Source organism: Myodes glareolus, chromosome 4, assembly GCF_982192425.1.
Source record: "Myodes glareolus chromosome 4, mMyoGla1.1, whole genome shotgun sequence".
Classification (NCBI taxonomy): Eukaryota; Metazoa; Chordata; class Mammalia; order Rodentia; family Cricetidae; genus Myodes; species Myodes glareolus.
In genome coordinates, this window is record NC_142029.1 from 110,690,854 (window position 1) to 110,834,138 (window position 143,285).

General features: G+C 47.7%; 2 protein-coding genes and 1 long non-coding RNA gene across 3 annotated transcripts; 2 read left to right on the forward strand and 1 right to left on the reverse strand.

Annotated features, from left to right (window-relative positions):
* The first annotated feature begins 9,456 nt into the window (after positions 1 to 9,456).
* On the forward strand, positions 9,457 to 67,138 carry Hephl1 (hephaestin like 1). Its single transcript, XM_048433787.3, has 20 exons — positions 9,457 to 9,659; positions 22,030 to 22,274; positions 27,780 to 27,992; positions 28,556 to 28,735; positions 30,833 to 31,087; positions 33,799 to 33,967; positions 35,597 to 35,736; positions 35,852 to 35,983; positions 37,122 to 37,333; positions 39,383 to 39,533; positions 42,558 to 42,770; positions 44,627 to 44,840; positions 49,551 to 49,690; positions 53,088 to 53,228; positions 56,375 to 56,481; positions 57,571 to 57,793; positions 59,021 to 59,160; positions 64,374 to 64,536; positions 65,019 to 65,090; positions 65,185 to 67,138. Exons 1-20 carry the CDS (start codon positions 9,493 to 9,495, stop codon positions 65,385 to 65,387), a joined length of 3,480 nt encoding a protein of 1,159 aa, XP_048289744.3. The 5' UTR covers positions 9,457 to 9,492; the 3' UTR covers positions 65,388 to 67,138.
* LOC125400086 (uncharacterized) lies at positions 52,644 to 55,365 on the reverse strand. The gene is made up of 3 exons (XR_007231875.3): positions 55,219 to 55,365; positions 53,655 to 53,819; positions 52,644 to 53,555 (listed from the first exon to the last, which is right to left on the reverse strand). It is a non-coding gene; the product is annotated as an uncharacterized LOC125400086 (long non-coding RNA).
* Positions 67,139 to 73,635: 6,497 nt separating the features above from the next.
* Positions 73,636 to 118,437, forward strand: Panx1 (pannexin 1). The gene is given in 6 exon segments (XM_048433772.3): positions 73,636 to 74,258; positions 97,243 to 97,382; positions 110,164 to 110,384; positions 111,963 to 112,621; positions 113,763 to 113,822; positions 113,825 to 118,437. Coding segments are annotated over 6 exon segments (1,344 nt in total). The 5' UTR covers positions 73,636 to 74,077; the 3' UTR covers positions 113,908 to 118,437.
* Positions 118,438 to 143,285: the final 24,848 nt, after the last annotated feature.

The window sequence follows — 143,285 nt, forward strand, 5'->3', positions numbered from 1 at the left end:
ATTCAAACTACCAAAAGAAAAACAAAACCAAATAAACAATGACAGAAACAACAAAAACAAACAAACAAACAAACAAAAACAAAACGTTGTCTGGAGTGGCCTGCGGGTTCCCAGGGAAGCCTGCTGGTGTTTGAGGCTGGGATAAAGTGATGAATGGGTGGGGTGAGTTTGGAGGGGAACATCTGTGTGACCCACTGCAGGAGGGAAGGTGGCAGGGGGTGATCTACTGCAAAGTGTGATGAGACTAAGGTTTGGATTTGGGGGAGAGAAGAAAAAAGGTGAAATCTGCAATTAGCCCAACTGCTTCTCTGGCCGAGTGTCCGTAGGCAATTCTTGATGAATGTATGAATGAATGAAGGGGTAAGAGAAGGATTCACGGTGTTGAAACAATTTTTCCTTGAGTAGAGAACTTATTAGAATTCAGACTCACAAAAATACATACCTGCAGGTCAGGCATCCTGCACTGGTGACGCAGACAAATACAAGACAGGCATTGTGAGGTCTGTTAGGAGCTAGGAGAAGCATGCCTTTGATGAAGTCAAGTTCATGTTCTTTACTGGCCACTGTTCTGGACCAGCTGAATGCGGTGGAGTCAGCCTGTGAGCTGACGGTTGATCTTCTGAACTCAACGTTGTTGTGGGTCCCCTCTGATTTGACACCGCCTTATGGGTGCCTCTACCAGTTCCTCCTCTCCATCGTTAGACTAGGGTTACCTAGTCCTGGGAAAAGACCTAATAAATCCATCCATTCACTGCAGACACACCACTGAGATCAATACCATGAGATACTTAAACCTTTTACAGGGTTCTTCCTATTGCGAAGAAAGAGTGTTCTGATGGTGGGATTCAAGCCTCAGCGACAAGGCCAGGCAGAGGCTTGGCTGTGTTCCAGGATCCACGCTGCATGTATCTACCTGCCCACACTTGGGAGCTGAGAGACAAAGCTATACAATAAAGCCTTTCTCCCCCAACGGCTGGTGCTTTGATGGTCAGGAGTAGCTCTCCTGGGAATCCGTGTCCCTGGGATATCTCAGCTCAGACAGCTTCCATTTGCTGCTAGAGCCCTCACTATTAAATAATGACATATGTGTGTTCATTTGTATGTGCATATGTGAGTGTAGGCACGTAGGTCAGAGTCTGAACTGTACCCAAGGCTCATAAATTTGGCTAAATTGGCTGGCTGTCAAACTCCAGGGATCCTCCCTTCTCGGCTTCTCTCTCTTCAATAAGAAAACCTAAACCCTAGGCTCAGGAGGGGAGTTGGAAGCCTGAGTCCAGCAGCATCCTTAGACCCAGACAATGAGGGTGTGTGCTAAGCTGAAGTCTGGGAGTCCCTTGTAGTTCCTCTGAGTACTTCCTCTAAGATGGCGCACCTCTACTTTCTGGACCTGGCTGTACCATCTGAGCAAGCCGCTCTAAGTCCAAGTAGGATGAACTGTAAGTCCCAAGTCCGGGTCTCGGGCCTCCATCTTTGGAGGCCCGTCCCTGTGCCCGCTAAGCCTTGACCCCTCCCCAGAGGAGAGTCAAGACAGTCCGCCAAAATCTTGACCCCCCTCCCCCAGTCTATTTAAACTACTTCTCCAGAAAGTTCCCTTGTGGTCCCCATCCCCACCCACCCCCGTGGTGGTCGCGTTTGTGGCTTCCCGGTTTCCCGAGAGTGAAGGCATCCCATTAAACCCAGATATTTTTTAATTTGGCTTGTTGTGATTTGGCTTGATTGGGATTTTTGCGTCGGCAGGGAGCTCGTGTTAGGACAATACCTAACAAGTACATGGCCTTGGGCTCTGTAGAGTCTCCCCTCTCATTTCCTCTCTTGGGTGCTTGTATCACAGGGTTGGCAGATTGGCCAGGCACTCAGGGACCAAAGTTACAGGCTTGTTCCAGAGCCTTCCAGCTAACTCCAGCTCCAGCAGGTGTTCTCGAGGACCCCCTGTCCCTTCTGATGGGGGATGCTTCTTTTGTGGGACGGTGAGCTTGGTTTACTGGGTCAGGCACCCCAAGTGGTGCTGATACGCCACGGTTTATGTAAGGTTGCTCGGACCCATGCACCTGAGGGTTTCTCTGCCGAATTCCTCAAGACCAAGTGTCACAGAGCTCTAGTACCTTGGGCGTTCGTTCCCCAGTTGGCAATGTCTCCTGTGAAGAGGAGACCACAATCTGGTTGAAGATGAGGTCCCCTTAGATCCTTCCCCAGCATGAGAAACAGAGATCCCCACTTCACAATAAAAGCACTGGTGACTCTATATATCGATGTTGGAACACCTGATTTTGCAAAGTCACAAAATCAAGTGTCAGTCCAGAAGGTGAGCTCCACAGTAGAGCACAGAGAACAATTGTGTGTTTGACGATTTGTTTATTGTATTTTATGTATCTGTGTTCCCGCTTGATTGTTTGTGTGCTACATGACTGGCGCTGCTCCAGGAGCCGGAAAAAGGTGTGAGCAGCCCGATGTGGGTACTGGGAACCAAATCCAGGTCGACCGCTAGAGCAGCAAGTGCTGGTGGTTGGTGAGCCACGTCGCTAGCTCTGGACACAACTTTTTAACCACGAACAGCAGGGCCCCTCCTCTCTCCTCAAGGGCGCAATCTCACACACCGTGCATCCTCCTCTTTTTATTCTACGTTTGTGTGCTGTTTATTTATCTACTATGTTTTATTTGTTTGTTGAGACAGAATATTTATACGTAGCCCTGGCTGTCCTGGGACTTAACTACTCTGGGCTGGCCTCAGCTCAGAGAAAGCCACCATCTTCTTAGCTCAGAGAAAGTCACTATCTTAGCCTTCCAAGTGCTGGGATTAAAGGCATGGATTTTTTTTAAAAATGGTGTTAATAGGTTGCGGTTTCCAGGAGAGAGAAATGTTTTATTTCACCCTATAAAATGTTAGGTGTGCTACAGAGCGAGCAGCTGGGCCACCTCCCCAAGCTGAGGCTCTCTCCAGGCACAGCCCAAAGTTCTCCTTGTGTGCGCACACCTTGGGATCACCTCGAACTTCACTTAATTCTTCGCTGTTTGTAGTCTCTGCGGACAGGGACTGTGTGGGCCTCATCCTCGCTGGAGAGAAGAGTGGCCCAGTGGGTGCTGAATGAATTGTTACAGGACTCCACGTGGTGAGCAGTTGGTCCATGCGGTTTGCAGTTTTGTTTCTTTAAATTTCAAAGTTCTTGCTTACACCGGAGAGAAGGCTCATACAATGTTGTTGTTTCCTTCCAGGAGAGGCCAGCCTGGCCCTGGCTTTCAGTATCACCCAGAACTGCTCTGTAAGAAGCCATGATCTGGGATGTGGGCTCCGGATTTGAATCCTGACTTAGCTTCCCCTCGTTGGGGTTTGATGTGTAGTATCTCTCTCGCAGGCTGTTACATTTTCAGAGGCTAAGAGATGAGGCCTGAGAAAGTTGACAGCCTGCCTCACTCCTTAAAAGCACCACTCTGCCAATAATGCTATTTCCCTGGGGTTAGCTGCACACCTGGCTCTGTTCAGAGATAGCTGCTTGTGCTCCTCATCCTGGGGACACAGCACCAGCAGTTCTGGGTGTGACGACGAGGCAAAACTGCCTCTCCATCCTCAGCCTGGGAGAAAGGCAGCATCACGCGGTCAGGGTGGGGAAGTCAGCTCCTCACCCTATCACTGGGGTGTGGGGAAAGCCTAGGGAAGTGAGATTCTAGTTAAGAACAAGAGTCCAGCCACTGGGACCAGGGGCTGGCAGGCAGAGCTGGGTGGCCCTGAGACCTCCTATGGAGGAGGGCAGTGCCAGAAGATGCCGTTTCCAAGGAGATGCCAGGGTGTCAAGGAGAATGATGCTTAAGCCATCAAGAGGACAGACAGGGTGAGCAGGCCAGCCCGCCACTGCACGGGAAGTCTGAGGAAGGAGTGATTAAAGCTGGGGGCGGCGGCTGGGGTGCTGGGTGTGGCAGGAAGTTGAAGCACCTAGGAGGATTGGAGAGGATGGGAAGGAATTTCCTGGGGGTGGAGGGTGGGGTGGGTGGAGGACTGGGAGGAAAATTGAGGAATGGAACAGAATGGTGTGGTTGAGAGTTTGTGGGTTTCTGTGACCCTTAGGGTTTTATCTGGACTGTCAGGAGTAGATGGGCTGTTCTTAAGAGGCAGTTTTGGGGTCCTTTCTTCTGCAGCACATAAAGTGTGAGTAGCCTGGGCCCTGTTTTCTTTATAGAGAGTGGATTTCCATCAGTGGTCTGAGACAGGCACTGGAGATATCAGCACCCCATTCTTCTCTTTGTTTTGTGGGAAGGCTGACTTTGGAGATTAAAGGAAGTGAGAAAATCACCTGACCGTTCCAAGTCTCAGCACCCCCAGTTGTCAGACAAGGACCAAAATGGTTTGCATTCAGAGGGTGGGATAAGAGTAACGAGAAAACATGTATGAGCATTGCCAGACTCAAAATGGAGTTACTCACATCACTCTAGAGAAACAGATAAAGGCTGCAGATTATGAAGTGAGGTTCTTGAATATTTGCCTGAAAACAAGAACCATAACCCAGCTTGAGGAGGACTCTGTTGGGACATCAGCCCAGCAAGGGCCTAGTCTCATCTGAGCTGTGCTTTCTGTAGGATGCTGTTTCCTGCCAGGGAAGAAAGGAGACGGATAGCTCCATCCGACTTGCCTTCTCCCTTTTATCCTGTCTATGGTGGCTTGAATGAGAAGCTCCCCATAGGTTCATATATTTGAATATTTGATTTCTGATAGGTGGAACTGTGTGGCCTTCTTAGAGGAGAGATGTCATAGGAGCGTGGGCTTTGAGGTTTTAAAGTCCACAGCATTCCCAGTTAGTTAGTGCTCTCTCTCTCTCTCTCTCTCTCTCTCTCTCTCTCTCTCTCTCGATCAGATGTAAGTTCCCAGTCACTGCCTGCTGCCATGCTCCCCACTCAGATGGTCATGGTCTCTAATCTTCTGGAACCGTGAGCCCCCAGATTAAATGTGTTCTTTTACAAGTTGGCTTTGTCACGGTGTACTATCATGGCAATAGAAAAATAAGTCAGATACTGTGAAAAGTTAATGCCCTGTGAGGGAGATACTGCACACTAAATCTGTGGAAAGTAAGTAACTGCTTAAGGTCACAAATGCAGAAAAGTGCTGAGTCAGGATTCAAACATGAGTCCCTACCCCAGACGGCCACATGCAGCACACAGCAGAGGAACCGGGCTGAGCAGAAGGCCAAGGTCAGACCACCCTGTCAAGGTCAGGCCACCCTGTCAAGGTCAGGCCACCCTGTCAAGGTCAGGCCACCCTGTCAAGGTCAGGCCACCCTGTCTCGGGAAGAAACGGTAACATCACACCAGAGGTGGTGGCAGCCTGAGGGAGAGGAGCCCACTGCCAGGCAGGTGTCTCCGCAGAAGTGCTCTTCCTGCTAGGCTGCAGGCCTGGCAGTCCCCTGCCTTCTGATCTTGTTAGCAGGCTGACTGCATGTGGCTGTCCCTGCAGCCCACAGACTGAGTTTTCCTAGGGCTGATAGAGGTAACTCCATTTCGCACATCTTGGGACTCCTCAGCTTTATTATTTAAAGGGATCAATCCCCTTAGATACCTAGAAAGCACATGCTCAGTCTGTGTAAGGTTCCATCCCCAGCACTACCAGGCATAAACAGAAAGGGCGGAAAGAGGAGGGGGAGGAGGGAGGGACAGGTGAGTATCCCTTATTCTACTGCAACCTCAGCCTCATGCAGGAGCTGCTGTGGCCTGTCACGACATCCCCAGGCCCATGAATGGTCCCTGTTAAATCCACTTCGAGTATGCACTTTGAGTGTTCCTGTTTGTTATTTGTTTTCCAGGCTGACTAATAGAAAAGGCGTAGCACAGAGACTGCTATATAACATGCGGTTGCATTTCCGTAAGTACCCAATGTTCGTCCATTCACACATGCTGACTTTTACCATGTTTTCCCATGTTACCCGTGTCTACAGGGGCAGGTACCAGAGACACAGGGATGATCAAGGCCCCATCTCTGTTCATATGAAGTCAGCGCTAGTGCGTGGGAAAGCAGATGGGTAAGTATAAGTGATTTCTGCACCCTGGAATAAATTTGTCCCCACAGGCTCTACTCTGATCGGAGCACAGCGAAGGGCACCGTGGTTGCCTTTGCAGTAGCATAAGAGTGAAAAGAAATCCCTGTCCCTGGGAACCACGTCAGGATCAGCTGCAGCCTGAAGTCAGGGCCTGTCGCCTTTGTCTGAAGGCTGCAAAGGGCCACTGAAAGCCCTCAGGGAGTGGAGACACCAGGCTGTGTCCACATTGGGAAGCTGACTCTGGCACCAATGAAAGAAGGTGGGAAGTGGGGGCTCCACCTGAGCGATAAAGAGGCTTAGGGTCCTGATGAGGCTGGATAGCTATGGTCTACCAAAGCACTTCAGTGGGAGGGCTAGGCTGATGGAAGATCGTGGCTGGAATTCGGGATGGTAGGAATTTCTGAAGAAGAAAGGATCTATTTCTTAAAAAGTTGCAGCTAGTCTCAAGTCAGGCTGTTCTAATTATTATTTTAAAATGATCCATCACACTGGGCATGTGGGAGGCAAAACAGGTGGATCTCTACAAGTTAGAAATCAGTCTGATGTACTTAGCAAGTTCCAGGCCACCCAAGACTACATTAAGAGAAAGGACACCTTGGCCGAGGCTACCTAGAGCACACACACTGGTTTGATTTGGTTTCTCTTGAGTCAAATGTGTTATTTAAACACCCAGAGCTTTGGGATTGTACCTGTCAGTCAACTGTCAGTCATGGAGGGGGGAAGGGGAGGCTCCACCCCTTCTTGAGTAACCACTGCCAGTTAATGGCTCCTGGGAGGGGAAGTCATTTTCTTCAATAGTATAGCCACTGGTTAATTGCCCATGCTCCAGGAAATGACCTACTATCCATGCGCATGGAAGCAACCCTAATTAAATCCTGGGCTCCCACTGAGGAGTTAGACTCAGAAGGAGAGGAGGACATGTCGGGAAGAAGTCAGGGTTCAGTGGGACTGGAGGCAATAGGAGGGCAATGTGGGTGAACAAGATCAAAACCCATTCTATCCCTGTGTAAAATGTTAATAAATTGATAAAATACCTGTGCTGTATTTTGAAGAGAGGTATGGTATCATATCACTGTAGCTCCACCCCAGAGAGTGTCCGGAGGAGAGTAATGGGGTTGCTCCATCCATTCAAGGACAGACGGCAAGGTTCCTGCTTCGCTTGTGCCAATTTGTGCCCGACAGAACTGAAAGTGAACGTTACTTGCAGTCTTGCTAGTTGGACTTTTGACATCCACTGTAACTACATCTTGTCTTGCCTTGTCAATCACATTGCGTGTTTTCTTCTGTGCTGTGGTAGCAGGGACTCCTCTGAGGCCAGTGTCTTTTCTTTGGGGCATTCAGATGCCGTTTGAACAGAACATTTACTGCCTGTGGTAGAGAAGTGTTTTTTAGGCATTTTGTTACTCATAACACATTCTTTTCCTACCGTTCACCCTTCAGTAACTAAGTTTTGTTCTACAGAGGGTCTTGGTATGTCAACTGTATTTGGCATGGCAATTCTAATCTGTCTTCATAGAGCCTATTTATTTATTTATTCATTCCATGTAACCAGGTTGGCCTCAGATTATCTGTGTAGCCAAAGCTGGCCTTACACTCTGGATCCTTCTGCCTCTTGGATGCTGGAATTGCAGGCATGCCCCACCTCCCTTCTACAGACCCGGCTTTGAATCAGAGACAGCATCCCAGCAAGTCATGGCGAGCAGAACGCTGAGTCAGAGGGTAGCTCTTCTCTTTTTGATATGTATCATTCGTGTTTCTTGTTTCTGTTGTTTGGAAGAATTTATTGCAATGGGATTTGTCTGGAGAAGGTTTTTGGTAGGCTCAGAGCAGCCTGATTTCCTGGATTGTAAAGAAGAATTTGTTTGGCTGGGACGTTTCCATGTTCCAAGGCCTTCCAACTCTTGTCGGAGGTGACATTCATGGGCTATCCTGTGGGTTCTCAAGAGTGGCTGGATCTGCCCCAACCCCACGGAAGGTTCAGAAGTAGATCTGCGTGAAAGGAAAATGTGCCGGGGAGGGGGGAGTGGAGGGGCGGGGGTCGGGGGGGGGAGTGGAGAGGGGGAGAGTGGAGGGGCGGGGGTCGGGGGGGAGTGGAGAGGGGGAGAGTGGAGGGGCGGGGGTCGGGGGGGGCGGTGGCCATCAGTACTTTCAAGCTGGGAAGTTTCTTGCTGTGAACAGGATAAGCAGTGCGCATTTTACCAGGAGAGGTAATATGTTTATATACGAAACCTCTGCCGCGACATCTCTGTGCTGCACGCTCCACTTACAGAAGGCATGGTAACTAGGGCTCCCTGGGAAGAAAAGGCGGCCCAGTCTCTCGGTGCTCTGAGGGCGAGGACTTCGCGAGCTGTGCCAGTGAGCTAGTGGCTGCGGAGCTGGGGACGGAGCCAGGCACCTTTCAGTGTCCTCTTAAATCTGCCGGAAAGCCCCTCAGTCTTATTTCACAGACAGAGTCTTGGAACAATCAAATGATTCCTCAGTGCTATGAAGTGGGCAAGGAGTGTGGCTTGGGTTCAAACTGAAGTCTGTCCAGCTTCAGAGCCCTGGAGGCTGTTCGCTTCACACCGAGGCAGCTGGCTCAGGAACATCTCTGTGTGACGCTCAGACTGGCTCTCCTCCAAGGTTGGACAAGGTCTCTTTCAACACTGAGATTCTAGGTCACAGCTCAAAGCATATGGGGAAGCATTCTGGTCATCTTTTTATTCAAAGATCTGCTTCTGAAGTTTATCTCCGTGGTCTGGAGGGGACCTCCTCCCCTGACACGGTCATTCATCTTGAGGAAAGATGATTGATTTAGGGGCGGCAAGGTCTAAACTCTGGGTTGACCAGGGTAGCCAAGTCCCTCAGCTTTGCTGGTGAGGTCTGAAAGTATTTGGGGGAGAGGAGTGAGCTGATAGGAGGTGATGGGTCAGTGGTGGGTTTTATGGTGCTGTTGGGAGCTTTATGCTTTGACCTGAGTGTTTCCTGTAGCCTCATAAAACAAACTAGAAGGCATTACATCATCCCCTACGCCGTCCCAACAGAGACTAAACCTTTTCCATGCTTGGAATATTTCCTGCTGGTCCACCATGGCCAGCCCACTTTTCCAGTTCACAAAGCTCTGTAATACGTGTGGAGAAAAGGCGAAGTAGGGAGAATCCATCAGCTCGGGTTGTTTCCCTGCTGTTTCCGGGAAAGACATGACTCCTATTAGAGCAGAGTACCCAAACCTCTCAGAAACAGGCCCGTTTAGCTTGGGCAGTAAATGAATAAGCCAGTTATGCATCTTTTGGGTGGCTGGCAAGTTTGTTGTCATGGCAACTCTCCCACTGAGGGAGGTCTGCTTGCACAAGTTGTCAGCCTCTGTCCCAACCCCAAGCTACCTGAGGAGGAGGAGCCAGTGCAATCCATTCCTTATTTATAACTCGCACTGAGTGAGGGGGAGGGATCACAGGTTGACTCCCTAGCAGGCTGCCTGCCGGAGTCACATCCACAAATGTCTCAGCCGCAGCCGGCTGGCTGCATCCTTCTCACGTTCCTGGGTCTACTTGGGCTGGTTGGTGCCGTCACCAGGACATACTACATTGGGGTTGTGGAAGAATACTGGAACTATGTGCCTCAGGGGAAGGATGTCATTACTGGGAAGAGCTTTTCAGAAGACAAGTGAGTGAAAGTGGGGTCCCTCACAGACTCTCGGTTTGACCTATTTTCAGCTCTGTGCCAGGGAGGTTGTGATTGTTAGGTGACTATGTTGGAGGTGGACTGACTGAGGTGGAAAGGCAGGTTTTGTTTCTGCCCAAGAATCCCTAACCAAGGTGGATCTGTAACTTGTGAGAGAAATCCTCCTCTGTATGTACCACTGTGCCATCTGCTACCCTTGACTGTGAGGAGACATCCACAACCAGGTGTTTTGAATAGTAGGTTTTCATTGGCAATTTCTAGACTCTAGAAGATCCTTGGACTTTGTTAAAAAGGAAAACAAAGGCAAACTTGTGAAAAATTGAAAACTTCCAAGGATGAAATGTCAAAGCCGTTTTCTTAGTTCTGTTTGCGGAATGTGGTATGTTGGCCATGCTGGACGTGGTCTTGCTTTCCTTTCGTGGTGTAAGATGTGAAGTGGGGGTGGTTGTAATAGAACTAGTTGTATTTGAAGAGTTTCCTTGAGTCTACTTAGAAATGGGTCTTTCTCTGCTGAGGAGCTTGTTCAGCCTTGACCCCTTCATCCCACGGGGCTGTAGCTCACAACACAGTTGGGGACGATGGTGCTGGAACATCTCTGGCTTTTGATTTGAGCAGAGAGTACCCTCCACTCCAGGGCCCAACATCTCAGATGTCTTTCTTGTTCCATGGTCTGCCTCTGAAGACACCACTGGTTCAGGAAGCTGTAATAGTGTGTTTTCAACTTCATGGTTCTCAGAGCATTTTGGATCCGGCAATTGTTAGGTGCCTGAATTCATATTCTTTTCTTGATCGATAGAGTCCCCTGTATTCAACACCCACATCATTCCATTTCTCAAACATGAGTTTATTTGCTCAAATTTAGAAATGGTGTGGGGTCTGCCAGCAAATCTTCTAGAGCCAGCTCTATACCTAGAGGAAAGACCTAAGATCCAGTTTGCTTTGATATTCAACTTCTTGCCTTTATAACAACACAATCATGACAGTCATGTCCTGTTATCTAAAAAAAAAAAAATGAGAATCCTGCCAACTTGGTGACCAAAGATTGTTCATTGAGCTGTGTATTGAATAGTTTTTTTTAAATGGGGTTATTTCCAAAGAAAGGACTCGATACATTCCAGTCCTCCAACTTCACCCATCACGGAGGCAGTCTTTAACACACGAACAAGGCATTAAAAGTACCCGAACTGCCAGAGTTTTCACTGAAATCACAGCTTTCCTGCCAAAGAAAAGGATCACTGGAAAATGGCCAGTGTGGATAGGACATTAGAATGTTCAGTCCATGTGAACAGCTCTAGGACATTAGAATGTTCAGAATATGTACATGGAATGGTACATGGCCAACAGAGATGTGATAATGATGATAATGATTATTTTTATTATTATTATTATTATTTACTCAAGACTTGTATTATGGACTCTTAATCTGCTTGTGCCTACAGATATTATTATTCCCATTTTTCCAACCAGGATGGAGGCTCTGAGGCTGAATACTTGTAGTTTACCAGGCAAAAGGCCTCATGAAACACATGGCTTGGGTCCCAGGGCCCTTGTGTCCTCTTTCTGTGTAACCCACTTCTTGGAAAAGTTGACCATTTCCTGCTGAGCTGAATCCAGCCTTAAAGAAGGAAGTGATCTCAGAGTGTGAACTTTCTAGGAGAAGTCTTAATTCTTACCAAGGGCGCATTTAATCTCACCTCCTTTCTTTGCAGAGAAAAGTTAAAACTGGTCCTGAAGGGTCAGCGGCCACACTGACTTTTGAATTTGTTTAAAAACCTCCAAATAACTTAAATACTCGAGACTCAAATGCTATTTAGACAAAGCCAAGAACGTGAAGGAAAGGGGGTCTTTCTCTGGATCCCCTCAACTAGAAGAAGGGGCTTTGAATGAAGGGCAGTGCCATGGATGAGAATTCTGAGGTGAAGGAGAAACTAGACTTGTCGAAGCCATTTCTGTGGACCGGGTCTGAGTGAGGCACCCTTACACTAGTTTTGTCTCCTTGTAACTGGCGTTGGAAGTCACTGGCACAGGATGATGTTACATTGATGATAGCTGGATTACAAGCACCTCCTTTTGCAGGGGACCTTTTTGTCTATCTGTGGCTATCTTTTGAAAGAGAGAAGGCAGAGTAGTCCAGGTGCTTACTGGACAGTTGTAGGCTGTGGCAGGAGACTCGGGGCAAGCCCCTCCGGAGGTATCTTTGCAGTTGACAGCTTTGATTGTAGTCTCCAGTACACACCCAACTGCATGTGAAGAGGCCATGATGGAGGGACATAGGTGAGCCCACCATGTACACTCTGGAATCACTCAAGCACCACGAACAGAGGAGAAGGTCCCGATACACTGAATAACCTTTTTTCCAAAGAACCTTGTCAGTACCAATATCCCATGGGAGACAGAGCAAAAAGTCAGTCATCTGAATCTTTAAAGCAAAAGTAAGTCACATTTTTGGGATGGACAGACTCCATCCTAGTAGGACATTGTTTGGGTACTCAGACAAATGTTCAGTATTCAGAAGACCCAGGGATTCAAGTGCCAATGTTTCACCAGAATGGAGCAATCTTGAATAACAATCTAGATAGACTTCTAGTTTTTGCTGTGTGGTGCCACACACCACGTGCCACACCATCTATTGCATTTCTAAATGTGGACAAGGGCGAGTTTAAATCATCCCTAATGTCACTTGAGCATCGGATTTTATTTTTGACACTAAGTGAAAAAAAAAATCCTTCCTGGTTTTCTAGTTTTAGAGAGATTAATGAAACAGAGGAGTGGTTTTCAAATGTCTGCTCTTGAAATCCAAGTCCCAGAAGACCTAGGAATGAAAGTGTGCTTGTGTGGTTATTTTTAGGAGTGTTCTGTATTTTATTTTATCAAGTCCCCCAGTATTAAAAAATAAATGAAAACCAATGTGTGCCTGTGGTGGGTGTGTGCACGTAAGGTCCCCTCAGAGGCCAGAGGCCTTGTGTTCCCTGGAACTGGAGTTTCAGGCAGACGTGAGCTGCCCATATGGGTGCTGGGAACCGAACCCAGGTCCTCTGTGAGAGCAGTGTACATTCTTAGCTGCTGAGACATTTCTCAGCCCCCCTCCACCCTTTGAGACTGTCAGCTCCTCAGTCCATGCTAATGAAGTTCTCTCCCACAACTCCAGGTGGATCTAGCTCTTTCCCCCCTAGCCTGACTGGGGTCCTCATACACACAGATGGGCTGTTTTTCTTCCCTCTGTGTTATTCTGTGCTTGTAAGCCCGCACTTACCTCTGAAGCCAGAGTCAGAGCTCCAGGAAGACAGAGGGAAAAGGCCCCATGTGTTAACCTCCTTCCACTACACAGAGCCTCGTCAGAGGTCATATTACATGTGGAGCAAACCGGAAAGCCTGTGCTCTGAGTCTCTGAAGCCAAAACGCTATGAGCTGTTCTGGTTGCTTTCACTCCGGATAAGAGAAATGGAAAAGGAAAAGATAATAGGAGAAAGGAGTGGATATGAAAGTTTCAGCAATGCCAAGACTTTCGGAACCCAAAACTCAACAGGATGGAGATGCTTGAGGTCCTGCAGAAGAGAAGGGAAATAAGTGGAAATTCTTATGCTGAGATTCTAAGAACTGGACAGTGCAATTAAACTTGCCAGTGTGTGATGCCTTTGCTTGGCCATAGTGTCCAAAAATGTATCTGGGAGCGTCAAGCAATAATGTTTCCTAGAAAGTGTAGGATTTCAGAAGTGTGTTCTATTTAGAAACACATTCTCCGTGTGCTCCTCTCCCGCTTCACTGGGTGGAATGGGGACACCAGGCTCCTTTGATTTGCCTGGGATTTGTGTCAGCATTTTCATCCCTTCATGCAGGGCTGCTGGGGCTCATAAAAAACTTAATTAAGGTGTGACTGTGCTTCGGTGGTAAACCCTGCTCTTTAATGGAGCTGAGTGGGTCATCTTTGTTAAAGTCATAGGTTTTTTTTTTTTTAAAAAAAAAAATCGCAGGCCTTATTAGGTAAGCACTGTGCATATAGCTTCTTCCCAGTGGAATACAAGGCTGCCTATGGATGTGAGATGCCCTTGATCAGGACTCTGGCTGGTTTCTGTCAAAGCTCCCGCATTGGAGGGGCTCCTAGAGAAAGGTGCCCTGACCATCACTGCAGCAGCCCATCGGTAGGACAGAGTCTGAGTCACCTCTTGAAGGAGGGTCTACGATGGGGATGAGAGAGAGACTTCTTCATCTACCTGAAAGAACGCGGATAGAGGGAACAGGATGGAGGCAGAGAGGATCTAAGATCTAGCACGAAGCCAAGGCTTTCATCTTGTCAGTGTTTGGTCTTAGATGGACAGCAATTTCAAGGCGTAGTTTTTTAAATTGATTTTATTGAGCTCTACATTTTTCTCTGTTCCCATCCCTTCCTCTCTTTCCCCCTTCTTCCCTCTCCCATGGTCCCGATACTCCCCATGCTCCCAACTTACTCAGAAGATCTTGTCTTTTTCTACTTTCCATGTAGATTAGATCCATGTATGTCTCTCTTAGGGTCCTCATTGTTGTCTAGGTTCTCTGGGATTGTGATTTGTAGGCTGGTCATCTTTGCTTTATGTTTAAAAGCCACTTATGAATGAGTGCATATGATATTTGTCTTTCTGGGTCTGGGTTACCTCACTCAATATGATGTTTTCTAGATCCATCCATTTGCCTGCAAATTTCAAGCTGTCGTTATTTTTTCCTGCTGTATAGTACTCCATTGTGTAAATGTACCACATTTTCCTTATCCATTCTTCAGTCGAGGGGCATTTACGTTGTTTCCAGGTTCTGGCTATGACAAATAATGCTGCTATGAACATAGCTGAGCACATGTCCTTGTGGTACGATTGACCATCCTTTGGATATATACCCAAAAGTGGTATTGCTGGGTCTTGAGAAAGGTTGTTTCCTAATTTTCTGAGAAATTTCCATCTGATATCCGAAGGGGCTGTACCAGCTTGCACTCCCACCAGCAATGCAGGAGTGTTCCCTTTACCCCACATCCTCCCCAGCATAAGTTGTCATCAGTGGTTTTTTTTTTAAAACATTTATTTATTTATTTATTTATTTGGTATACAATATATTCTGTCTGTGTGTATGCTTACAGGCCTCATAACAGATGGTTGTGAGCCACCATGTGGTTGCTGGGAATTGAACTCAGGACCTCTGGAAGAGCAGGCAATGAACCATCTCTCCAGCCCCTGCCATCAGTGTTTTTGATCTTGGCCATTCTTACAGGTGTAAGATGGACTCTCAGAGTTGTTTTGATTTGCGTTTCTCTGATGACTGAGGATGTTGAGCATTTCCTTGAGTGTCTTCCAGCCAAGGCTTTCCTGTTATCACTGCTTGGTCTTAGAGGGGCTGCAGCTTTCAAGTTTTCAGTCTTTTCCAGTCGGCATCGTTTGTAAACTTGGGCTGGAGAAACGGTTCTGTGGGTGCAGCAGTTGATGTGTAAGCAAGAAGACTTGAACCCACAGAAAGCCAGATGTATTATGACAGTGTGCACCCCACATCTCAGCACTCCTGCTGTGAGATGGGAAGCGGAGACAAAAAAGTGCTTGGAAGCACGTATGCGTGGCAAACAGGAAGGTCTTACCTCAGATGAGATGGAAGCTGATGATGGTGTCTTACATATACACATTGTGGCATCCTTCCCACACACACATACACACACACACACACACACACACACACAGAGAGAGAGAGAGAGAGAGAGAGAGAGACGCACACACACCCCACAAGATTCCTAAAAACCATGAATATCTTGGTGCAGCTATATCTTATATAGATTAAGTGCTTGGCTACAGATCCCAGAAAAGAGCACACTGAACAAATTAAGATTTTATGTTTGCTAAAACACAGTCCAGACGTGAGCAGCCGAAAGTTGCTGGAGAGCGTGCACGATGGAGATTTAGGGCCTATCTGTATTTTTGGGTCAATCATCCTTAGCATGAAGCTTCCTTCTTCAGGGATATTCATGCTGCAGCAGTCTTTAGAGGATTGCCATGGACACCTCACCCAGTCATGTGGGAGTGGAGCTCAATGTTAGGGCGCTTATCAAGTATACGTGAGACCCCAAGTTCAATCCCCAGTACAAAGAAAAGAAGCAGAAACCCCAACCAGCTACACCACACTGGATGCTCACAGGAGACTGGAAAATAAGGTCAATTATTATGCGATTTCCTTCTTTCCTTCCTTCCTTTCCTTCCCTCCCTCCCTCCCTCCCTCCCTCCCTCCCTCCCTCCCTCCTTCCTTCCTTCCTTCCTTCCTTCCTTCCTTCCTTTCCTCCTCCTCCCCCTCCTTCTCCTCCTTCTTTTTCTTTAAGAAAAAAAAAAACACAAGTTCTGTGTATTCTGAGGGGCTTCTACGAAAATCAAGTGAGCCAAAGCAGGACCCATGCTTTAGGTGGCACTGCAGGAACCATAATAAAAGAATTATATGGGAGTACATAACCCAGATAGCTTTTAAAAGTCACCCATCTAATTAGGGAAGGTGTGGCTTCTCAGTTCTCATGTGGAATCTGCCTCCACCCTTCGTGCCCAGTGTTGGTTGTCCTGATATGGTCCTGTTTTCGTTTGTGAGTAGTGTCCTTTCCAGGCGTAGATGACGCTGAGTCCTATGTGCCTCTAAGAGCCCCACATCTGCTCTGGTCGCCTGTACCACTGACATGAGTTTCTGACTCACCTTCACCATACCCACATACCTCTGATAACACAGCTTTGTGCAGCAGACCTGGCATCGAGAGAGACGACACTGTGTTACCATTTACCATGGTGTAGGTTACATTTGGTGTACCTAACCAAATGTAACTCTTCTGAGTAGAGGGAATGACTGAGGGTGATAGTCACGGCCTCTACTTACAGTTCCAAACCTCAGCTGCTTTGTGATGAGGGATGGGAAAATGAACCCAAATGAAGCAGGGGATGGGTTTTTGGTGAGGTGCACCTACCTTGTGAGCCATGAACCCCCAGACTCTAGCCTGGGCACCCACCACAGCCCCGAAAGATGCTCTCCAGCTACCACCAACTTTACTGTCTTTTGGAGGGCATCTCCATCACAGTGTATGCCCCGTGTCACTTGAAATCCCCACCCTGCCTGTCAGACAGTTACTAGTGGGGAACTTCTGAGCCACAGTGTACCCCTCAGAGGGGAACAGATAGCACTCTGGAGTCACAGCTTCCTTCTCTACTTGGCTCCCCAGGGAGCTTCTGTTCTTTCCTTCTGAGGAGGAAGAATCGCCTTCTAGAACCCACAAGAGGGGGCTTCTGCCCTATGACTTCAAACAGGCACCACGTACACAGATGTGTGCTGTGTATTCACCTGCACACCCACCGTGTACACATCTGTTTGCTGTGTATTCACACACACCATGTGTGTACAGCTGTCTGCTATGACTTCACACATATACCATGTGCACAACTGTCTGCTATGTATTCACGCACACACTGTGTGCACAGCTGTCTGCTGTGACTTCACACACACACACTGTGTGAACAGCTGTCTGCTGTGATGTCACACATACACCACGTGCACAGCTGTCTGCTGTGTATTCACACATACACACACACTGTGTGCACAGCTGTCTGCTGTGATGTCATACATACACCATGTGCACAGCTGTCTGCTGTGTATTCACACACACATTGTGGCTCCAGGGAAATATACTTTTCTCTGGGCAGGCTCTGCTTTCTCCAGGGAGGTCCTGAATCCATTGCTTCTGCCTTCCTCATTGAGGTTCTCCTGACTGGCTTAGCTTCAAGGGCAGACAGGTTTGGCATATTCTAGTGTCCTGGGAAGAACAGTGAGGCAGTGCCGGGGCAGGCAGGTGGTTTGGGGCTCAGTTGAGTGACATCTGAAAGGGTGTGTGTTCTGCTTCACGTCAAGGAGAGACTGATCACTGAGGAGAGAAGGTCAGAGGGCAACTTGTGGGAGTCAGGTCTCCACTTCCACCACGTGGGTGGGTTCAGGGGTCAAGCCCCAGTCTTCAGGTTTGCTAGCACCTTTTCTTGCTAATCCTCTTACTGGCCCCATTGATTTAACTTACCCTGACAGTCTTGTTATACTCTGTTTTAAAGATTTTCTTTTTAATTTTGCTCTTTTTTATAGCTATAGAAAGGCAAGGTGACTGTAAGAGGCCAGCAGGCTTTGACAGGCAGACCCAGCAAGCTATAGTCAATGACAGCGTGCTGGATTTCTGAGATATGATAGCCACAAACTGTGTCCTGAAGTCAGGCATCCTGGAATAAGGTCTGTATCATCTGATTAGCAGGGGCATTTAGTGAATGAGCATGGAAGGGGTCTTCCCTAGACATACCATTCCAGGAAAATGGCTGAAGTGTGTGCCAGGCATGATGACATCTGCGTGCAGACAGGTCACACTCAGGCATGATGTCAACCGTGTGCAGACAGGTCACACTCAGGCACGATGTCATCCGTGTGCAGACAGGTCACACTCAGGCATGATGTCATCCGTGTGCAGACAGGTCACACTCAAAGATCCTGAAGTGTCATGTTGTCTCCTGTCTGGCCGGAGCACAGGCAAAGCACAACTCCACAGGAGACGCCTTCGTGACTCTCTAATTTTCCCACACGATGCACCTTGGCCCCGCTCCTTTTCTAAGCACTCACTACCATCTGCTCAGGTGTGAAGCAGAAGACAAAGCTATGCTTGCCACTCTCAAATGTCTGGAGGATATGTAAGCTCAAGCGTGTCCACCCGACCTCTTCTGCAAACGCAGCTGGCAGCACTCTCCCGCCTCTGACTTGTCAATCCGTGACAAATTCATGGAGGTTTTGTTGGCTACTTTGTTTGTCTTAGGTCCCAAAGCAAGCAGCGACTCTTTCAGGGCATTCGTGGTAGAAAATTGGGCATTAGGAAATCAGTGCAAGTTTGGGATAGAAAAGCTGTCTGCCTTTGATTAGATCACCAGCCAAGGACAGACAGCACGTTTTAGAAAATGCCATTACTGGTCTAGTGTTCTGAACAGAGCACTGAATATAAAGAGAAATGAGAAAAGGAAGAATTTGGGGCTGGAGCAATGGCTCCAGAGGATCTGGGTTGGATTCCCAGCACCCATATGGTGGTTTAAACCATCCATAGCTCCAGTTCTGGGTATCTGACACCATCTTCTGACCTCTATAGGGACCAAATATGTACTTGATCTACATATACACATGCAGGGAAAACACTCTCACATAAAATAAAACACATAAACCTAATTTTTTAGAAAGGAAGAATTTGAACTGATCTTGAAAGATGCTTGAAATATTAGTTAGATATATCAAACGTCTGTGTAAGAACCTTAGTGACACATATTCACAGATGGTGTGCCTGCTTGCTTTCTCTCTGCACCCATGTCTTCCCTCAGCTGCCCTCCTACCAAGCTTCCTGGTCATAAAAATCTGGTTTTGCTTCCCTAAACTGAAGCCTGACTTCGACACCTGGCTTAAACTACCTCTTCCACTTGGCATGCCCATGAGGACCTCCTGTTTGCCTTGTCTTTATACAAACATTAGAGCTCCTGAGCCTTCCTTGTGTCCGTCAGTGTCCTCCTCCAGGGACCGCGCTCATTTCAGTATCCTAAGCATCAGGCATCAGCCAGCACACTTTGTATGTGCTATGTCCTCAGTCTGTTCTTGGAAGCCAACAGAGCTTCAAGATCACCCAGGACTAACATGCAGACCCACATGGGGCATGCTGGGAGGTTCTTGAAACAACATGCATGCTGATGTGGGACAAGGCAGAGGCTTCCACTGGTCCTCATACAAAGTGATCTTGTCTCTTTGGGGGCTTGCCTGACTATGTGGACACAATTATATATGGCTGTGGGCGCCATCTTGTCTAAAGGAATCTGCCTCGATCTCAGGAGCAGCATGGGCCTTGGCTCTGTTGTTGAGCAGAAGAGGAACGTGGGGAAGTCTAGCTAAGGGGCACATAGATTTTACAGCAAAAGTTAAGCGACTAGAGAGAGACCAGAGAACATTCAGGTGGACTCTTCTGGAGTCAATTATCCGGTACCAAGAACTCCACCAAGTGTGTCCAGCCTGCGGCCAGTACAGCTATAAACGTGACCTAACACAAAAGCATAAGCTCACTTAGAACATTTTCAAAATTTTGCTAACTTGGCCGCACTGTTCTCAAGGGTGACCTTTGTAGGTGACAAGGCCATAGTCATCAAGGATGTCCTTCACAGATCCCCAGGATCTCTCAGACTAAACCACCGGCCACTCTGTCTCTGGACTCTGTGGTCAGGGTGGTCCAGGTTCTAGGCCACGGGTCCCATCTGATGTGATATACAGGGGAGTGTGATGTGCTCACAGGGGAAGCTCTGTCACCTGCTCTGTCACTGACACCCCATTCAAAACACCCAGGGTGAGCACAGGGAGGGTGTGTTCTCAGACCAGAGAATGGCGAGTGGGGCTCTGTGGGCAGAACTGCCGACCTCCAGACCAGCCCTTCTCCTCCTTGGTTTCTGTGATTCCTCTTTCCTTAAAACTTCCTAGGGAGCTCAGTGGGAGCTTCCTGTAGGCAGCGCTTTGTGCAGAAAGCCTCTCCTGGCCTCTCCCACTCAGTACATAATCTTCATTCTCACAAATCTCCCTCCCAAATTGGAGCTCCTTCAAGGCAGGGGCTGTGTAACCTCTGAATCCTGAGTGCTGAGTCCAAGGCTTGCAAGGGGTACAGGCGTATGACGCAAGCGTCTACGCAGGAATTCACAGCAGCTGTGGCTGCCCGCAGAAGACTCGCACAAGATCAAGCCAGTTAACACTCTGGCACGGAGCAGGAAAGGCTCATGAGCCCTCAGGTGCAACAGAGGCACTAGTGGGTTAATGGGAGGGAAGGAGGGAGGAGGAACAGCTTTTCTTTAAGGGTTGTGGCCTGGGGTAGTCAACCAAGCTCAGTGGTTGGTCCCACACCCAGGAGATACAGGAAACACAAAATGCCTTTGATAAGTTATAACATTTTTTTTTTTTTAAGAGGACATGAATTTAGGAAGTGGAATGGGGAGTAGGGCTGGATCCGGAAGGACGCAGTAAGATTCGGGGGTGACTGTGATAAGATACATTGAATGCACACAGGAAATTTGCAGGGAATTTGTGAAAGAATTTTATTTTTAAAAAAGAAACACTGTGCCTGTGTTTGTTTATCAGCCACTCGGTTACCACGGGCCTCGCGCTGCATTGTTGCACTGCTTCATTTCCGCTCTGTTACCACGGGCCTCCCGCTGCATTCTACGGGGTCTCCTGCTGTATTGTGCGCTGCTTCATTTCCCCCCCTTTACCATGGCCTCCCACTGCATTCTACGGGGTCTCCCGCTGCATTGTGCGCTGCTTCACTTTCCCTCCGTTACCATGGCCTCCTGCTGCATTGTGCGCTGCTTTATTTCCCCTCCTTTACCATGGCCTCCCACTGCATTCTACGGGGTCTCCCGCTGCATTGTGCGCTGCTTCACTTTCCCTCCTTTACCATGGCCTCCCACTGCATTCTACGGGGTCTCCCGCTGCATTGTGCGCTGCTTCACTTTCCCTCCTTTACCATGGCCTCCCACTGCATTCTACGGGGTCTCCCGCTGCATTGTGCGCTGCTTCACTTTCCCTCCGTTACCATGGCCTCCTGCTGCATTGTGCGCTGCTTCATTTCCCCTCCTTTACCATGGCCTCCCACTGCATTCTACGGGGCCTCCCACTGCATTGTGCGCTTCTTCATTTCCCTCCATTAGAGTCCCTTTCACCTACAAAGCACTGGGCGTACATGCAGGGCACAGGAAGTGTGAGCTGAATGAACACCGGAGGGGCGAGGCTGGGGTAATGGCCCAGTCAGGAGGTTCTTACCACACTGGTGGGCTGTGCTTGGGAGGTAGGGATTGGCAGATCCCCGGGGTTCACGGCCAGCCAGCCTATTTGAATCACAAAGTTTTAGGTAAAAGCAAGAGGCCCTGTCTCAAAAAACAAAGTAGGCAGTGACTGAGGAAGATACCTGAGGCTTGACTCCAGCCTCGTACAAATGTGCACATATGTATACATGGACCAGCACACACATATACCTGAGCACACTATAGGCGCACATACAATGAACAAGCAAATAAGTAAAAAGTGGGGGACCCTGTGGCCTGGAAGGGGCAAGTGAAGAGTGTGACTTCAGAACACTTGGCTTTTTCCAGTTTGGCCGTGGCACTGTTTATGTCTTTTGGTTTGACAGTTAGCCAGCCATACCTAGTTTCCACACTGGCAAGGTAAAAGTAATCTTGGGGAGTCTACAGAGGTAACTGATACATAATGTGGCCTCTGACGACCCTTTAAGGACAAATTGCAGGTTCTCCTTGATCTGCAAGTGAAATATTTGCCTTCTCGCTTCCAGACTTGCAACCTTGTTTCTCGAACGAGGGCCCAACAGAATAGGCGGCATCTACAAGAAGGCGGTTTATAGACACTACACAGATGGGAGCTACTCCACGGAGATCCCCAAGCCCCCCTGGCTGGGCTTCCTCGGTCCCATCCTGAGGGCAGAAGTGGGTGATGTGATCGTTATCCACCTGAAGAACTTCGCTTCCAGACCTTACTCTTTGCATCCGCACGGTGTTTTCTACAACAAGGATTCGGAAGGTGATTTTCCTTTCACTGTTGCTGGGGCCTTGTTTCTGTTTCACTCATCAGGTAACTGATAGACGCACGGTTGCAAAGAGCACCCGGATCCTGATGCTCACTGTCTCCCTCTGTTCTCTCCGCCCTCTCGCGTTTCCTTTCTACTTCTCTCCGTATTCCCTCTTTCTTAGCTCTTTCCTACCCCCCTTTCTGAGGCAGGGTCTCACATAGCTGAGGCTGGCTGTGGACTTCTGGTCCTGCTGCCTCTACTCCCAAGCGCTGGAGATACAAGCATGCAACAGCACATCTGGTTTATGTGGTGCTGAAGACTGAATGCCAGGCTTCATACACACCAACAAACTGAGCTACTTCCCCAGCCCCCTCTCTCTGTCTCTCTCTGTCTTTCTCTGTCTCTCTGTCTCTCTGTCTCTCTCTCTGTCTCTCTCTGTGTGTCTCTCTGTCTCTCTTTCTCTGTCTCTCTCTGTCTCCGTCTCTCTCTCTGTCTCTCTGTCTCTCTCTCTGTCTCTGTCTCTCTCTCTCTGTCTCTCTCTCTGTCTCTCTCTCTCTCTCTCTCTCTCTCTCTCTCTCTCTCTCTATATATATATATATATATATATATATATATATATATTCTGAACAGGGTTCTGAGCACACCCCTAAAGCTGACCAGTTTCCCTCCATGCCCGTCAGTAGTGTCTGGGAAACACTGGCTGAAGACAGCCTCTCCTGTGTGGAGTCCCAGTGGTGACTGTGGGGTGACTGTCTCAGAGCCACTGCCTCTGGGATTCCCCTGTGCAGCACCCCTGTTCTCCTTGGCTCTCAGGTTTCCTGATTCCTCGGTAATCTAAAAACCGAAGCCCTGTTGGGCTGGACTTCTGAGATACGAAGACTTTCCATCTGTCAGAAGTACATCTATTTGTAACTGTGTTAGGTTTTCATGACTGTAGCAAATACCTTAGACAACCAACTCCTAAAGAGAAAGATTTAGTCTCACAGTCGGGGAGGTTCAATCATGATCTACTGGTCCCAGCTGTTGGGCGCATTGAGGGAGGCTGCACATCCCTGTAGGGAGCATGTGGCCTGCTAAAACCATTTCCTCATGGGCGAGACCAGGAAAGACAGGAGGAAAGAATCGAGTTCACTGTCCCCTCCGGTGACCTGTGACTGTACCCTCACAATCCACTGTGACCTCAAGACCTCCCACTAGGCTCTGCTCAGCTCCACCAAAGGATCACCACCTTCCCTCAGGAGAACAAGTCTTCGACATTAGGGACATTCCAGGTCCACCATGCAATGGTGCCACCCACTTTTAGATATCTCAGTTTACCCAGTTAAGATAACTTCTCACAGGCATGTCCACAGGTGTGTCTCCCGAAATTCTGTCAAGTTGATAATGATCATGGGCCATAGCATATACAATACCACATGATCAGGTATGTAGCTCAGCTGACTAGAGACGCACTCTCTTGTCTCTAGTACCTCAAAAAGGTGGTGTACATGTGAGACCCTCACCCCTTATTCTCAAAGGGGCAAGAAGAAATTTCCTAGCAGAATGTTTTCCCAGGAAGATAGTGGATTTCCCCTCTCCCACCCAGGATATTCTGAGCACAAGGTCACTTAGCTCAGCCCAGTCAGCCACCTGGTACAGGCTGATAAAGATGGCCTAACTCAAGAACAGTGGCCTTGCTCTAAAAACAAGGAAAAGCTGACTTAACAGAATGTGAGGGAGCAAAAGTCCTTGTATCCGTGCCGAAGCATCTTCAAAGATTCTCTTTGTAGTTATGCCTTTAAAAGCTTACCCCACAGAGGAGATACAACTCCTCTCTACCTTGTTGTAACGGGGATGGAGATGAGTTCCAAACATGTTTGTATTATGCTGATTAAACCTTGCTTATTACTGTCTGGGCCTCTCTGGTGTTCTCTCTCTGGGGGTCATGATCTGGGCACAACAGTACACACCTCATAAAGGTGGTGTACCTGTGTAATGCTTCACCTTGGAGGTAGAGGTAGGAGGACCAGGAGTTCAAGGCTAGCTTAGACAAATGGTGAATTTGAGGTTAGCCTGGGCTACATGTGCAATGTGTGTATGTGTGCATGTGCAGTAAAAATATATTTTTGTTTATATCACAAACCTTCAGAGCATCTCTGAAGGTCATGAGCTCCTGACTCAGATTGGTTTGAACTCAGGTCAAGGTATTGCTAGAACCACTGAAATCCTCCATAGGTCCCTTCTTCAGGAAGCCTTCTCCGGGGAATCAAGATCCATGAGAAATGTGTGGAGATGGCATCCGTCGAGTTGTGCTTGATGGAGGCCGCCTGTGCCCCCACCCCCATCACTGTGCACTAGTCTCTTGCCTTGCCCTTCCTGTACACCAGTGTAACAAGTCAGCCCCAAACCTGCCAGGGCTCTGTTAAAACTCAGTGCAATAGCCGGGCCCTCTCTCCATGTGATTATGGGCCCTTGATTGACTCTCTCTCTCTCTTTTAAATTGTGCTGTTTGGTAGTCCAGGCCAGTCTGAACTGGCAGGGATCCTCCTGCCTCAGCATCACGAGTGTAGGGATTATAGGCATGCACAGTCCTACGACCAGGCTCAGTTCAGTTTTGCTCACAACAGTACATAGCTTATTACAGATGTCTGATCAAGTCCCCAGTAGGACCAAGAGATGAGTGTGTCACAGACTGTTTTCAAACATCAGTGAGCTTAAGAGAAAGGGGTTCAATTGGGGGGTCTCAATATGCTCTATTGATCTATATTTATCTTTGCACCAATACTGTCCTCCCTCCCTCCCTCCCTCCCTCCCTCCCTCCCTCCCTCCCTCCCTCCCTCCCTTCTTTCTTTTTTTGTTGGTTTTTTGAGTCAGGGTTTCTCTGTGTAGTCCTGACTGTCCTGTAACTAGCTCTGTAGACCAGGCTGGCCTCCAACTCAGAGATTTGTCTGCTTCTACCTCCCAAGTTCTGGGACTGAAGGTGTGTTCCTCCACCACCCAGGTATACTTTCTTGCTTATTGAGTATTTACAGTAAAATTTAAAAATGAATACTATTATGACTCCTTCAGCTTTATTCTTTTTTAAAAAAGAGATTTTGGTTATTGTATATACTTTTCATTTAAACAAGGCAGCTAGGGTAATTTTTTTATGGAGATTACATAAACTTATTGATCAATGAAGAAGAAATCACCGCCTTTCCTTTAAAAAGAATTACACAAAATTTAAGACCCAAAAAACAGCTTAGATACTCCCCAACAGGTGAATAGATAAGGAAAATGCTAAATTAAATAATTGGATCTGATTCGGTAAGTAAAAATGAAATTATACTATTTGCAGGAAAACAGATGCAACTGGACATCACCATGTTAAGTAAAACAAGCCAGATTCTGAAAGACAAATTCTTCATGTTTTCCCTCACATGTGGATCCTAGGCTGATCCAGCAATATTTAAAATATTGAACATTCTATGGCCAACTGAGATTTATTCCATGTGTGTATGTACCTGTGTGTGCAGGGGGTGTGGACTGTAAACCTGGGGAGGGGAGCATAAGAGGGAAGAAGAGACCTTAGCAGATCTAGAGAAAAAAGAGGATGATGGAATCCTGGTGACAGGAAGGCAGAGGGGAGCACTCTGGAGGAGGATGAGGACAATAGGGGCAGGTGTGTGTATGTGAATGTCACAACTGAAAGTTTTATTTAATTTTAATTTAATTTAAAAATAAATTTATTTAAAACAATTTAAACTTATTTTTTAATAATTTAAAATAATTTTTTCTAAAAAAATAACTTAATTTAAAATTAAATAAGTACATAAATTAAAAGGCCCATATAAAATGGGAAATAGTGACTTGATGTCTTGATGGTAGACAGAAATGAGCAGGAGTCGGGAGCTTCAATGACTCCCAGCAGGGTCTTCAGTTCTGCGTCCACACTGAGAGGGCCTCTTGCTAAGCGTCCTATTTGACGTGTCTTTTCTTTTCTTTCTTTCCTTTCCTTTTCTTTTTTTCTTTCCTTCCTTCCTTCCTTCTTTCATTCTCTTTCTTTCTTTTGTTCTTTCTCTTTCTTTTTTCTTTCTTCTCTTTTGGATGGTTTCTTGGTCATGTCTAGAAACAGAGTTGATGTTGTGTGTTGAGCGTGGGTCTTTCTTCTCTGGTTTAACTGTTCCCTGTAACTTGAAAATGCAGCATCATCATAAATAAAGACAATTTAACCCTGTTCTTGACAACCTATATGGATTTAATTTTCCTTTCCTTATTATACTAACAAAGCTTGGGGATAATATTTAATGATAGTAGTGTCAAGAGTGGCCATTCTCATCTTGTTCTCAGTTTTTGAAAGAAAGCCATTGCTTTTCCTTAAGCTTGATGCCGGCTGTGAAGTTTTCTTAGTTGCCTTTATTGAGTTGAGGAAGAAGTCTTCTACTCCCAGGTGGCTGAGAGTTTTTGAAGAGTCCTGGATGCCATTGGATTCATTTCTGTTTCTTTTGAGGCGACTATGATATTTGCCCTTGAATCCATCTATATGTTCCATTAATTGATTTGCAACTTTGATATCATGTCAAGGAGTAAGTCACAAAACAATCCCACACCAGTTTGGAATTATGATTAATAAAAAGGCTATTTATTTAAAGGGAAAAACTTACAGATCACCGTCCCAGACAACAGCCTCCTGCACAACCAGGAAAAGCATCTGGTAGCCAGAAGCAGAGTCCGAAGCAAGAGAGAGAGTGGAGGGCTGCCACAGCTTTCTTAAAGTCAAAGATATCAAGCCCCAGTGGGCTGGTATCTCAAAGGCTATTGGCTGAAGGAGCAGAAGGAGCTCCCGCAGCATCATGAGGATAAATCTTATTTGTCCATGAAATAGTAAATGTCTTAAATGTCTAAATATTGGTCTGCTGATGCTTTGCTAACAATTTTTATGTTTACATGTGTATAGAATGTTTTGTTTTCTTGAACTTTGATATATTCAGCTTCAAAGACACAGCCTTCAAAATCATCCAAAATTACATTCTTCGCAGTACTTTGCTTTATTCTCCAGCTGAGCACGTGTTCATAACACAAACTCCACTCTGTCCCACAAGATGGTAATATCTTTGGAAGCCAGGAGAACCCTAACCCCCCTTTGTCATCTCTTGTGCCACCCACACGGGGGGCGGATCTGTAATAAGTCCCCAAGCAGTGCTCACTGTTTCCTTCGCTGCTTGCCTGTCTCGTCTCACGACAATGGCGAGTAAGGAGACCTGAACCGCTTCAGATGGGTGCAGCAGGATCCACAGCATCTTTATTCAGAAGTCTGTGTTTCTGGGAGAAGCGATCTGTCCGCGATTCCTTGCTGAGCTCTCCTGTCTTTGTGGGTGTAAGACCTCAGCATTCTTGCTTGGCTGGCGGGACCCAGGCACTAAGAACGCAGCAGGCTTCCTCAAGTTCCCCAGCAAATGCACCGAAACTCACTTATATTCGACTTGAAAGTTCTGCCCTCTCTGCTGTAGCGTCAACTCTTTGGGTTTTAATAGCGTCTTTTCTTTTTTGGTTGAAAGGAGCCTTATACCCAGATGGGACATCTGGAAAGAACAAGGATGATGACATGGTCCCCCCTGGCCAGAACTACACCTATGTCTGGCCGGTGAGAGAAGAGTACGCACCCGCCCCAGCAGATGCCAACTGCCTGACCTGGGTGTACCACTCGCACATCGATGCCCCTAAGGACATTTGCTCTGGGCTAATTGGACCCTTGCTGGTGTGTAAGGAAGGTAGGCAGTCCCCCCACCCCCGAAAGCTTCTTCCCTGGAAATGGGAGGGGGATGTTGAAACTGTGCATTAGATTCAGGTCTTGCTTCGCTACCTTTCTTCCTTCAAATAGGATGTGTGTCTTCCACTATTCTCTCTTTAGGGCATGTGGAAGGTCATGCTGACCCTATCGCAGAGCAGACAGTTCAGACACTTGTTGCCAATCACGGCAGAGTTCTGTTTAATAAACATAAAATTCCATCAGCTACAGGTCGGAGAGCGAACAATGTAGTCAATGACCAGCGCTACCTTCCGTTTGCTCTTGTTGATTCCACGAGGGTCTGTGCTGCCTACAGTTGTTCCTCAGGGGGCAGCCAGGCCTCCAAGTCCACATTGCTCAAGCCTTGGGACTCTTCTACAGTCCTGTCATTTGCTAGAGCTGGCTTCTGCGTGCATGTTGTAGGATGTGGGTTATTCAGATTTACCCCTATCAAGCTTACTGGACACTGTTGGCAGGAGGGACGCCTCACTTGGGTTTAGTTGATGTCTAATTGCTTTTCCTTCACTCTTCCGGTGTTCCTGGAAGGTGTACTGAACAGGTACTCAGGGATGAGGACCGATGTGGACCGAGAGTTTGTCATCATGTTCACTCTTGTGGATGAGAACCAGAGCTGGTACCTGGACGAAAACATCAGGCATTTCTGCACTGAGCCGAATTCCGTTGATAAGACTGACGCTGTTTTCCAGAGGAGCAATAAGATGCATGGTGAGTGTTTGCCGTGAGCTCAGATGCACAGCGGGGCTTCTGCATGGTGAGGGACTTGAGGGAAGCAAGACAGATGGGAACCTGGACCTCATTCTGCGAGGTGGTGTAGACTGGGAAGACAGTGGTTTGAAAGTGACGTAAGATACAGCACACCTTGAATCCCAATGATCTGAGGCAGGACAAGGCCAGGTACACCAGCTACACTAAGTAGACAAGTGCTACATTGTACTGACAAGACAGTACAGAAAACAGAAGGGAACCTTATAATCAGGAAGGGCCTAAGCACCGAGGTAAGCCCCGAGGATGGGTGTGTTGAGGCTGTCAGAGGGAGAATAAAATCTCACCACATAACAACTCTCTGCTTATCCAACAACTATCTTCCAAGCCGTTGTGAAATTGTCAGAACTATGCTGTGCATGGAGTTTCAATGCATACTTGTGAATTTGTTGTTTCCTGGGCATTCTTTAAATCATCAAGATTTAGTAAGCACTCGCTGTACACCAGACCTGTGTACACTCAGTTGTAAAAGAAAGAAGCTGCAGTATGTAATGGGGTCAGAGTCTGAGTCAAGACCATCAGTGGCGGACTGAGGCCAGGGCAGAGATCTGCCCAGGAGAGCCCAGACAAGAAGGTCCACAGTCGATGCATTTCCGTTTGACTGCCTCTGCTTCTAACACACAGTCAGGCAGGACCACATCAGTACACATGTTCCCTCTTGTATAACTCGCCATCCATCTTCTCTGTGGTGACTTCATCAATCTTGTATGCAGTGGTGCTTGGCAAATGTTTTAGGAGGGAAGGAAAGGAAGGAGAAGAAAAGAACAGGAAGCCACGAAAACAGGACTTGAGTGGAAAGCATTACCAGTTTTAGCTCCGTTCTTCAGAACTTGGGGATGAGACCCCAAACACTGTAGAAAATCAAAAAGTTCGACTCAGCTACCTGTGCAGCCCCTCCCCCACCATTCAGGACTTATTCTTCTGTAGTGAAATCCGCCCCACAAAGAAATGAATTGTGTAAGCAAAACTAACTTACTTTTAGAATAAAGAGCAGCCTGTGTGAAGAAGTGGTGTCTGCAAACAGTTAATCCTAGCAAGGAGACACGCCAAGTATAGAAGAAATAACTGGAGGAGAAACTGATCTATAAAAGGTGTTAAATCAGTACAAGGTTCATCGATCAATTAATTTAAATTCACTAAAATGACTTAGAATAAATGATGTTGTCTGAGTCATTACCGTGTTAGAAACTATAGTTTTTGTTTTTGTTTTTTAAATGTGTATGTATTTTGCCTGCATGCATGTCTGTGCTTGGTGCCCGAGGAGGCCAGAAGTGCTCTTAAATGCTGAACCATTTCTCTAGCCCCCAAAATAATACTTTAGTCTATTCTTTCAAATTTTCATACATGTATACAATGTATCTTGATTGTATCTCCCCTACTTACTGCTCCATAGGCCTCTGTCACATCTCTGTCCTGGCCTCATAACTTCATTTTAAATCTTGTTGTTTTTTTTTTTTTTAATTTTTAACCTACTGAGTCCAACTGATACTGTCCATATGTGCCTGAGCATGCCATGGCCACCCAGTGGGCCATGGCCACCCTATCAATGACTATTCTTCCAAAGAAAAGTGACTTCCTGTCTCTCAGCACCTACCAGATGCCAGTTATACCTCAGACACTCCTGAGTCCCTCCCTTCTCTATGCTGGGATTTTTAACTGGCTTCATCTTGTCCAGGTAACCACAGATGCCGTAAGGTCGTGAGGGCAGCAGGCATACCACATGAAGAAGCCAGCACTCCACAGCAGCCTTCCCTATCCCCCCACTCTTAAGTTCTTCCCAACCCCTTCCTTCGTCACAATGTTTCCTGAGACTTTTCAGGGCAGGGTTGATGCAGATGCCCCATTTAGGGCTGAGCGCTCACTCACTGGTTCTCACACCATGAGTAGTGAGACTCTTCCAGGTTGGAGATTGCTGCAGGAAAACATTATAGCAATGACCCACGCTGACTGTCCAGCCTTGCTGGTGAGTATCCTGCCAAGGCTTCGGTCCTGATCACGTCTGCAGGGGAGTGTCTTCCACTGGTGTGTTTGTGTTTGCAGCCCTCAATGGATTCCTTTTTGGAAACTTCCCCGAGCCTGAGATGTGTGTTGGTGAATCTGTGTCCTGGCACCTGTTTGGGATGGGGAATGAGATAGACATCCATTCCATCTATTTTTATGGTAACACCTTCATCACCAGAGGGCACCGGGCAGATGTTGTCAACCTGTTTCCAGCCACCTTCCTCACCACGGAGATGATAGTGGAGAATCCAGGGAAATGGATGATAACCTGCCAAGTCAGTGACCATCTACAAGGTAAAAAATGGATGGAGACTGTGTGGAGAGGCTTGGCATGGGCAGGTCACCTCGTCACTGTGCGCTTGAGTAGATTCCCACATTAATTGCACCTACTTGACTATTTAGTATCTTCAAAAACACAGTGTGCATTTGTTTAGCACCCCCTACAGGTGTTTATTAATAATGTCCGTAAGAATAATCTGGAACTTTACAGGATACTTACAGATACTTACAGAGTGCACAGTGTGGACAACGTGAACTCCCAGTGGGTGCGCTGCTCGCTCCTGTAGAGCAGTCTGCGGGGCTTCTGGGGAGTGAACTCCTAAGCTGAGCCTAGATGTGTGGGGAGGGAGTGAGTGGATGGAGGGAGAGTCCGTGTGTGCTCAGGCTTCATCCCCACCCAGTTCTTGAGTTTCCTCCGGAACATCGTAAGTGCTGTGTCAGCTCAGCTCAGCTCTGCACGGCTCTGGTGGAACATTCTTTATACTGAGACAAAATTCCACTGGCAGATACCGTTCTGTGCTCAGCGCAGGCAGATTCTAAAAAGAAAAAAAATGTTGACTTATGTGCTTGCTGGATGTCCTGGTCTCGGTTCCTGGAGACAACCCACAGTGTGTCTCACTTCCTGTGAGGTTTGCGACAAAGGACCATAAGAGAGACTAGGAAGGCAGATGACCCTGCAGGAAGGGACTTAAATGGCCAGGCTGAGAGGCTGACAGGTGTCTACACCAGGTGTGACATCCACACCCCCAGGCACTCTGGGGCTTTGCTGTGGTCAGTACAGTGGCTTGGGACGATCACCGTACACACGCAGAATGTACCCCAGCGGGAAACTCTGGCCCCTGCACCAGCCAGGGACCAGTAGCAGAGTTATACTACACAAAAGGCCTGATCTTAGATGGTGAAAACAGGAAGAAAAACAGATGCTAGTGACATAGACCCAGATTGCTGAAGGAGCGGAAGGAGCTCCCGCAACATGGTGTGGTATTGCTTTGTGACTTACGCCTTCACCGGATGAATAAAGTCTGGTTCAATGTGGATGCTACTACCACACGCAGATGCTAATAGCGAGCGTCCTGACATTTGGGTGATACTGATAACACTTTCTTGTTCCCGTTACCCTTCCGCAGCGGGTCCTGGGGTCAGTCATCTGGGTTTTTCCAGCTACACCCAGCCCAGTGAATAAGTTCTGCACAACAGTATGGAAAGACCAGATGGACAAGACAGGCTCCTAGTCTTCTTTTAAAAAATAGTTTGAGGCTGATTTTATTTTATTTTTATGTATATGAGAGTTTGCTTGCATGCATGTCTATCTACCATGTGTGTATCTGGTGCCAACAGAGGTCAGAAGGGGTGGTCATATCCTCTGGAATGAGAGTTAAAGATGGCTGTGAGCCACCACGTTGGTGCTGGGAATTGAACCTGGGTCCTCTGCAAGAGCAGTTAGTACACTTAACTGCTGAGCCATATCTCCAGTCCCCAGGTTGCTAATAATGTTGCACATGCTCCTAAATTTGGGAAGAAACTTTCTCGTGTATGAATTCCAAATTTAGATCTAAAACAAGACAACAATCGCCATGTGAAACTAATATGGCAGCTTGGTCTAGCTGGCAGTTGTAGCCATAAATGGGTATTGATATAGTGACCAATATAAAATATTTACTGAATTGCCCATTCCCTCAGAAAATATTATCATGAAGCATAAATTTATGTGATTATCTTTTAAAAAGATTATTTCTTTTTTATGTGTATGAGTTTTGCTTGCATGTATGCATGTGAACCATGTGCACAGAATGCTCACGGAGACCAGAGAAAGGAGTTGGACCCCTTGCAACTGGGGTTATCGGCAGATGTGTGCCACAGATGGGTGCTGGGAGCCAGACCTGGGTCCTCTGCAAGAGCAGCAAGTGCTCTCAACCACCGAGCCCTCTCTCCAGCTCCTGTAATTTGAGTTTTCTAACCAACGGCCCCATCTAGAGATAGCTCTATACTTGGTGAGATAAAGCTGCTCTGTTTCCACTTTCCTGCAGCTGCTTTCCTCCTCATCAGCCTTTTGTGGCCGTGCTTCCCTGTGAGTGAGCAGGGTGACGTCATCAGTGTTGATGCCTCCAGCATCACAAGTCCGCTGCTGGCCTCACCGCTGCTCTGACACTCAGCATTTCTGCTTTCTCTCCTTTTTGCTGTAAGGAGTTACAGATTTGTTTTCTTATCCTGGATTTGGAATTCTTGGGTCAGAATTGGATTTTTTTTTTATTTTAAAGCTTCAGACACACTGCTTAATTCCCTGTCAGACACTGTTACTCACCCACCCACAGCATGAGAGCACGTCCGCCATCCACCCGTCTGACAACCCTGGGAATTACAAGTCTTAGATGCTATCAATCCTATCCACGAACAATGGTGCCGCATAAGTACAGTTAAGACAGAAACTTTTCCATTTGTTTACTGACGGCTGTTACTTCTTTCCTGAAGAACCCAGTTCTGTACCCTGCCAATTGTCTACTGGGGATTTACTTTTTTCTTTATGTTTAGAATAATTAACTTTAATTTGTTAATATTCATTTCATTTAAATGCATTAAAAACTCCCCCACACCATTTATCCTGTCTTGCTAATGTTGTCTGTCATCCAGTTTTCTGTATAAAAGTTTCAAATGCTGACGAAGTCAACTCTGTGAGTTTCTCCTGAGCATCTTAACCACGCCTAGGCCTGTGTTTCTTCCACCCGCAGCTGGTATGCTGGGCCAGTACGACGTGGGTAACTGCAGAAGTAATGTCCCTCACCTGAAGATGCAGGGTCAGCAGAGACACTACTTCATAGCAGCAGAAAAGGTCCTTTGGGATTATGCTCCCCAAGGCTATGATAAGTTCACCGGGTTTCCTCTGAATGCATCTGGCAGGTGAGAACTCTGCTGGTGTTTCCAGTTCCTCTCCAGAGAGGTGTGCAATAGACTTGTCCCTGTGGTCTAACTCACTATGTTTCCGATGGCAGACATTATGATGTCATAGCTTGTAGAATCCTCATTTTTTAAATTAATTTATTTAATTAAATTTATTTTGTTAATTAAAAAATAAATGAATCACCTACGCTTCCCCCCACCCACTCCTGCTCTGCTTCTGTTCAGAAGGCGCAGGCTGCAGAGAAATGGGAAAGCAGTGATCCGCGATTGCTGGTTAAATCAAAACTCTAGAAACACCCATCCGCTCCCTTGTTCAAGATTCAGTGATTCACTGATTCATGTATCCGAAGTGATATTCACTTATCACTCATTCATTCACTCACAATTCATTCACTTTTCCATTCATTGTCTGCTCGTTCATTAACACGCTCACTCGTTAACTCACTCGTTCATTAACACACTCACTTCTTCACTCTCATTCATTAACACGCTCACTTATTTACTCACTCGTTCATTAACATGCTCACTCGTTCACTCACTCATTCATTAACATGCTCACTTATTCACTAACTCACTCATTTGCTCACTCATTCAATTATTCATTCACTCACTCACAGATTAATTCATTTATCCAAAGTGCTATTCACTTATCACTCCTTCACTCTCTCATTCATTAATATGTTCACTCATTCACTCATTCATTCACTCATTCACTGTCATTCACTCACTCATTCATTAACACACTTGCTCATTCACTCTCTCATTCATAACACACTCGCTCATTCACTCACTCATTAACACACTCGCTCATTCACTCACTCGTTCACTTTCTCATTCACTCACTCATTAACAAACTCGCTCATTCACTCATTAACACACTCACTCACTCATTCATTCACTAACACGCTTGCTCATTCATAACACACTTGCTCATTCACTCTCTCATTCATTAACAGCTCACTCATTCACTCACTCATTAACACGCTCACTCACTCACTCTCTCATTCATTAACAAGCTTGCTCACTCACTCGCTCACTCACTCACTCATTAATACACTCACTCACTCTCTCATTTATTAACACGCTCGCTCATTCACTCTCTCATTAACACGCTCACTCACTCACTCGCTCACTTGTGTACCAGGCATTTCTTGAGAATGTCTTAAGTGCAAACAATGGTGGTCAGGGCCATCTGAGAAACTACACCACAGAATGGACGGCCGTTGCCCCTGTGGAGCAGAATCAGGGGAAAAGGCGACTCTGTACAAAGAGAAGCCGTAGATGTCTAATGGGATGCTTGTGTAAGCTGCACAGCCTCTCTGTCCTTTTCCTCCCTGTCCACTTTTCCTTCGAAACCCAAGTCTAGTGTCGCCTCTTAAGTGAAACCTTCCCCTCCCTAGTTTTCAGTCTCGGGGCACAGTATTTTTCAAGTTGATAAACAAATAATTGTGTCTTATGTGTATAGGTATTTTGCCTATACGCATGTTTCTGCACCATGTGCAAGCCTGGTGCCTGTGGAGGCCAGAAGAGGGTGTCCAGTCCCCTGGAACAGATGCAAATGGGGTTCCGTGATGAGTGCATCTGGGAGATGAATCCGGATAGATTCTTAGACTCCCCCGTCTTTTCCAGTGACTCTGCAGCGTACTTCACACAAGCTGAAAACAGAATAGGAGGACAGTACTGGAAGGCTCGCTACACGGAATATGTTGATGCCTCCTTCAGTAGAAGAAAGATGCCTTCTGAGACCCAGGACCATCTTGGAATCCTTGGTACAGGATATGCATTCTGATGTTGAGGGGTATATTCACCTGGGAGTAGGCATCACTTCAGAATACCTTGATTTGTTTCTCCTGTCTCTTCTCATCCTCTTGTTTGGCTTCCCAGGTCCAGTTATCAAGGCAGAGGTGGGCGACACCCTGCTAGTGACCTTTGCCAACAAAGCTGACAAGGTCTACAGCATTTTACCCCATGGTGTGTTCTATGACAAGGCATCAGACGCAGCTCCCAATGTAGATGGTAAGTCTCCACCCAGCTTTCCCAGGACACAGGATGAGTGAGGGAAGGGTTGGGAAGGAGACAGAGGTTCTGGAGGTGACTCAGCACGTAGATTGCTTTCCATGCAAGCATGAAGGTCTGAGTTTGGATCCCGAGCACCCATGTAAAAGCTGGGAGCAGTATGGAGCATTCTGTAATCCCAGCATTGGTGAGTGTTTGTGTGTGTGTGTGTATGTGTGTGTGTGTATGTGTGTGAAAATCTCCCTGAAGCTTGTGGATGACCAGTGTAGAAGTCAGTGAGCTATGTGTTCAGTGAGAGACCCTATCTCAAAGAGTAAGGTAGAGAGTGATTGAGGAAGGTGTGCAAAGTTGACCTCTGACCTCCCAATGAATGCACCCACATTACATCCCCCCACATGAACGAGTATGCCCATCATCTACACAAAGAAGGAAACAGGTTTGGTTCACATTCCTAGTCCCTTCTTTTCCCAGTTCCAAGAGTGAATGTTGTTCCTCTTGCTGATCAATTGCACATCCTAACATCAACCTCACAGGGCTTTGAGAGCATTCGGGGCTCAGTTCAGCCCAGTCATCTCCTAGAAAATGTTCATTTCTTCCCTTTCCCTCAGTGACAGAGACTGATCCACAGTCTCCTCCAGTTCCCCACATGGAGAGTGCATCTACTACACGTTGCAGGAAATTCTGCTGTGAGAGCTGAGAGAAAAATCTGGCCTCACCGTTTTGTTGACCATTCCACACATGGTCTCTGTCGAATCCACAAGCAGATATTTATAAGAAATCAGTATTGTGAAAAAAAAAATCAGTATTGTGAACCAACATCTACAGCTTCCGTCCCTCAAAGAGCAGGAGCACAGGCTCTCTGCACATAAGAGAGGCAGTGGGAACTATTCTTGCGTTGCTGATACGCCAGGATTTTTTTTTTTTTTTTTTACATTTTCCACTTTGATTTCAGTTTTTATCTCATAAAATAGCATCTGAGGTCTAGGGGTTCTCAGGGTAGAATTTGTAAGGAAATTCCTTACAAAAAATAACCTTCCTTTTGTAAAATATGTCATCAGAGAGAGTCACGCAGGACTGAGACCCAGCCTGGCAAGTTTAATGTTCTTGGCTTGTCAAACTGTTTCATTTGTGTCCTCAGGATTTCTGAAACCAGGAGCTCATGTCAAGCCAGGCGAAACCTTCACCTACAAATGGACAGTGCCGGAGAGCGTCAGTCCGACAGATGAGGATCCCCCCTGCCTGACCTATCTTTACTTCTCAGCAGTCCAGCCAATCAAGGACACCAGTGCTGGGCTCGTGGGACCTTTGCTGGTCTGTAAAAAGGGTGCCCTCAATGCTGATGGGACACAGGTAGGCCACCAGTGTCACCACACTCTTCCCATGCCGGTAGACAGGAAGGACTGGCAGTGTAGCTGGAGACTGAGCAGCAATGGCCGGTAACAAAGCATTGCCTTCTGAAACTGACTTCTGTGCTTTTGAGGGTTTGTTTAATTAGCATTTCTGTTTGTGGTGTGGTTGATATTTGGCTGGCATTCTGAGCTGTCTGTTGCCTTAATTCTTGACTCTTCAAGAACTCTATAAGGGTCTGTGATTGGGATCCTTCTTGCTGTGTGAGGTCTCTGACTTGGCCACATCCGTGAGCATTTCCGGCTTCCTTTATCCAACCATTCCACACCAATCAGAATCCAATCAGAATCTCCAGGTGATTCTAGACTGTGTCAAAGCTGAGGGTTGCTGTAAGTCACTGGAAATCAATCATGGCGGCTGAAAGGAAGAGAAGGCACATAGACAGCTTCTTGTATGACCCTGCTCCAGGGTTTGGGTGGATGTATGGATGGACAGGGCCAAACTTAGGGTTTCAAGTTGCAGTTACACAATTTAAACTCACTTATGAAACGTGGAAACTCTGCTCACTCAACCACTCCTTTCACCAATCACCTCCCAATCAGAAGCAGCAGGCTAATTCACTTAAGTGCTGGATCTTACAGTACCTGGCATTGTATAGGCCTCCTACAGGGGCTCAATGACTGTATATCTGGGCTGTTTATCTAGGACAGAAAGCTCTTGGTCTGTCTTGGATTGCCAGTTACCTCTATGATGAAGCAGCTGTAGGAAGCTGTTCTGTGAAACCCAGTGAGTGTGTGCCCTGTGCCTCAACAGCAAGAGAAGACAGTGCCCTGTGGTGGTTTGCATTTCAAAGGTGAAGAAACAGAGGCCCAAAGAGCTAGTAAATCTGAAGGTCATTAGAATTGGGGACTTGGAAGCATCTAACCGTTCCTATCCCAAGTACACTAACCTGCTTATCACTGTTGGGCAAGTCTTGAGTCAAAGAGACAGAAACTACTTGTAAAGTAGTTCTGATTTTCTTTCTTTCTTTTTCTTTCTGTTGCATCTACTCAAGGAAAACTTTGACAATTCCTCATAGTCTTCAAAGAATGTTGCTAAGTCAAATATTATTCATAGTAAGACTACTTACTCAAGATTGATTAAAAACAAACAACAAGAAAAAAAACAGTAAAATACCCGATGTTTACTTAATAAATAAAACCACTTGTCTCAAGATAAAATCATTTGTAACACTGAGTAGTGGTGGCACATGCCTTTAATCCCAGCATTCGGGAGGCAGAGGCAAGTGAATCTCTGTGAGTTCAAGGCCAGCCTGGTCCATAGAGCTAGTTCTAGGACAGTCAGGGCTTTTACACAAAGAAACGCTGTTTCAAAAGGCAAACGAACAAGCGAAGTCATTTATAGTGTAAAAGGTACCTTAGAAAATATGCCAGTCTCTCTGTAGACTAAAACCTGGTCACAATTCTTCTAGGCAGGCAGAGAGAGGGAGGGGCTTAGAGAGGAGGATTTCCTTCCAGTCAGTTGTCAGTCACTAATTCTTGCAGAGCTGAAGGTGGGTCACAGACTATGGTCAGGTGACATAAGGTTGATTCAGACCATCATTGCCCTCCACACAGTCAGTCAATTAAACTCCCAATTCCACCTTCTGTCCGTTCCTTCCTCCCCACCTCCTTTCCTATTTCCCTCCCCAACTTCTTCCCTCTCACTCTTCCTCCCCCTCACAGGCTCTCTCTCCTCAGCACACAATGAGAGAAATGTGTAGACTACAGGAAGAGCAGGCGGGTGGGAAGGGGGGCATTGAGCTAACATAGCGTCATGGAGAGAGAGGCAACCGGATACCATTGCTAAGGATTGCTGTGAGGCAAGCAACAGGATAGAGAATGGTTTGACAGCACACGTTAGACATGAGGACAGCAACAGACAGACCTCACTCAGAGTCCTGACTTAGGAAATGACGGGCGGGTCTGTGGCTAATGTGGATACCCACTTTGTGTGAATTTTAGGACTCTTCAAGCTGTGCATTGTATGTCTTGGTTTCTTCATTTTCTCTAGAAAGGAATAGACAAGGAATTTTACCTGCTGTTCACAGTCTTTGATGAGAATCTCAGCGGGTATCTCGATGAAAACATCCAGAAGTTTACTTGGCGCCCCTTCAGTGTCAACAAGGAAGACAAGGAGTTTGTGAAGTCCAACAGGATGCACGGTACGGAAGGCTGAGGCATGCTGGGAAGTATGCTGAGTCCGCCCAACTTCCTACCTTTGGTGTCTTTGGTATTGCTCGTGGTCAGGAGGTAAATCATTTCACGCCTTCAGCTTCATGAGCTCCCAGAGATGCTGTGAGTCTGACACTTCTAAAGCTTCGTGCTGCCTTTAACAGGAGATCAGGAGAATGAGCGCACTGAGTGTTTGTCGTCAGTTACGATGAGCGACTGCTGCGGGATTAAATTCCTCAAACACCTCATCTTAATTCAGGAGAAATGACTTAATTCTTTTTATGTCACAATGGCAAGCCTCCAGTGATTGTGACTAATAGAGGATTTTATCGGCCTCAGCCAGACACCAGAACCTAAGAGCAAGCAGCTCACTAGCACACTAACATTTCAGTGTGTGCGGCTGTGAGGTCTCCCATAGCAGCTCCAAGCATAACATTTTTATTACCTTTTAGAACAATAGAGAAGAATGCATGGATAGACTCTCAGATCCCTCCATGGCTCAGGAAGTTCCCAAAGCCCAAGGTTACAATAACCCACAGCAATCAGGTCTCAGGGTCCCATAGTGCCCGGTGCTCAGGTCCAACAGAAACACACACCTCTTAGACCTGTGGAATTCAGGGAGCAATGACCTTCAGCATCAGCTTCCAAAATAGTTTTTCTATAACTGGACATGGAATTTGTTTCTGATGTTTGTTTGTTTGCTGGTTTGTGAGTCAGGGACTCTTGTATCCCAGCCTGGCCTCAAACATTGAACACCTGATCCCTCTGCCTCCATCTCCTAAGTGCTGGGATTACAGGCATGCATCATTATATTTTTTCAGTTGATAATAAAAGGGAGAGACTAAGCTATGATAAGGACCTGGTCATGCTGCCGAGGAAAAAACTTTAAAAGAAAGGTATCCTCAGAGATGCTCGGCATATAACACAGCTAATGGGCCACATCAAATCCAGCCCCAGTGTAGTTTGACCATGTGACACCATGTTCACACGTCATCAAAGAGCACACTTCAGAGGAAGTAAGGTTTCTAGGCTCAAATTCCGTGTCAGCTATATGCTGGGTTCTAGCTCCAATCGTGTTTGCATGGCAGGGAAATGAACCCTCCCCTCCAAAAAATAAGGATTAAGGGCTTCTTATGGTGCCCTGCCATGAGATGTGTGTGTTTTATAAACTGTATAAAATACCATTTGAAAAATGGTATTTGATGAATGAATGAAAGGTCTAGAAACAGAAGCATTAAATCCATGTCTAGAGTCAGAAAAGATTCTCTTCCAGCTCATTCAAGAGCTAGATTGCTTGGTACCCAACTTCATGATAACACTCTTTCAAATTTTGTAGACAAGGTTTAGATAGTTTACTGGTGAAAGTATTATGAATGTCTCTTTAAAAATATGTTCCTTTTAGTCGCCCTGGGGGCTTCTTTTACTGGTAATTCTATATTTAAGTGCACCTGGTAAACTTTGCTGGTTCAAACGACAGACACATTTTGTACACAAGATTATATGAGAAGACCATCGCTGTTAGACCTCTCACTTTCTCTGCAGGGTAGACAAGTGACCCTTAGACACAAGCTTCCTTAGTCAAGTTCTAACCTTCCAGAAACACAACTCTTCCTAACACCCCCAATCTGTCTACTGATCATATCTGCAAATGCAATGTCAGTTTACTGAAATGCTTCCGGATTTCTCAGGATCTAGGAACTCTGTAAATGAACATCTGATGACTTATTCTAGAAGCAAATGCAAAGTCATTGACACATGAGACTCTGTCTCAATTACATTAATTGAATTCAATACGTCAATAATGGAAGAAGTCACTTGGCAAAGACAACAGGATAAGAACCTCAAAGAAAATAATTTTTTTATCAAGATTTTTTCTAGAGGAATATGAGAAGATGGGGAAGTCAACTGATATTTTTTGAAAATTATTTTATTATGCAAATGGATGTTTTGCCTTCATGTTTGCTTATGCACCATGTGGTCTATGGAAGGCAGAAGAGGGAGTCAAATTCCCTGGAACTAGACTTACAGATGTTTGTATCACCCTGTGGGTGCTGAGAATTGAACCTGGGTCCTCTGGGGGAGCAACTGGTGCTCTTAACCACCGAGCCATCTCTCCAGTCCCCTCAAATGACATTCTTATAGGGATGATGCTCTTCCAACATACACAAATAGAATGTTAACTGAAAGGCTTTCCAATATCCTATCAGGCAGTTTTGTCATAAGAACAAACAGACCTGATTACTGTCTTAGAATATGTATTGCTAAATTTTATAAATTTAGTATATTTTCAGATTTATTGTTAATTCTACACACCATGTGGGTTTTTTTCTAGTAACATTCATCCTCTAGTAACAAGGATCTTATATACTGTTCATATGCTTGTAATTCTCCCTCAAACCCACTGATAATTGCTTTGGGAGACAGTGTTTTCAATATGGCTACAAAATTACAATGGGCCCTCGTAGTTGGTTTTACTCTTTGGGGGCCTGACACCCAGCTCCCAGATAAATACATGGAGACTTATTCTTACTTATGAATGCCTGACCTTAGCTTGGCTTGTTTCTAGCTAGCTTTTCTAGTTTAAATTATCCATTTTCTCTTTAACTACATTTTTCCTCCAGGATTTTTACTTTTCTTTATTCTATATACCTTTGTTCCCTTCTTACTCTGTGGCTGAGTGGCTGTGTGGCCCCTGGCATCCTCCCCTCCTTCTCCTTTTCTTGTTCCTTTCTCTTCTCCTTCAAGTCTAGATTTCTCCTCCTATTTATTCTCTCTGCCGGGCAGCCACACCTATCCCTCTCCTACCTAGCTATTGACCATTCAGCTCTCTATTAGAGCAATCGGGTGTTTAGGCAGGCAAAGGAACACAGTTTTATAGAGTTAAACAAAAGCAACATAAAAGAATGCAACACACCTTTGCATCATTAAACAATATTCCACAGCACAAATGAATGTAACACACATTAACCTACTATTCCACAATAGGCGCTCACTGTCTTCTTCCTTCCATGTAGCTATCAACGGCTACATGTATGGCAGCCAGCCAGGACTGAGCATGTGCAAGAAGGACAGAGTCTCTTGGCACTTGATTGGGATGGGCACCGACACAGACATGCACGGAGTTTATTTTCAAGGCAACACCATCCATCTACGAGGGACACATCGTGACTCCCTGGCTCTGTTTCCCCACATGGCCACCACGGCATTCATGCAGCCGGACCATGCAGGTAAACCGTATGTGCCGACACACGCTTGTCATTCTATTGCTTCAGCAGTGGGAACAGGGACATTCCTGAGGCTTGCTGGTTGGCCAGCCTTGCCTAATGGTTGCGTCTCAGCCAATGAAAGACGTTGTTTCAAAACTGAGGTAGATGGCTCTCAAGGAAAGACAGTCCAGGTGGTCCTTTGGCCTCTGTCTTAGTTAGGGTTCCTATTGCTATGAAGAGACACCAGGACCGAGGCAACTTTTTATAAAGGAAATACCTAGTTGGGGTGGCTTACAGTTTCAGAGGCTTATCCATTATCATCTTGGCAGGAAACATGGTGGACATAAGGCAGAGAGGGAGCTGGTAGTTCTACATCTTGATCTGTAGACAGCAGAAGAAACTGTGTGCTACACTGAGTGTAGCTTGAGCGGAAAAAGACCTCAAAGCCCATCCCCACAGTGACACACTTCCTCCAACAAGGCCACACCTCCTAATAGTGCCATTCCCTATGGGGCCATTTTCTTTCAAACTACCGCATCCTGCACATGCACTCTTACACATGCACACACACACACACACACACACACACACGCGCGCGCGCGCGCGCACACACACCCACTCAGAGAGAGAGAGAGAGAGAGAGGCATGGGTAGAGCAGACAGTAGATAGCTACTCACACTGTTTTCCTTCGCTCCTGGAGAATTTAATGGCTCCATTGTTGAGAAGTCACAATGAACTCTTGATTGTGTTCTGTTGGGATAAAAGTCTTTATAGAAAGAAGTCTTTCCCGGGTGTCCTCTCTATGGTGTAGAGAGAGGTCTTTCCCGGGTGTCCTCTCTATGGTGTAGAGAGAGGTCTTTCCCGGGTGTCCTCTCTATGGTTTTAAAAAGATGTTACTAGTGTCTATAATACTAATAATACCTTTTGTATTTACTATGCTTTATTGGGATTCTGTTCAAAGTGGGTGAAACGGACCCACTGAACTAACCAAGTCTGCTCCCCCAGAAATGACAGTCATTATTTAGACACCAGCTACCTATGGAGCAAGAGCGAGCTCTCTCTGTATGCTATAGGTAGTTATAGACACTAGTCAGTTGCCTCTAAGAACAGTCTGTTAGAGAATGGGAAGATTGAGCCAACAATTTTATTGATAGTTAAGATCATCCATGATTTCATTTCACATAATTGTATGGTGAGTTTAATTTGAATATGTGTATATTCTAAATACACACATACACACACACATCTCAGATGCCAACATGTCTAGAAATCCAGTTTTTAAATTACATAAATCTCAGCCAGACATCATGGTTGGTACTCTATAGAGAACTACAGCTGATCATGTCCTTTCCTCCTCCTACTCCACCCATCATGATATACACGAGCCCTCCCTGGCTCCAGGCTGTAGTGGAGTAATCCATTTGACTTTCATGCTTACTTGCTTTATAATTCACGAAATCCTTCAGGGCAGAATCTTAACCATGGCCTAATTTGAACGTTGTCTAGGTCTTTCATCTCATAGGTAATGAGTTCTCTATAAACTGGGCTGGGCTGAGAGTCGTAAGGATCAGTAGTTTTCCAGAAGCGACTGTAAGCAGGTGTGTACAACAGGAATGGTGCAGAGAAGCCCTTTCTCGGCAACAATATTCTGATTTTCCTTACTACAAATAAATTTTAAGTAATATTTCCCTCAAAAATATTATAGTAAAAGTAATTTATTCCTCATGAGGTATGCCGTAAAAGATACCGTGAGGTTGGTATTCTAAACGTCTGCATTCCTGGTTTTTGATGTTGGGATAAGATGCATAAATTTGGTAGAATCCCCACCACCGGAAATACCAAGTCGTGGGCACCACGCCACGTCTTTTCTCCTGCAGGTATTTTCAAGGTGTTCTGTTCCACCTTGCACCATTTCGTGAGAGGCATGGGTCAGATCTATGAGGTCAGCAGCTGTGGCAACAGGGACCCTTCTGAGCCACCCTACGGGATGCTAAGAACCTTTTTCATCGCCGCTGAAGAGGTAGAATGGGATTATGCCCCTAACAAAAACTGGGAGTTCGAAAAGCAGCACTTGGACGCTGGAGGGGAAAGGTACCATGGGCAAAGCCACGGCTCTTCGGTGGGAATGCGCATGCTCTGTGGGCCTTAGCACCTATGGAAACCAAGCGGCCGGGCTTTCTGGGCACAGTTCTGCAGGCAGAGACTATTCCTTATGAGTGCAGAAAATTAGCGACACTTCTGTCTCCTCACCTGAACGTAGTTCAGAGGTCACCCTGAGGGCACCATAGTGGGTTCCTGTGCCTCGCCTAGTCCCCTAGATTGGTCTGCTTCATGACTGAGGAGGATGGACCAACGGTTGGATGGATAGAGTTTTGAATGAGAATGCAGATGGGCGTGCTCAGAGAAAAAGTGGGACCCGCAGCAATAGTGGGACAGGGAAGAAAAATTAACCAGATGAGGGAGAGATGGTGTGTGGAATCCAGGAGAGAAGAAAGGCCTCTGTAGACCCAGTAGTACAGGGGAGGGGAGCAGCAGAAATGCTTCTGGCAAACATGGATCCCGATGGGGACATCCAAGGATGATCTAAGGCTATTGCCTTGAGAGAGATTCCTGAGCCAGGGCGGGAAGAGCAGATTTCCAAGCTACCTAGAAAATCGGAAAGACTGGCCCTTTGTTGGAGTGGTAACAGCCAGGATCACACTAAGGTCTTGGTTCTCCACTGTGCTTACTCTGGAGCTCGGGACCAAGTTCCTCGGGGCACACTGGGGTCTCTGGGCACCAGGAAGGCATCCAGCACAGAGTGCCGACTTTCCCCAACCTTACCACGTCTGCTCTACCACTTCCTACTGCCCTGGCACAGAGATGAGGGAGCCTCGCTGGGAAGAGCGGAGCATCCAGGTAACCTTTGGCAGATCAGGAGCTGAATGCAGATGTACCAGGGAAAATTGCTTCTCTTCGACATAACACACGGCCTCTCCTGCTCTTAGCATCCATCCCAGGCTCTCATTACCTCCCACTGCCTTCACGCCACAAACCCTTCACGCCTGCAGTACACTAACACCTCTAGCACTGCTTTCTCGAAGCTCAACACTTCAGTTTCTTTTGTTTCTTGTCAGCCATTGTTTTGGGTAAGAGCAGCTGTAATGGAAAAAAAAAATCAAAGTGACTTTGGAGATGGTTTGCCCTGAGGGCAGGAGCGTTTGAAATCTACTCAATTATTCACAAATAATTTGCTAATCTAGACATGTTTCTTTGGGACAACTTGTGTTGCCAGTACAAGTTAAACACTGGTGTCCTTTCTGTGGAAAATGAAAACTAACTTGGCCGTTTCTAAAGCAGTTATTTCACTAAGAGGCTGCTGTTAGTCACCGCAGTCTTCACAAACTTATTTTTGAAGCGCCAGTCGATCTAAAGGAGCAGGGAAGTCTAGCTTCCGGGCTCTGGGGCTCTGGGACTCTGGGCTGAAGGCATAGAGAAACAAGAGACTGCTGGTGGGAAAGATGGGTAGAATGAATTAATTTCCCTCTGCTCTGGTTATTGACCATAAGCCAATGAAAGTAAGTGAGGGTACGGACACCGCCACACATTCAAAGTGTACCAAATTCTGTAGTTCTATCAGTTTATACGAAGCCCAGGGACAGCAAAATGGCTCAGTAGGCAAGGAGCTTGCTGCCCAAGCCTGATGACCTGTGTTCAGTCTCCACATCCCACAGTGGAGGGAGACAACCAGCTCCCCAAAGTCGTCCTCCTCTGACCCCACACATGCTGGCCTGTGCGCACCCTTGAGGTGGACATCCACAGTGTCTCCAATGATAGGAGCCGGGAGACCAGGTTCTCTCCACCCCAGCTTTGGTGCCTATGGTTGTTTTAGTACTGGGGATCAAACTGAGGCTCCTGCGTGCTACATAAGCACTCTGCCGCTGAGGTCAGCAGCTGCTTGTTAGAGACCAGAGCTCACTGAGTTACTTGGGTCGGAATTCAATTTCTGACCCCCTGCCTCGGCCTCTGGAGAAGCTCGCACGTGTATCTGGGCACACTTCTGACTTACACATCTGATTTTGCCCCAAGGCTGTTATTTTTTACCCTGTTCCTGGCACAAATCATCTCAGAGACATTTATTGCTGCTGTCCTGATCAGCACAGACCCTCTCAGTACCTGAATTTTTTCATTAGGGTTTTTTTTCTTTTCTTTTCTTTTCTTTCTTTTTTTTTTGAGTTAGACATTTTTCTCTGCTCCCCCCCCCCTTTCCTCCCCTCCTTCCCCTCCCCTTCTACCCTCTCCCATGACCCATTAGGGGTTTCTTTAGAGTGTGTGGGGAAGGTATCAAAATTCCAGAAAGGTAATACATGGACCCATCAGCACAACTCTACATCAGATTTGTGCAAAAAGAGGAAATCTGAAAAAAAAGTAGATTAAATTGTTAAAGAAAATGAAGTTATGGTGCTAGCACCCTTGGGCTTGAAGACCAGTGTGTGTATAATTTAGCAATCCCAGGAGTCACCATAATGAACATCTACTGAACAATAATTATACACCAGGTATCTGCTAAAACTTTTATAGGCAATTCGTCATGATGGCCTCACAGCACACTTGACTCATTCGGGCAGCACCTTCCCAGCATCAGCTTTGACAGAGTTCTCACACAGCAATTTCTGCTGCCTTTTGCAGCAGAGGAGAGCTGGGGAATAGCAAGCGGAGTCTGTGCAGGTCACAAGCTCAGCTAAGACCCGCTGACTGTAAAAGTAGGCTCTCTCCTCTTGCAATAAGTGTAGTCAGGGCAGAGGTGCTATTGTATGTATCTATTGAATACCCTCTGTGCTAAATGCTGGTGAAACCATGTGGAGCAAAGACTGGGGCTTTCCCACACTGAATATGTGGTCCCCAAGGATAAGGCTGGAACAAGCAGGGAGGAACATAATCTCTAACCGAGGGGAGCTTTAGTGAGAACTCACAGTGGAACACAGTCCCATCTGGAGGGGGGTGAGATGGGGGAGGCTCTCAGAGGAAGTGGTCTTTGAAATGAGATGTGGAATAAGGCACTGCAAGCAGAGGGGACTAGTTCTCGACAGAGCAGGATGAGTGGAGGGCTCACCATGGTCAAGAGAGCCAATGTTTAGGATGACAGAGTGTCTGGTGGTGGGAAGGAACAGCCAGTCAGGTTCAGAACGAAGGGAAAACAGATAGTATAGGGCATGAGCCAAGCTGAGAAGGTTTGCAGAGAGGGTCACTGAGAGGTTTCCATGAGGAAGAGCGGGTCAGCCTTAGAGCTGGGGAGCACTCTGTGTGCAGAGAGAAGAGTAGAATGGAGGCTGTGTAGGTGGAGGGAGAGCCATGCGGTGCTGTTTTTGCATTAGAACACAGGTGACTGATTTGGGAGACGTGGAAGGACATTACACTCACCCTGTCTGGAAGTGAAAGTGATTTTTGTTTTCTTGGGGACAATATCTTACTGTGTAGCCCAGTCTGGTCTTAAACTAGCCATCCTTCTGCCTCAGCCCCGCTCCCAAGTGGATGGGATTATAGTCGTGCCATGACCCCCAGCTGTGTCTGAGTTTTCTTCTCCATCCTTTGCGATTTACCTCGGTGACAGACACATAGAGCTTGTCCTTAATATTGTGCCTACTTGTTACAGTCTGTTTGGCGGGCCCCACTCCCAGAGTGGTGTAAAAGGCCGCTTCTCCAGGACGGTCCAGGGGACACGTTGGAAGGGAGCGCGACCCCAGAGTATTCTCAAATCACTCAGAAACCCTTGAGGTTCCCGTGAAAATGTGAAGATATCTGAAGAGCTGTGAAAGCATTAGAGGCTCAGCGCACACTGTGGAGTCAGTAGCTCCTGAAGCAGATCTGAGTCCTGTCTCAGCCCTGCCACTGTGCGCAAGTGCTCTTGGCCCATTTCGTTGCACTGTGTGCGCATTTGTGTGCCTTATGGGGTTCACTGTTGGGAAGAGCAGGGTATGGAAGCCCTGTCTCGGGTCCCCAAGCACAACAGGGCTGGGATATGTTTATGGAGAGGATAAAAGAACCAGAGCAGCTTCCTTCAGGCTGAGTACAGCGCTGTGAGCTGAGGTCGGTGTTAGCACACCATGACATCTGCTAAATGTGTCCCGAACAGCTGCACACAAAACCCACTGTTTGATGGGTGACTAGAACACGAAAATAACAAGAGCTATGCACTTGTATGTTTACAGTACCCACTCTTCAGGCTTGCAGGGTTCAGAGTGGAAGAATGGCAGTCATGGAACATGGAGGGTTTTAGATTTGAGGCAGGCACATGCGTGTACACGTGTCTGTGTGTATGTGCAAGTGTGTTTTCTGTGAGGAGGGTGCATGTGTGAGTGTGTTTTCTGTGAAGAGGGTGTGTGTGTATTTATTGTGTGAGTGTGTTTTCTGTGAAGAGGGTGTGTGTGTGAGTGTTTGTTGTGTATGTTTTCTGTGAGGAGGGTATTGTGTGAGTGTGTTTTCTGTGAGGAGGGTGTGTGTGTGTGTGTTTGTGTGTGTGCTCACCTAGTACCAGCCAGAGAAGCACAGCCTCTGTTGTGCATTAGGATTCTCTAAGGTTAGCCTAGTGGAGAGCCATGCTGCGGGTGACAATGATGGTTTCCAAGGGTGGCCATGGGTCCATGCTAGGTTGAGGACATGAGGAGCTCTGAGGTGCCATTGCTAGCCCTGATCTCAGAGGGGTTGCAAAGGCCAGCTCCCCGGGGAGACCAGTTGGGTTTGGGGAGCACCACCCCAGAGCCCTGCAGATAGCAGAGGCACTCTTGGTCTTCCGGCCTTCTGACGATCTTGATTTCTTTGCAGACATGGGGACATATTTATGAACCACACTGAAAACTGGATCGGCTCTCAGTACAAGAAGGTGGTTTACAGGGAATACACAAATGGAGAATTTGTGGAGATTAAAGCCAGGCCACCGAGAGAGGACCACCTACAACTCCTGGGTAAGGCAATTTCAGCCAGGCGCTATCAGCTCCGAGGGTGGGCATGTCTCTCCACCCCCAACCCCACCTTTCACACACACACACACACACACACACACCTTGGGATCCCTGTCGTCAGGTGTCTCATGCTCTTGAGCCCCTTTCCCACCTCTCCGCGGAGGTGAGAAATTTTCATAAATAGTTTGATGACTTAGGACTTTGGGCAGAGTGTCTACAAGACTTCCTCAAGGTCCTGGCTCAGTGTGCACAGTGACACAGAACACACTCTAAAACCGAACATAAGCCTAGAAGAGAAAGTGGGAAGTACATTTGTATATATTGGCACAGGAGACCACTTCCGAAATATAACCCCAGCAGCACAGACACTGAGAGAAACAATTAATAAATGGGACTTCCTGAAACTGAGAAGCTTCTGTAAAACAAAGGACGTGGTCAACAAGACAAAACAGAAGCCTACAGAATGGGAAAAGATCTTCACTAACCCCACATCAGACAGAGGTCTGATCTCCAAAATATACAAAGAACTCAAGAAATTGGTCATCAAAAGAACAAATAATCCAATAAAGAAAGTGGAGTACAGACCTAAACAGAGAACTCTCAAGAGAGGAATCTAAAATGGCTGAAAGGCACATAAGGAAATGGTTAACATCCTTAGTCATCGGAGAAATGCAAATCAAAACAACTCTGAGATTCCATCTTACACCTGTAGGAATGGCCAAGATCAAAAACACTGATGACAACTTATGCTGGGGAGGATGTGGGGTAAAGGGAACACTCCTGCATTGCTGGTGGGACTGCAAGCTGGTACAGCCCCTTTGGATCAGTGTGGTGATATCTCAGAAAATTAGGAAACAACCTTCCTCAAGACCCAGCAATATCACTTTTAGGTATATACCCAAAGAGTGCTCAATCATACCACAAGGACATATGCCCAACTATGTTCATAGCAGCGTTGTTTGTCATAGCCAGAACCTGGAAACAACCTAAATGCCCCTTGACCAAAGAATGGATAAGGAAAATGTGGTACATTTACACAATGGAGTACTACACAGCAGAAAAAAATATTAAAATTTGCAGGCAAATAGATGGATCTAGAAAACATCATATTGAGTGAGATAACCCAGACCCAGAAAGACAATTATCACATGTACTCACTTATAAATGGCTTTTAGACATAAATCAAAGAAAAAGCAGCTTACAATTCACAACCCCAGAGAACCTAGACAACAAAGTGGACTAGGGTAGAGAGACATACATGGATCTAATCTACATGGGAAGTAGAAAAAGACAAGATCTCCTGAGTAAACTGGGAGCATGGGATCATGGAAGTGGGTAGAAGGGGAGGGGAGAGGAAGGTAGGGGAGCAGAGAAAAATGTATAACTCAATAAAGACAATAAGAAAAAAGCTGAGCATGAGCCAAAAGGAGCCCCCTTGTGTGTTGGGTGCCAGGAGTGACAGGTCTCAACCTGACCTATGGACTGCAGAACCGACCATGTGTAAGCACAAACTCTGGGCTGGCCGATGCCCCAGCTGTGTGACTGGCCATCAACAATGCCCTTCCAGCTTCCTTCCCTGTTTCCCCGCACCTGGAAGACATTAGACCCACCCCATCTGAAAAGAATATTTTTAAGGCAGAAGACTAAATTAGAGGACTTGGGAAATACTTCTCTGCTTTTTACACCACAGGTAACTTTGCGAGTGTGGGTTACACAGTGTTTCCAATATCACAATGATGGCTGTTATCCAGCCTAGCCTTGATGACGTGCTCCCCTCCCCCACACCTCCGTGTTCGGCTGTCTCACCAGCTTGTTTGCCATTTCCACATGAGTAATCCATGAGTCACTCATTGGAGCTGCGCGTGTTCTCAGAGCTCCAAAGAAAAGGGTTGGGCTAGCAGGGGGGCTGGGCGTGCTCCTCAAGAGCCTGGCTTGGTTGGTATGGGGGAAATGAGGGACATACATTAGGGGCAAGTTCGCAGCCATCGTCCAGTGGAGAGCGAGGCTCCTTTGCTGTTTGCAGCTTAGAGTGGCCTGGACTCCCAGTAACTCAGCGGGGCCGTGGCAGGTCCGCCTCTGTCCACCATGCTCTGTGTCCCCTCACATTGCACTGCCAGCCAGAAGACACTTTTTTAGCCACGAAGGCTTGTGCACAGGCTTGTGCAGTGGACTGGTAAACAGCAGTGAGTGATAACTTTATTGTGTGCAAACTGCCTGAGCCATATCCATGCTTACTGTTTAAACACATAGCAGTTCCTTTTTGCTTCTGGAGAGAACTATAGTTCAACAGACTTTAGATGTATTAATGACCTTATCCGTGTTCCTCAGGATCAAAGACATAGCTTGCTTCAGTGACAAATGAATGGGTGTTGTCACACCATTAACCCTCCAAGGGCATATCTCTGGATGAATGTAGAATACAAAGGCCCAAGCGGTAACCTTAGGGCTCAGGTGGGAGACACTTCTGCAATGGGAGTCTGAAGATGACTGTGATGACTGTGAGCGCCTCACTGCATCTTGTTGGGGTGTTTCCCTAGCACTGCAAAGCAAAAGGCACTTGACATGAGGAAGATACCACTGGTCAGGCGATCTTACATATTGAGAGACTGCACCAGACGGGCATCAATGACATGATATCCATGTGTCAAGAGTTAGCACCAGACATGCAACATGGCTTTGTTACCCTAAGTCCCTTTATTACCTATCGTTTCATGGGAGCTCATTATTAATATCAACCCCATTTACTAAACCATAAGCGATTTTGATCCCTTAAGGTTTCACACTGCATTAGCATTCATCAGTCTTCTGTTCCTTCTGAAACATCATGATCAAGACAACCTGTGCTTCTGCTTCCGGAGGGCTAGGGGCCTGGCACGGCAGGGAGGCAAGACAGTAGGATGGCAGCAAGAAGAGGAAGCTGAGAGCTCGCATCTTTCAGAGCAGGCACAAGGCAAACTTTTAGAGCTAGCAAACTGGAAATATGTAGATTTTAATCTCAAAGTCTATCCCTACTGATATACTCTAGCAAGTTTAAACCAACTAAACCTCCCAAATAGTGTCACCAACTGGAGACCAAGACTACGGGGGACACTTCTCATCCAAAGGATCACAGCTTACAACGAAACACTGGTGCTCCAGAGCAGTGGGAAGCTAAGAATTTCCTGAATACTTGGCTTTGTTGAGAGAAATAAACTCTACAATACCTATGCAATGCCATTTAATAGTCCTGTGGGAGCAGTCCTAGTGAACCCATTCTGCGGATGAGAAAAATTGAGATTCTGATTACACAATTCACCCAAGGCCTTTTGTTAAGGAAAAGAGGAAGAATTTGGACTCAGGTTGGCCCCACTGCTAAGCATGACATAATATTTGTAATGTCCTGGCTGTGTTTTGCCTTTAGGCCCAATGATCCATGCCGAGGTGGGGGACTCCATCCTCATCATCTTTAAGAACAAAGCCAGTCGGCCTTACTCCATCACAGCCCAGGGTGTGGAGGACTCGGACAGTGGGAAGCGTCTCGAAGTGCCTGTTACACAGCCAGGTAAGTCACACGCAAGCTCTGCTCCATCCTGATGAGGTAGGTCACCGAGATCTCCTCTTCTGGTCTCCGAGGGTCTTGAATGACGTCTTAGGTGTGTCTCAGTCACAGCCTAGATCCTAGGGTATGGGCTCTTCATATATCCAGTGGGAACATCCATGGCGAACCCACTGAGCGATATCTTGGGTCAGAGATCATTTTCAACATTTGAAACAGAAAAGAAACAACAAAATACCCAGAATCCATCCTAACAGAAATCCCACAATGCAGACACCATTTCGTCAGTTCAGAAGTCATTAATCATAGAGTCCATTGTTGTCTTATCTGTTACTAAAACAAGGAAAGAAAATGCACTTTCAATTAAACTATAACATGTTCCAAATTTGAAGATGCATCCTATCCGAATCTGTTAAAATGGGAGTGTTTTACCTTTACAGCTCATGAAATATGCATGGCTATGTCCATTCAACCAACGATGAAGGCACAGAATAGCAAATAAACAGACCAGGCCTTGGGTGAATGACCATGGTAACTCTGTTTGACTCCAGGACCTGATCCCTTCATCACACATTTCTCTGAAGTGACCAAGATGAGCTGAGGGGAGAGAAAGAAGATACAATGAACCATTTCAGTAGGAACATAGATTATAAAAAGGTCTAAATGGTGGAGAATTTTTTGAAATATTCACATGAAGTTTACAAATGGTCATAAATATTCAACTTTTTTGAATACATGCTAAGGAGTACATCCACTGGGTTGTGTGGTGAGAACATGGTAGTTTTAAAGAAATTGTCAAAATGTCTTCAGAAGTGGCTGTACACTGTTCCCACCTTGAATGAGAGGGCCTTCTTGACCCATATCCTTACCAGAATTTTCTGTCTTAACCTTTGGTCATTCCAACTGGTACATGGTGATATTGACTCACTGCTTTAACTGGCAGTGCCCCGATGGCATATAATTTTCATTATCTTTTCATTACATGCTTGCCCTTGGTGAGGTGTCTGTTGAGTCTGACCTGAGCTTAGTCCCTGGAACTCATGTGAAAAGTTAGATGCGGTGGTTTGCGTCTGTTACCCCCGCACTCCGTGTGCATCTGTTAGCCCCGCACTCAGTGTATATTATCCCTGCACTCCTACAGCAAGAGAAACAGTGAGAAGCTGTAGGCCAGGCAGCCTCAAGCGTGTCCCACAGCAGAGCCATCAAGAGCCCCAGCTTCAATAAAGGGGAAGGCAAGAGCTGAGTCCTGAAAGTTGTTTTTCCTGAAATTGCGTGCCGTGACACACACCACCTGTACTCTCACACACATCATCACGTACATACACACACACGTACATACACATCACATACATACATACAGCAATAACAAATACATTTTTAAAACTGAAAAGTAAGCAGCCCCGCTCAATTTTGGTCTTTTGAAATCGAGCCATTGTGTTTGTTACTGTTTGATGCCGCGATTTAGCACTAGAAAAGAGAAAGCTTATTTGGGCTCGCAGTTCCAGAGGGAAAAGCTCCGTAATGTTGGAGGAGGCTTCAGGCATCTGGAATGGGAAGTTGAGAATTCACACTTCAGACACAGGTGACAGAGCTGAAAGTGGAGCGAGACTATGAACTCTCAAAGCCCACTCCCAGAGATGTGCTTCTCAGCAAGACCCACCTCCTGAAGGGCCCATAACTCCCCAGACAGTCTCACCAATTGGAACAAGGTTAGACATTTCTCATTCAGACTACCACAGCCATTCGCGCATCAAATATTTACCGAAACGCTTTCCCTTGCCACTGGGCAAACAACAGATTATTCCAAGTTAAAGAGCACCTGCAGCCACGTGCCTTTCTGATGGTAAATCCAGCTGTTTGTCTAGTCCCTCACAAGGCAAAGAGGCTTCAAAGAGACCGTAGAAATCACCTCTGACGCTGTATCCCTGCCCACTGTTACAGCAGAAGAAAAGGGAGTTCCATGAACACATCACTTCTGTTTGCTTTGTATACATACACTAAGGCAACGGTTCGTCGTTCTGATCAGATGGGAACGGGGTGTAGAGAGTCCAAGGAGCTTCCCGGTGAATCTTCTGCAGTGTGGCTACCATGCTAGTTAATATGAAGATATTGACTCAGGGCAAGACCCTGGGTCAGCCCCAGTGATGTATAGATATGGTGCCTACTCATAGTGGGTGTGTATACTTGTTTTTAGAGCATAAAGAAGTCAGCTGGGTGTGGTGGTGTGTGCCTATGAATACTCAGGAGGGTCAGGTGAGAGTCCTCAAGGCTGAGGCTAGTTTAGTCTGTCAGCAACAGTGGGAGATGAAGCCTGTTCACCTCTTACCCCTGACGAGACACTGTTGCCTACGCAGTTCAAGGAGGAGTCCTTTCCAGAAGCCTCCATGTGGGTGTAGCAGGCATTAGCACGAAGCAAAATTAGAGTTATTAAGAAGAGGACCGCACACACCCAAGGGGTTGGGGTGGGCTTCTCAGGAGGTAGGATCGCACTGAAGTATCTTAGCCCTTGCTATGCACATGGTTTTGTAGCCTCTGACATCACATTGTTCAAACGTTGTAATTTACAACCAGGTTCAAAGATTAAGCAAAGTTTAAAGATTCAATTTACAATGCTCCTGCTTACTCAGTTCTCTCACTGTAGAGAACTTCCTCTCAGTTTGGAGATGAAACCGAAAGGTGGTGTGCGGTTTTATGAGGGGTATTGATAAGGATATTCAAAGGTCATGGAGTTTAAGACATCCCTAAGCCTGGCTCTTTAGCTGGTAACTCTGTTGTTTGAGCTGTCACTCAGAAGACGGAGTGTGGACCCCGCTAAGCCGGCCTGCACCGTGGGTTTTGTTCTACCTGGAACCGCGGGACTGAGGGCTTTGTCCCCTTCTCTGTCCCCTGTGTCCTGCTGCTCTGTCTTTACTCGGTGCTACACAGGGAGACTTGGTTTCAGAAAACAAAAACGCAATTAAAAAAAATTAACATTTAACCACCCGGAGTATGAAACACTGCCTCCATGTATTTAGTTACATTATTTCAATTAATCCTTAAAAAAAAAAAACTCAAAATATGGAGACTAACCTAGTATACTGATAAGATAAAGATCTGCCTGTAGTTCTTCAGGTAAATCTAATAACCAATTTCAATTTTCTCTTTAATGTCAGGAGAAATAAAAACTTACAGGTGGAATGTCCCCAAGAGATCAGGTCCTGGACCCTCTGATCCTAATTGTATCCCGTGGGTATACTATTCAACAGCAAACTTTGTGAAGGTAAGGTGGAGAGAGGAACTGGGCTGGTTGCAAGGTTAAGGCCACTCCCATTCTGTGGGCACATGACATAGAACAGGCTCTCAAACAATAGTCCACTGGCCAAATCCAGCCGAATCTACCCACCAGTACCACCCATGGGTGCAACAGAGGCAGTAGAACCCACAAAGCAAAAAAATACTTAGTATAAAATGCTTTATAACTAATTTAAGTTTTCTAACTGCTGGTATAGGAATATACAAATGAAATATTACTTAGTTTCCAAGTATAGAACCTCCAAGAATATTTGAGTCACGTGAGAATATGCTAGTTTGGAAGGAAACAAGTGTCCCACAATAGATTTTGTTTTTGATTTTGGGAGGTGTGAAATCTTTTCCTTTTAATTACATTTATGCATGTGTGCATAAACACATGTGCATGCCACAGCACATACATAAAGGTCAGAGCACAACAAAGAAGTAGGCTCTCTATTTCTACTTTGTGGGTCCCAGGGATAAAGCTTGGGTCATTAGGCTTGGTGGCAGGTCGTTCCTGGCTGAGCCATCTCTCAGGCTGCTCGTTAGAAGAATGGTTGAGGTTCAGGGACAGAAGCACACCCCAAGATTAACTAAAACTGCAGAATCTTTGGATCATAAATAGTCTGAGAATTAAAAAGCAAAGATACAATGACGACTTTGAGTTATGAACCTGTTGTATGTAAAACAGCAGTAGCATTTAACCAAATGACATAAACCAAAGCCCAAACCAGAGTCATATCCTATGCAAAATGTAATCGTTGTTAAAGTTGGGCGTTCTCTTCACTGTCTGCTCTCTCAGCAGCACCTTAGATATTAGGAATTAATGTCTTGGGGTTCAGGAGATCAGCACACAGGTCATTTGGAAATGTGTATTTGTACATAAGCAGCATGGGAAACTTATTTGATGATTCAATTATGCATCTCAAATATATGGAGTACTTGTGTTATGCAAATTCCAGCTGGCGGTGGACTGAGCCAGGGTGAGAGAGCAGGTGGTGTTCTTGCTGCAAGGGTGGCAGGTGGCAAGGATGTCACATTTAATCTCTCATCTACGTTGGTCATTTTATCCTTCCAGGATACATACAGTGGCTTGATGGGGCCTCTCATCACATGCCGAGAAGGGGTGTTGAATGAAAAGGGAAGGAGAAGTGACGTGGATTACGAGTTTGCTCTGCTATTCCTGGTGTTTGATGAGAATGAATCATGGTATCTGGATGACAATATTAAGAAGTATCTCAACAAAGATCCACGAGATTTCAGGCGCACCGATGATTTTGAAGAAAGCAACAAGATGCACGGTATGCGAGCATTTAAAGAGAGACTGCTGCTGAGACAGGCCACTGTTGAGACCCAGGCCCCTCCCCCAGGGACACCTGCAGAAAGCCCTCTGAAGCACTTTCAGGAGTGAGCCAGCCTCACCGCTGAGGCGCTGTGCTTTTTGTTCAGTCTTAACTGCCTCTGAGACTGGCAGCTGTGAAGAAGTCACTTTTTTAAAGATCAAATTGTCACTTATTGATGTTTAAATGTGAATCCATCACAGCTTCTGTGTCGTCAAAATTAAGGATTTGGATTAATTCTCTGGTACATGAAATGTCACTCACAAATTTTATTTCATGTGAGTGTGTTACTGAATTGGATACCACTTAAAGAAGCTTGCTTTTTGATAGTTTGGGCAGGAGTGACGTGTGTGCAAGGACACACTCACGCTCTCTCACCAAGATCTACATTCAAAGATGGACCTTGCTCCAGGTTTCTGCGGAGTAGAACTCCGTGGCAGGGTCCCCCATCCACACTCTCTTCCTCACCCATCTCTGCTGTCCCTCAGCGTGTTCTCGGCTTGCAGCAAATAGAGCTCCCTGGCTGTGTCATGGTGCACGGACTAAAAGGCTGGTAGGAGGCAGAGGGCAGAAGCAGCACTGCAAGCTCAGTCTGCTTTGCCCACAGCGAGGCCTGTGCAGCCTGCCTGCTGCTCTTTTTACAGACTCGGTTGGGCTTACTCTAGTTATCAGAAAGTGAAGCATTAAGAGCACAGTAGACATAGATTCAAATGGATTCGGCATGTGCATGCGCGTGTATGTGCGTGTACGTGTGTGTGTGTATGTGTGTGCGTGTGTGTGTATGTGTGATTTATCCATTCCATACCCATATGTTTTGCACACACATGTATGTGCTACTTTCTTTGTGTATAGCATGAGAGAAATCTAAATGTGGTTTCTCACTAACACCCTTGCAGTTGGCTTCCCGAAGAGGCCTGTGGAGTAAATGCTAAGCACCATGTTACTTGCGATGCAATTCTGAAAGAAAAACTGAGATGTTTCTTTCCCATATCCCTACATGCAAAGATTTCGTGGTTATCTGAGTTCTGGATCTAGAACAGCAGGGTCATTGACAAGTGAGGGAGGCCGGTTCTTGTCTGTCTGGCAGATAAAAATACGAATAGCCTAGACCTTGAACCATTTCTACCATCGGGGTAAAGGGTACCTGTCCTCCACTGACCTGAGGCTATTTTATTTTCATCTTCTTAGCCATTAATGGCAAGATATTTGGAAACCTTCCTGGTCTCATAATGACAGAAGACACAATGACTAACTGGTATTTGCTGGGAATAGGAAGCGAGGTGGACATACACACCATCCATTACCACGCAGAGAGCTTTCTGTTCAAGGTAAGTGTCGGGGAAGTGTTCGGGGGAGACAGTTAGGGCATTTCTGAGAGGAAGCAGATTAGTTGTCGATAAGGCCAAGAGGGACTCATTAAAGAATAGAACAGAGTGGCTATACTCTTCTCCTGGTGCGTTTCATAATGTTTGTGTTCGTATGGTTTCTCGTAAACCACCAACCTCTCTGAGTTTCAGATGAGAGTTCAGCCATCAGTAGTCTGGCCATAATTGTGAGCAATGTGGAGTGTGCTGTTAACACTGTCTATGAACTCCCATGTGTTTGGGGCTTTCCCTGGTCCTTCTCTCCCTTCCCTTCCCTCCCCTCCCCTCCCCTCCCCTCCCCTCCCCTTCCCTTCCCTTCTTTTCCCTCCCCTCCTCTCCCATCTCTTCTCCTCCTCTCCTCTCCCCCACCCCTCCCCTCCTTATTTCTTTCCCTTCCCTGCCATCTCTACTTCTTGTTCTCCTTGACCAGTTAATAAAACAGCCCTGTCTAGTAAAGGAGCTCTTTTGAGCTCCAGCTTGGGCAGCTTCATCTTGACTTTTGTCCGAGAGCTGGGATTCACCATCTGTGACCTTCTGCCATGTGGGCAATGCTGGCTGCCCGGTAGAATCACCTTTGGAGCTGTTTAAAGAACACGCCTCACCCCAGACCTGATGAATCAATGTTTAGGGATAAAGTCTAAATATCTCGGGTTCTGGTGTTTCCTACAAGAGGCGATATAGCCAAATCTGATACACGAGGCAGCAGAACCAGCCCAATGTCTGTGTTTCAAAGCAGTCAGGTGTTGTCAACCATGATTAGAGTGTCACAGATTGAAGAATTTTCAGAAAATTTATTTTTCAATACACATTTTAAATGTTAAGTAAAAAAATCATAACATTATAAAAAGCTCATCTATATATTATGTATGTTTAAAACGAAGATTTAATTCACATTGCATAAAATTCCACTTATTGTAAGGTTCTTGTTTTGGTTTTTTTTTTTTTTGTTAGCACAGTGGTCTAGCCAGCAGTTAAAGCAGAGAATCCCCATCACCCCCACCCCTCCCCACCCCACTACCCCTGTAGGTCGCTTCAGCACCCAGGCTGAACATTTGGCTAACACCATTCTATTTCTGTCTCTGCTATGATCTGAATGTGCTTCCCCCAAATCACATGTTGGAGACTTGATCCCAAGTCCCATCTGTGTGGGCAGGTGGGGCCTGATGGCCAGCGATCAGTTTCAGGCTGGAATTCTCATGCATAGAGAGATGCCGTCATGTTGCCGAGGCTGCAGACTTGAGCTGCTGCTCTCCGCATGGTGTCCTTGTGCCTTTAGCCACGGGACAGTGCAGCAAGGAACACCTACCAGGTCAGACCTCTTCATCCTGGGTTCCCAGCCTCCCAAACTGCAACAAAAGATCCCTCTTCCTGGGCCTTCCAGATGGCTCATCGGGCAAAGGTGCTTGTCCTGCTAGGCTGATGACCTGAGTTTCACCCTCAGGATCACAGTGTGAGGAGAGAACCGAGCCCCTAGAGCAGTCTTCTGATCTCCACACATGCACTATGACATTCTTATGAACACACACACACACACACACACACACACACACACACACACAGAGAGAGAGAGAGAGAGAGAGAGAGAGAGAGAGAGAGAGAGAGAGAAAGAGAGAGAGAGATGTTAAAATCTAAAATAAAATTAAAATAAATTTCACAGACTATATCTGTAGTAATAGCCACAGTAGTTTGCCATAGAAACTGGGCATTACTGGTGCAGGCCTTTAATCCCAGCCCTAAGAGGAATATAAAATGGGAGCAGATAGCTCTCAGACATAGTCTCATTCTGAGATTCCTGGAGACAGGATCACCGTTTCATATTGAGGTTGAGGTAAGAGCCAGAGGCTGGCTGTTTTGTTTTTCTGACCTTCAGATTGAACCCCAATATGTGTCTCTGGGTTTCTATTAATCATGCAACACATATTTCTAGACTTTCAGTATTCTTGTGTAGAAGCCAAGCAACTTGCAGTATCTTACTCACATCAGCCTGCTTTGTTAGCACAGGTGCTGGGTCTCATGCATCTCGTACATGTGACAACTTTGTTTCACAGAGTTGCAGTCCATCATGTGGACACAGTGCCATGTATTAATTTTCCCAATGAGAACTGTGAGAAGGTTCCCAAGGAGGGTCAAATTCACTGTAAATAGATGCACACATTTATGCATGAATCCAAGCCTTTATTTCCTAGAAAAAAATGTGCTGAGTTGCTAAACCATGTGGTAAATGTGGAGTTGGAATTTTCTTTGGGTCACCAACCAGCTCCCAAATAAAGACATGGAGACTTACTGATTATGAATGCTCAGCCTAGCTTAGGTTTGTCCCATGTTTAACTTAACATGCTTCTCTTCACCTACGTTCTGCCTCAGGGCTTTTGACTTTTGTTTCATTCTGTAAGTCCTGCTTCATTGATTTCTCCATGTCTGGCTGGGCCCTGGTATCTCCTTTTCTTTCTTCCTGTAGCCTAAATTCCTCCTCCTACTTAATCTCCCTGCCCAGAAGTTCCGCATATACCTCCTCCCCCACCATTGGCCATCAGCTTTTTATTAGACCAATCAGGTGTGTAACATGAGGGCCTGCTGGTTGGGGTTTTTTGTCCTACCCAGTTCCCACAACCAGCAAGTCCCAAAGAAAATCACACAGAGAGTCTGCATTACTTATAAACTGATTGGCCCATTAGCTCAGACTTCTTATTAGCTCTTATAGCTCATATTAGCCCATTGTTCTTATATATGTTAGCCACATGGCTCAGTACCTTTCTCAGCGGGGCAGCTCACATCCTGTTTCTTCGGTAATCTGGGTTGAAATGGGGGGAATAGGCTTCCTTCTTCCCAGAATACTGCTATTATCCTTGCCCCACCTCTACTTACTGTCTGGTTGACATGCCTATACTTCCTGCCTGGCCAATCAGTGTTTATTTAAAATATGATTGACAGAATACAGACAATTCTCTCACACCACTTTCCCTCTTTTTTTTTTTAAACAAAGGAAAATATCCATAGTCCATTTGTTGGGAATGTGGGCATAGTATTCCAGTATTCCAGGCTACTTCTGGCTGGTTGGGGGCACTGATAATCTTATGGGGACCTAAAGAAAATTTAGAATTATCATCAAGTCCTGACTGGAGTATCCTGTGAGTCTTGATCATCTCAGGCAGCAGTCTTGAATCTGTTCTGGATGTAGAACTTAGATATCCAGGCCATCTGTTCCTACCGGAGATTTTTCAGGTGATCTTCCTTGATCAAACCTGATTTTTCTTAGCTCAGAATGAATCCACAGCCTCTCATTTCCTGTGGAAATAAAAGCAAATCCTCTCTTCTCCAAAGTAACATACTTTTGACTTCAAATTTGAAGCCAAGGTATTTTCAAAATACCTATCTTGGATTAATTCAGCAGCATTTATAAGCAAATATCTTCTAGCAGCTGTTGCTCCTTCCTCAGCATTCAAACAATTCAAAGAGAGCATAATAACATACAGTATCAAGATTCTTTGTGTATTTTCCATCTTTATGTAGTTTTACTTTAACCTATATTTCTTTTATTTTTACTTTTATGTTTTGGGTTTTTGAGACAGGTTCTGTGTATCTTTGTCCTGGAACTCCCTCTGTAGACCAGGCTATCCTTGAACTAACAGAGATCCACCTGTCTCTGCCTCCCCAGTGCTGGGATTAAAGGTGTCTGCCACCACACCTTGAATTTACAGAGGTCTGTCTGCCTCTGTCTCCCAAGCTTTGTGATTAAAGGCCTGTGCTACCACACCTTGACTCACAGAGGTCTGTCTGCCTCTGCCTCCCAGACATTGGGGTTAAAGGTGTGGACCACCACACCCAACTATTTTCTTTCTTTCTTTCTTTCTTTCTTTCTTTCTTTCTTTCTTCCTTCCTTCCTTCCTTCCTTCCTTCCTTCCTTCCTTCCTTCCTTTTTTCCTTCCTTTCTTTCATTTTTTTAAGGACTTTAACCTTTAGCCTGCATATATTTTTAACACATAGTAAACCATTTAGAGGTTTTCTTTGTCTTTGAATCTATCTTTACTGTATATCTCTCTCTTTTTCTGACACATGAACCTTTAATTTACTAAGCAGTATAGAGAGGATTAAAGCCGCGGCTTTGATGGCTAGATCCAGCCCATTCCTTAGCTTTCTGTGATTCCAGCCTCATGGCAGAAGTACCAGCTCTGTACCACGTTTATGGCCACAACTCTATGGTCCCTGCCAGCAAGCAAGCTGCAGCATTCTGCTCACAGACCACACTCAGTCAGACCACCTGCCTGAAAGAGTCAGAGTTTGCCCTGGCAGGATGACCCAGAAAGCTGGCATTTTACAATGGCACAGCTTTTTCCTGCTACGGCTGAAAACCAAAAAACATGCTTTTTATCAACACAATTTAAGTGTTTCGTGGCAGGACCTCTTAAAAGAGCTGCAGGGTTTTGCAGCTAAAGCTGAGTCAGGAAGCCTCTCTTAGATGAGAACGCTTGCTTGCCTCTAGCAAGCAGAGCAGACCTGAGAAATTGCTGCTACCAAGAAACCATGCACATGGGTTTGGTTTAACTGGGAGCCTTGTTTAATTGGGAACTGCTCCGGGCAGTTGGTACTCACACTGTGGCACGTGTTTTACTCAGCTTGCTGTTTCTACTTAGTGTCCTGGCTGCTCGAGTGCTCTGCAGCACAGCAACGCCTCTTAAAGCAGCCGTATCTGTTTTTTTGTTTTGTTTTGTTTTTATTTGTTCAGTTTTCTCAGGCCCTATGTGAAATTTGGGCCCCACGTTGGGCACAATAAGTGTGTGTTTAATTTTATAAGAATCCGTTCAACTGTTCTAGATGAGGTGGTATAGTTTTTCCTCCCCCAGGGAAACACACTAGAGTGCTCATGCCCCTGGTCACACCTGTGCTTTCAAGGTTGTTCCTGTGTCATTCTTTTCTGAGTCAGTTTGCTCTGCACTAGCCTTGCTTTACATGGGTGTTAGGGCATTGTGGATGGTCATCACTGCAAGTTTATCACATTGATCTGTTAAGAAAAAAAAAACAGTTTTACCTTTCTTCATCCCTATTGTGCTCTGATCCTGCTTTTCTTGACTTTTGTCACTTTTTATTCCTTCCTTCTACTTACTGTACTTCTTCTCTTCTTTTTCTTCTTACCATGCTGAACAAAAAAAGCCACAGGCCATGTCTTTTGATGTTTGCAGATAGACAATTTCTACCGAGAAGATGTGTATGATCTCTTTCCTGGGACATTTCAAACCATTGAGCTGTTTGCTGATCACCCAGGGACATGGCTGCTGCATTGTCATGTATCTGACCACATTCATGCCGGCATGGAGACCACCTACACTGTCCTCAGGAACATAGGTACTGTCTGTCAGTGATGCCAGTCCATGGCACCAATCCTCCCATAGACCTGGAAACAGGAGGCATGAGGAAAAACACAGGTACAGACCCCAAGGGGCTCAGAGTGGAGTAAGAGAGACAAATAAGTGAATGTGTAACCACATGGAGAAAGATATGCAGAAACAGAGTGCAGAGGGCAGGGATCAGAGGCAGCAGGAGGAGGCAGAGGAGGAGGGCATGTTTGATAGTCTGGGACAGGAGCCAAGGCATAAGATGCTATAATCTAAAGAGGGATCTCAGTGGATGAGCAGACACTCAGAAAGTGGAGAGGGTGGTACTTGATACTGGCGTTAAACAGAAAGACGACAGAAATGGGATGGGAGTAAAGTTCTTACTGGTCAAAAGACATGACTTTCATGTACCATGAAAAGGATCTCTATTTATAAACATTTATGCACACATATATGTATGTATGTATGTATGCATGTATGTATTTTGTCCAGACAACAGGACTCCATATTCTACCAAGTCCCCTTCTGGAGCAGGATCTCATGTAGTCACTGTGCCCTCCAAAGGTAAGGACACCTTCTCCAAACCCTATACGAGTATCCCAGTGTTTGACTCCTTGGGGGAGGCCAGTACCTGATGCCTCACTTGCTTCTCTCACAGAACAACCCGGCAAGGAAGACCTCTATTTCTTTGGCAAGAATCTGCGCCCTAGAGGAGCCAAGGCAGCCCTGGTCATCCTCTTCATCCTGGGGCTCCTGCTTCTGGTCGCCACTGTGATTCTCTCCCTCAGACTTCGCTCTGCACAAAGGCAGACAGCTTACAGGGAAGTCCAGTCCTGTGCACTCCCCACAGATGCTCTGTGAATGCTCCGGCCTTCTCGGCAGAGAGCGGTCAGGCTCTGTGACTGGCCGCAGAGTGGCCAACAGGGACACTGGACCAATGCATTGTTCACCAAGGAACTTCGACCCTGTATCCTAGATCAGGCCTCTGAGCCTCTGGAATGCCATCTAAAGCAATGTGCTTTTATTTATTTATTTATTTTAACGGCTGTGAATGATTCTCAGGTAGAAAATACACAAAAAAGGAGAACGCACTGGCTTGAGAAGGGCCAGCCACCAGTCTGTTTTGTGCACAACTCACTCGGGGGGGGGGGGGTGCGCCCTCTGAGAGATACTTTCATGGCTTTAAATTGAATGGTGCTTCCTCAGCTAGTCACCAAGGTTTCTAGATGGGAAGTTCTTAGGGGGTATGAGAGAGCTTCAGACATCTGTCTGTCTAGAATCACACTAACGTGCGAAATCATCCCCTCAGCCATTCCAGGGCGAACAACTTTCTGAGGAGTTGGTGGGAATGTCCAAGTCAGTATGAGCTGATGGGAATGGACCACATGAGTCTCTCTGAGGCTTCCAGTAGCTCTCCAGGCCTTTCCCCCTCTGATGCAGAGAGCCTGTGCATTGTCTGTGATACAAGCCAAAGTTATATGGTTATTTATTTCATTGCTGCTGTTTTTAATCCAACCTGTAGGAATACTTGAACGTTTACAATTCACTTCATGCTACATTTTTATCACGTGTCTCCGTGGCTTCGTCTATTTTCAAAACTCAACTAATGGGTTCTTATTTCAGGATGAGGGAGGGCTAGAACCAGTGAAGGAGCAGGCGTGGCTTCTTCAGTGTAAGCCAGAGACTCCCTGTCAGGGCTTGAACCCTCAGTCTGACTTTTCATTCATTTGGGGGGCATTTTTCCACATCTCCATCTTCTGTGAAAGTTACAGTTTCATCATGTGAGGGACGGCAGGAGGCATACATCAATCAATGCGACTGACTGGCTGGAAAAATCTCTTAAAATCCTGTATTCCATGCTTGTTAAAGACATAGCCTTGAGAGGATGGAGGCAGCTAGAAAAGGTAGTCCCGGTGGCTACTAAACCATTAGATCCGTTTTTGAAATAAGTATTATAGCTGCCAAGACTCACGCAATCAGGAAACAATGAACAAAGCTAAGGAGGAAAGGACAGGGTGCATCCTCTCCTAGGGACCCTAGAGGTTCGATGTAAGATTGGTGAAAGCAACATTGTTTATTACTAGGCTGGGAATCTACCTTGGCTCAGGACAAGCTGCCCTGGGATGCTGTGGCCAGACACATGATGTGAGACCTGCCTTAGCAGTGGGTCACTTGAGTGTCCAGGTGAACGAGTAGGATCTAATAAATACTCTGGTGAAGGGATCTCTCGTGCTTTATTTTAATCTTCTTGGTGAGGGGAAACTGACAGAAACCGCAGTCTTACATAAGCCGGATGCTACTGCTAATTCTGTTTGTAGTCTGCCTGAACACCTTGTCAAACAGGGCATCCATGCGACTTTGAATTCTGACCCGCTAACCACTGACAGTGTGATTTTGTGGCTTCTTGGAGTTCATGATTGGTAGGCTGAATGATTACATGAGAAGTATGGTGAGCACCTACGGCTTTCCTTTAGTAAGTCAAAAACTTGTTTAGTTGTGAAAATCCTTTTTTCCTTTTTCACTTATTTTTTTTAAATGAAAACAAACCACAAAGTAGTTTTGTTGCACTATTTCTCTTTTTAATAAAGTTTCATATATTCTAAAATGGCAAATTTGCATTGGTTTTTTTTCTACTCAGAATTAGCTGTCACTTAAAAGGTGGTTAGAACAGAAAGAATTATAGGAGCTGGAGAGGCGGCTCAGCAGTTAAGAACATGGGCGGTTCTTCCAGAGGAAGAGCCCAACACCCACCTCGCAACTGTCTGTAACTCCGAGATCTGACGCGCTCGCACAGACATACATGCAGGCAAAACACCAATGCACATAAAATAAAAAATAAATTAGAAAAGAAGAACAGAACTATATTACATATTTATTCTCTATAACTATGTCAGTTGTACCTATTAAAGTGAACAAAATCATATATTACCCAATATGACTCCTCCCATGTGGTCATTTCTGACTCTCAAACTCGCTCTCCTGAGATAATCATCATTTCTCTCACCATGGAGGAGGTGTCCTTGCTCCTGGCAGAGCCAGGGCCTCTCCACTCAGTCTTGACTTCCCCTCCTTTTGCTTTCTCGAAGGCTTTTATTCCCCTATTATCAGTTTTTTTCTATCTACATCCTGCTATGAGCTAAGTTGCCAGCCATGTCCACCATTAAAAATGGAGATTAAGGTGCAATCTTCCTTAACACATCAGTCAGTGTCTCTCTTTAGCGCCGAGGGTAGAGAACTGCCCACATCTGCCTCCTGTACTGTGACCCCACGTACTCTTCAGGCCACATCAAGGGCTTGAAATCACCCAGCCGATAGGAAGGCCGACCCTGCACCCCAACCAGGTGGCGTTAAGAGGACATCTGCAAGACCCTTTTTCAGAGGTGTCTCCACTTTTATCTCACTCCAGCCACGAAGGACAGTTCCTGCCTTCCGGACAACCTTCTAGTCTTGTAGCTCTGCATGCGACTCCCCAGGCTCCCTTCGTCTGCCGTTTCTCTTTCTTCTCACTCTTTGGCTAGCTCCTCTCCTGACCTCTAAATGTTGGCATCCCCTGGAACTGGACACTGGGCCCATTGTGTTCCTTTGTCTGCTAATTAAATGACAACATTACTGTCCTCATTAGTGTGTGTGTGATGGCGTAGGACGGATGTGCCATGACATGCATGCGGCGGTCAGAGGATTGCAGGTCCACAGGTCATTGCAACAGCTCCCTACACAATGCTATTCTCATGTCTTCCGCGCGCTGTCGTCCCCAGAGCTGTCTGTTGCTATGCTATTCCAAATCAAATCAGGTCACTCCCTGGTGAGTGTGCCAACATCGTCCCATTACACTTTTAATTGCTCCAGACTCTTTACCCAGGTCTGTGAGACCCAGCAAACCCATGCCCATCTTTCCAGCTTCCTGTGTTCTCTTCTGCTCAGCTTCTTATCAGTGTTTGCACAGGATTTCTTGCCTTGGGGCCTTTGCGCAAGCTTCTCTCCAAGACTTTTATTCTCTTTGCTTCCTCTAGGATCCTTTTTTTTTTTTTTTTTTTTTAACTTTAGACACGAGCTCCCCAGACTGCCTTCCCCAGTGTGGTCCCAACTTCTGCTGTGTTCCATCTCCGATGTTCTGCTTTATAGCATTAATCATAGGACATAATTATTTGGTCTGTTAGTGTCAGTTTGGCAGCTGTGCAAGCTCCCTGGATGTAAGAACTGGTGATCTGTTCTGCTTGTTGCTGCCTCTGCAGCGCAGGCAGCCACGCAGTCCACAGCAGTTGCCGCCTCTGCAGCGCAGGCAGCCACGCAGTCCACAGCAGTTGCCGCCTCTGCAGAGCAGGCAGCCACGCAGTCCACAGCAGTTGCCGTCTCTGCAGCGCAGGCAGCCACGCAGTCCGCAGCAGTTGCTCAGCAAGTGTTTCTCCAAGGAGTACGTGAATATGCGCACAGCTCAGACAGCCTGGGGAGCTTGACTATTTTGACTTGAACTGTTTTCATTGCTAAAGATCTTGTAATCAGATGCCAAGGATGTCAAGCAAGCAAACCAGAATTTTGGGAGGCTGGCTGTAAGATCACACCCCACCTTGGGTCACTCTGCTTCCAGGGAGGGATGGGGCAGGGCAGACTTGATGTCATTTATTCCCCAAGTGCCTCTTATAGTTATCAGAAGGTAACATCATCACAAAGCAAAGGACATGAGAAGTTCTCTTTCTCTCTCTCTCCAACACACACACACACACACACACACACACACACACACACACACACACACACAACCTTTCTATGGTGATTCATTATTGGAGCCAACACCCAATTCTATTGCATGCTGACAACACCGGAGAATCTGGGTACAGGAGGCGGGTATATAAGAACTCCCAATCTTTTTACCACTCCTTTGAAAATCTGAAAATGAACTAAAACCAAACTGAAATCTGGGGTTGGGAAGATGGCTCAACTGGCAAAGTGATTGCCCCACTAATATGAGGACCCGTGCTTATATCCCCAACAGCAATGAGAGGAGCCAGGCATGGTGGCACATGCCTGTAACGGCCGTGCTGGGGAGGCAGACAGGAGAACCCTGGCACTCCGTGGTCAGCTAGTCCTGCTGACCTGATGAGCTCCAGCCTCAGTGAGAGAACATGTCTTAAAAACATAGGACGTGGAATGAGAGAACATCTCTGACTAGACTCTGCTCTCCACACACAGACACAATTTAAATGAAAATCTTAAGTCTATTTTGAAAGAAAAAAAAAAAGAACCCAATGCTGCCTATGCTTCCACTTGACTTGTAAAAGCCCGGAGGTTGCTATGCTAAGGGTGTGCAATTGAGGAGAGGCACCCCTCACTCGGATGGGCTCATGAAGTCCAGGCTGCCTAGAATTTACTGTGTGGACACGGGTAACCTTGAACTCTGGTCCTCCTACCCCTCAAGTGTCAGGACTGCAGGTTTGTGTCACCACGCTCCTCTGGTTTCCCACTTGATTCTAAGACAATCTCTGAGGGGACCTGGAGGACCGTCCTTATTTGGGTGACAAGTTGAGGATCTCTGGTGAAACATCCCTGGCCACACAGCAAGTAAGAGACAAGCCAAGCACTAGACTCATTGCTTTTCCTTCTGGTTTCCGCCCAAGAATGTTGGCCTAGCCAGATATTTTTTCATCTGACTTTCTGGAGTAAGAAAAACGACTCCTTCAACTATCGTGCCCTTGTGCGGCGCTTGTTCTTACCTTCGGCCGGAGGCTTTCTTTACTTCTCGTGGACACATTGAAAGCTTCTTCCCTGCAGCCCCCATTCCAACAGGTCAGAAGGGTGAGAGTTTTGGTTTTTTTTTAATTGATTTTATTGAGCTCTATGTTTTTCTTTGTTCCCCTCCCTTCCTCTCCCCTCCCCTTCTACCCTCTCCCAATGTCCCCATGCTCCAAATTTACTCAGGAGATCTTATCTTTCTCTACTTCCCATGTACATTAGATCCATGCATGTCTCTCATAGGGTTCTCTTTGTTGTCTAGGTCCTCTGGGATTGTGAATCATCGGTTGGTTTTTCTTTGCTTTATGTCTAAAAGCCACTTATGAGTGAGTACATTTGATATTTGTCTTTCTGGGTCTGGGATATCTCACTCAATATGATGTTTTCTAGATCCATCCATTTGCCTGCAAATTTCAAGATGTCATTATTTTTTTCTGCTGTCTAGTACTCCATTGTGTAAAAGTACCATATTTTTCTTATCCATTCTTTGGTCAAGGGGCATTTAGGTTGTTTCTAGGTTCTGGATATGACAAACAATGCTGCTATGAACATAGTTGAGCATATATCCTTGTGGTACTATTGAGCATCCTTTAGATATATACCCAAAAGTGAAATTACTGGGTCCTGAGGAAGGTTATTTCCTAATTTTCTGAGAAATTGCCACACTGTATGAGCTTGCGCTCCCACCAGCAATGCAGAAGTGTTCCCTTTACACCACAACCTCTCCAGCATAAGTTGTCATCAGTGTTTTTGATCTTGGCCATTCTGACAGGTGTAAGATGGAATCTCAGAGTTGTTTTGATTTGCATTTCTCTGATGGCTAAGGATGTTGAACTTTTCCTTTAGTGTCTTTCAGCCATTTTTGATTCCTCTGTTGAGAATTCTCTGTTTAGGTCTATACTTCATTTTTTAATTGGATTATTTGTTCGATGACCAATTTCTTGAGTTCTTTGTATATTTTGGAGATCAGACCTCTGTCTGATGTGGGGTTAGTGAAGATCTTTTCCCATTCTGTAGGCTGCTGCTTTGTCTTGTTGACCATGTCCTTTGTTTTATAGAAGCTTCTCAGTTTCAGAAAGTCCCATTTATTAATTGTTTCTCTCAGTGTCTGTGCTACTGGGGTTATATTTAGGAAGTGGTCTCCTGTGACAATGTGTTCAAGTGTACTTCCCACTTTCTCTTCTATGAGGTTCAGTGTGGCTGGCTTTATGTTGAGGGCTTTGGGCCATTTGAACTTGAGTTTTGTGTGTGGTGATAGATATGGTCTATTTTCATTCTTTTATATGTTGACATCCAGTTATGCCAGTACCATTTGTTAAATATGCTTTCTTTTTTTCATTTTATTTGCTTCTTTGTCAAAAACTGTGGTGTGTGGATTAATATCCGGGTCTTCAATTTGGTTCCATTGGTCCTCTTGTCTGTTTTTATTCCAATACCAGGCTCTTTTCAGTACTGTAGCTCTGTAGTAGAGTTTGAAGTCAGAGATTGTGATGCCTCTAGAAGTTCCTTTATTGTACAGGATTGTTTTGGCTATCCTGAGGTTTTTGCTTTTCCATATGAAGTTGAGTACTGTTCTTTTGAAGTCTGTGAAGAGTTTTGCTGGGATTGCTGGGAGTGTTTAATGTGGAACTGTCTATTTACTTCCCTGTTTAAGGTGGAACTGTCTATTTACTCCCCTCTAAACACTACCTACTGCCTACTGAAATAAATTCAGACTATGTGCTCGTCTTTTCACCTTTGACCCCATACCAGTGTCACATTCTCTTCTTCCCAGTTCCCAGCAGCTTCTCTTATCTCTGTTTTAAGTTCATCAGTCTTTGATTGATGTCCTAACAAATGCACAAAATTTGTCAGCAAGGAAGGCCATTTATAAAATTACCAAAACTCAACCTAGAAACTCCGAAGTTCATGTGTGATTACAGAGCAGATATCCAAGCACCACTATCACCTGCCTAGGGTGAACTGGGTGTCAGAGAGTTGGGAAGGAAGCGCCAAGAGTATTTCCAACTAGGGGACAGGCCATGAGATGGTCCTCAAAGGGGCCATTTCCCCTCTTGGATGAGTTGACCCTGACAAGGAGAAGGACATTTATAATTTATTGGTTCCTTGAAAACACTCATTCCCGCTCTGCCTGCCCCAGACTCAACCTCCCACGCCCCACTAGCCTAGCCCATCACTGTCCCATACCACACACCTTAAGAGGTATGGACAAAGGAGTGGGAACTGGGCCACTTAACAACATTCTAGGCAACAGTCATTCGTTTTTTTTTTGACAGTTTGAATGAAATTAATTAAAGCATGAGCATGTCACTTTTATTTCCCCACACTTGACAACCATTTGGAGATTGGCTCGGAGGGCATCTTACTGTAAGCAGTTAGATGGTGGGGGTAAATTGGGGGCACTGTTGTTGGCTGTACAGATGGGGAGCTGTCAGATCTGCCAAAGCAAAGCACAAAAGTTCAGACTTAGTTGGGGCAGTTGTCAAGAGAGATGGGAAAGCTAAAATTGGAGCCCCAGGTTTCTATCTTGGGGCGAGCATCAACAGCAATGGTCTGGGAAATGTGGAAGTCAGCAGCAGCTGAGGTCGAGGTAAAGAGTGAAGTCTCTGAAGGCTTTAGGACTAATCTGGTGGAGAGGTGCGTGTGGGCCTTGGATTTACCCCTGAGATTCTGCTGATGTACACACCCAGAGAAGCTGTCCAGGCCTGGCCCGTCACCTTTCAATGCAGCGAATGGTTGGAGCATTTCCTGACTGTCTCATCTCCTTCCAGAAGGAGTTCTCTGTAGCTACTCACCACCGTATGGACCTTGGCCACTGCTTTGAACCAGAAGGTAGAGGAGTGAGCAGAGAGGGCTGGGCCTGAGACCAGTCACACGCTGCGGGGTCCCTTTCACTATCTCTCTCTTTTACAGAACTCTGGAAAGCTCCAGGACCCTCTCTGAAACATACTTTCGCTCAACATCACCTGATTATTAAAGGCTGTTCCTTGAAGCTCTTACAGAAGCCGGATTGCACCTTGGAGTGTGGTGCTATGGTAGAATGCTGGTCTGGGCAGTGCGCTAGGCTTGGGTTAATCTTCAGCATCACACGCGCACACAGTGGTGGGCTAGGCGTAGAACGGGGCTAGCTCGTACTCGGGGAAAGGGGCTGCCAACAGAAGGGACTGAAGAAAAGATAGAAAAAAAAACACATTAAAAAATTTTTATGTGTTAAAGAGTTGGGAGTACAGGGATGGGAGGGGAGTATCTGTCCTGAGGGCAACAGGGTGGGGCGATCCTCCGCCAGTCCGAACTCCAGGGTCGCGGTGCGGCCGCGCCCACCCCGCCCGCGTAAGCGCGTTTCCGGAAACTGCTCGCCTGGGAACCCGGTTTCCCCGCGCAGGTTCCGGAAGAGCTCGGCTCCCCGAGCCGGGCGTGCATTACAGCCGCGGGCTGCCGTGGCCGCTGGGGCCAAGTGCTTTGTTCCTGGCTCCTTGTTGCCCCTGCGCGCGCAGAGAGGCCGAAGTCCTGGTGTTGCGCGCGCCGGGTGCCGCGAGGGCTGAGCACCCGGTGCGATCGCTGCAGCCTCAGCTCGGGAGCTCGTGCGCCCTGCGCAGCTTGGGGCGGTCCCACACAGCGGCGGCTCCCGTGCGGTCCCTACGAGGTGGTCGCCCCGAGACTGCCTAGGCGGTGCGATGTTGGGCCCGCCCGGGAGCCCGGGAAGGGAAAGCGAAAGCCGCGAGCCAGGCCGGTGACCGCGAGGACTCGGCGCCTCTCCACGGCTGCCCGCAGCACCCGCGCCTGCCCTCGGCTGTCAGTCCCGCGGCATCTAGCTCGCCGAAACCATGGCCATCGCTCACCTGGCCACCGAGTACGTGTTCTCGGACTTCTTGCTGAAGGAGCCCACCGAGCCCAAATTCAAGGGCCTGCGGCTGGAGCTAGCGGTGGATAAGATGGTCACATGCATCGCCGTGGGTCTGCCTCTGCTGCTCATCTCGCTGGCTTTCGCTCAGGAGATCTCCATCGGTGAGGCCGGGGGCGCGGGGGCAGCCTGGGCTAGGCTGGCATTGTCTGGGGTTGGTAGGGCCCGCTAAGGGAAAATCTCATTGCACACAGCCGGCATTTCCGCACGCCCCTCACACCCTACTGTAGCCACCCTGCTCATACCGGGTTTGAGACTGAAGGCTTATTTTGCCTATGTGCAATCTGGGTACCTCTGTTGACCCTGCTAGCATCCTCCCTGCAGTTCCTTTGTCTCCCGCCCCATGGTTGTGGCTTGGAGTTCACATCCAGCCTGTTGCCACTAGACGTGCCAAGAGTGTCTTTTTCCTACTCCTCTCCCCAGAAATTGGGCAGTCACCTAAAATTTCACACCAAAGAAGTTCCCGAGTGGCTCCAGGAAGGATGTAAAGACAAGCGGTCCGTGTACAGTGTTTCACTGTGCTTTTCAGTGATCCTTGGGTCTTAGGGTGGTGTGTGATGGGGAGTAATGCCGTTGGAGGTGGAAGAGGTCCTTCACCTAGGCCTTGTTGTGAATGAAAGATGAAGAAATGACTTAATCTTCTTCATATAAACCATCATTTCATCCTAATAGTTATGCAAAATCCAAAGTCTAGTGTTTTGGGCGGGATCCTTAGTCAGAGTGAGTGGTCTTACTTACCAGTTACCCTGACATTCAGTGTGTGAATTGCAGGTAAGTCGTGTGTGTGTGTGTGTGTGTGTGTGTGTGTGTGTGTGTGTGTGTGCAGGGGGTGGGGTGGGGGAGGGCACTTGCAGGTGGGGCAGGACGTTGTAGAGTGTCTGTGCCAGGGTGGGTGGAGTGTGGAGTGACCGAAATGAGATGCTTGTCAGGGGGCTGTGCCAGCCAAGAGCTTGGGGGGGGGGCTCGTTGTGGGAGGGGAGACTCTAGAAGCCTAGATGTGGTAATTACAGCCAGGTAATGTGGACCTGGGTCAGGTTACTACAGAGAGGCACCTGCTGACTCACCTGGGATTGGGAGGCTATTGATTGACAGACCGGTCGACAACAGCACTCAGTAACTGATAGTGAGAATACATTGGTTCTGGATGTAGGAAGGGAGTGTGGATCTAGACATGTGACTGTGCTGAGCTATGGCATCAGCTGAGGTCTTGTGCATGGATGGGGACTGAGTGGAGGAAGGAAAGGGGGGCCCTTCTGAGAGATGAGGGAGCAACAGGAAACAGCTGGGTACCTAGATTTTAACGGGCTGTGGAGAGAAGAGAGCGAGGCTGTCTGTACACCTGAGTGAGCTGAGATGCCCGTGGAAGCTGGAGTCGAGGCAGGGCTTGGGCGGGAAAGGGTATGGCTTGTGCAGCTCCGTGACACTGTGGCGGAAAGTCGCTGAAGCAAGGGTGCAGAGTGAGCTGTGGGTTTTCCTGGTTCTCAGGCAGGGATGATCCCGCTGAAAGGGAAACCACAGAGTCGCTTGGTGGCTGGTGATAGTCTCTGCAGCTTCCAGCTGTGGACTGAACCAAGTGCCAGGCATCAGAACCCCGGGGAATAAATGTCCCTGTGATAAAGATGCAGGTCCTGGACACCTGGTGTGGGCAGAGGCCAACAGGGAGGAGCTGGTCACTCTCTGTGAAGTCTCCCTTCTTGAAGGACTCTTGAGGCACCTGGAGCTAGGGTCTGTTATGCAGGTCCAGATGGATGTACTGTCTGAGAGGCATCTTCAGGGACATGGGGGTGGGTCCAGCCAGCACGACTCTGCTTGGGCTGTGTATGAGCTCCACTGTGCACTGTGGGGGATAGGAAAGGGTTCCAAGGCATGACCCTTTCTACCAGCAGGAGTTTACCATCCCACTGGACACTAATCTGCTACCAGGTGACATTCCTCCAGTGGTGTGATTTCAGGATAAGGCAGGGGGAACTCCTGAGCACCAGGCTGGCTGGCTCTTAGACAGGCACATGGCCATGTCTTCTGAGGGGCTCAAGCCTTTCAAGGGAAAGTCAGGTGTGTAGATGAACCCAACAGAAAGTCCTAGGAGATCAGTATTCACAATCAAGGATTAATTTTGTGCAGTTTAACTGTGTGCCATCAAATGAAAAAAAAAAACCAAGAAAAGGTTGAGAATGAATATTGTAGTAATTGTAATAACCCCAGTGTGCTGGCTGGTTTTATGAAAACTTGACACAAGCTAGAGTCAGGGAAGAGGGAACCTCAATTGAGAAAACGCCCCCACCAGATTGATAATTGAATGGGAGGGCCCAGGTCACTGGACAGAGCGCTACCACTGGGTGTGTGGTCCTGGTATATATAAAAAAGGAGGCTGAGAAAGCCACGGGGAGCAATCCAGGAAGCAGCACTTCCCCGTGGCCTCCAGGTTCCTGCCGTGATTTCCTGCCCTGACTTCCCTCGGTGATGGAGGCTGACATCAGAACTGTCAACTGAAATAACCCTGTATCCCCAAGTTGCTGTTGGTTACGGTGTTTATCACAGCAATAGAAACCTTAACCACAACAACCAAGGATGGTGGAGCCATTTAAATGAAGCAGGCAGTTTGCCCACCGTACTGTTGGGGAGGACAGCCCTGGGAGTGGGGCAGGACTTGGCAGCTCCAAGCACGGCTGAGTGGCCCTTTCCTGGCCCTTACCCCTCCTTCTCTCTTGTCTGGAATACTTCTGTCCCATACTTAGTCTTTTATTGATCTATCCTGAAGGCTGTAGAGTGTGTCATGATTGAGGTAGCTTTGGTGGCTTTTGCAGACACCTGGGGCTGGGACTGTTCACTGGTCCTAACTGACCCTACAGTGGGGACAGTACAGACACACCCTCTGGAAGGAGCTGCTCGGAAATGCTCTTAACTTCCAAGTCCTCGCCCACATTTTGAAGATTTTAGTTTCCCGGAATGTAAGAACTCAGAGCTCAGTTGGGCAGCTACTGTGGTTGCTTCTAATACTTCACTCCCTGGAAGACAGTGGAATGGAATTGTGAACTGGGGGTGGAGAAGGGAGAGTTGGTGCCAAGTGCCCTACGGGCGCTCATCCTGCTCCTTTCTCACCTCGCTTCAGTCTTCTGCACAGTGTGTGCTGGATTCTCAGAGAAGGCCTTGAGGTTGCCGGCTGCCCTGCCTGTCTGCTCTGATTTTCAGCCGAGATGACAGCAAGTAGCTGTCACAGCTGTGGAGTTGCCTGCTGCCAGGCCTCCCCTACCGGGAGGGGTCTGTGAGGCAAGATAATCCTGTCCCTTAGCTGTCCCATCAGCTGCAAAGAGCTGCTGTGTGTGAGCGTGGAGTGATCCTTAGCTTCTCAGTAACAGCGCATCCTCCGCTCGTGCATCCTCGGGTTCGTGCATCCTGGGCTCTCACATCCTGGGCTCTCACATCCTGGGCTCTCACATCCTGGGCATGCCACATCCTGGGCTCTCACATCCTGGGCTCTCACATCCTGGGCTCTCACATCCTGGGCTCTCACATCCTCGGCTCTCACATCCTCGGCTCTCACATACTGGGCTCTCACATCCTGGGCTCTCACATCCTGGGCATGCCACATCCTGGGCTCTCACATCCTGGGCTCTCACATCCTGGGCTCTCACATCCTGGGCTCTCACATCCTGGGCTCTCACATCCTCGGCTCTCACATCCTGGGCTCTCACATCCTGGGCTCTCACATCCTGGGCTCTCACATCCTCGGCTCTCACATCCTGGGCTCTCACATCCTGGGCTCTCACATCCTGGGCTCTCACATCCTCAGCTCTCACATCCTGGGCTCTCACATCCTCGGCTCACACATCCCGGGGCTCTCACACCCTGGACTCTCACATCCTCAGCTCTCACTCAGCATCAAAGCACCAGGAAGAGGCTGTGGAGGTCAAGAAGGCCGGCTGGCACAGGTATCTGACCTTGTCTGTGTTTCTAGAGGATAAGTGGGAAATTCAGAGGCCCTCTTCTCCCTTCGCAGTCACATGGATGCATTGTACTTGTTAGGCAGGCCCATGCCACAGTAACCTATTTCCTCTACTTAGTACATTTTGGGGTACTTTTTATTGTCATAACACAAGTGTCACCTTGATGGGCTTGTTGTTCTGTGTGCTTACATGTATTTAATGTGTCTGTGTGTCTGTGTGGGTACATACATGCCACACCACGCGCATGAGTGTTACTAAGAGGACAACATGCAAAAGGGGTTTCTCTCCTTCCTTCATGTGGGGCTTGGGGCTCAAGCTCAAGGCATCAGGCTTGGAAAGCAAGAGCCTTTACCTGCTGAGCCATCTCACCCCTTGCTGGTTTCTTAATGGTGGAATGAACCCCAGAGCATAATGTAGTCCAACCTTACATCAGCTGAACAGTTCCCTGTGTCAGCCCCTAAGATTCAGCTCGGACACATTTGCTTGTAATAATCTTCCCAGATGCTTCCCTTTTCCCCTCACTGAGTGAAAGATGAGAACAATATCAGTTTCCAGAAAGATGAACTCATTTCCCAGAATGACTTTGCATTCCTAAGTTCGTATTTCAGCCAAGTATAAGAACACGTGCCTGGGACCAGTCCAGGCTTGACTCCTGCAAAGTCTACTACCAAGGTACTCTGACCTCCATATGTGTACAGAAGCACACACCACCTCTGACATACACACATACTCACTCACACATGCCCGCACACACTCACAGATAAAGAAATGATTGTACAAATCATTTAAAAAAGAAACCAATTTTATTTTTTCAGATCCATTATTACTAGAATGCTATCCATTTATTTATTTTTTCCTGACCATCTTCAGTGATTTTATTTCACATTTACCACTCGGTTTGTTTTGTTCTTTCAATATCTTCCCATTGTCACTTGCTGGGAAGCCTAGGAGTGCTGGCTAGTTTTATGCTAACTTGATACAAGCTAAAGTCATTGGAGAGGAGGGAGCCTCAATTGAGAAAGTGCTTCCATAAAAACCAGGCTGTGGACAAGCTTGTAGGGCATTTTTTAAGCTAATGATTGAGGCGGGAAAGCCCAGCCCACTGTGGATGGTGCCGTCCCTGAGCTCGTTGTTCTGGGTGCTCTCAGGAAGCAAGCTTAGCCAGCAAGCACACCCCTCCGTGGCCTGTGCATCAGCTCCTGCCTCCAGGATCCTGCCCTGCTTGAATTCCCGCCCTGACTTCCTTCAGTGATAACAGTGATGATGGAGAGTAAGCCAAATAAACCCTTTCCTTCCCAGTTGCTTTGGTCACAGAGTCTCATCACAGCAATAACTTCTGCTAAGACACTAGGCCGTCGATGGCAGTGATTTTCCAATAGTTATCTCTGGGTAGGTGGATCTGTTTTAGAGCTCCTTTTGCTGTTTTTTGAGTTTGTTCCTATACAGTACCTGACTGTTCTCTTACTGGGTTTATGCTGGTTTGTCAATTAAATGCATTTTGCATCAGAATAGAGGATTTGGGGAGCATGAATGGGGAAACCGAAGCTCGGTGGTTGTTGTACCTGGCATGCATACCACCTGTTGGCATTCATTCTCCACAACATGTGAAGCATCTGAAAGGCAATGAGTTACAGGAAGAAGTCATCATGGGTCGTTAAAGTTGCCTGTTTGTTGGTTTCGCTTTGTTTGTTATTTTCCTCCAGTGCTGGGGATTGAACCCAAGGCCTCATGCATGCTAGGCAAGCCCTTTACCACTCATCTATATAGCCCCTACCCCTTTTCTCTTCATGCCTGGTCATAGCTGTTAGAGACTACTACCAGCTGCTGTGATTACATTTTTAGCAGTCTGTCTTAGTTCAGGGTTCTTTCTTTTCTTTTCTTTTCTCTTCCTTCCTTTTCTTTTCCCTTCTCTCCTTCCTTCCTTCTCTTCTTCCTTCCTTCCCTCCCTCCCTCCCTCCCTCCCTCCCTCCTTCCTTCCTTCCTTCCTTCCTTCCTTCCTTCCTTTCTTATTTATTTAGTTTTTCGAGACAGAGTTTCTCTGTAGCTTTGGAACTTGTCCTGGAACTCACTCTTGTAGACGAGGCTGGCCTCAAACTCACAGAGATCCGCCTGCCTCTGCCTCCCGAGCACTGGGATTAAAGACGTGCGCCGCCTTCAGGTTTCTGTTGGTATGATAAGCAGGACCATGAGCAGCTTGGGAACAGAAGGTTTATTTTGCCTCTACTTCCACATCAGTCTGTCATCAGAGGAAATCAAGGCAGGAAGAAGCTGAAGCAGAGGCCGTGGAGGAGTGCGGCTTGCTGGCTTGCGCTCAGGGCTTCCTCAGCCCACTTCTCTACTGTGCTTTTGTACACGCTGTTTGTGTGCAGTGCAGGACTAGAGTCTCTGAAGGTCAGGATCACAGACCGTCTGGAGACTAGCAGGCTTATTCCCCAGGAGTCTCTGAAGGTCAGGATCACAGATCTTTGGGAGGCTAGCAGGCTTATTCCCCAGGATCTGCTAGGGGCACAGCTGTGAAAGCTGCTTCTCCAAATGCCCTTGTCTTTCCTTTGGACAGCTCAACAGGTTTACTTACTGTGTACCCCTTAGTTGCGTTGGCCAGAGGTAGAGGATGCTTTCACGGTTCAGACATGACACTTACTTCCTTATGTCCCTCCTGGTTCTCAGGATGTCCTTTGAGTCACTCATTTGTGTGGTGGGTGAGGTGACCTGGCTCACTGGTTCCCTCACAGTTTGCTCAGTTACTGTGAGAGGGGGGCCTCTTGGGCGCCTTCTTCTCCTGATCTCCGCTCAGCTCTTCAGATCTCACAAGAGTGTTCACAGGAAGCTATTTCCTGTCCTTGTCTCGTGGCTTTCCCTCTTGGGCTGGAGCTGGTTGACCCTGTTGCTGATCCCCTCACTGACACCTAGAACCCATCTTTCCACGCTTTCCTTGTGGTTGGATCTTTCTGGGCTGTGGGCCCCAGATTGGGACCACAGAGGTGCCCTGGACAGAATGACAGCAGGCTGCCGGTCCCCTGTGCACAGTAGCTATTCTAGGACTATTCTGACCATTGAGGCTCCCAGCCTCAAGGACCAACCACCATGTTCTCAGTGTCTCAGATGTAATTTAGCCATCATTACAATGTTAAATTCTGACATAGATTCACCTCCTAGAGGCTCTGTTCTCCTAGAGAACCCTGACTAAAGCAGTTTTTTCAAGAAAAGTGCAATTTCCGTGAGAGCAGATGGTCGAAAGAGTGTGTGGTTAGCATATGGCCAGGTGCTGCAGCTGGTCCTGGGGAGATGGTGACAGATGTGTTCCCTCTGGATACAGGGCTGGACCCCATGTGGGGAATGGGAGCTTCTTTCCTGGCCTGCAGTGGTGTGAGTGAGAATAACTCCCTGTCTGTGGTGGAACTGTTTGGAAAGGATCGTAGCTCCCAGGGCAGGTGTTCACTGCATGTGGTTCCCAGGGCAGGTGTTCACTGCACGTGGTTCCCAGGGCAGGTGTTCACTGCGCGTGGCTCCCAGGGCAGGTGTTCACTGCGCGTGGCTCCCAGGGCAGAGCCTTGTAACTTTTGTGAGTCCCACTTGCTCCCTGATTTCCTTCTAGAGGAAGGGTTTCAATCCAGAGGAAATAGCTTCACATCAGTTAACTGCAGTTTGCCAAACACTGTGTATTTGAATGTTTTGGGGTGTATTTGTTAAAGATCCAGACATAATGGAAAAAGCTAAACCATTACCCTTTTCTCATGTGTTCATACCCTAATCCCAGTCTCTTGGCCAGAGGTAACTTTCGTATGGGGTAAAATATTTACACTTCTTTTTTTGGAAAAAATCATTGTGGTAGCATTTTAGCAATATTAGAAAATTTGCCAGGCGATGGTGGTGCATGCCTTTAATCCCAGCACTCGGGAGGCAGAGGCAGGCGGATCTCTGTGAGTTCGAGGCCAGCCTGGTCTACAAGAGCTAGTTCCAGGGCAGGCTCCAAATCTACAGAGAAATCCTGTCTCGAGAAACCAGAAAACAAAACAAAACAAAAACCAGTATTGTATTATAAAATTTAAACAGACCAGAGAGACAGCTTGGTGGGTAAAGAAGCTGCCAGCCTAAAGCCTTAATTCAGTCCCCTTGACCTTCGTGGTGGAAGGGAGAACTGAGCCCCTCGAGGTGTCCTCCGGTCTCCGCGTGCACACAGCAGCACATGTACACATACACATACATGCAAAATAAATCAATGTAAAACTGTTACAGATTTAAACAGTATGCATGTGCCCGGTGCTGCAGATTATTCCTTTGTCTTTAATGTGCCTTGGAGATATTTTCATACGTGTGTGTGTGTGTGTGTGACAGAGAGAGAAAGAGTCTGTATGTGTGCGTGTATATGCGTGTGCAGGCACACATGCAAGCCTCTTTCACCGGAGAGGCTATTGCTCTTCCTGCTCTAGGCTCCAGTCTGCTGGCCCTGGAAGCCAGGCAGCTTTCCTGTCTCACCCCAGTTTTGCCCTGTCCAATCCAGGTCCTCAGGCTTGGGCAGCGAGTGCCTTCAGCACCGAGCCACCTCTGGGCCCCACCTCGTTCTGTTTAACCGAGAGGACTTTTTAGTGGGACTGTTCCTCACTTTACTTAGCTGCTGTGTCGTGATGCAGCCACTCACTGGCAACCTTCATGCACGCCCTTGTGCAGACGTTGCTCTGGAGCGGTGGTTCTCAGAGTCTCTGGTCATGCACATTTTACAGGTAGGACTCTAAAGAAGCTTTTGTTTATGACTTACAGCTTTTACCACTTTACAAGAAATTAAAGCTTTGAAATTTAAAAAGTATTTTTTCTTAAGAATTATTGCCAACACCTTTGCCTGTTAGTATATGTGATGTTATACATTTTTTTTTTTTTATAAAAAAACAGCTTCAAAAGCTTGAATGGCACTGGTTTCTGTTTGTGTAAGTCCCTAGCAGAAGACCAGATGCTTCTATTTGCTGTCGTTCGTCCCTCTGATGCGCATGTCACAAGCCTCAGGGGAACCCCTTTAACTCACAAGAAATGGACTGGAAAGGCAGGCGCAGTGTGGGGTCACTGCAGATTCTTGTCAGGGCTCCTTCTGCCGGGGGCCCCTGGTCCCTTCCAAGGTTGCCAGGCCTCCCAGGGCAGTCGTGCTGGAACCACTCGGTTTCAAGTGGCACTTCTAGAACCCTTCAGAGTCCCATGTCCCCTGAAGCAGGTTGTGGACACTTTAGGGATTCAGTTCTCCCTTTTCTGGGGTCTGGGATCCAGTTCAGGTTGTTTGGTTTGCGTGGCTTTTACCCTCTGAACTATCTCGCCAGCCCAACTCTTTCCACTTTAGTTTGTTGTTCTAACAGTTGAAGTGGCGTTTCCAGGTTTGTAATCCCTGTTACACCATTACACTGAGGTGTGGCTGTCACTCTGGGCAGTGTCAGGGGACTGCCCCTTCCCACCTGGCTGGCACCATTGCTTCTTGGCTTCTGTTTGTCATTCCCTTGTAAAGTTCTTTCTTCCTTTGGAAGCCAGTCATTCCCCTGACCCACCCCCAACTGTCTGTCTGCTGCCTGTCTCTACTCCGCTTCCTCCTTACCTCCCTCCCTCTCTTCCTGGCTTTTTTAGACATAGTTTCATGTCGCCTCGGCTGGTCTTAAATTCACTATCCTCTTGCCTCTGCCTCTCAAGTGCTGCAGTTACAGGGGTAGGACACTATACCTGTCTGAACTTTTTGTTTTGTCTTGTTTTTGAGGCATGGTTTCTCTTTGGAGCCCTGGCTGGCCTAGAACTCATTCTGTAGACAGACTAGTTTCTAACTCAGAGATCTACCTGCCTGTGCCTCCCAAATGTTGGGATTTAAAGGTGTGAGCCACCACTGCTCTGTGAACTTTTTTAAGCTAAAAGTCTTTTAAGAGACAGACAGAGAGAGAGAGAGAGAGAGAGAGAGAGAGAGAGACAGAGACACTCTTTCACTTCTGAGCCCTCTTTCCTGTTTACATTTAGTCAGCTGTGTGTAAACCTACTGCATGAGCTTTAGTAGGAAGTTAGAAAATGGCTTTGAATATTTGCCTCTAAGTGTTAACGTCTACTTTGCACTTGATCTGACCTGGGGTCCTTGGGAGCTCACAGGGCTGGCAGCTCTGCTGTGGAAATCCAGAGCAGCTGCTCCTAGGCTGTGCTCTGGCTGGGAGGCTGACTTCCCTCTCTGACTGCAGCCCGCTCATTTGCAAGCCAGAAGGTAGAACCAAGACCCAAAGGCAGAAGCCTGGCATGGGCCCTGACGCCGCGGTGGTGCGCACAGTGGGAGGTACTTGGTAGAACTGAGCAGGCACACCCTGACACTTCCAGGTTACCAGGTTACCACTCCCCTGGCTCTGCTGAGATGAGGCTGGCAACTAAGGATTGGGAAATGCCTGTCTTCCTCCCTCCAGTGGCCATGGAGGGAAGACAGCTCAGGAACTACTGCTCCCCCGTTCTTCCCCTACTAAGGCTTCCTGAAAACTCTTTGCTCCTGGTGCACACACTGGGGCGACCAAAGGAGCAGAAAGTCAATCCCCTCTTTTTTTTTTAATATTTTTATGGTTTATTTAACTAATTTTATGTGCATTGGTGTGAAGGTGTCAGATCCCCTGCAACTGGATCTTTAGACAGTTGTGAGCTGCCATGTGGGTTCTGGGAATTGAACCCAGGTCCTTTGAAAGAGCAGTCAGTGCTCTTAACCACTGAGCCATCTTACGGCCCCAACCAAAAGAACACACTTAAGGTATTTATCCCCAACAGCAAGACCCCGTGGGGTGGCTGATATGTGACGGAAGGTGCCTCTCCCGAGATTAGTCTCAGTCTATGAGGGCACTGCATTAATGTTAGCCAGGAGAGGCACTCCTGGTCCTCCCCAGCAGGAACCATGGTTATGTGGGCTCTGGGGTGCTCAGCTGTTCATTGTTTTTCTCTCTCGTTGCTGTTCTCACTTTTGGATTCGAACCACCTGTGCTGCGCACTAAGCTACCGCTGTGGTGTCTCCTGAAGACTCAGGAGGAATGCAGCCCTCAGAAGGCGTGAACTCCGGCTCTGCCTTGTGAAACCCATGTGATCTGTGTAGAATGTCCTTGGGTTTGCAGGAGTCTCGTGACGCTGCCCTCATAATTGTGACAGTCATCGCAGTTTGTCATGGTCAAAATCTTACTTTCAGCACAGAGTGGAGATATTCAAGGCCTTTTCCCCAGAAGGGCTTCTTTGTGTCAGGAACTATAAAGCCAGCTTTCAGACAGCGACTTGGAAGGAGAGATGATGAAGAGGGGCTTGGTTAAGCTCAGTCTTGCTCAGGCTGGGGCATTTTTAAATCCACCTTCATGGTGGTAGATTTGCTACAGAATTTAAAAAATAAATTTAAAAAATATTTAAAAAAATAAAACCAGTAAATAAATGAGAAATGAATCATGTGCGCACTGAAGAAAATATGGCAGCATGTGAATCCAAAACCTGCATCCTGTTCCATGCTGCGTGACAGAAATAAAAACTTCAGCTGCTGTTGAGAGAGAAAGAGAGGGAGAGAGAGGAGAGAGAGAGAGAGAGAGAGAGAGAGAGAGAGAGAGAGAGAGAGACCTTACACTGGTCTAGAACTCGACAAGTAGCCTAAGCTGGTTGTCAGGTGAGCCCCAGGGATCCTCCTGTCCATGCTTCCCCAGCACTGGGGGTTCAAGCACAGACTGCCATCTCTGGATTTTTCTCTATGAGTTTTGAGGGATCAAACTCAGGTCCTTGTGCTGGTAAGGTAAGCCCTCTATTGACCGAGCTCGCTGTGAGGCTAACTCTATGATGCACATCTCCTTTTATGCCTCTCAACAATCTGTGAAACTTAATAAATGAAAAGAGTTAGGTTATATAACTCGATGGGAAGTAAAAGCCAACCCAGTGCCTATGAATGTAGTGGGTTTGTCTGTTTACTTGTTTGTCTAAAGTCACAGTGATGAAAAGGGATTCTGGAATCTCTCTTCAGGAAAGACCTTGCCTGTCTCCCCCTGTGTGCTGACACCCCCTTGATCGCATTTAGTGGACGTCCAGGCTGCTGTCTGTAGATGAGGTTTGTGTTCCCGACTGCCATCCCGACAACCTGTTCTTAAGGACATATTGAAGCTGTCCCTGCCCTTCTACCGTCTGTTTCTTTAGCATTATTCTCAAGCCAAGTCCTTCATCTCCCTTTCACAGTGCCCACTTCTGGTGCCTGCTATGGGTCTGCGCCAGCTTCTCCCACTACTCTCTAAAGATGCAAAACCCGGGCCCACTCCATTTCCCCTACGGGAAGCTTGGTCAGCCTGAGTTGCTACAAGGGTTTGCTTTCTGAACCTCTTAGGTCTCATTTCTGTTGTGACATTTTTAACGAATCTGTTTATTCAGGCTGTCTCTGTTCCTACCAGGTAGGCTCCATGCAGACGGTCACCACCTTTCTGGCTTTACACAGAAAGGCCTAGGTGCTTGGGGAAGGAGGTGTGTGCTAGCTATTAGCTACAAGTCTTGTGTGTTAGATGCACATGTGTGTGGGTACACACAATGAGAACAGCATACGAGGGATCATGCTGTCGCTTCTGATGGCTCTGTAGTGTGTGTATGTTGGATGCACACGTGTGTGGGTACACACAATGAGAACAGCATACGAGGAATCATGCTCACTTCCTTCTTCTCTTGAGATGGGACAAGCCTTCTTACTTTCTTCCTTCTTCCCTGGAGCCAGACAAGCCCTAGCGGTCTCCTTCTTATGGCCTGACAGTCCTGGGGTTAAAGGCCCACATGTGCCCTGTGCCCTGCTTTATGTGGATGCTGGGCGTTGAATGCAGGTCTTTTGAATGCTCAGCAAGCATTCTTAACCCACTGAGCCATTGCCCAACCTAACTCAGTAGTTTAAATGATAGCTTCTTATGAACCTGGATCTTAGCTCAGGTTTGGCATTCTTGGGGCTTGATTCTGGCTGTCTTGTATGTTCCTTGTATGTTGACCAGCCTTGCATTTCGTGGGCCTGATTATCCAGACATGACCTAGTTTCAGGTCTGTCTGTTTTTTTCTCCTCCCCAGTAATTGGTTACTTACTCTTAGGACGCCGTGGTGTCAGGAAAGAGTATGTATAACTACACACTTAGGCTTGAATTGTCACCTAGCCCAGTATCAGTTGGCCCATTTAAATCCCCTGAGCTGCCTCTGTAAGACAGAAATAATGGCAGTAATTCACAGGTTTCTTTTATTGACTGTGGTTTGGATCAGCTACTTTTACATCGCTGTGACCAAACTGCTTGACAGAAATGGCTTAAAGACTGAGATATTTGGACTGGAGAGATGACTCAGTGGTTAAGAGCATTGCCTGCTCTTCTAAAGGTCCTGAGTTCAATTCCCAGCAACCACATGGTGGCTCACAACCATCTATAATGAGGTCTGGTGCCCTCTTCTGGCCTGTAGGCATACATGCAGACAGAATATTGTATACGTAATAAATGAATGAATAAATAAATAAATAAAATTTGAAAAAAAAAGACTGAGATGTTTGCTTTGGCTCATGGTTTCTGAGGGGTCAGACCATCTGAGCAGAGGAGGTGTGGCAGAGTGGTTTTAGTCTATTGTGGGGGCAACCTGTGGTTGTGACTGCTTAGGCTGCGGTAGACAAGGAAACAGAATGGCTTGGCCTAGACTAGGAGTCTGGGCTGTATCCTCCAGAACCCTGACTCTCAAGACTTATTTCTTATAGTTGCTTCCCTTCCCAACCCCATAAAGATTCTGCTCCCACCCCAAGTTGGGGAGTAAGCATTCAAAATGAATCTGTGGGACCATTTCGGACTCAAATTATCACGGTTGGACTGGGGAGGAGGAGGAGATGATCCCAATGTCATATGGGAGTCACACTGGTTTGCATGTGATCCCTACAGAGTGTGAATGTCTGTGCTTCCAAGTCAGATAAATGGAGGAAGCAAGCTGAAGAGGAGTACGGTTTGTGTATGAGGCGCTGTTTCCCGTCTCCACGATTTCCCTCAGATCCCTTAGCATTTCCCAGGGGAGCAGCCGGCATGATGGCACAGGGGACATCACCACTTAGCAGGGAGCTGCCATCTTGTGCCTCTCGAATTGGAGTGGAACCTGAGGAGAAAGCCAGGTCCTCCCCTGTGTTCTACCTCAGCTGTAGAAGTCCAAGCGTGGAAAAGCAGACAAGCACAAATCAGGGTGGGCGTGGCATCGGATGGGAGCCTGTGTTTAGCACATGTTAGGAGAATGGATGACATACTGGCCATGGACCATCCCAGGATCAGGTGGCCATGACAGCTACATGCAGCATGTGGTACAGAATCGAGTCCTGATTGGAGAAAAAGCAAGTCGTTGTGGTACACGATAATTTGGTAAGTATGAAAGTGGGTTGGCCGTCCTAAATTTGAAAATCTGCAGTGCGAAGTGCTCTGAAATCTTCAACATCATGCTCAAAACGTTTAGGTTGTGGAACATTTCTGAATTCTGATGTTTGGAACTCAGCTGGTAAATTCTATGCACATGTTCTGAAACGCTTCTAGTTCCAACAGCCTGTCTTAGTTTTCTTCTGTTGCTGTGAAAATAAAACAAACAAACAAAACCACGGATTCTAAGCAACTTAGGGGAGGATGGGTTTCTTTCAGCTCACAGGTCATAGCTGTCACTGAGGAGAATCAGGACAGGAATTCACGTTACACTGTGAAGGAGGAAAACTTGGAGGAACGGTGTTCATTGGCTTGCTCCCGGACCCTTAAAAAGCCCAGGACCACATGCCCGGGGAATGGTACTGCCCACAGTGGACTGGATCATCCTTCATCATTTAATGAGACAACCCCACACAGACATGCCCACTGGCTAATCTAAGTCCTTGTTCTTAGAAGGTATACAGTACTGAGAGAAGGAACTGTGATCTTCAGCCACGGAAGGATGTATGTGTTGCATAGATGCAGAGAGGACGTGAGGTCTGAGTTCTGCAATGCTTAAGTCTAAGCATGGAGTGGGATGTCACTGTTATGTTCTTGTAAATTTTCAGTAGTTCTGAAAAAGGTTCAAAATGAAGTGTTGAATTAAAAAGGTGATGAGGTCAATATAGCAATATATCCTTTCTACCTTAAAGTCCTGCGTGCCATCTGGCTGGGTGTTGTGGCACATACCTTTAATCCTAGCACTCGGGAGGCAAAAGCAAGCAGATTGAGTTCAAGGCCAGTCTGGTCTACCAGAGCTAATTCCAGCACAGGCTCCAAAGCTACAGAGAAACCCTCTCTGGGGGGATGGGGAGGCCTGCATACCCGAGATACAAATTTTTTGAATAATTTTCTGTGCCTGAAGTAGCTCATCGCAGATGACAACCATATCTAAATAACTCTGGTTCTTCCATTTTTCATATGCCAATAGGCTCTTTTGTAACTTCCTTTTACTCCCGTCCCAGTCATGAACTTCTATTCATGGGGCGGTTGTCAGGTTTATGTTAGGTTTAGACAAGTTTTCTTTATGGGATGTGATACATACCCTGGTGGGTGTGCTCAGGGAGTGACTTCCGGCACAGGAGAGAAACCTCAGACACCACAGAGTTCCTCCTTCTGGTTCCCTGGACGCACTCCTGGCCGTGTGGCTGTGTGTTTCCCTGGACACACTCCTGGCCGTGTGGCTGTGTGTCTCCCTGAGTGTGCTCCTGGTTGTGTGGTTGTGTTTCGGACTGTGTTGTCACACGATATTCCTTGATGACACTTGCCAACTTGGCGTTTCTCTCTCAGGCACGGGCTGCCTGTCCTGGTTCCTGACACCGGTAGGCATGGATGTTTTTTTGGCTCTCCTTGCGGTGCCTCATCCAGTTTATGGGACTCGAAAGGAGCAGCATCCAATGAGGTTCAGCGACTGGTCAAGTCCTGGGATGTTTAGGGGCTCCTGTAGGTGATACCTGAGCCTGTCTTTGCCAAGAGCTGGTGTCACAGAGGTGTGCCCGTAAGACCACCACCCAGGCCCCACTGTGCAGAGGCGTCCTTGTGAGTTAGCCGGCCTAATGATAGTGAAAATCACTTCCGTTCCATTTTTGAGTCTGGACTGTTAAAGTGCTTATGTTTTCACCAGTATGAAATAACGTGGATGCTTTGATGTGAGTTCTTGCGGAGAAAGGGAAGTCAGTCCTGGGCAGATTGGGTCTTCCAGAATCTATAGAAGCTGGCCAGAGAGGTGCGAGGGGAGGGATGGGCTCCTGCTTGGAAGGAAAAGTTACTGTGAGATTCTTGGAGCTTTGCAAAGCTTTCTGGTGGCCAGGAGTCCGAGTGTTGTTGGGAGAGGCCCAGGGGGAAGCTGTTTGCAGTGGCTTGCCGCAGGTGAGGCGAGTCCTGTCCTGAGGCGTCGCTGTAAGAGCTGACGGTTCGGCTCTGCTTTCTGCACTGCGTTCATGGTTGTCTTTATGATCTCTCTCACTGCACTTGGGAGTTTACAAGAATGATTTTCAGGTTTTTTTTATGGCATCCAGAAAAGGTAGCCAGGACTTCGAAGTTTAGAGCTGTGAAGGTTGTTTTACGATCTGCTTGGATTCCTTATATGAATGAGATAGGGGTGCATGCATGTGTGTGTGTGTGGTTTACAGTAGATGAATTATAACTATTTTGTTTTGTGAAATGACAACATTTTGTTCACTTTTAAGTGGTGCAGAAGTTAGCTGTCAGCAATATAATCACGATTATATAGTTTTTCCTTCGTGTCTCCTGTAAGAGCTGCCCTGCCCAGCGCACGTCTTTCCCGTCAACAGACTCTCACAGTCCCGTGTCTCAGACCCACTTTTATCCTGTGGCCTGTGCCTTTCCTTTCCTCTTTCTCCGGAGGCCCGAGTAGCTGTCTCTCTGTAGTCAGGGGGTTTTGTGCCTCACTTGCCTCATAGGTGACCGGGGTGAAAGCTGACCACAGGGACCACTTCCCTGGGCCTCTGCTGCCCCCTGTGGTTTCTTCAGTATGACACTTCCTAGATTCCCACACTTTTGAAAGTCCTCTGAAGATCTAGTTCGCTGACTAGATTTCTCTACTGATGTTTTTATTTTTGTTAACTTCTCTGCTTTGATGAGATTCCATCAGCTCCTTGTGAACCTGCTCCCGATGCTCCCTTGCCTATAGCTTTCCAGTCTGCAACACAACAGACTCACTTCCCTTGGCGGGGAGGTGGGGGTTGGCAGGAGGATCTGTGGGTGTTTGTTAGAAGGGATGGGGCACACTGCAAGCCCTCCCTTTCCGTCTTGCCCTTGCTCTCCTGCCTTGTTCTGTGTCGGTACTGTGTACGAGGTAAAGAAAGAGGGGAACAGTAGCAGAAGTAGACCAGAGTCCTGCCCTGTCCCCACTCCTGCCTCTGAAGCTGGAGTATGGAGACAATCCCAACTGGTGTTAGTGTCCCTGAGACACCTTGGCTGACTCCGTTTGCACCCCTGCCCTGGGTCTGCTTCTTGGACCGCATGGCTCTTTGTTTTTTCATAGGCTAGTGCTGCTGTTGCAGCAGATGAGGGTCTAGACGGCGCTGGGCCACTGGGCTCAGGCAGAAGAAGGTGTGAGCACACTCTGGGATCGAGGCGAGGCACCTGCGGGGTGATGGGAGACCTCCCTGGCTCAAGCTATCTGCTTAGCAGATGAGACTTCCTTTATGAAGCCCCAGGAAGCATACATTTGCTCTCCAAGATCTTGCCATATTTTGCCAGCTACATGGGTGTGAAGCCCACAGCTGTCTCTGCATTTCAGCCAACCAGAAGGAGTGTTTCTTGTTCTTTTTGACATAGACCGGAAACTCCTGGCTTTCCCTGTGCATGCTGCAGTAACTCTTTCTCCCACAAAAGAACTAATGACCCGATTCCCTCAGAACAGATGGGTGTATTTGGGCTCATATTCTCAGAGGTGCCGTCTGGGGGTGCTTGGCTAGAACCCCTGGCTGTGGGAGCATGGGGGAACGAAGCAGAACGAGACTGGAAGAGGCAGAGAACCAGTTACACCCCACAGAGGCACACTCCCGTGACCTCCCTCTCCACAAAACCCGCAGCACAGCACCAAGTTTCCAGAACTCCCCAAAAGAGTGCCACCCCAACTGTGGACTAAGTGTGTGACACCGGCGCCTATGGGAACATTGCCTTTTCAGACAGGACACGTGCATTTACAGGGTGGTGGGCATCACACCGCCTTGACCTGGAGACTCTAGGCTGTACTCATTCATTTGCTGGAATGTTCTCAACCCTTGCCAGAAGCTTTCCTCTTCTTTCACTTGGAGGAACCACCTGCCGAGGCTAGCCTATCCTAACAGACCCTAGTGGGGACTCCTCTAGAGGGGCCTTGCCGGAGTAGCCGGTTCAGAGCCCTGTGCAGAGATGGGTGGAAGATGACTGGACCACTCTGAGCTCTAACCCTCCAGGGTAACGGAGGATTGGCTGTTTCTCCTCATATGACCGAGGCATAGAGTAGGTGACAATGGAAGGAGCTGGAGGTATCCAGCGAGTGTCATTCCCTGCTGTCTCTGCTCTAGATGAGGGTCACTTCTGTTTGTCCTCCACGGGGAAAGCCCCTAAACCCCAAACTAGAGCTTGAAGCAGTTTTCTTCTGGGGATAGTACAGTGTTCGAAGTCAGGCAGGCTTCCAAGAACTCCCAACAGTGCTGTCCATTTTCATGGGTAGCTGGGCAGATGTTCCCTAGCAGCTAGCTCACTGGCAAATTTAAGAGAACCTGGAGCTACCCTCCCTGCTTGTCCATCATACTGCGCACTTATGCCTTGGTAGGTAATGCTGCAGGAGGCATCAGCTCACACTGACACAGCGACAGTGTCACGCACCCTGACACTCCTGTTTTATGAAATGCAAGATTTTGAGTTTAGTGGGATAAGGGGGACCTGGACATGTCTTACTCATTCTAACTCATACTTGACACCCTCACTTGGTGGCAAGAACTATCTCTATTCTAAGACACTTTGCAATGGCTGGTGACTTCAAAATGATCTCCCTCAAGACTTGCCGTGAAATACTTTTGTTACACCCAAAGTCCAGATCCCCGAAACATCACAAGACCATATCTGATGCAAAAGCAAAGAGTTTTTATTGCAGGTTAACTTGGCCCCCTCCGTCTGTCTGAAGCGACAGCGGCAGCAACAGCAATGACAACAGGAACAGCGCAGGAGAGACCCTAGCGACCAAAAGAGGGGATTTATATTGGGGAAGAGACTTGAGGGATTCTAAGCCTCTGAACTTGTGATTGGCTGCCCCCTAGTGGGATGAGGGGAATTCCAGACTTCTAGCCTTGGGATTGGCCGCCCCCTATGATGTAAGGGGTTTCCAGGTCTGAGGGGAATTTCCAACTGCCAGTAACTGCCTGAGGGGAAATCCCAAACCTCTAGGGACTCAGAGATTGGTCCATTTTCCCTGTTCAGGGATTGGCTGGTTTTGTGTGGGGGGCAGACATGATTCTGATTCTGGGGTCAAACCGTGTTTCTTTCTTTGGTTCTTTTTACCTTTTTGATTCAGTTTTGGGACCGGGGTGAATATCTTTGGTATAATCTGAATCTAGGGGCTTAGTGCGTTCTTTTGGTCTTGGTTTCAGGGTCCAGGGACTTTCTCCGGCTCCAGGTTCGGGGACAAAGTATCTCTAACCCTGGCTCTGGTATCATGTTCAGGGTGAGAGTTTCTATCCCTGGCTCTGAACCCAGAGTCAGGCTGCTCAGGGGTTGTGCTAGGGCTACAGACTCACTGAATCAGTGTGGGCCTGGCCTGTGCCTCTTGCTTTCATGGTGTCTGAGTGTCAAGTCACCTGCTGAAGAAGAAGGGGGGCTCAGAGCCTTTCCGTGCCCCCCATCACCACCTCCAAAGTCAACCCTCCTGACCCTGCAGACTTCACTTCCTTTTCTTAATACAAGTGTTTGGTTCATCCCTTCTCCAGGGGATGGTGACCCTTGGAGGCCTATGACATTCATAGAGAGGTCCAGCTGACTGTCTCCGCCCCCTTTCCATTCAGTCGAAGGCACAGTGATGGGTGTGCTTTAGTCTTTCAAGCAGCGCGGGAAAGGCCAGCCTGTTGCTTCCTGACACGCAGAGCAGGCAGTGAGAACCAGGCACTGCAGGAACCACTTTGCTGCCCCTTTCCCTCTCTGCAACAGCGGTGTGAAGTGTTGATGTTAATGCCATCGCATTAGAGACCCAGGCTTAAAAGGCTGAGTGATTTACCTGCCGTGAGTCACCCAATTAAGTGGCCCGGTGAGGTTTAAATACAGCTGCAGAGCCTAGGCCCTTAGCATCCCTCATTCTGCGTGGGATGTGGATGTGGGGGAGAGCTCGCCTCATGGGCAGTGGACTAGAGAGAAGAGGGGGCTGCAGGGGACACAAGGACGCCTGTGACACATCCGTAACCCAATAAACACTCGATGGGGGCAAGGGGTGAGCTCTGCTGGACCCCAAGGTAACATGAATGGAGTGACCACTGCCCGGAGTCCAGCACACACAGCAGCTCTGTGTGTGTGCGCAGAACAATGCGTTTCTCATTGTGCTGTGGAGAAAGCCACATCTCGCAGTCCCTTCCCAGAGGAACACATTTACAGCAGCCCCTGAATAGGACCCAGGTTTTCCGTTCTCCATCCCACACAGCCCCATCTCCTGTTGGGAGGCTCATAGTCTTGAGTGTTTACCTTCTAAATCTAAACCCTTTAGGTGACAATTTGGCTTATGACATTTTATTTTTATTTAGAAGAGATGGAAAATTACCACTTTGCCTACTAGTCTTCTATGACTAATGTCCCATGAGAGTTTTAAAAAGTCCTTTTTCCTAGAGTCTGGGGAGAAAGCTCACTGGAGAAAGCACTTTCTGCATAGGAATGAGAGTCTGACTTTCATTCCCCAGAAATGACATGAAAAGCCAGGCGTGGTCCATGCTTGTAATCCCAGAGTTTGGGGGGGGCGGGGCAGAGACCAGCGGCAGATCCTGGGCCTCACAGCCAGTTGCCTAGCTAAGTCTGTGAGCCCCAGTTTCCAGTGAAGGATTTTTCCTTCGAAAAAATAAGGTGGATGGTGCCTGAGGAGGAATATTCAAGGTTGACCTCTGGCCTCCACATGCACACACGTGCATGTGTACCTGCATGCACCTGCCGAGCCACCAGGCCACAAGCTGCAGCGGGGAGCAAAGGCTGGAATTGAAACAGCAGCCTTGTGGGTCTGACCAATCTTGTCAGAAGTGGTGACAGGGACAGTTTGAGGAAAAGCAGAGTCAGCGGGACACTGGTGGAGCGTAGTTGGAGGGTTTAGACCATAGCTGAAAATGTGAAAACCTATGAAAAACATGACAGGACCTACAGAAGAGCATCCTCTCTCTATAGGCGGGGTGTCAAAGCCTGACCGGCTCCGGTCCGGCCGACTAGGAAGCCAGAGACTTAGAGGCTGCTCCAAGCAGTCCCTCATGGCCGGGACCACTTATAAGTGCTCCAAAAGAAAAGAAAAGGAAGAGAAAGGAGAAAGAAAAATCCGAGAAACCCTGGGCCCCCAAGTCGGATGCACCGCATAGCATGTGCAGTGCTAGCTCGGGATGACCAACCCTGGGTTGTCTGGTCACGTTTTTAGCTATGGAAAACAACCAGAGATGAATGCTAGTGAAGGGCCCAACTGTAGCCATGGAGGCTGTGGTTGGGGGCTGGAAGGGGAAAACTCACCCCCGGATCTGCTGGTGTGTGTAGAGGTCAGCGGTCAGGCAGATAGAACTGTTTACAGAGCTGTTGTAAAGAAACCTGGTTCCTGAGCCCAGGGTTCCATGTGTCCACAGCTGGCCTACCCACGGGCGGGAGGGAACGTGGAGAGCCTGGCCAAGTCACCAAAGTGATGGTAACAATAAAATGCTGTGGGTCTGTCCTGTCCCTTTAAGAGACAAGCCCTGCCTACTCCCTCCCTGGTCCACCACTGAGGCAGGGAGATCTTCATTCCTGCCTGCAGCCTGAGTCCCTTCCTTTCCATCTCTTTCCCAAAGAGGCAGCTGCTGCCGTGGCTCCTCTCCAACCCCTCTCCCCCGTTTTGCCCTCCCTCCCTCCTTCCCTCCTTCCCTGTTTCTCTCTCTCTCTCTCTGCCTCTCTGTGATCTTCCCCCCCTTTTCCCTTCCCCTCCATAACTCACTAAATAAATATCCAACCTCACTCTGCATGGTGTGCCTATCCGTTTCTCTGTCTCTCACTCACTGCGTGGCTCCCAGCCCGGGACCAGCTGACTTTGGAGACCTATGGCATGGTCTCGAGGCATGCCTGTCTGTCTCTCTCGTCTGCCGGGGCTGCAGCTTCTTAATAGACCATCTGCCTAGCCAAGGTCTGTCACCCTCCACATGGCTCCGTGCCTAGTACCCGCTGGCCCTCGTGGCTCGTGGGCCATTTGGGGGCTCCCTGCCTGGGACCCAGCTGCCTTCGTGGCCCTCCATGGTCTCAGGACCCGCTGCCTGTCGCTCGGGGACCTGCAGCATGGTCTCATGGCCTGCCGCCACTCGGGGACCTGTAACATTTTGCTTAAACCATAACAAAGGATTCGTCTGATTTACACTTCCACACATAGTCCTTCACTGAGGGAAGTCAGGGCAGGAACCTAGGAGCAAGAACTGAAGCCGAGGCCTTGGAGGGTGCTGCCTACGGCTTGCTCCTCCTGACCTTTTACATATGACCCAGGCCCACCTACCTGCCCATGGTTGGCACCTCCCACAGTGGGTTGAGTCTTCCCACATCATTAAGAAAAGGCCCACAGAGATGCCCACAGGCCAGTCTGATACAAGTAATTCCTCAACTGGCTTTCCTCTTCCAACGTGACTCTAACTTGTCAAGTTGACAAAAAAAACCTAGTACAATAACATACAGTAGCCTTGGCTGTGTGCTGAGGTGCTCCAGGCGGCATTCAGGGTGTAGCATGGTGCTGAGTGTACGCTGTGTGTTTAGAACCCAGGCTGCGGTGAAACCGTGCGGCACTACATGGATGTGCACTTCCAGAAACCCCTGCATTTGTTACCCATTTGAGTTTGAGTTTTTGGTCATGTTCAGAAACCTTTTAATGCCAAGCGTTTTCGATGCTGCATTCAGTTGGTGTGTGACGTTCTGACTCACAGTCAGGAAGTGTTGACTTGGACATCAGTGGGGATGGGGGAGGTGCAGGCCCAGGGCTTCATTCGTTTGTAACAACCTCCTTTGCTTCCCAGGTACCCAGATAAGCTGCTTCTCCCCAAGTTCTTTCTCCTGGCGACAAGCTTCCTTTGTGGATTCATACTGTTGGGCGGCTGTCCAGCAAAAGAGCTCCCTGCAGAGCGAGTCCGGAAACCTCCCCCTGTGGCTGCACAAGGTAAGGACTTACGGTCACACCTGCTGTGCTTGCTTTCTGGATACAGAAGTTGAGGCCCGGAAGGGCGGTGCCCCCCAAGGCCATGCAGGTGTGTGTGGTCAGCCACACTGGAGAAGCCACAGCAGTGACTTCATCAGATAGGTGCTCTCTGAATTTCAGCTTTTCAATGACAGGCATCTTGTACATCTTTGTTTCTTTTGTGTCCTTAATTCCCCTGCAGAATGTCTGACCCATGGTGGGCCCTCACTACCTTTTCAACATTGCCCAGAGCCTTGTTTGTAACACCTGGGGTCACTTAGCAAAAGTAATGTTTACCACATAGTTGAGTTACTTCTGGCCATTGTGTTGCTGGAGTACCTAGAAGCCTGGTCACAAATTACAGGTACACAGCTCTTGATTGGTTTCTGGTGGGTACATGTGTTATGGTAAAAATAAAATGCTCTAGGTCCCCGAGTGGCGGCAGTGGGCAGCAGGCACGAGACCATGGTGGGCCGTGAAGGCAGCTGTCCCAGGTAGGAAGCCCTCGTGGGCCAGTGGGTCCTAGGCAGGGAGCCGCATGGTGGGTGAGAGACCTTGGTGGGGCAGCCAGTCCCACCAGGAACTGCAGCCATGGAGGGTGAGAGACAGAGACCTATTAGGCACGTGTGGCTGGTGAGAGGCTGAGAGCAGTAAGTCCCAGACAGGGATCTACATGGGTGGGTGAGAGACAGAGACAGAGCAGCCAGTCCCACAAGGAGCCGCAGCCATGGAGGGTGAGAGGCAGATGGATAGGCACGCCATGCAGAGTGAGGTTGGATATTTATTTAGTGGGTTATGGAAGGGAAAGGAGAGAAGGGGGAAGAGGAGGGAGAGAGAGAGAGAGAGAGAGAGAGAGAGAGAGAGAGAGAGAGAGAGAAATGGCAGTGGGAAAGAAGAGAGAAGCCAGCAGCAGCTACCTCTTCGGGAGAGAGACAGAAAGGAAGGGCTCAGACTGGAAGTAGAAGGAAGATCTGCCTGCCTAGGTGGTGGATGGTTGAGGGTGGCAGGGTGGGGGGAGGGTGTCTTGGGGCTTGTCTCTTAAAGGGACAGGGCAGACCATTGGAACATGTACTGGGAGGAAGGAGAGGTACTACCCAAGAGGCATTCTTCATCAGGATGTTCAAATTAGAGAGAAGGGCACTGTGGGGTGGGAGTGTGCAGGAACCGGACACTGCAGCCTAACCTAGCTGTGTGTAGAAGAACACTCTTAACACTCTTACGTGACAGCTTGACACCATCAGTCTTCCCTGGCAGTGGTGATGTCACACCTCAAGTCTTCTCTGTGAGAGAGGATGTGACGTATGGGGTCTTCTCTGTGAGATGTGACATCTCAGGTCTTCTCTGTGAGAGAGGATGTGATGTCTCGGGTCTTCTCTGTGAGAGAGGATGTGACATCTCGGGTCTTCTCTGTGAGAGAGGATGTGACACTCTGGGTCTTCTCTGTGAGTGAGGATGTGATGTCTCAGGTCTTCTCTGTGAGAGAGGATGTGACACTCTGGGTGACTGGGTTGGGCTTTTCCCTCTGATTTGCAGCCTGAGTGCAAGGTGGGCCCTTCTCACATTGCATAGTTTACTGGTCAGTATGTCACTTTACCACAATGTCAGGACCTTCAGCATAAGCAGACATACTTGCAGGGGGTAAGAACCTTTGTTTGGGGGACTGGAGAGATGGCTCAATGATTAGGAACACTGGCCGTTCTTCCAAAGGACCCAGGTCCAGTTCCCAGCACCCACAAGGCAGCACACACCTGTCTATAACTCCAGTTTCTAGGGGAATCTAACATACATGTAGACAAAACACCAGTGCACATAAAATTTTTTTAAAAAGTAAAGTAAAAATAATAAATCATTTAAAAATAAAGAGCCTTTGTAAATTTCAGTCCTTGCTTCTGCAGTTTAAGTCCATGTTAAAATGTCATTGTGGAGGCGCCAAGCCGTACAGTCTCTGGGTTGGCGTTGGCTGAACTCAGACTGTGGCTGGGCTTGCATAATGGGATGACAGCCACTGTGGGCTTGTTAGAGCAAGAAAAATCCAGATGGTTCTCACAGCAGCAGTGGGCCACAGATGGCGTGTCAGATTCTCAGAGTTCACTGGTGGTGAAATGAACACTCAAGAGAATAATTAGAAACCAAGACAGAAAGGGGGAAGAGTGGTTTTTCACTGAACCGGGGACAAGCTTGCAGGCTGAGCTATGAGCTCCTGAATCCCCCTGCTGCTGGGGTGGAGCCAGGCCTATGCGCTGTTAATCCTTGGAGCTCCTGGCAGCCAGGTGGTCCTGGGTGTGTGTGTCCATGCGTGCGTGCATGCGTGTGTGCGTGCATGTGTGTGTGTGTGTGTGTGTGTAAGGAATGAGGGTGATGCTTTAGAAGCACAACTGGCCTTTTCCTTAGAGGATATGCTCTTCTTGTGGGCGGAGGTAACAAACTGGGCGGGAACAGGGGAGAAGGCTTTGTGTCCAGGAAGACCACACTTGTGAGAGTCCAGAGAAGGAGGGGATGAGAGGCCAGAGAAGAGACTGGAGATGCTGAACCACCAACCATTGAGACACTGCCTAGGGCAGCGGTTCTCAACCGATGGGTCATCACCCCAAGATAGCCTGCATATCCGATATTTACATCATGATTCATAACAGTAGCAAAATTACAGTTATGAAGTAGCAAGGGAATAGTTTTATGGCTGATGTCACCACAACACGAGGAGCTGTATTAAAGGGTTGCAGCATTAGGAAGGTTGAGGACTACTGGCCTGGGAGCGAAGCAGTGAAGCATGCCCTGGACATGCCTGTCCTGACGTAGACCAGGTGGCCCTGCAGATCAGGATGGAGGCGAGGTTGCAGAGACGGGGTCTGAGCTGCGACTCCCAGACAGGTGTTGCATCAGCAGGGCCACTGTATGTTTCTGAGCGGTGCTTGGCTTCTAAGAGCTGCTCTTCAGCAGTGGTGGGAGGAGAGGCTGGGAAAACCTAGCCAGGCACAGAGGGACTTCTGGTCAGTAGGAGGGGAGGCAGGGAGGGCCACTAGCTAGGCACTAAAGGAGAGTTTAGGTTGGGAAGGAAGAGAGGTGGGGTGGGGAGAGCCTAGTGAGGCACAGAAGACCCGGAGAGCCAGGCTCAGAGCAGACAAGGCAAGCGGGTGTTTCTGAGGCAGGAAAGTGTCACGTATCCAGCTACAAGGTGACACCATGGGATCCTGAAAGGGGATATTGAGAGCCTATGCCAGAGCCAGCAGACTCGCTGTGGACAACCGGACGGTGATGTCACACCAGGGCGACAGGCAGCAGTGTTGGTGGCAGCAGTTAATCAGCCCCACACTCTCCACCCGGGATAGCATGCCTGGGGGCACAGGAAGAGGGCATTTCAGGTGTCTGAGGAGTGAGGGCCAGAAAGATGTGCTGTTGGAACGTGGAGACTTAGCGGGGAGGAGCAGAGACTGGATGTGGCCCAGGATTGGCTCAGGATGCCGGAACTCTGAGAAAGAGAAGGGGATGACTGCTCAGCTATTAACCAGAGCTGCTCTGTGACCCCTGGGCTGTGGGTAGATAGGAAAGATGGTTCTCAGTGCCAATATTGTCATCTATTGGGAATTTGGTGTGGAAGCTAGGAGACTCCTCTAGGGCGGGTGTAGACGGAATGGGGTCTGTTTCAGCTGGGATAAATACTGGCCAAAGCAGTGTGGTGGGCAAGCATTGATTTGGCTTCCACTTCTAGGTTATAATTGGCCACTGATGGTACTGAGGGCAGGAGCTTAAGACAGGAACTCTGAAAGAACACTGCTTGCTGGCTAGCTCTCTGACTCACGTGCAGGATCATGCCTAGCTTTCTTACACACCTATGCCCGCCTGCCCAGGCAGTGTGTTGCCCACAGTAGGCTGCTTCTTCCTACACCGCTTAGTAATCACAACAGTTCCCTCAAAACGTGCCCACAGGCCAAGCTAATCTAAGCACTTCCTCATTTGGGGCTCCCCCATCGGGTAACTGTAGACCGTGCCATGCTGACGAGTAAGAGGAAACTTGGACGGATTCTAAGGGGGGCATCTAGCTTGGAGAGTTGGGGCTTAAGAGGAGCCCACAGAAGACAGAGCTGGTGTACTGTAGGCTTAAGGAGCTGGTTGTCCTGTAAATGTCAGCTTGTCAATACAGTAGCCTGTGCCAGATGCTGCCAGGGGTGTGCTAGCGACTGAGACCAAGGTGACCTACAAGGTTGAATTGTGTTCCCTACAAGATTATGTTGTTGCCTTAACCCTGTGTACCTTAGATATGACTTTATCGAAACAGATCTGCTAAGTCAGTGACTTAGGAGATGTCATCTTGGGCCCCGCCTCCAAGATGGCAGGTGTCCTCACACAAGGAATGAACTTGGACATAGGCACACATAGAGGCAGGATCATGTAGGAATACTTGTGGGGAAGGTGTTCTGTAACCTGGGCCAAGGGGTATTGGGAGAGGCAAGGAAGGACAGCCCCAGGGCCCTTGGCAGGAGCGTCTTAGCTTACAGAACTGTCAGAGAATACTTACACTATCACCGCCAGGTGTGGAGTCTGATCTCCATGCTCCTAGAAAAGAGCCGGCCTTACAAAACAAGGTTTGGGACTGAAGAGATGGGACCGTAGTTAAAGCCTGTCCCGCTTTTCGGAGGCCCTTAGCTTGGTTCCCAGTTCCCACGTCAGCTAGCTCATGTCTGCCTGTAGCCCTGTTCCAGGGATCTGTCCCCATCTGACCTTTATCAGCACCCACACAGACATGATATACATACTCTCACACGCATAACTAAAAACAAAACAAGTCTAGTACATAAAAGAGGTCAAGATTTTCTCTAACTGGAATAGTAGCCCTTCTGGATGGAATAAGGATGTGGCTTTCTGAGTTGGGCACAGATGTGGTAATCAGAGTTCCTGTACCCCACACTGAACGTTTAAAGATAAAATGATATCTAAATAAGTAAATAATGTTTAAAAATAAAATCTAGAAACCTAGTTAACCTAAGCTGGGTAGTGGCACACATCTGGATCCCAGTTCTCGGGAGGCAGAAGCAGGTGAATTTCTGTGAGCTGGAGACCAACCTGGTCTACAGAGTGAGTTCCAGAACAGCCAGGGTTGTTACACAGAGAAGCTCTGTCTGGGGGCGGGGAGGGGGGGCGAGAATGAGAGAGACGAAGAGAGAGAGAGAGAGAGAGAGAGAGAGAGAAAACAAGCAAACTAGGTGGGTAGCTAATGGAAAACCGGAAAACTTTTTTAAAAAGTAAACATACTTTATAGTGGTACAACTTATACTTTAAATAACCATGCAATAGGACGATTTGATGTAGTTTTAGACAAAAACATGGGGAAAACTTCAGGACATAAAACTCCTTTGCCCAGATCATCCTCTAAAACCCATTTTCCTAAGGGGCTCACTGTGGCAGTCCAGTGTGTCCTGCCTAGGGTCTCCAGGTGCTTGCTCACAGACTGGAGTTTATTTAAACATGTCTCAATTCAACGCCAGCTAAACCAGGAGTTTCACACACCCCTAAAGACATTCTTCAGTGTAATGTGTAAGTGACTGCCACCGTGGACCGGCGTCCTCAGTGGGTGATTGTCCCTGCTGGCTAGACTTCTCTCGTCTCCTTCCACATCGCTCTTCACTGCATTCCCTGCTGATGGCTTCCTGTGGTGCTGAGCCGGGATTTTGGTGGCCCATGTGAGTGCATCCAGGAGACCAGCAGGGGGCGCTCTAAGACCGGTGAACTCTCTTTCGCGTCATTCCTGTCCAGCTTGTCGGCTCGGCAAAGATTAGTGAGGTTTCGCTTTGAAACAGAGCCCTTAAAAGATACAATAAGAATAAAAAGTACTTAACAAGGCAGGTAAAATAGTTCTCTAATGTGGAGTCAGAGACCTAGTTGGAGGATTCGCATAAAGCCTGTGGCATTACCTGGAACGAATGCAAACAAGGGATCTGAGCCCCACCCACAGTGCTAGGGTGGAACTGTTAACACTGGGGATGAGGCCAGGAATGTAGCAGTGCTGCTGGCCTGCCTGGCTTGGAGCCCTGACCGGGCACCATCGATGTAGACTGGTGTTCCTTAAATAGTGTGTGCCAGGCAGATGTCATCCCCGTGGGCCTGCAAGTCTGTGTTTTAGTTTCATTTCTGTTGCTGTGGTACCTTGGCAGAAAACAGCTTATGGGAGAGGTGGCTTATGTCAGTGTACACTTCCAGGTTATATAGAGTCCGTCACAGTGGGGCCTTAACACAGCAGACCGCATCCTGTCCACAGTCAAGAGCAAAGAGGAATGAATACGTGCTTGCTCATGGCCTGTCTGTGCTCAGCTTCCACTCTTACGCAGTTTAGGACCACCTCCCACCCCACCTAGGGAATGGTGCCTCTCACGGTGAGCCAGGTTTTCCCACACCAGTTAACTTAAGGCAGTTTCCCACAGCCACGCCCACAGCTGTGCAGGTGACCGATCACCATGGAGACTCGTATCTTCCTAACGCTGTGACTCTTTAGTACATTTTCTCATGCTGTGGTGACTTCCAACCGTAAAATTATTTCCATTGCTCCCTCATTACCAGCTTTGCTACTGTTAGGAATTGTGTTATAAATATCTGATGTGCAGGATATCTAATAGACAATCCCATGAAAGAAAGGGTCATGTAGGCGGAGTTTTCCTGTCCCACCAGCTTGCTCCTAAATTACCAACATGGAGGCTTAATATTAATTGTGAATGCTCGGCCTATAGCTAGACTTGTTACTAGCTAACTCTTACGTTTAAATTAGCCCATATTTCTTATCTGTGCTTTGCCACGTGGCGGTACCTTTTCTCATGAGGTATGTCCATCTCACCTCTCCCTGCGTCTGCTGCCCGCCCCTCTGTTCCACCCTTCCTTCTCCCTTTACTCTCAGGTTGACTTTCCCGTCTCGCCTTATCCTGTTCAGCTACTGACCAGTCAGCTTCTTTATTAAACCGACTCATGACAAATCTTCACAGTGTACAGAGGGCTATTCCACAGCGAGGTCGTGACCCACGAGTTGAAAACCACTGCCCTAGGCTATGTCAGGTTGACAAAGTTAGCCATCACAGAGATGCTAGCAGCCCCAGGAAGAATAACAAAGCCTCTGGTCTGAGGATCACAGCCCTCTTTCAAAAGGACACCCAGATCAGGTTGGCAAACCGGGACGCCACATGTTCTCAAGCCAAACCCAGCCTTTCTTCAAATAATGCTTTAAATTGGTAGTATCCTTTACCCATTGGCCCCCACACAGTTTTCACAGCCCTGCAGCCAGGGGAATGGCAGCCGTAGGAGCAGTGTGGCTCCCAAAGTCTTGGCACTGTGCATGGACCCTTTGTAATCCTGACCCTGGTCTGTAATCCTGAAGTGCCCTCACACAGGATCGAGCACATAGGAGCATGTGGCCCCCTGCAGGCTTCACTCCTTGCATGTATGTGGCTCTGATTCTCCTGGCTGTGTCCTTTCTGTCTTCCATGTAGACTCTGAGCCTGCTCTCCTCTCCAGGACTCCCTGAGTGGTACCCACCCTCAGATGCCACCGGCCTGGTTGTCTTCACCCTGATGTCTTTACTGTCTGCATTCTGCACCACCGTTCAGGGTGGATGGCGCCCTTCTTTATTCCCCGTATTTGGGACTGTCTTTAAGTGAGTTTTTATGCGAACATCCCACAGCCAGTTCCGGCATCCTTCACACCCTTGTATTTCATATTCCCAAATCCAAGATGATCTTGTTTTACCTACGTCCTTTCTGACCTTCTGTCTGGTCCACTATTCATTCTTTGTCTGACTCTGAGATGTTACAGGACGGCAGCTGGGTCCTCTCTCTGGCTGCCCCATTCCCTGGGATCGTCTCTGCTGTTGTACCCTGGGCTCCGGCTGTCTGTGTGTTGTCGAGTCCTGAGTCACAAGCCGTATGCCTCCCTCGCTCTCCAATGCTACCGCAGATCTCCCCCAGCGTTCTTGAGTAGAGGCATCTCATGCCAGTCTCTCAGTTTAGATTTGCCTCCCACATCCCTCCCTCTTCTCTCCTGTGCATATGTCGGCTGCCAGTGCCTGGGCCCCACCCCTGCATGGGCCCTATCCCTGCATGGGCCAGAGGCCCCCCGTAGTCCTCAGGGCTTCTGCCTTTCATCTCACCTCTGTCCTGTCACTTCTGCTGCAGTGGCCTCCTGCCTTGCCACCTCTGCGCGTTCTCTGAATTGCTTTGTTGTTTTGCCAGGGCATTTTTGACCATGCGCCCTGCCAGTGTCCTGCTGTGTCCAGTGTCGGGGTGGGGCCTTCATAGTTCAGCTGCTAGCCTAAGGACATGTGATGTTCCCTGGAACCTCCATGACGACCAGAGCAGACTCCACGGCAGGGGTTGGTCTCTCAGGACCCGTAGACCTAAGGGGAAGTGCTGACGGAGATGAGAGAGGACGCTGTCACACCTGTTCTGCGTGTGGTAGGCACAGGTCTCCACTCTCTAGACCCCACCTCTGGTCTGTATCTGCTGTGGCCTGTGGTTGATGTCCTCCCTGGATCTGGCTAGACCTCTGTCTGCCACAACCTTATTTCTGAGCAGTTTCACACTCTTGGTTTTGTTTTGTTTTCTTTTCTTTTAGTTTATTTATTTATTTTATGTGGGTTTTTTTTTCTTTTTTTCTTCATGTATGCTTGTGCACCACGAACCTGCCTGGTTCCCAGAAAAGGTCAGATCCCCTGTAACTGGAGTTACAGACAGTTTGCAGTTTTAAAACACCATGTGAATGCTGAGAATCGAACTGGGTCCTCTTAATCACTGAGCCATCTTTCCAGCCTTTGTTCTTGGATTTTCAGGGGATCCTATTCACCCTCTGTCAATCATTTGGCCTCAACCCTTCTGTCCTCCCTTGCTCATGTCTCTGTTATTTATGTTGTTTATGTTGGGTGGGTGAGAACTCACCAGACAGACAAACGCTTCCAGGCAGAGGCGAGAGCTCCCCAGACAGACGGAAGCTTCCAGGCAGATGGAAGCGGACGTTCTAAGATCCACAGAGGAGAATTGTGGTCAGACTTCTATTTTTGTTTGCTCTTTCTCTCTCATGTGCTACACAGTGCAGTAAGCAGTAGGCTCTGCCTCTCTTGTGACAGTTCTGACCTCTTTCTCTAGGGACTTTTCTGTTTTCTCTGTGCTAAGTACTTACTCTCTGCGGCTCCGCTGTGATTTGATTTCTAATTGTTGGGCTGTGTGATCTTTGGTAAGATGGTGGTACTTGAACCTAGAGGGCAAGTGTGGGGTATGCACCATGTCATTCACTGCCTGACACAGGGCAGGTGCTAGGAATGTTTCTGAGTCCACGTTCCATCCATTTAACCCTGTAAGATGGGTGGCATATTCCTTGGGGAGCACTGTTTAGTTACTTGCATGGATCTTTGCCTTAGATGAAGAGTTAGACCATGGAGGTAGTTGTTCTGGGTAACCATAGGCTCCTTCCAGGTCATGTGACCCCAACCCCTTCCAGGAACAACAAATTTGAAAGTCAACAGGCTGAGAGATGCAAGTGGTTCTCTGAGAGGGTCTCACTGTCATGGGAAGAACACAGTGCTAACCAGTTGGGACATTGTACCAAGGGGTGCAGTCAGGGTTCAGAGTGATGTGCACCCCAGTCCTAATGTGGAGCAGGCAGCATGTTATAATGGCTTGGAGGACTGCTTCCCGCCGCCTGGCCGCCTGGCTAGCTTATACCCTGAAATAACAACACACAAATTGTATTCATTTAAACACTGCCTGGCCCATTATATCTAGCCTCTTTTTGGCTAACTCTTACATCTTGCTTTAACCCATATCTAGTAATCTGTATCGCCATTTGACTGTGGCTTACCGGGATGAGTCTAACCAGTGTCCGTCTCGGAGAGAAGAGCCATGGCGTCTGCCTGACTCTGCTTTCTTTCTCCCAGCATTCTGTTTGGTCTACTCCGCCTATCTAAGCTGCTGTCCTTTCAAAAAGCCAAGGCAGTTTCTTTATTTGACCAATGAAAGTAACACATAGACAGAAGGCCCTCCTACTCCAGCAGCGCTGGCAACAAAGCGTTCCCCTCATGCAGACATCTTGGCGATTCTCCATGTTCTTACTCTGGCAAAGGCTTGTAAAGGCTATAATTTAACTAATACTTTTTGAATTCATATTGAAGTTGAATTGATTTGAATGCCTTGTTAAAGACATGCAGAATGGTCCCTTTGTTTTTGATAGGCGTGGGAAAACTAACAAGCAAGGCATTTCTATACATTCCTGCAGGGGCAGCCAGGCTACAAGGAGAGCAGGGCATTTCTATACGTTCCTGCAGGGGCAGCCAGGCTGCAAGGAGAGCAAGGCATTTCTGTACATTCCTGCAGGGGCAGCCTGGCTGCAGTCTCCGGAGAGCAAGGCATTTCTATACGTTCCTGCAGAGGCAGCCTGGCTGCAGGGAGAGCAAGGCATTTCTATATGTTCCTGCAGGGGCAGCCAGGCTACACAGGTATTTGGAAAACTGCAAGCACTCTCCACATAGATCCTTAAACATTCATTTTTCCAATTACAGTGCACTGCGCTCTCTTGCCCTTTGGGCTCCATGCCATGCTCCTTGGGTGTGTTTCACAGATTGTACAGTTACTTTGGGGGAACAGTCCAAGGTAAATGCTGTTATCCAAATAACCCCCCAAAAGAGCATGACCTATAAAACTATTTCACAAGCCCAAGCTCGAAACAGTTCTGCTGCCCATAGCTCCCAGAGGAAGTGCTTAGCTTTCCCACTGTAGGAAACAGCATGGCTGTCGGGCTAATTTGTATAATAGACCGTGACTAGAATAGACAAGGATGGAGTGAACACAGCTAACTGTAAACTAAATCAGCCGTGGTGTAGTTCAGCAGTGCCCAGCCTGCAGGGTGTGCAGTTCAGGCTAACACTGAAGGACCCCGTCCTGTGCGAACCCCAGAGTGCAGCCTCCTGGAGGGTGCCGCCGAATTTGGGTTCACTGGGTTTCTTTCTCTGTTTCTGTTACATCAGGGATTCCAGGAAGGACGCATGGGAGCTTCGGGATATTTGTGAGTGGGTGATTACCTATTTCTCGTTAACTTCTACTAGAGTTAGCATTGAAAATTACTCTAGGACACAACCAGCAAGGGCTTCATCACCCAGTGAAGGCACACTCTGTCTGGACTATGCGGTTCCCTCGTCTCTGCTCCAGAACTGTAGTACTAGGAGGCTGTCCACTGGGCCTGTGTCGTGCTAGTGATAGGAAAGCACATGCCAATTGACTTTTCCATGTTTTGATAACTGGATCAGCAGACCCATTTCCTTTGTGAACCTGTATGTGTTGTTTCATGCATTTAGAAACAAAAACAATTGAGACGAACAAAGCAAAAACCAAGGCATTTTGACAAAACCAAGGAAACTATGAACCCACAGCCACAGAGGTGATGGGTGCCGGGGGCCAAGTCCTAGATCAGGAAAGAAGACAGCCGTGGAAAAGCAAGTGAGGTTCGAACCAAAGCCTGGAGGTTTTACTTTCTAGTAGTGTGCCAGCTGACAGGTTCTGTGGACATGTAAGGCATTCCTCCGGGGAGAGCTGGCAGGGTTCTGGGAATGCCCACAGTGCCTTCGCAGTCACAGTCTCCTGCCGCTCCTCTCTCCTGCACGGGCCTCCTGAACAGGTTCTGCATGCTCTTAGAGGTGGTCAGGAGAGGATGTGCATCCAGGTAGGGTGAGCCTAGTGTCTCTACAGTGCACTGTGGGGCTGAACAGTACAATCTAATGCAGTGTAGAGGGTGTGGAGTTGTACCTTGGGGGTCAGATTCTAACTGGGTGACTTGCCAGCTTTGGGACCTAGGGCCAGAAACCACTCCGAGCTTCCTCTCCCCTAGCCTCACAAGCCTGTGGGTAGTCAGAAGGGCTCAAAGGAGGAAGCCCTGCTGCTAGCGTTTCCTGGTGACCTCTGGTGCTCATGAAGGCCAGCATCTTTTCGGGAGTCATCCAGTGTTTTCTTCATGACACCCGTATCACGTGACTACTTCAGAGAGGGGAAACTGAGGGTCAGAGGCCCTGTGACCTCATGGCCCAAGCCACAAGGCTGAGCTTCACTGGAGCCCAGGGCTCCCACCTTCCCGGACTTCTAATCAGACGGGGTTCCAGGGCATCCTTCAGTCTCCTGACATCCTGACACCCTGCTCTGTGTGTCCCCCAACCCTGGTGCCTCACCAGAGATCTCTTCCAGCTGTGTCCGTCTAGCCCTCCACACCCTGGAGCGTTTTAGGCGCTTGTTTCAGCTGCTTTACAGACCACTGACAGAAAAAACCCAGAGTTTTTCATAATGTTTCTCTGGCATTTTCCCAGATTCCAAAGAAGTAAAAAGCAAAACAGACAACTAGAGCTTTAAACCCGAACAAGTAAAAGGAAAAACAACAGCAACAAAGCCCAGCAAAGGTCACTGTGACATTTGCCTGTTTCTAAATTGTGGTTCTCTTGAGGAGTCATTCTATGGGACAGGGGAGTGCTTCTTCTTCCTCTTCTCCTCCTCCTCTTCTTCCTTCTCCTTTTCTTTGTTTCTGTGTAGTCATCAGTTCCTTCAAATTAATGTCTATTGAATGAAAAAGGATCAACTCTGGATCCGATATTGAAACAAACAGTAATGGACAGGCAGCCGGCTGGTGTCCGTGAGCGACATGGGAATGCTCGTGCGTCCCCAGAACAGGGACCAGTGCAGCTCCTGGCAGAGTCAGGACAGCTTCCGAGCTGCTTGCTGAGGAGAGGGTGTGCTGACCGTGGCTGGCTCTTGCTTTCCAGTTCTTCCCCTACATCCTGCTGCTGTTTGCCATACTCCTGTACCTGCCCACGCTGTTCTGGCGCTTCGCGGCTGCCCCGCATCTCTGCTCCGACCTGAAGTTCATCATGGAAGAGCTCGACAAAGTCTACAACCGGGCCATCAAGGCTGCCAAGAGCGCACGGGACTTGGACCTGAGAGATGGACCTGGACCTCCAGGAGTGAATGAGAACGTGGGGCAAAGGTAACCGCTCCAGAAGGCTGCCCGTAGCCGTCCTAGGATGAGTTCCCTGCCCTTTCCCTTGCCGGGCTAGCCCAGAGTGCTGATTGCCAAGAGCGGGAAAGGGGGTAGGTAGGTGGGGTGTCTGCCACCAGCTGGCAAGGGACAACCCCTCCCCACTGTCCTCAGGTCAGTGTTCCTTTCCTTGGCCAGTCTCATCCTTTGGAAAGTTGTTCTCTCAGGGATATAGATCAAAGTCTCAAACGGAGCTTGCTTGCTTTGATGTCTATAATGGAAAAGCGCAGAGGATTCTGGGACAGTCAAACATATGGAAGGGGTGAGATAAGTGGCCCCAATAGGTGGAGACCCTCCTTGTTGCTTTCTTCCTCTGGCTCTGCCATTGCCAGTAATAGCAGTAGTAGCAACAGCTGTCTTGTGTCTAAGACTTCTTGCCGTATTCCCGTCATAGGGCTTCTGTTGCTGCGATAAGACACCATGACCAAAAGCAACTTGAAGGGGAAAGAGATTATTTTAGCTAACAATCCACCATTCCATTCCATTATTGAAAGAGTGAGGGCAAGAACTCAAGCAGGGCAGGAGCGGATGCACAGACTGTGGCGGGGAGCTGCTTACTGGCTTGTTCTCAATGGGTGGCTCATCCTGCTTCCTTCCAGCGCCCAGGACTGCCAGTCCAGGGCGGCACTGCCCACGGAGACCTGGACCCTCCCACATCACTCAACAGTCAAGTAAATGAAGCCCAAGCTATGGGTCTTTTCTCAGTTGAGGTCCCTCTTAGAAAAGTGTTGTAGCTTGTGTCAAGATGACAGAAAACTAGCCGTCACAGTTCCAGGCTCTGTCTTAGTGCGCATCGTGATTAATTAACTGCTTTGTTTGCCTCTTTCTTCCCTTTTGTTTCTAGATAATAGATAAACACTGTCATGCAGTCTCTTCTGGGAGAACCAGGGACCTGAACAATGCCATTTGGGTCTCCCGAGTTTCCCTAACCCTCCCTGGTAGAAGCATATGTGTTCTAGTTGGGCTTAAAATTTCTTTACTTTATTCTGTTTGCACAGTGAGAGACTGCAGTTTGAAAACAACAATAAGCCGGCTGTTATTCTGGATCGGATAAATTTATTTAATAGACATTGAGCCCTGGGTACCAGGCATTTCCCTAAAACTTATTAAGTATTACTCACATTTAATCAACCAAATTGTCTTTAAACTATTAAAAGGGGGCCTGGAGAGATGACTCAGCTGTTAAGGGCACTTACTCCTCTTCAGAGGGCCTGAGTTTGGTTCCCAGAATCCACAAATTGGCTTACAAATGCCTATAACTCCAGTTCCAGGCATCTCACACCTTCTTCTGGTTCCCGAGGGCACTACACACATGCAGGGAAAGTACTCATATAAACTCTTTAAATGTTTAGAATATTAAAATGGAAAAAAAAGGGTTTAAGCAATGTTTTATTCGTTAGTATTTGAGTGACGTTATAGTCAATGCGTTTGAAGTTTTCAGTGTGCCGGTGTTGAACGTGTCTGTGCCTTTGACATTTGATGAGACTGGCAAGCGTCTCAGTTACTGTTGTTTGCTTCGTTTTCCAGTCTGTGGGAGATATCTGAAAGTCACTTCAAGTACCCAATCGTGGAGCAGTACTTGAAGACGAAGAAGAACTCCAGTCATTTAATCATGAAGTACATTAGCTGCCGACTGGTGACATTGGCCGTCATCCTGCTGGCGTGTGTCTACTTGAGCTATTACTTCAGCCTCTCCTCACTTTCAGACGAGTTTCTGTGCAACATCAAGTCGGGCATCCTGAGCAACGACAGCACCATTCCCGATCGCCTTCAGTGCAAGCTCATCGCCGTGGGCATCTTCCAGCTGCTCAGCTTCATTAACCTCCTGGTGTACGTTCTGCTGGCCCCTGTGGTCATCTACACACTGTTCGTCCCATTCCGGCAGAAGACAGACGTCCTCAAGGTCTACGAGATCCTGCCCACTTTCGATGTTCTGCATTTCAAGTCTGAAGGCTACAACGACTTGAGCCTCTACAACCTCTTTCTGGAAGAGAACATAAGTGAGCTGAAGTCATACAAGTGTCTTAAGGTGCTGGAGAACATTAAAAGCAACGGGCAGGGCATCGATCCCATGCTGCTCCTGACCAACCTAGGCATGATCAAGATGGATGTCTTTGATGGAAAGACCCCCATGTCCACAGAGATCAAGGGAGAGGACCAGGGGAGCCGAACGACGGAGTTCAAAGGTAGGGTTGGCTCTCTGGACAGTCACACCTTTGCGTCAGTCGGGGCTACCTTCACCTGCCTGTCACTTGAACCATCGCCCCAGTGCTGTCCTGGGGGAGAGCATGGGAACAGATTGCTGTTACCCCGAGTTTCCAAACAAGGATCAATCTGTGCTTCTTCCTCGGTCTCCTCTCTGCCCGCCCTCTGGTTCTTCTGTCTGTGCCGTGTTCTCTGTCTCCTGCCCCGCCTCTGTTTCTGGCATCCTTCTTGTCTCTGCCTTGTCTTCCTGTCTGTACCTCTCATCTCTTTGTTCTTCTCTGCCTTTCCTTCTTTTTAGTATCGATGATTCGTTCTTTGGCCAGTTCTTGCATGTTTACAGTACGTCTTGATATCCTATCCAGCTTCCCCACAATCTGTCCCCTGATATAGCCCTTCCCACCTTCCTATCCTTTCCTCTTCTCTTTTCCTTTCTTCTGTGACCCTGTGAGTCCAGTGAGTGCTGCCTGCAAGGATGTTGATTGCTCGTGTTGGCTGTCTTGTGCAGGTGACCACCGCTGCAGTGAGCTGGGTGCCAACCCACCTCGCGTTCAGGAGCCAGCGTTTTGTCCCCCCGCCCCCCCCCCCCATAGGCATTCCCTGAGCTTTGGTTTAGAGGTTGGGGGTTGGAATAGATGTCTCATTTAGGGCTGAGTGCTCAGCAGCCACTTCACTTGCTCTCAGCACTTAAACCAGTCGTGGGTCTCTGCACTGACTGCTGCCCACCGCAGAAGGACGGGTGCTCCGGCCGAGGCCGCCCTGATCGGCCTCGATATGTAGAACTGTCGATATATAGAAGGGAGTTTGATAACTTGTTCATTTGACCTTTCTAGAATCTAGGACCTCCTGAGCTATGGGCTTTGTACTGTGTTTACTCTACAAATGTGAATTCCCTCCTCTGGAGCAGGCCTCATATAACCAAGAGAGTGGTTGGTTACTCCCAAAGCCACCATTTGATTTTCTTTCTCAAAAGAGGGAGTTTATTGACTTTCTTGCCGTGACCTGACTTCAGACTAGGAAGCAGACACGGTAAAACAATGTGTGTGAGAAGTCCTCACAGTGGAGTAAACAGCACCGTGCTCCCTGCTAGTCCTCCTTTCTAAATAGTGGTTTTAATTTTGACAGATTTGGACCTGAGCGGCGACACTACAGCCAGTAACGGAGAGAAGAACTCTCGACAGAGACTTCTGAATGCATCTTGCTGACGGTTTTGTTCTTGAGTTTCAAGTCCATGGTTTCTGCGGCCGAAGCCCCGCTGTTGGGCCTGTAGCTAGTTTGCAGTAAAGTGTCTTTGTTAGTGATGTGGCGTGTGTCTTACCGGTCCCCGATAGACACAATGGCCCAAGTGTCGTCTGTCACTGTGATAGACGCGTGCCATGGAAGAAAGGATTAGGACCGTCCCACAGGACGAAATGTGGCAATGAGTAATGGGCTCTGTCTGATGTCCTCATCAAAGGGCTGTAAGACCATAGAGCCTTCTAGAGCCCTCGAGGGCCTCAAAGAAACGCCATTCTGGACTGACATGTTGCAAGACCTGGAGCTTCCGGAGAGCAAGCACTTTGGGAGATGTCTTATTTTATGAGATAATAATAAGCATGGCAGGATATAATTTAATAATGCCCTCTGTGTGCTCTTACTGACCATTAAAGAAAGAAAGCATTCACTGGCCCTACCAGCAACCCTGGCCCGTGCATGGCAGCGCCCTAAATTGGGTGTGACCTGGTGTCGTGGCTCCGCACTGGCAGACTCCCGTCACTTGCCAGCCTCAGCTGATCGTTGTCCTGGAACCTCTGCTCGCTGCCCTTTGCCCTCTGCAAGCACAGCAGGCCAAGGCGGTGCCAACCGAACCCAGCTGAGGAGGCAGAGTTGTGTATCGGTCATGCTATGGTGACTCTCGGAAGGAAGGCTTCAGAGACAGCCCCGTGGGAAATCTGAAGTTAGACGTTATTGATAGACATCATCAAGAGATCTGAGACAGAAGAACAGCGTTTTACGGAAGCTCATTGACAGAACAGCACAGGAAGGGCCACTTTGCCCAATGTGAGCCGCGCACCGAGCTGACGCGTTTGGAGACAGGTTGTGTATATTGGAGCACAACTTTTAAAAATGCAGATTAATTTATATAATTGAGATCATTTGAGAAGAACATTCTAGCATTGATAAGAATTACAGAGTACATTACACACACGAGGTCAGGATGGGTGTAAGCACTGCTTTGTGAACAGGTTTATCCTTTGTGACATGGTCTCGCTCTGTAGCTCAGCCTGCTCTTGGAATTGCGAGTCTGCCTTGCTTGGCCTCCCAAGTGCCAGGGTCACAACTGTGTCACAGGGCCTGGCTTTATAAACAGGCTCTGACTTGGAATTCGGTAAAGTCCGTTCTCATTCTGACCATGTGAACACGTACGTTCTCGCTTTGTCTGAAAACTCTTTGGTCTGCAGATCTTCCCATTTTTAACACTTTGTCTAATGAGAGCCCTAAGGAATCTAAGGAATCACCCACTGTACCTCTGGCCAGTCTTAGGGGCAGTTGTTTACCTACCTAATTGCTTTTTGGTGACATCAGACGTTGCGTGAGTGGCTGCTGCCTTCGGGAATGCACAGAAAGCAGATTTGCTTATGCTTCCATGGCAGGTTCTGAGTTGGGAACTCAGATGTCAAGAGTGCGCTGGGTATTTGAATGGTGCTGTTCCACAATACTTCTTCCTGTTGATTATGTGTGGTGGCGCCATGGGAGCTAAGGGACTGATTTGTACGTGTTTATACTGCTTGTTGGACCCTACAGTGTGTATGTGTGGTGTGTGAGTTTTGTTCTTTTTTTTTTTTTTACTTTGAACTGACCTTTAAAGTGTTTTTTCTTAGGCAATGGATTTTTTTTTTCCAAAAAGCATCATCTTGTAGCATAGCATGTACTTTGAGGTAATAAAGAATGATATTTGAGAAGATCAGGAACTCTCCGAGCCCAGCCACATGTAGTCCTTTGGTCATAATGTGTGTTTGGGTCCTTGGTCTCTGTTTCAGTTAGCCCTCCCTTGCTGTATTGAGCTACAGTAGAACTCATGGCATCCCAGGCATCTGACTTGGTACTGACTGTGACATGCATGAACAGGCAATCCTGTATGGAGGGTGTCAGAACTTAGCAACACACACTGAAGACATGAGTAGGTATAAGAGATGATAGAATACCCACAAAAAAGACCCTTCTAGAAAGTAGAACTTTGTGGTATCTGGAAGAGCCATATTGTCCAGTCCCCTTGCCCATTCCCTGCCCTGAGTTCCATAGCTGGTGGTTTCCAGGAGGCAGGTGGCCATCTTCAGCCGTAAAGCCTCTAAGACTGAAGTTTGGGCAGAATGGCACCCGTGGTCTTGAGCAGTTGAGCTGCGGCTGGCTCCGCTACTTCCCTTTCAGGGCCTGGGGAGAAGCCCGTGGGGCATGTGCTGCTGCAGCTGCTGCTGAATTACAGCTTCAAGGAGCTGTTATATCGATGCCCAGCGGTGCACTTAGGCCTGGAGTTAGCCCCTCCTCCCGCTGACTTGCTGGCTTTGAACCCTTCTCTAGGCATGAGGGGGCTGCTTTTGTAAGCACTTGTCCCTTTATTACAGACATAGCAGTTCCTGATTGACCTCTGCGGGGCCACTGGCCTTGTTTTCAGTCTTAGTGGACTGCAGAGGTCTCCAAACCAGACTCACAGTACCATGGCAGCCTGAGCCGCACAGATCTTTCTGGAAGCAGTGTTCTGGCGCATTTGCTATTCTACTGAAGGGGCACATAGAACTCTCCAGTGTAGAGGTCCTTCAGCTCTGGGTGGGCTTGTTTAAAGTTACAACAGACCCAAATCTTGTAGCTCGTCCTACTGAGGGGAGTATGCTTTGCCCTTGAGAAAGCTGCTGCCTTCAGCCTGAGACTTGGCTGGATGTTGGCTTAACTGAGTCATGGTTGCGTACTTGTGAGAGAATGTCTTTTTGTTATTCCCCTTCACTTTCTAGAGTCAAAGTGAATCCGGGTGAGGTGGGCAGCTTCCGGCCTGGAGTGACCACCAGCATTAATCTTGCTTTTTCTGGAGTCACAAGGCGGGGAGGATGGGACACAGCCAACACACGACTTACATAACATCACCCTGCTTCAGAGTGGCGCTGTTAGGGACTGGAAACCCCGCCTTGTTTGGTGGGTCTGTAGTGTGTGTGTGTTTTAGCATGTATAAACACTTTTTGACGTGTCCATTCCCACCTAAGACCTAGCCCCTGTGGCTTTGTTCTGTGAAAGACAGATGCCTACACCTTTCAGGACACGCACGCTGCTTGGTTTACTCGAGCAGTACGAATCTACAAAGGCCTGGCGTTTTGACTCAGCTGTAAAACCAGCTCAGGCCAGCAGCCAGCTCACCAGGCCCTCTGTTGAACGAGCAAGCGAGGGAAGATAGGGATCCTACTTTGTTGACATCTAGGATCTGATTTAATAGGCGTGTGGTCCTCTGCGGAGAGTGGGAAGGCTCCTTCCGCTGACCAGTAGCAGCAGACAGACAGCCTTTCCCTGGAAACACCGGTGATTCTTAGCTTTTGATGTAGAATGAGTCATGATCACTCTCCGAGTTCATTTAGGTTCAAGGTTGTCTTGCAGTGACCAGGGAAGTGGGGGTTTTAAGATCCTGGTCTCAGCAGTACAGAATAAACCTCTTAAAGGATCTGTGAATTAAAAATGTGCCATTACCAATTAATGTTTTGTCTTCAGGCACTGAGATGAACGGCTCCTTTGGGGTGATCATTGGCGTTTTGGCCTTATGTCTCAAAGGAACCAAACCTCTTTTAAGGGATTGACAAATGCTATTGTGTCAAATGTGGAATATAATAGATGCTAATTTGTAGTTCATTTCCCTCCTGCATTCAATTAGACCCATTGTATTTCTGGATCTCTTTAGCTGTGGAGTACATTGTCGCTGGAGCATGTAGTTTTTAATCAGTAATTGTTCGTAGGTTCCTGAAAGGTACAAAGTTTCTTCTATCTTAGGTACTTTTTCCTTGCTCAACACAGGCGGAAACAGTAGGATTCTGCAGTGTGACAGGCATTCCCTAGTAAAACAGACATAGTCAGCTCCACTTTGTAACAAGCTGGCCTTTCTCAAATGCTGTAACTGCAGTGTGATGCCGTTCACTACGGTGGTGTTCTGTGTATCAGTGAAATTTCCATTCTTTTTTTCTTTTTGTGGGTTTTGGGGGGTGGGGGAGGTTGTGATAGGGTTTCTTCGTGTGGCCAGCCTGCAGAACTTTTGGTGGTTGTTTTTGGTTTTTTTGTTTGTTGTTTGTTGTATAGCCCTGGCCGTCCTGGAACTCACTCTATAGACCAGGCTAGCCTCAAACTTAGAGATCTCCTTAGTTCTGCCTCCCTAGTGCTGGGATTAAATGTGTACCATTGTGCTTGGCTAAGTTTGTAATGATTACAATTTCTCTGAAGCCTTTCAAGAAAAAATATGTATGTTCTTTTTGCTGTGTCACTTGGTAAAAATGCCTAGCCAATGAAGAACAACTTCAGACATTAAGTTCATCTTCAGTTTTGTTCCACAAGGTCCAAAAACTGAGACCAAATGATGGCATCAGAAAACAGTCTTGTGAAGACCACGTGGGACGCTCGCCCTACTGCTGAAGGTGGTGCTTCCAGGGAGGCCCTTGGCCACACTACGCTGACGCTGAGTTCATCTAAAGGGGGTGCAGAGCTCACAGTCAAGGCTGCTGTGTCTACAGTCAATAACGAGTGGTGCTTTAGTTCTGTGCTCTGATGTTTCCCTAAATAAAACTTTTCTAAGTAACAGAGTTGTGACCTCACCTACCTTCTTTAGGAGTCGCTCCACTGAAGATGGAGCAAGAGGAGGGTCTTGAAACACCTTGGGGCTCCTCTCTTTCTGGTGCTGTGTGACATTCAGGAGTCTCCACAGTACTTGGTAAAATCCAGCTGGCGGTAACTGAAGGACGGCCACAGGCTGGCTGGGGTTTACAAGGTTTCTGGTGTCTGGTTGAGCTGTCTGGATGTGGGCAGGCGGACATGAGCGCCTGTTCACCTCTGCTCAGAACACTTCTGCGGTGGAAGTGAACACACTTCGCAGGTCTAGTAGACCACAGGCACGCACAGTCCTGGCAGAGTCCGTAGCTGTAGTAAGCACACTGTGAAAGCTTCCGGGTCCCCAGCTGTCCCCCAGGATCTGTATGCTGCATTCATTTTCTGTAGCCCCATAGTATAACTGCATACTTAACAGCTCAGAGCACCATTGCTGACCTTGCAGCCTCCTGTGCCGGGAGTGTGGACAGCCTATCCAGGTCCTCAGCTCAGGGTCCCAGGGTGCCATCCATGTCAGGATGGCAGGTGGTGGTCTCTGGAGATTGAGTTGGAGAAACTGCTGCCTGCAGGCTAGCCTGCTCTACCACCTGCTCATCTCTTTGGGTTTTGGCCCAGGCCTCTCCCTCCTACCTGAAATAGCCACATGCACCATTGCTTAATGGTTTTGCAGCCTTGGCTGTTTTCCTGTTATCTCCTTTCTATTCAACAGTCAGCTCTAAAATCTGCTGCCGAAAGTTCCCCCATTTCCACCTAGCCTCCTATGCTGACACCTGTCCCTCTCGCCATCCTGAGACACCCACGAGGCAGGCTGGTTCCTTGTCCCTGAACTCCCAGCACCTAGACCAATGCCCAACTACAGAGGTTGCTTACCCAAACATTGAATTCTGTGTTTCCGCTAGGCGCGAAGGGGAGCACGGGTCAGAAGTGAACTCTTCCCTGGGCCAGTTACTTAGCTCTACTACACATCTGATTTGCCCAATTTAAGACAGTCAGGTTCACACCCCTGTCTAACCCCTCACACACATTAGTGATTGAGAACCTGACCCCGAGCCTCTCTGAAACGTTCCCCACACCCTCCCCTTGACGTTAGTGTCTGCCGTCCACACAGGTGCTCACTGCCCCTGGCAGACTCCTTTTCTTAGGGTCCTCACATCTACATTATTATAAGAGAGTTCGTCTGAGTGTTCTAGTGTCTGCTGTTTCTGGGATTAAAAGTTCCCTGACGAAAAGCAACAGGGAAGAAGGGTTTATCTGGGCTTGCGGTTCCAGAGGGATGGAGTCCTTTGTGTTAGGCAAGTCTTGGCTACAGGCAGGGGAGATGTGACTGGAGAAGGAACCCAGCTGATTTCACCTGCAGATGGGAAGATGGAATCAGATGTGGGCTGAGGCTGTAAAACCTCAGAGCTACTTCCTCCAGCTAAGATCCCCTTCCCAAATGTTACATAACCTCCCTAAACAATACCACTGGCTAGGGACCAGGTGTTCAACTAAGAGACTAAGTTCTCTTCAAACCGTAGCAGGCTCATCATCACCAGTTGGAGGTGCCGATGCCGTTACAGTAAGGAACGGGGGCACCTGTTCTCAGTATGTATTCATTCATGAAAGAGGTTTATTCTGTGATAGCCCCTCCTGTCACCCAGGGATCTAACAGGAAAGGAAGGAGATGCTGGACTGGCGGCTGCTGACCTGCACCCACAGTCCTAGGCTCTTCCAGGTAACACTGAGTTACAGCAGCTAAAGTGTAGAATTGAGAAATAGTCTCCTTCTATTTCTTACACCTTCAAATAACTCCCGTGTTCTGGCAGCCCCTTCATGAAAGCAAACCAGGAAGAGCGCGGTGTTCTTGGTGTTCCAGCAGAGATGAGGCAGGCAGGCCCCTGGGGGAGGGAGGGATCAGCCTGGCAGTGAAGCATCCCTTTCAAGAGCCAGCTTCTAAAGTTGCCGTGTGTCTTTTCTCTCTCACACACACAAATAAAAAACAAGAGGAGCTAAAGTGTTGTCAAAATCACTTCCAAACCCCCAGAAATGAAATCCACATCACATCTAAGTAAAGATGGTCATATAGAACCCTAGTTTCAGGAACATAAAAGGAAATGTTCTGCCGGTAATTTCCAAGGTAAGAACACTTGGAGATCTTAGCATTCCTGTCATTTGTTCTGAGTCTGAGAAGTGCCTGTTACAAAGAAAACGTCGCTGAGTACACAGGCCCTTGAGGCTCTTCAGCATTGCTTCATACTTTGCAGATACCATCTCCTTGAGAGGAGAAGTTTCATTTCAGAAAAAAAAAATTGCAAGAGTAAGCAGGCGGTGTGTGTGTGTGTGTGTGTGTGTGTGTGTGTAGGCTACAAGGTATCATCAGGTTGGGAGAGCTTGGAATTTTCAAATTTCTTATCCACATAAAGAAATGAAATGGGCAGAATGAATGTTAGTCATTGTCCTAACCAACTGAGTAACCCGAAATACTAGTTCACATTTCAGTGTAAGAAATAGCAAGGGGGCTGGAGAGATGGCTCAGAGGTTAAGAGCACTGACTATTCTTCCAGAGGTCCTGAGTTCAATTCCCAGCAACCACATGGTGGCTCACAATGAAATCTGGAGCCCTCTTTTGGCCTGCAGGCATACATGCAGATAGAACACTGTATACAAAATAAATAAATAAATCTTTTTTTTTAAGAAAAAAAGAAATAGCAAGGTATTTTACATCTTTCATACCTAACTTTTTAAGTTCAACATAAGTGTTTGACCTGCAGTGCTTCTTGTTTGAGACTGACCTTATTGCAAATGCTCACAGCGCCGTGTGGCTGGTGGCCATTACACTGACAGAGCATGTCAAAATAGGTTGCGCTGCATTCCCCCCTAGTGATAGCACTACGTTTTTCTCCTTTCTGAAGGCACTGTTCCTGTACATGGATTTAATTAACAGTGGCATGTAACCTTGAGACCTGACAAGTTTCTGGGGATTTATGCACGCTTAAGGTGAGATGCACATTAATATCTCCTCCTTGATGCTTGTTAATCTACAGTGGGAGCTTATTAAGCTGTGGCGACCACTGCAGCCCCTTCTCTGTTTGCCCTGAGTGTTCACTGTTTGATTTGCGTGTGCTCTTCTTACTCCTCTGTCCTCAAGTAGGCAGAAGCGCTGTTAGATCTTGGTGCCTTCATCGCATTTGACCACTGAAGCATGGATAAGACAATAGTTATCCAGGACCTCTGCAGTGGGTTTGAAAGCCTTAGAAATGGGACTTCGCAGTGAAGTTTTGACCCCAGCCCCAAATACAGCAAAGCCAGGTGAGTTAGATACTCAGGAAGAGGGACAGACTCAGGAGTGGGAACTAGCTAAACAAGAAGGGTCCTGGCTTACTACGGAGTGGGGGATCAGACACTCCTGGCAAGAGGCAGACATGGGGCCTTGATCTGACATAGAACGTGGTCACGTACCATGGAGGGTTCTTGCTACAAGCAGATTTGGCAATGCTCATTAAAGAGCCTTAGGGGGAGGTTCAGCAGGCGGACTGGCCAAGAGAAGAACCCTCACTGGCCACTCCAGCCTCAGACTGGTCCCTTGCAGAGGACAAGCTGAAGGAAGAAAACTCAAAGCTTTTACCCACTGAGGGCAAGCCACGCTGCCAGCCATTCTTCAGTGGGAGCCTGGGCGGATGTGAGGCAGAGGCAATGAGCACATGAAGTAGAATAAGGTTTAAAAGGCCAATTAGTAGACACTGATTTATTGATTTATTTAGTGGTTTTACTCAAAGCGCTGTTTGTACTGCCTACTTGCCAAGCAGGATTTCACTTGCTACCTGAACCGAAAGACGTGGAGAATTGGCTGAAGCAAGCAGCCGGCCACCCCATCGTGTGGTTTGGGGGTGGAAAGTGAGACTACAAAGAGGACCCAGGATTGAAAGCTTTTGTAAAGCTTTTCTGCCTTCCATCCACCGAGGACATCTCTCTTCCACCCCCGCTGGTGTTGAATGCTTAGATTCCCACAACACACTACAGCAGAGTCCGTCTAGGGGGCGAGATGGCCGCCAGCCCCTGGCCAGGGGTAGATGAAACCTGCTCCTACCGTCCGTCTCCCGGCAGACTCCAGCACGATGGATTTAAAGAGAACACTCTGGGAGGGGGAGCTTGAGAGAGTGCAACTGGAGACTGTGCTGGAGATTTCTTTCCACACACAAATCACTGAGGTAGAGAGAAGCTCATGTGTCAGACACATGCATCGTATCTCAGAGTGATGTGGCCCTGTATGACCTCCGCGGTCCTTATCTGTAGGATGGAATAGTCTCCCAGGCTTCGGGTGTTCCTCAACTGTGAAGTTAATTGTGAACACACAGAAAGCTGCCAAAGCAGGGCAGCAGAGAGAGAGATGTCATTCTGCGGTGCCCCTAGCTTTTCTCAATGGCACCCTTTTACATAATGATATTGTCGTTTCAAAACAGGAAACGCCAACCCATTGATCCAGTCTGCACTGCAGACTTCCTCTGGACTTGCCTGGTTTGGGGCACATTTACATGCATGTGTATGCACATGTGTGCACCTGCATGTAAGTTCCAATGGAAATAAGAATCATTTGTCGCTGCCAAAGGACTCTTCCCACCACCCCCTGCATAGTCATGTCCACCCTGCCCCAGGTGACCACCGTCCCCAGCTGTCACTCTCATCTGGAGGATGCTGGAGTACTGGACTCAAAGTCTGCAGCCCTTCGAGACGGACTGCTTTCAGCCAGTGTAACGGTGCCCTGAGGCCCATCCACGCGTGCACTCATGGGTTGCTTCTTTTGTTGCTACACAGGCTTCTTGTGAGCATCCCACAGAGGACACAGAGATTCATGGGCACAATGCTCAGGGTATAGCAGCTCCCCTTTCCTGGCAGCAGCTTTGAGCAGTTCCTGAATATGAAGACCAGCTTGAGAGGCGGTGTTCAGAGCCTGCGAATCCCTGCTCCCTTCCGTTTTCCTTTCCTTGTAAAACTTGGTGGTTAGGCCTTAGCTAGCACTTCTTACTTTTAGAGCCAAGGGTAATAAGCCCAGAGAGGTGAGCAGGCTGGGAGGAGACCCCAGGTTATTTGCCCCCATTTCAGATCTTTCTTCCACACAATGTCTGCTTCTGGGCCTGCAGTTGATGTGAGCTGGAGAATCTGCTGCATGGCCCTAGCTGGTCTGCAGAATGCTTTGCTGGGTGTCGCTCAGGAGCACTGATCAAACTGGGGTGGAGAAGCAGGATGCTTGGCTTCCCCTAGACATCAAGACCCATGAGGAAAAGGCTTTCATTGCCTTAAACTCTATGCAAAGATGGCATTAACATCCAGTGAACAGATTTTTCAAATTCCTCCTGCAACAAGTGTTTCCTGGGAATCACAGTGGGGAAGTAAGGAAGCCAGAGAGACAGCTCAGCTGCAGAAGCCTGGCCACCAGTGTACATTCCCTGGAGTCCATGTGAAAAGTTAGATTGGGTGGCATGCCTATGTGATGCTGGTTCAGGACAATTCTGTATTCTGTCGTTTATGTTTTAAATAAATGCTGATTGATCAGTAGCCAGGCAGGAAGTATAGGTGGAACAACCAGACAGGAAGTAGAGGCAGGGAAATGAGAACAGGAGTATCCTGGGAAGAAGGAAGCTCTTTCAGCAGTCCTGTCCATACACTGAAGAAGCAAGATGTGACCTGCCCCGCTGAAAAAGGTACCGTGTCATGTGGCTAGCATAGGCAAGAATAAAGGGTTAATATAAGTTATAAGAGTTAATAAGAAGTCTGAGCTAATGGGCCAACCAGTTTATCACTGATATAGACCTCTGTATGATTTTCTTTTGGGACTAACAACTGCGGGAACCGGACAGGACAGAAAACCTCAGTCAACATGATGCCAGCAGTCCTAGGGCAAGACCGGAGATAGGAGACTCAGCCAACTAGCCAGGAGCACGCAACAAAGCCACAGGATAATAGAGACCCCACATCAACAAGGCAAGAACCGGCTTCTGAAAGGCATGAGCGCTGTGGTGCGCACATGCATGAAGTTTTTGTTTTGTTTTTTTCTAAGTAAAAAAAAGCCCAAGGAAGGAAAATGCTTGGCTTTTATCTATAATTTAACTGAGGGGTCGTTTTCCTAGTAGCAGCTTGAACTACATCTCTGAAGTGCACTAGTCTGTGATTCTGGGCTCCATTTCTTCTCCCTGGACAGAGGGATGTGCCAGGCATCTAACTACACAGATTGGGCCTTCACTGTCCAGTAAGCAGATTCCGTTCTTCTGATAGGCTGCCCGCAACTTCTGAGTGAACTTGGCTCCTGGCTCTTCTAGGCTTCAGTTCCTTTTTGGGTCTTACAGAGTCAAAGGTATTATTAAGTAATTAAATAAAGTAAATTATAAAGTAAATTAAATAAAGACATTAAGCCCAGAGTCTGCGTTCACCAAGCACTCAGGGGCTGTTATGTCAAATAAACAATATTTGATTCGAAACCTAGAAGATCCCAAATTATGGGTGTTATACCCAGATCTGCAAAGTCCCCCCAAAACCAACTAGGAGACCGAGTCCCGTATGTAAAAGCCAAGAGCCTTTATTTTATGCAAGTTTGCAAACTCGGTCTCTCCATATGTCCAACGTGTTGGAATAAACAGAGAGCCCCAAGCTCAGTTAGAGTTGGGTTTTTATAGTAGGAAATGTAGGGTGAGGGGTTTCTGAGGCTCATAACCCCTGACTGGCTGACATTTGTCAAGGGGTGTCCTAGTGAATGTGTGCTGGCAGGTGATCCTATCTACAGTGGTTGGAACTTTAGGCATTTCTTTTGGATGGTCTGTTCTTGGGTGGTACTCGGGTAATCTCAGTTTGTGGTTCTTCCTGCAACCAGGTATAGATTCAGGGTAAACTCCTGAGACTCGAGCCTCCATTAAACTTATCAGTGGCTGAGTCCTACTCTGGCAAGTGATGATGGTTGGAAGTAAAGAACTTCCTTTGGGTGGTCTGCTTGTATTTAGCTTATCATGGCTGGCTCCTATATTCTGGGAACAAGATGGAATTTTTTTTGTGCAGGGGCAGCCAAGGAGGCTCAGTTTGGGTTTTGACACCAGAAAATCTGGTTTGGGGTCTAACATCTCTCTAACATCTGAGTTGGCCCTGAGAATCAGTGTCTCTCTGTTTTACAGGATTACTACACAGACACGGTGAGATGCTACACTTGACAGCCAGTGGGAGCTCTGCAGATGGGAGCTGTGTTTGTTTAGAGACAGGCTTCAGGTAGTCCAGCCTGCTTTTACACTTGCTTTGCAGCTAAAACTGACCTTGAACTTCTCCACCTCTCCAGCGCTGGGATTACAGGCGCGCGCGCCTGGTTTAGTCAGTGCTAAGCAGCAGACTGAGGGTGTTGTGCATGCTAGCAAGCACTGTAGTACTAGCACTGTAACCCCAGCCCCAGAGACAAAGAAAGGCATTGGGAGTTTCAAGGGTGGGAAGTCCATCTTGGGGACGAGTCCTTTAAGGAGCAGTTGCTGAGAGAGGCAGCCAAGGCCTGCTTTACTGCGAGCTCTATCTCCTGGTCCTGCACCAATGGAAGCAAAGATTCGGCAGATGTGTGAGGGTGGTGGGGGTATTGTCAAAACGACCCAGGAATATTCTTGACTCAGAGAACCCCAAAGAGTAAACCAGATGGGCAAGAACCTCCCCCAGCCTGAGGTGGGGAGGCTGGAGGAGCTGGGGGAGGGGCAAACCCATCCCCCTGGCCTTGCACAATGCTGCCTGGGTACTGCACAGAACCCTCCGTGGTCCAGGACCAAGGCCTCTGGGCAAACTTCCCTGCCTGGTGGCTTTGCCAGGTGGTGGCTCCCCAGATATTCACACTTTATTTTTGATTTTGAAGGATGAGGCAGGCATGACATATTCACTGCAGAAATCACGTTGAAACACAGAGGAAATTCAGAGACATAAATGGAGCTCTGAAACCCTCCCTGGTTCTTGCTGCCTCTCCTCCACTCAGGCACAGAGCCTGCGGGAATGACTGCCTGACTTCGGGGTCACATGGGTTTCTGTACAAGGGGCCCTAAGCAGGTACTCCAGACATCTGCCTTGCTTGGTCTTGAATGAACTAAATCTGTCCTGCAGGGGAGAGAGTGTCAGAATCCTTCAGGCACATATTGACGGGCATCCCTACCAGGATGCAGTTCCTGGATGAGGGGGCATGAGGGGAGATGAAGGATGGAGGGAAGAAGGAAAGATTGGGAAAAGGAAGGAAGAAAGAAAAGAAAGGAGAAAGGAAGGGAGGGGAGGTAGGTGGAAGGAAAAGATCACATGATCAGGCAGGAAGCCAGATTGTAATTCAGGAGTCAGGCTCAGCATTTCTGACAACTCACTTTTGTAAGAACCAACACAGGGCTCCCACAGGTTGAGCTGGTCCCTCTAGAAGGCAGCACCCAAGTTACCAATAGGGTCACCTGGTGAAAACCGCACGACCTTACACAGTGCCACACTGGGGACTAAGCTTCCCCCATGAGCTGTTGAGGGACCAAACCCATCCAAGCCTCAGGAAGACCCACCTTGAAGCCTTTTGGTCAATTCTTCCCCTTCCAAGTGAAGCCTTAGTGGCCTGGCCCAGCCTCACTGACCATTCCATCCTGGACAGGCCTCTTCCAAACCCCAGGGTGTGATCTAAGGATCACCAGTTCAGAGCGTGAAGATGCGCTCCTGAAAGTGTGGCTGGGCTCCGCTGCAGACCTAGAGCTGGAATCCGGTTCTGAAACCAAGCCGAGGATTCATGTTTGTAAACTGCCATCCTGGGCTGCACAGTCTCCAGCTGCCTTGCAGCAAGTTGCGAGCTGCTGGGGACATGGGGAGGGAAGGGTTGTTCCAACCAAGGGATCAGGGCTGCCAGCACTTGTTGACTAGGAAGAGCACGGAGGAGCCCTGAGAGTCCTTGAGGACACTGGACTTGGACTTCAGCCCTGCTAGCTGTCTGGGTCACCACATTCCCTTCATCCAAATGTTCCTGTTTCTTCCTCAGTCCTGGAAAGAGACAGATCTCCAGTCCCACCCGGAACTCAGGGCATTCATTCACAGACACAGTCAGGCAGCGCCAGCCTGGGTTCTCAGCTGCCCGCCCCAGTCTAAGAGACAAGCGCCTTGGGTACCACACCCCTTCTCCGAGACTAGCCAGTCCTGAACTAGGGCTTGGTGGAGCCAGTGTGAGTTCTTTTCCTTAGTTACAAGTGGGCCAAGGAGTTCAGAATCTGGAAGTCATTCTGGATTGCTAACACAATAAAACACAAGAAGAGTATACACAGTGTAAAAGCTGGGGGTTGGAATTCAGTTTTTGGTGAGACCCCTTCCTTTGCAGGAAGTCACCTTCTTCCTCTACTCTTATGTGACTGACAGGGGCCAGCTCACTCTCTGACCTCCTTTTAGTAAGTTCTATAATTCCGTTTGTGACTTAATCATCTTTCAAATGCACACCCTGAAATTCCATCATGTTAGGAACTCAGGCCTTCATATATGAATTCAAGGACACAACCTTCAGGCCGCAACACTTCATTTTCTCCTGTGAGTCGATCACACCATTTACAGAAAGTTATACCCAGATCTGGGGAGTACCCCCAAAACAAACAAGGAGACATAAAAGCAAAGAGCCTTTATTTTTGCACAAGTTTGTGAACTCAGACTCTCCATGTGCCCAATGTATTGACACAATCGGAGAGCCCTGAGCACAGTTGGGGTGGAGTTCTTATAATAGTGGAAGGATCTTGAAGGTTCAGGACTCCTGATTGGCTGACATTTGTCTAGGGGTGTCCTGATGAAAAGGGGATTGTTGTGTGTTGGGGTAAGAGACATCAAGTGAGCCTATCTACAATGGTTGGAATATTAGGAATTTCCTTTGGATGGTCTGTTCCTGGGTGGAGCATGGGTGGTCTCTGAAATTACCTGGTGTGGGTGAGAAGGAAACACGGAACACGCAACAAACCCACTTAGGAGTTTATTAGAGGGGGAGGTATACAGGCCTGGTGAGGTCGGTGTGCAGAGAGAGAGAGATAGAGATAGAGAGAGAGAGCTTGAAGATGACGCATCCAGTTTTTAAGGGTTGCCTAGTGCATGCACACGGAGATGATGTAGTTATATCATACACAGATGACAGAGCTTACACATGTGTGCAAGGGCTCACACAGCTGTATCACCTGTAGGTGATGCAACCATGCTGAACATGGGTCACGCCTGAGGGCTTGTCTGCACATGCGTGGCCCTAGAACCTGGAAGTGCCATATTGTGGCTGAATCATAGCATTCCACCCTTTTGTTTATCATAAAAATTTGGTGAGTTTGGAGTCTTTAATGGCTGGGAATGGGGCAACAATTTGGGGAGTTTCGGGTCTGTAATAGGTGGGAATGGGGCATCGTAAGGTCTCTCCTGACTGCTTCCTGCTGATTTTGTGGGCATCATCAAGTCTCTCGAGACTGCTTTTGGATGAGTTTCTGGGTGTCGGAGAGTTGAGATGCTCGACCACGTCCTGGGGGGTGGGGCTGATGACTTTTGTGTTTTTTCCAGGCTCTGTGGAACTGGCTGGCTGGCAGCTTGGACCTCGCAAGACACTGGAAAGGCAGAAAATTATGTCCGGAAAAAATTTTAGATCCTGGTGATTAAGGGAGGAGAGTCCCAAGATAGAAGATAGAGGGGTTTTTTTTGTGGGGGGGGAGGAGAGAATTTCCCAGGGGTTCCTGAGACCAGGAATGATAAGGAAAGAATTAAAGGATACTTATTATGGACAAGTCTAGTGTGTTTAGATAGGTCCAATTGGAGCTTATGAAAAAATGTTTGAAAAGGAACATATTTTAGACATATTAAAAGCTTATGATTGTGTTAGTATAGTGCTGGAATAGAAGACAGTGGGGAGGAGGGAGGAAAAGAAGGGGAATTATTAGACCCCCTCAATGTTTTACCTGAAGCAAATCTTAAGGCACTTGTTCTCTTTAGCATCAGGGTATTACCTTAACATCCAGGAGACACTGCTGCAGTCAGTGATAAACCTGTTATGTTAAAGTCTGTGTTGGGAGTTTTTGGAGTCTGGGGCTGTGAATGTCCCAAACTTGTTATTGTTTCTTACCACCTGGGCTTTTAGCAATCCTTGTACCTCCAGCTCTATGTTTAATGATGGTCCCTGTAATAACAGCTGAGTGGTTAACTGGAAATTTAAGCATGACATTGGAGATATAGAGAAGTTGGTAAAGCAGATAGGAGTAAGAGGAAGAGGGAGAGGATATGGAGCTTTTGGCACAGGAGAGTTGAGTACGGTGATGAAACCTTTGTTTTTCTAGAACTGTAGAAAGAGTGGCTGATCTTGGTGTCTTCCGGAACTTAAGGGAGCAGGGCCCTATTTGAGTTACCGTATACGAGGGGGTATCTTCATCTGGAAGAGAAAAAGGTTTAAGGTGAGACAGGTGGATCCAACGAGAGAGTCCCTCAAGCTTGGCAGCTGTGGGAGTTATAAGAATTACTTTAAAGGGGCCCTGCCATTAGGGGAAATTGGTAGGAGGCATTGGTTTGGGGGAGAGAATGGTACCTGATCTCCTATTTTAATCAGCAGTGGGCATGAATTGACACATGGTTGAGGTAATGAATAGTCGGTAAAATCCCATAATAGGGAGAGAAGATGGGAAAACAGCAGAGTAAGCAGGTGATCAGGAAAGAGAAGGGTTTTAGGTGAGAGGCCCGGAGTTAAAACTCGCCACCCATACATGAGTTCAAAGGGTGAGATGAAAAGGGGGCTTTTGGGGAGAGCCCTAAGCCTTAGAAGGGCCAGAGGTGAAAGTTTTACCCAGTCAAGGTGAAGCTCCTGTGACATCTTAACAAGAACATTGTTTAAAGAATGGTTAGTTTGCTCTACCTTCCCTGAAGACTGAGGATGGTATGGGATATGAAAATGTCAGGGAATGCTAAGAGCCTTAGATAAAGTTTGAGAGATCTGAGAGATAAACTCTGGGCCATTATCTGACTGAAGAGAGACTGGGATTCCAAATTGGGGGATGATTTCTCAGAGAAGAACATCAGAAATTCTCTGGGGCCTCTTGTTAGTAGTGGGAAACGCTTCAATCCACCCAGACATGGTGTCCACCAAAACCAGGAGATATTCAACTCTTCTGACCATGGGCATATGAGTAAAATCAAGCTTCCAGTCAGTTCCTGGAAGGGAGCCCCTGACCTGCTAAATGGGAAAAGGGAAGCTACGATATTTGGTCTTGGGATCTGACTTTTGACCGATTTTACAAGAAGCAGTGATAACTTTTAAGAACTCTAAGTTCTCAGGGTTTGATTGAAAGTGAGTCTTGACAAAATGAAACAGAGTTTTGCTATTAGGATGAGAGAGCTGATGTAGGTAGGACAGAATTTTCTGGGTGTCAGGGAATGTCTGTGAGAATGCGGGCTATACTCACCTCCTGAGGTGAGTGAGGTAGGTTTGGGCTCTGGAATGCTGCTGGTCTAGCTGCTTGGTCAACCCAGTTATTTTCCTTGGATATAATGGAATTGTCAATCTGATGAGACTGACAGTGAATAATTCCTATAACCTTGGGGAGGTGGGAGGCTTTTAACAAGCTCATAATATAACCTGAGTTAGTTATGGATCCTCCTTTTGTTGTAAGAAGCCAATGCTCCTTCCAGATAGCTGTGTGGGACAGGAGGATATGAAATGCATATTTGGAGTCTGTGTAAACACTTAAAGAGCGTCCCTTTGCTGACTGGAAGGCACAAGTAAGGCTTTTAATTCAGTCTGCTGATTAGTGATATGGGCGGGGAGTGCCTGTGCCTCCACCACCCCAGTATCTGACACTGTGGCATAGCCTGCTCTACATATCCCTTCACATAAAAAGGAGCTGCCATCTGGGTACCAGGTATAAGTGGCATGAGACAGTTTGCCCTCCTGTATATATGTAGAGGTGGGGCAGTAGATCCCCTAAGGTTTCTATGCAGGAGTGAGATGGAGAATAATTAACGTTAGGTTGAGGTAGGAGATTTGAGATATTAAGGGGTGGACAGCATTGGAAAGTGAGTGTGGCATCTTCTAGTAGTGCTGCCTGGAGAGAAAGAACTCGGGATGTGGGTAAGGTTTGTAAGCCTTTGTCAGTTAAGAGGTGGAACAGATTGTGGTGGGAGAAGACCGTGGTGGGTGACCCAAAGGTTAGTTTCTTTGACTCAGGAATAAGAAGCTCAGTGGCCTCTAAAGCACATATGCAGGGTGCCCAGCCCTGAGTGGTGAGGTCCATCTTCTTTGACAAGGGTAAGGAAGATCCCAGCTGATGTCCTAGGACCCCAAGGGCATATTCTTCCTTCTCTGTTACACAGAGGGAGAAGGGACGAGTTAAATCTGGGAGGTGAAGAGCTGGGGCCTGGATAAAGGTTTTCTGGAGTCCCTGGAAGGATTTAGTAATGGGGTGGAGAAGGGGCTCAGGCAGAGAGCCAAGAGCTGCCTCGTATAAGGGGCGGGTGAGGAGAGAAAAAGAGGGGATCCAGGAATGCAGGAAGCCAGCTATTCCTAGGAGTGATAAAAACCTCTTCTTTTGTAGAAGGAACTGCAAGGGATTGAATTAGCTTTTTTTCTGTCCAGGGTAATAGCTTTCTGGGTTGGGATTATAGTTAATCCCAAGTAAATGAACTGAGAGGTAGACAACTGGGCCTTAGAAGGTGAAATTCTATAGCCCTTTGTGGACAGGAAATTTAAAAGAGCAGAGATATCAGTTTTGCTGATCTCCAAAGATGGACTACAAAGTAAAATATCATCTATATGCTGTATGAGTTTAGACTTAGAAGGAGAGACAGTGAGAGTAGATCAGATGCTAAAGCCTGGCCAATAGGTATGGGCTGTCCTGGAATCCCTGGGGAAGGACAGTCCAGGTGAGCTGTGTGGAGAGGTGAGTGTCAGGGTCAGTCCAGGTGAAGACAAAGATATTTTGAGATTGAGAGCTGAGAGGAATAGTGAAAAAAAAACCATCCTTAAGATCTAGAACTGAGAAGTGGGAGGGTCCTGGGGGGGGGATAGTGGAAAGAAGCATGTAAGGATTAGGCACTGGTGTGGAAGAATTGTCTGTAATCTGTCAATCATATTTTAAATAAATGCTGATTGGCCAGGCAGGAAGTATAGGTGGGAAAACCAGACAGGAAGTAAAGGTGATGCAATGAGAACAGGAGAATTCTGGGAAGCAGGAAGCTCCCTCCAGCATTCCTGCCCAGATCACCCAAGAAGCAACATGTGAGCTGCCCAGCTAGAAAAGATACTGAGCCACATGGCTAACACAGACAAGAATTATGGGTTACCGTAAGATGTAAGAATTAGTTAATAAGAAGACTGAACTAATGGGTCAATCAGTTTATAATCTTATGGAGTCCTGTGTGTGGTTTTCTTTGCAGCTTGCCAGCTGTGGGATACTGGGTGGGACAGAAACCCTAACAAGCCGGATCGTCATGTTACAAGGCACTACAGGATGAAGAGGGACCACTGTGGAGTTAATGAGCTGGAGGTCTTGAGCCAGGTGATAGGTTCTGTTAGGTTTTTAACAGCAAGTAAAGGGGTTTTAAAGGGAGAAGAGGTGGGGCGCAGTAGCTTTTTTCTTAGAAGGTCAGAGATAATAGGCTTAAGTCCCCTTAAGGCTCTGGGGGGGTAATGTACTTAGTAGGATTCTGTAATTGGATAATGATGGCGGAATGGTGTTCAGCAACAGAGGGGTTTGGGGTGTCCAAGACTTAGGGGCCCACATGAGAGGCTGGCAGAGGAAAAGACACATTGGAGCTGGTAAGTTGGAAGACTAGAAGGAGGAGGAGGGGAACTGTTGGCGAGCTGGGGTAAGGTGAATGGAAGGAACAAATGAAATGGAAGCTCCTATTTTTGCTTAAAAAAAAATTCTCTTTCCATAAGAGGTACAGGGCAGGTTGACATGACTAAAAATGAATGAGTGAGATAAATACCCCTAAAAGCACAGTTAAGTGGTGGGGTCTGCTGAGGTAGGATAGGCTGTCCCCCTACCCTGATAATAGAGAAACTTAAAGGAGAGGTAGACTCCCAGAATTCCCTCAGTATCAAGTATGTGGCTCCAATGTCCAAGAGAAAGGAGATGGGAGAACCTGATACCATGATGCTTACCCATGGCTCCCTGTTACAGATGATGGTTGTGGTCGGGTCAAATGAGCTCGGACAACGTCACTAGTCCATGGTCAGACCTCGAAGGTCAACTTGGGAATTTTCTGGGTTTGATGTCTCTATGCCACAATGTGCATGAGGACAATTGACTGCCCAGTGTCCTTCCCTATGGCATCTCGGACAAGGTCTTGCAGGACCAAGATGAGGATTAGGGCAAGCTCAAGCCCAGTGATTAGCTCTACCACATTTGAAACATGGGCCTGGTGGTTCTTGAGCCCCAGGGGGGCAAGGGAGCAGCATGGACAGGGCGGATTGGGTGGTCTGTTGCCTCAGCCAGTTGGGGGGCCGTGGCTAGCACGTGACAGTGATGATTGTGGGCTTTGTCATCCCTTGCATGGTACACCTTAAAAGCCAACTCTAAGACTTCTACCTGCGAGGTCAAGGAGCCTTTCTCCAAACTTCCAAGTTTAACCTTAATGTCAGGGCGCACTGAGAGAAAAATGAGTCACGAGTAACTGTCTGCCTTCTGTGGTTTCTGGATCGAAGTTAGTATATTGTAACAGGGCTTTAGTGAGGTGTTCCAAAAATGCAGAAGGATTTTCCTTCATATCTTGAATGCTCTCTGAGAGCTTATTATAGTTTACTGGCTTGAAGTTAGCCTTACGGAGACCTGCCAGGAGGCAAGTCAAAAACCAGTTCCTAGCTAAAATTCCACCTGGAGTGTTATAGTCCCAGTGTGGTTCTTGCTCAGGAACCGCCTCTGCCCCTGGTGTGTTGCATGTGTTTGGTGAATCTCATCTGCATGTAGTCCGGCCTGCTACCAAACTCGCCTGTGCTCTTCAGGAAGTAGGTTATTAGATAGGATCCTATAGATATCATGAAAGGTGAGATGATACAACTGGGACTTAGAGCTTCGATAGTAAAAGGCTTGGATGTAAGGAAACTCCTTCCATTTGCCTGTGGGCTGACAGTAGTTAGAAAGCTCCCATAGAATATCAGGATCAAAGGTGCAGTTAGGCGGCCACTTTAAATTGTTATCTGAATTGTAAGGAGGCCATTTTTTGAACAAAGATGGACAAGTGTGGGAATCTGTAAGTAGGGCATTAAGGCCTGGGTTTTTAGGGCCTCTAAAAGGCATTCCAGGGGGAAGGCTGGACTGATGGTCTTGGACGGCTTGCTCCCATAGCTGAAACCATGAAAAGCCTTGAAAACGGCAACACCACAAGGCTTATGGGGGGGAGGGGGGAGACACGTCTCCCTCTATAGGCGGGGTGTGAAACAGCGGCCAACACCTCAGGGCTTGTAAAAGAGCATCCTCTTATCTACAGGCAGGGTGTTAAAGTCTGACTGGCTCCAGTCCCGGTGACTTGGAAGTCAAGGAGGCTTAGAGGCCGCTCTGAGCAGTCTCACACAGTGGGGACCACTGGCGAGTGGTCCAAAAGAAAAGAAAAGAAAAGAAAAGAAAAAGAAAAACCTGAGGTGGCAGGCCAACCCTGACTTGTCCAATCATGATTTTAGCTAAGGGAAGCAATCCAGAGATGAATGTCAGCAAAGGGCTCAACTGTAGCCATGAAGGCCGTGGTTGTGGGTTGTCCTCCACCCCCATTTCTGAGAACACCAAAGATTTCCAGGAGCTCAACGCTCAATTCCTTAGGTTTGGAGAAACGGTTAAGCTAACCGGAATGGGGAAACTTACCAATTGAAGCTGGTGGTGTGTGTAGAGGTCACACTCAGGCAGATGGACACGTGGATGTTGTAGAAAAAATATCCAGTTCTGGATCCCGATCCCGGGAGAGGGGCGGGAGAGCCTCCCGAGTCTCACAGCACCAATGAAAGTACCTGGCACAAGTGAGAAGGGAATGTGGAACACGCAACAAACCCGCTTAGGCATTTATTAGAGGGGGCGTGTACAGGCCTGATGAGTTCAGTGTGCATGAAGATAGCATGTCCAGCTTTTCAGTTCAGTGTGCATGAAGATAGCATGTCCAGCTTTTCAGTTCAGTGTGCATGAAGATAGCGTGTCCAGCTTTTAAGGACTGCCTAGTGCATTGTACAGGGGAATGACATGGTTATGTTATACACAGACGACAGAGCTCACGCATGCACCCAAGGGCATATATATGTAGGTGATGCAACCATGCTGCACATGGGTCACGCCCAAGGGCTTGTCCTCACATGCATGGCCCTGGAATCCAGAAGTGTCAGCCATATGGCTGAATCATAACAGTCTCAGTTTGTGGTCTTTTTTGGAACCGAATATTGCTTTAGGGTAAACTGAGACTCAGGCCTACCTTCCTGTTAGTGTATCAAGCCTATCTTGGCAGGTGTGTTCCAAGCTGCCCTGAGTCCTACAAAAGGTGGACAGGGGTCAGACAAGGAACAGAAGGAGAGCAGGGGTGGGTATGGGCAAAAGAAGCCACATTCTTACTTGTATTGAGATAAAAGTAGGACAGCTGGTAGTTGTCACGTGAGTGGTCCATGCGTAGAAAACAGTGGGGCCTGCCTCCCACAGTGCAGGTCTCAGAAACTCAGTAGAAGATCCAGCCCAGCCCAGAGGAAGAGGCCCCACAAACCATGCCGCTGAACCACTGTCTGTTTATCTACCCATGAGGTGCCCTTTCCAATCCTGGAAAAACCAGACACCAATGTAGCCCATGACATTGGTGAAGGGGTCACTCCAAAGAATCCAGTGCCGCTCTGGCAGAAGCCCCAAGGATCCAGCATGAGTCCTGCTCTACTATGTTGAAAATTGCAGGGGTTAATTCTCACTGCTGCCCATAAAGATGTCATCTTCCCGTTTTCCAATTGAGAGGGTGGGAGCTAAACATGATGCACAGGCTTGCTGGCCTTCCTGAGAGTCCACACTTTGGTGCACAGGCTTGCTGGCCTACCTGAGAGTCCACACTTTGGTGCACAGGCTTGCTGGCCTACCTGAGAGTCCACACTTTGGTGCACAGGCTTGCTGGCCTACCTGAGAGTCCACACTTTGGTGCATAGGCTTGCTGGCCTACCTGAGAGTCCACGCTTTGGTGCACAGGCTTGCTGGCCTACCTGAGAGTCCACGCTTTACCAGGGTGTGGGTGAGTGTAGGTTCCAGGCTCATCCTGACTTAGAAATTCTAAGGTTCAAGATCCCTGATTGGCTGATATTTGTCTAAGGGTATCCTGGTGAAAAGCCATGGGTGTGTGCTGGCAGGTGGTCCTATCTACAGTGCTTGGAACTTTAGGAATTTCCTTTGGATGGCCTGTTCCTGGGTGGTGCCTGGGTAGTCTCAGTTTGTGGTCTTTATTGGATTCAGGTATTGCCTCAGGGTAAACTACTGAGACTCAGGCCTCTATTGAGCTTGTCATGGCTGGGTCCCACAGAAACCTCTGTAGTGATGCCCAGAAAAATGCGTGTTTCACCACTGCATGTAAGTAGTTCTGATGGGTAAGGAGGCTAGAGGAAGCTCTCATATGCACCTCAGGGTGCATTTAATACCCAGCATGTGTGGACCTTTGTAGTAGTGAGCAAGAGCCGTGTACCCTAAAACAATTGGGATGAGAGCTGCCCCCATGGCTGTTATGACCAGAGGATGTGACCCAACACCCCTGTGGTCAGCAGCAGTGACAGAGGACAAGACCCTGCCTTTCCTGCTGAGAGTTTTACACAGCCTTATCAGAGCTGTCTAACATTTATCCTACAGTTTAATCTTGATGATTTAGCTATGACTATGTTAAAGTCACTGTTCTCCATGGAATTGTGTGATTGAAACATCTTTTATGCTTAAAGTTTAGGGAAATGAGGTCTTACTTGCATAAGCTTCCTTAGATTCCCCATTCCCAGCAGCCCCATAATTATACCACGATTTGAGTAAAAGTACATCCTCCATACAAATCCAGTTTCATAACAAAACATTAGCACATGCTTAACTGATACAGCTGCTCCAAATTCTCCCGGAGCCAGAGGCTGCCACGGTTCTGTTAGCACAGCCAACCAGAGTAGGCCTCCCAGCAATGTGGTCCTAGGTGACAAGGGGCAACTGAGAAGGCTGTCTGCCTATCTGAATCACACTTAACTCTGGCCCTGTACAGAGTGAATCTGCCATGCCCACAGCACACCCGTGATACATCACGGGTCACCCTTTTGTTTGTAGGACACCCCCTGCCCACTGCTCCGCCTCCTCTATGAGCTCAGGTGCAACACCAGGCTGAATTCACAAAGGACACTCGAACTCCTTATTGATTTACTGATTGAGTCTGTTTGTAATGGTCTATCCTGGCCCTTTAAGAGACAAGCCATGCCTACTCCCCATCCATCAAGGCAAGCTGATCTTCAGCTTTCAGCCTGAGTCCTTTCCTTTCCATCTCTTTCTCTTGAAGAGGCAGCTTCTGTCTCTTCCTTCTCCCCACTTCTTCCCTACTGCCTCTCTGTTTCTCTCTCTGTTTTTTTCTCTCTCTCCCATTCCCCCTCTCTCTGCACTTCCCTTTTCCCCCCTTCCCTTCCATAACCCACTAAATAAATATCCAACCTCACTCTGCATGGTATGCCTATCCGTCTCAGTCTCTCACCCGCCATGTGGCTTCCTGCCTGGGACCCGTCTGCCTTCGCGGTCTGCCATGATCTCTGGACCCATTGCCCACTGCTACCACTCGGGGACCTGCAGCATTTTACTTAAACCATTACATTGCTACTATGGAAACCACCAGCTTCTAGTATAACTGTGGGACTCTGGCTTTATACTGACTTTCTCAGTTTGTTCCTCTGGCTGGGGCAGGAGGAACAACTGGGAGCAGAAATGGGGGCATGGCAGTAACCCCAGGGATGATGTTCAGTGGCCCTGGTGGATGGAAACCCCATCAGATGCAGCCCTTCGGCTGAGTACAGCACAGAGCTAGCTCTAAGTTCACGGTCAACGTGGGTTCACATCTTGGTGAGCCACCGACTATATCAGACCTGTATTGACTGGGTGACTATGCCCTCAGAATGATCTGGTAACTTTGGGGCACTGGTACATCTCTGTGTTTATTAGGACGAGATCTTTATAGTTCATTCTTTCTCTCGTCTCCCAGGCCTTTGACCCAAGATGTCATCTACGTTCATCACAGATCATCACTACAGCTTCAGCAATGTTTCTGTCACTCACCCAGCCACCCATTCACCCACACTCCTGTACACATGCTCACGTCTTCATTAAATAGTGTCTAAATGTCACTGTGCCCCAAGGACTATGTTATCAGGTCGGAACATCTCTCCCTCTCCCCCATGTGATGATAAGCAGGAAGGTGGTCGCCTGCAAGCCAGGGAGTGGGTCCTCAGAAGACAACACATACAGTCTCCTAGTGTTTCAACTTGGGATTCCCAGCATCTGAGCTGTGAGAAATAAATATTTGCTGTTCAGCAACTTGAAAGTAGATAAGCAAACAGCTGTGAGAAAAACATCATCAAATAGCAAAAAAAAAAAAATGTATTTGCCTATGCTAGGAGTTAGACTCCTTTTTCTAGGAAAGAAAACCTTCAAGCTTAAAAAATGTATTTGCCCATGCTAGGAGTCAGATTCCTTTTTATAGGAAAGAAAACCTTCAAGCTTAAACAAAAAGCAAGAAATGACTGGGAAAAGTGGCCTTTTCCCAGAACCCTGCTCAGTGGCCTAGGTATATAAGGATATGACCTGGCCAAAAACAAACAACCAGACGGTAAATAGAGCCACATCCCAGCCCGCTGTCCCTTGAGGTCCTGTCTCCAAGGCTAGCTGGTGGGTTTCTGGGGAAATTAAAAAGCAGGGGCTAGATTGATAGCTGGATAAGCCCACGCCCCCATCTGACGTTGTTTTCCCATGTGTGAGTCAACTCATTGGAACTGCGTATAGGAGTAGAGGAGGGATGACATGCATAGCTAATGGGTGCCTGACCGTCCTAGGCCCAAGATGCATAGGTAGAGGAAGCTGATCCATCTGTGACAACCACTTGCTGGTGTGGGGCGGTGTCAGGGCTTGATTACCTCACTTTCTCTGACCTTCTGCCACTACAGGAAGCTAAAGTGATCCAGTAGTGGAGCTGGAGTCTGGTCCAGGCATATTGAGCCAATCCATGGACAAACCCACATACAGCAGAGTAGCTAGTGTACAAACCCACATACAGCAGAGTAGCTAGTGTACAAACCCACATACACATCGATTGGCTAGTGTACAAACCCACATACATGTCGAGTGGCTAGTGTACAATCCCACATACACATCGATTGGCTAGTGTACAAACCCACATACACATCGAGTGGCTAGTGTACAAACCCACATACAGCAGAGTGGCTAGTGTACAATCCCACATACACATCGAGTGGCTAGTGTACAAACCCACATACAGCAGAGTGGCTAGTGTACAAACCCACATACAGCAGAGTGGCTAGTGTACAAACCCACATACACATCGAGTGGCTAGTGTACAAACCCACATACAGCAGAGTGGCTAATGTACAAACCCACATACAGCAGAGTGGCTAATGTACAAACCCACATCCACGTCTTGTAAGCATTATTGCTCTCAATAGTGATCACAGACACTCAGGTCACAGACTGTGGCATGCCACGTCCGCCAGCAGAAGAGACGACCACAGCAGGATTCTTCTTAGAACACACTTTATTGGGAGCACACAACTTGAGGATGATGGCGAAGGACCCAGATCCCAGGCACACACTGCTTATAAGCAGTGGAGAACAAAAGCCATGACGTATCCGTGTCTGATTGGTCCAAGCCCCTCCTGAGCATATGGGTCGGCTCATGATTCGAGGCTGGATCGCGCCACTGGGGGGGGGGACGACACACGCGAAACGCCTCAGGGCAAGGCGGAGGCTTGATGCCAAATGGCGGTGGCAAGCAGGCAAGGAAGAACATGGCGGCGCCGTGGCACCCTACAACAGACAATCAACCCAAATCATCCACGATTATTTTTATTGTAAAGATTATATACAGGGAATGACTTTAAAAGTCAGCCTTGGTAACAACATGGTAGAATGGGGAGTTTTACTAGGTGTATCCAACTTCAATGGGACAACTTCCCATGACCAATAGTAGCTCTGCAGAGTCTGGGAAGCTAGTAGAGATGTTCTAGCACATCATCACAACAAAATTGGACACCAGATATATTAAAGTGAGTAAAAAGGACTTTTTCACTAGACCCGAGTTGTCTCTAAGGTGGTATATCAACAGAGATTTTCTTGGCCTGAAATTTCTACAGGGAACGGTGTTTAGCCTTCTCAGCCCTGCACCATGCTGCCCATGGTGCTTACTCCCTCTCACCTCATCCAGGTTACTGAGGCGCTCAGCATGATTGAGGGACTGGGAGTGAGGCAGAGGCCACAGATCCTAATTACTTCCCAGCCTCCATCAGAAAAGGAAAGGTGGGTGGGACATCTCACCTGTGTTTCTGCACACCGAATGACCCATAAATATTCTAAGTGCTCTGTACACTTCACCTTCCCTTCAGTGATGGTTAGTCTTGGTTGTCAGCATGAGGGGAGATAGAATCAACCACAAGGCATGCTTCTGGGTGGCGCTGTGAGTGAGGGCATTTTCAGGAAAGAGCTACTGAGGGAGAACCACACCCTCACAGAGGGCAGCACCTCTGGAAGGCATCCTACAAACAAAGAGGGCTTAGAAAGAATTAGTACTGCTTGCTTGCTTGCCTTTGCTTCTCTCGTTGACAACTACATCTTATCTTGTGATGACTCCAACTCTTCAGCCTTCCAATGTGGACTGAAAACCAGTGACTCTCCAAAGACTCCTCCAGGCCTTCAGTACCAGATGGGGACTACTGAGGTATTTAGCTTTGTGGACTGAGCAACTCTTGGGTTACTAGTCTGTCTGATGTCTAGACAACCATTGCTGAGCTAGCCAGTCCTCTCAGCTGTAAGACATTCTAGTAAATTCCATTTTGTAACATGAGGACATTGTGCTGGTTCTGTTCTTTGCCGATGTTCCTGTCCCAGGCCATTTTCCTCAAAAGCACTCAGTGTGACAGAAGTGGGGAAGAGGTCACAAAATTGAGCACTTCAGAGTCATCATCCTGGGAGAACCAAATGAGAGGCTCTCTGCACTTTGTTTGGCTTTTTGGGATCATGGGACACACAAACATAATTGCCTTTCAGGAAGAAACATGCGGTATGGACTAGGCTCATCCATTAAAAAGGTTTGAGAGAGTCTCAGAATACTTAGCTGCAGTGATTGATGTTTTCCTCTTCTGAAGACAGTAAAGAGTGCAAAGAGGTAGCTATTTCTTCAGATGTGCAGACAGTAGCGTGACTTCCCAGGAACATGAAGAAACAAGCAGAAAATGACACTAGCAAACTAATACAATAGCATGGTCAGTCACACACTCAAAGAAGTGGAGATCTGCTGGCTAACTGGCAAGGAATTCTAAACGATCACTTCCAGGCAGCTCAGCAAGCTGCGAGAACACAGGTGGATGATGCACACTCAAGTCAGAAATCATGAAGTGGAAATTGGAGGAGCCAGGGCCAGGCTGTACAATCTCGGGGCTGAGCCCCAGAGTCCCGTGGCCTTCAGTCACTCTCCTTCAACTGTAAGTTTACAAAAACATTGACAGGGACAGAGGTAGATGGGTCAACTGAGCATCAGGTAAACAATGTATGAACAACAATAACAAAAGTTCAAGAAAGGGTTAAACAAATTCTAGAGCTAAAGAATATAAGGCATTGTCTTCCTTAGGGTTTCTATTGCTGTGATAAAACACCATAACCAAAAGCAAGTTGATGAGGAAAGGTTTAGGTTGGCTTTATGCTTCCAAATTGCTGTTCATTACTGAAGGAAGTCAGGACAGGAACTCAAGCAGGGCAGGAACTTGGAGGCAGGAGCTGACACAGAGGCCAAGAAAGGATACTGCTTACTAATCATGACTTGCTAATCATGACTTGCTCAACCTGCTTCCTTATGGAACCCAGGACCCTCAGTCCAGGGCTGGGCTCTCCCTATCAATCACTAATTAAGAAAACACCCTACAGTTGGATCTTACAGAAGCATTTTCTCAATTGAAGTTCCCTCCTTTCAGATGACTCTAGCTTGTGTCAGGTCAATATGAAACTAGCCAGGACAGTCATAAAATGAAAAAGTATAATTTTAATTTCAATGTGTACTTCAGGAAGCAGAAGAAAGCAGCAAAGATAGGTCATAGGACAGTGTCTAGTCAGAGAGAAAGAAAGGACTAAAAACAACTGAAGAAAACCTCCAAGAAGGATGGTGTATAATCCACAGTAACATCCCTTGTGGTGCTCTTTGAGGGAGAAGAGAGGAAGGGGCGCTGGGGCACAGAGAGCTTACTTAGAGAAACAATGGCCATCTTCTCATAAGTCTAGGGAGAGCTGTGAGCATACTGGTACTGCAATCCACTAAGACCCAAATGGGTTTTGTAGTGTCCGAGTTGCAGGGACCCCAAAAAGACCACTAGAGACACAGACCCATAGAAATGCAAAAGCAAGATTTAATTATGCAAATCATCATTCTGACCTTGTCTTGCACCCAATGCAGCGGGAACCAGAGGAGGTATCCCTCTGTTCCTAGGTAGGGTTTATAAAGGAAAAAAAATCACAAATCTATTGTTATGGACATAAGGGGTACCTGTGACTCTCTGGTTGGCTCCAGCTCAGGGGATTTTCCATTCTGTTGATATCAACTTGGAGCAGCTGGGCTCCAGTCTAGGGAACTTCCTGCTCTGCTGATGAAGGACCTGGATAAATC

Coding starts and splice junctions, on each gene's coding strand:
- Hephl1 (XM_048433787.3), top strand. CDS start 9,493: ATGTCTCAGCCGCAGCCGGCTGGCTGCATCCTTCTCACGTTCCTGGGT. Junction 9,660..22,029: donor AAGAGCTTTTCAGAAGACAA/GTGAGTGAAAGT, acceptor TCTCGCTTCCAG/ACTTGCAACCTTGTTTCTCG. Junction 35,737..35,851: donor GGACCATCTTGGAATCCTTG/GTACAGGATATG, acceptor TTGGCTTCCCAG/GTCCAGTTATCAAGGCAGAG.